The sequence below is a fragment of the Hyalella azteca genome, unplaced genomic scaffold (assembly GCF_000764305.2).
Source record: "Hyalella azteca isolate HAZT.00-mixed unplaced genomic scaffold, Hazt_2.0.2 contig4142, whole genome shotgun sequence".
Classification (NCBI taxonomy): Eukaryota; Metazoa; Arthropoda; class Malacostraca; order Amphipoda; family Hyalellidae; genus Hyalella; species Hyalella azteca.
Window position 1 is genome coordinate 56,080 of NW_025934368.1, and position 131,723 is coordinate 187,802.

Here is a 131,723-nt window from a genome sequence, read left to right on the forward strand (position 1 = left end):
GAGACATTTTATGGTTGAAGAGCAGATTAAATGGGACGATGGTTTAGCTATGACACAAAGGATAGAGGATTTCAAACACACGCAAAATCTGCCATTCTAAACATAATTATTTTTCAATTGCTGGTTAACGTACCCAGATAATTTGTGCAATTTAAAAAATCCACTATCTCGAATACCTCTATTTGGGTTAGATTATTTTGAGTCCCATCATTCCGAATTCCGTCATACAAAATTCTGCCAAATTATCTAACGTACGTTCCAACCAACACTGAGCATAGAACGTGTATATAAAATATTATTAAAAATTCAAAGGAAATTTGTTGACTTCTTTAGAATAATGTTGAACGAAAAGAATAACATGTTCACATGCGAGTGCCATTGACTCCTGAAATAATGCAAGGCATTATGCTAGCTTCGATTAAACTATTAATGATTTGAAGAGATTTCAGAATTCTTTATATATATGAATAATCAGTTCAAATAATAATTCGTCTATGAAATCTCTGAACATGAAAATGAAAATGAATGACGTGCATTAATGAGGGTAAACAATGGGAAAGACATTCTGTAAAAAAAAACAATTGAAATGAGAGAAGAGTTTATTTTAAGATCGAAGATAATTGATAGTTGATAGAATGTCTAAAGGTTATTTCACAGTATTCTCTTATTGGGTCTCTCATCATCAACACTTCCCTGAGCAAGCGTGCGGGTTACTAAAATCTCCTAAACTCTAAGTGTATGTCTTCCCGAGAAGTTTCTCCGATACTTCAAATCCTTTCCATATATAAAGGTATTTCCACGTGAGTTGAGAGTCAACTAAATAATTATGAAAATTTGAGACTCAATACTCATTTGGTGTCAGCTTTTCAAAGCTGTTTGGCCGGTCCAACTTACGATGCACTTCAGAATATAGCGCCGTGGATGATGGACGAATTGGTGTCCATGGGTGGCACAGATGATGGACGAATTGGTGGCCATGGGTGGCACAGATGATGGACGAATTGGTGGCCATGGGTGGCATGAAGAGTTGACCGCTGGGCTGCGGTGACTGATGCACTCGCGGACTCCACGCAACTCACGCGAGCTCATGGAGTCATGGCATTACAAGACATTTTAATGGCATTTAGAGGACTTTCACGTGTCGGTATCTTCGGGGCATCTTAAAACATTGAGCTCCCAGGACAGTCGGTATAACCGATGACTTGTAGCAGCAACACCGGCCCATAGTTGCCTACACAGCTGAACGAAATTTTTAATAGTTCTTTCTTTCCCTGTATTTTTTATTTAAAATAATGAATATTGAATTAATGAACGTAATTAATATTAATTAGTTTGAAAATACTTGCTAAAAATCTACAAGAAACTGTGCAATGTACATGATACTAATTTTGCATAATTTATTGAAAGATGGCTGCATTCTAACTTTGTCACCATATTTCTTTGGTGAATGAAACTGATAAAAAGTTTTGTCGTAGTATGAATAAACCTTCATCCTCTCTATAGTTGCAGAGACTAGACCTCGCCAGCTTCAATTTTAGGTACACTAACACTTCCAACATTTGCCCGACAACTATTTTGTCACGACTTCTTTAATAATTTCAATGGAGCGCCGCCGTAATGCGCCATGGGATGCGGTTAATTGCTCATTATTGAATAATATAATAGCTTAATAGAGCGCCGAGTAAATTCATTGAGATGAAAATAGAACTTTTTTTGCTCGTATCAACTGCACAGTCCACTGCTTGAACGTCGGTCCCGTACTTCCAAAGTCATTTATGCCTAATCTTTGATTTAAAAAATTGATTGTCACGTCATAAAACATAACAAGTTGAGTCAGGGCCAACGCACACTACATATTGGAACGGACCGAGGAAAGGTTTTACTGTGAAAAAATATTTGAAGCTTGTTGTTTTGTTGACTAAATGAATGAACTAAATGGCATATAGCGACGAATCGTCATACAATGATAAGTACATGCTTAAATTTTAGCATGAATCTATCGATGGCCTCGCCATTCCACGCACAATAAGGAAAATCTCTCTGAGCAAACAATATCCATGACGTTCACCGAAGAAATAAGAATCGATTTGTTGTATGTGCACGGAAGAAGTTGTGGCTAGGATGCGTGCGTTCGTTGCGTTGACGGCGCTGCGCATTCTGGGCACGAGCCCCAGCGACGGAGCTCATGCATACTGATTGAGAGCCGCAGGCGCTTCTACCTTCAGTCAAATAGAATTCACTGAAAAGCTTTGTTTTACGTTCGTCGAGAACACCAAAATAATAAATTGAATATTGACCGAACCGCAATAGAGCTTTATTTTATATCAGAATGATAGAAAATAGAAATGAGATGGAAGAAGCACTGCAGAGCAGGCTATTCTAGTAAGTCTACTAATAGCTACCTTCGATTTGTTCTATTTGCTTTATTCTTAACAGAAATATTTGTAGAACGCGGTTGTTTATTGGACAGTATTTTCTCACACAAACAAGTTTTACTTAAAAATCAGGCTACTTCATAAAAAATATTATATATTTTTCTCCGCGAAATAGCTGCTGCAATATGCAGACTGCGTACGACTTGGCGTCTCAAGTATCCGAGATGCCACTGTTTATACTGTGCACATTACAAACACTGTACTAATTATGCAGTGTTTAGACATAACATTGCCATTGCATTCACATGTGAAGGTTGAAGCACCAATTCTACTAAGCATTCCCTTAGGTTAGCAGGCATATTATAGTCCTAAAAGCGCTAACATCGAGTCAATTCAAACCCCGAGTTTATGCATAATCTTCTTATAGAGTGAATTGAACGCTTCCTTATCACTACTGGTAAAAAATGCAGATCCTATACAGATTTACATCTAAAGCCTAAGCAAATGCTCAGAAATATTATTTTGCTTCTCAAGAAGTTAAATGCACTAATAATAAATTTCTTCAGACTAATACTTCTAGAATGTAAACTTGCAATTTCTGCATATGGACATGTAGCACGGCGACTGTAAAAATGCTGCGATCCATCTTTTTATGACTCCTCTTAGGTCTACCAAGGCTTGCTTTGTGCGTCTACTTCTGAATAGCCTGCTCATCATCGCCCATGCAAACTGTGGCTCTGAAAAGGCCCAATTGAGCGATCGGCAGTTTATGGGTAGCTACTGTGGACGCTGTAACCTCTTCCTTAATCTTCGCCGCATAAGCAACGGCCAACCTGAGGCTATTGAGTGTCAACTGATATTATGACCACAAAGCTTCTATGAGGATATTGTACTATGCCGTCGCGCATAAAGCTTTTCCTTTTAAGGTGCAAATCAAAGGAGTTAGCGTGCACATCACAGGCTTCTTAACAGTCAGGAATTGACGACGATGATGGCCAGATAAGAGGATCTGATGCGCGTGTCCCTGACTGCGCATGCGCCGCGTCACGTGCGATCGACGCTCAGTTAATATAAATGCAAGTAAATTAAGTGCAAGAAATTCATAGAAAATTTACGGTACATTAAACTAAAAGGATTTGGCTGGGAAAAATCACTGAGAAATATTTGTGAAATATTTTTTCCCCCAAATGCGCTCATTTTATATGCAGGGTAGAATATCACAGTTTTCAGTTCCTAGTACAGTTTAGAAGTTTTTTTCCTCAAGGAAACACCGAGGAGCAAATGATTATAGGCAATCACATAATGTTTCATCTAGCGGCATGAGTTCCAGTAGTAGAATATAATTGCAGTGTAATGAATAAAGTGGGGGCCGTAATTGCATAAAGTCTCAAGTCGCAGACCTGCAGGCCTTGCGTCAGACGCCATATTGCGTCGTGATCTCCCATGGGAGCTGGCGGCGCGACTGCTCTCATTCATCATAAACTCATTCAACATACAAGGCATCATTTACTTTGCGAGGATATTATACATTATATTTACTTACCTTCCCATTAGATTTACTTCACGTATCTTCAAAACTGCATGAACTTAGTAGTAGTATTTCTTCAATTAATTTTAGCACGTATGCTACGTTTTTAATGATGTTTTTTAATGTTTCCAATTTTACATCGTATTTCATTTCTGTTACAAAGCGCATTGAATTTAGCGTGTAAAAAAATACACAAATATTGACCTTACTAACACGATGAAGCTGGGTTAGCTGTACTCAAGTTATCTACACTGACTTGCCGTGTACTCAAGTTATCTACACTGACTTGCCGTGTACTCAAGTTATCTACACTGACTTGCCGTGTACTCAAGTTATCTACACTGACTTGCCGTGGACTCAAGTTATCTACACTGACTTGCTGTGAACTCAAGTTATCTACACTGACTTGCCGTGAATTCAAATAAGCTACACTGACTTGCTGTGGACTCAAGTTATCTACACTGACTTGCCGTGAATTCAAATAAGCTACACTGACTTGCCGTGAACTCAAGTTATCTACACTGACTTGCCGTGGACTCAAGTTATCTACACTTACTTGTCGTGTACACAACACTCAAGTACTCAGCGTCGTAATTTAATTTAATTTTTAGTTACACTGATGAGCAAAGTCCTCTCACTAACTACACTGGCATACCAAAACTAAATTTAAAGACATTGTCATCCCAAGGACTCAATTATTTAAATCGATGTGCCTGTAAATCACGTCAGTCTCACTGATGTTCCAGGAACACACGATAGTTACACTGAAGTGAGGAGAAGTTTAACAACACTGCGTGATTCAGGTTCGTGACATTTAAGAACCGCTTACGAGTGCGACATGGCGGAGGTACGAAGAGGCTCTCTTTCATGCAGCATGCCTGATATTCGGCTCGGCATGCACGATGAATGTAATTTTGTATCATTCAGCGTTGATGAGTCTGAACTGACGCAGCAAGTGTTGTGTTAGTGCGTCGCGCCCTTCACCAACACCGTCGCCGCCCTGCACCTACAGTACAGAATTCTGTATAAAATGCGCCCCCAATCTCTTGTTCAGGCGCTTTCAAGAGATGCCACGTTCATCTAAAAATAAACTATATATTAAACTTTGCTATTGAAGATAAATATAAATATTATCTGACTGTATTGCATCTGGTCTGAGATTGTCCGACTTATACATGAAGACCATCCATTAATAAATTTGGCCATAAATTTGCATTATTCTTGCATTCGTGCAATGTTGAGAAGCGTGATGCCAGGACGGCTGGCTCAGCTGCTATCACTAGTTTAAAAATTTATGTGTTTGTTATGTTTTGTAAACTTTTTTAAACTAATATTTCTCATTCGTGTTGTGTTGCGTTGGTGTCTCTGCTACAACGGGTATTTATCAGTATTATGGTACATAAAATGTACAAAAATGACTATAATTAGTACAGGAAGGTACCGTCTGTTTTTTAAGATTTGATTAAAGACGAGAAAATTTAGCTTTATTGAAAAATTTCTTATTGGTTTTTTCAACATGTTGTAAAGATAGTGTCATGACATATCATTGTATTATGATCTCGTGTTGTATCTTTTATTTATTGTAAACAAATGAAAGCTCATATTGTCACGTGTTCGTATTATATTTTTTTCACACTAATTCATGGATTCATTAATACTAAATAAGTTATTCCTCTAATTATAAAAAATTACTGATTCCAGCACTCAAGTGCAACACTAGGTTGCGTGTTGAGGTGCAGGTTCTCATCACTTGGTCGTGGTGAGGTGATTGATGAAACTCACATTCCTTGAAAACTCTGCATTTCTATATTTTTCTCTGCTTATATTACCAAAATACAGTTAAATTCATGGCTAGATTTAAAAAGAGGTACATATGCTAACCATCATTGCTGGGAACACTTCTCGTGTTTATTCTTAGTTATCGGGATAACTTTATAGAGGTGACGGACTGGTCGAAGGTGCGAGATTTGACCGCACGATCGAGCGTGTCAAGCGATCACCCCAGAACAATCGTGCCAACAGTTCGAATTAAAACTCACATTGTGTAGCTCAGCTAAAAATGACGCAGCACATTACAAAGATTTTAAGTTTATTGCAGTGGATATTAAAATATTTGCGGGCTGCGATTCCGACGGAGATCCACAACACAAAGATGGGTAATTTACCGTCAATTAATATCGCTACGTCGTTTCAGATCCCCGGAAATTTGAGGTTAAGGAAATGATTGATGTTGTATTGAGTCGAGAAGGGATGGAGAGAGACATTATAAGTATAGTTCGAGAGCTGGGACTTATGGCGCTATTACCATACTATGTATTCAAGGTCCCTTTGTGTGTAGCAGATGTACTTAACACGATCTATGGACATATATGCGCCGCTACATGTTTTACATCATTTATGTCGAGTCAATGCACATACTCTGCATATTTTACTTTTATCTTATACAGACTCAGTGCATGTATACGAATTTTGCATCCTTTATCGCTTGTAGATGGAATCAATACGCGTGCTGATACATTTAGTTTGAAACATGTTGAAATATTTAGCGCGGCTTCGCTACATAAGCAAAATAGGTATAGAAGAAATTTCGTTTGGGTAAAATCCAGAAAAGTAATGAGTTGATGAAATTTTTTCTTGTACGCTAGGACTGAGGCACAAACAAACGAGCCTTTTTTGACGAGATCGCTACAACTGCGAAATTTTCTACTCCTACGAATTCGACGAATTAGTCACTTGTGTAAGAAGTGGAAATTCAAGTCTCAGTCGTGATTCACCCCGCGACACGTCAGCATCAGCTTGTAACAGCAGCGAAGTTACACAAATTCTTCGAAGCAATTCGAGTCGTAGGCAAAACTCGTCTGATCAGCTACCCCTGCCTCACGCGATAGTTCAAGCACCATAGGAAAAAGTCAAGAATTTTTCCTACGCAAAAATCAACAATGATGGAAATTGTAGAAGGAATTACGATACCTAGGCTATGTTCGGACACGGCTGAACAAGCCAAATGAAATAAAGGATTTAAAAAATGCAATTTTGATTAGATTTTATCAATCTTTTTCTTGAATCCCCGTTTACGGACTCTCCTAGAAACCGGCTGAATAGAATATCTAGATTCTAGACTTATAGAAATATTTAGATAGAAAGCAATCAGTGTAGTGAAGCCTTGAGCAGACCAGTTTTCCTATACGGGACGCCACCACATTACTTCCGCAACACTCATAGGCCATCTCACGCCCCAATTACCTCAATGACAATGACATAAATAATGGCCTATACTGGCGCAATGATTCTTGCTGCATATGCACCTCTTTGCACAAGCAGACTGTCCCACGTTGATGTCGGTAGTCAAATTAATCTCAATCCGGAAAGTTCAGATATTCAATTGTAGAAATAGTTCGATGTCTTGTTGAGAAAAACAGTTTTTGCCATATATCGATTGAAAAAGTAATATTAGGGTTTGTTCTTCAGGCTAAAAGTTCTTCATTTTGAACAACGCATCAGAATGAAAACCGAAGCTTTAAATTAAAAGAGAATGTGACTGAAATATGTATGAGTAAAAAACCAAGTCATTCTGTACTCAAAATTCACATGGAGGCTGTAGAGATTTTGTCTACGGGAATTCAGACCACAAGAGGCTAGTTTTGGCGGCAGGTGTTTGGTCACTGGTGTCTGGGATTCCACTCTCAAATTGGGAATCGGTGGTCACTGAAGAACTCATAGCAGCCTTACACGAGCTTGCCTGTACAAGGCTGCAGGGAATTTGTATGAGTAACAAACCTACTGAGAAATTCAAGAGACATTTCGAGGGGTTGTTGGATGGCCGGAGTTCAGAAGTCTTGGTTAGCTTTGCTGAGGTTCAAGCAGGTACCTCAGTTTGCTCGTACCGTCCTTGTAAGCGCAAATACACGTAGTTTGAATGCCTCATGAGCCGTAAAGCGCGCCAACTCTGTGTTAATAAGTCATAAATCCAGCGTAAGAGATGCGTACATACGTCTTTTATGGGAAGCATCTTACCATTGCGACCCATACAAATTTGAGGAGGCATGCTAATATAATTTTAAAATGTGGATCCATAAGGATTAAAAATCCAGACGAATATATGCGGAAAAATCTTTGTTCGCTTCAAGTCGTAAATGTAACTGATAAGAATTTTTCGATAAGTTGTATTTTGAAACAAATGAGATGAGTTAGAAAGTATTCATAAAATACATAAAAACATTTTTGAAGCTGTCAAAAAATTTCAGTTTTGCGCAAAGTTGTCACGAAGTTTTATCTCTTGAAATCACCCGTTTCATATAGATGTTTATTACTCCACCTGAAGTGCTTGAAGCAAAATTATACACAGATCAGCAATTTTTTTAAATTGTATAAAATATTCGGGCACATTACTCCGGCGTTTTCTGGGACATACACATATTATACCAGCAACTTGTAAATCCTGTTTCTCAAAGTACCTTCATCTGCAATCCAGTCAATAATTTTGAAACTAAAGCAAGTAAATTAAAGAAAGACGCTTTAAAAATTAAGGATATAGTCTTTGAAAATAAAAACTCCCATGAAAGTCCTATTTTAAATTTGACGTAAACTTTAACTTGCTATTTTTTATGAAATGTACGCTAGCCAAAGTAAGAATGAGATTTAAATTTTTGATGCAACTTTTCATTCCCATTCCCAATAACTACTCCCATTTTTAAATGTCCCCCGATTCCACCACTAAAATAAAATTTCATTCCCAGTTGAAACCCAGATACGAAGTTAACATCCTTGCATCGGTCAGCAGGTATACATTTACGGCTAAAATTTCCCGCTAACAAACACATGAAATTTGATAAATATAGGATCGATTTATTGAAATTGGTCGGTATAAATGCGGTTATATTCACTTACTAAAATTTAATGAAACTATTTGTACTTCACGTATGAAATATAACCGTGGCTTTACGGAAAGATGTATGTGCCATTGTCCTATCTATTGCCTGTATATTTTAACTAATACACGTTTTTAAATGCTTTAACGTACTGCAAGTTACCTTGGATGTCGGCAAGGAACGCTTCCATTTTCGGATGTTGAGCCTTGAAACTGCAGTAACTCAGAAGCCCTAACGACTTAGCCTTATTAGATGTTACTTGCACCCATGAGAACCTTTCTTATAAAGCGTTGTCCAGAAACACGCGGCTTAAATCCCCATGTAAACATGCATATCGGCATCATCAGTGATATAATGGCGCACATTTAAGGTAATTGAGGCATTATGGGTCCTGGTGACATGTGCGTCTATAAGTTACGCCAAACATGCTATAACGTAAGCGCAGGGACTGTTATCCAAAACTCATACCTCAGAGATTACAAAAGAATTTCGGACTAGATTCCTGATAGTCCAAAGGACCACAGGTGTCTTGCGAGCGTACCCTTCGAGGACGTCGTTTAGTCACAGAACCAGCCTTGGTACGCGCGGCGCAGTGGGTCAGTGAGCCAAGTCAGTCTCAGTTAACGTCAGCGGTTCGCGCGGCAAGCTGGGCGCCATCAACGTCCTCATATCCACGAGACTCCCGTCGTCCACTGCCCAACTCATTGAGCTTGGGTCTGATTTTCCCGAAGAGTTTTGCAAGCTGTGACTTTTTCAGTGTCCTCAGTGTGAAGTGCAATGAATATCGCCGAAAATTTACTAATCTGTTTTCCAGTTACGTAAGTCTTTTAACGTGATTAAGACTAGCATCACACACGAAATCAATTGGAAACGACACAAAGGTGATTTTTACTGAAGCACTACAAACTTGAGGATAGGAGTGAGACTACAGAAGCAAAAGCTCGGGTTATGCATTTGAGCGACGTAGGAGGCATGAGGGGTAATGTGCTACTTAGCAAAGGCATGTGGAGGGCAGTGCCTGAGACAGGGCAAGTCTCCCTCTCAGAGCAGACCCTTGCAAGCATCGTCAACACAGACCCCATCGAGAAGTGGTACATCCTAGACCCAGAACCCATTGCCAGGTAAGACACAAGACACCACTAGGATCATGTATTACGATTCATAAATTGAATTTAACCTAGTCCTTTTGTTTATTTTATTAATCTTTCGGTACTTCTGTAGTTTAGCAGGTACCATAGAAAAAATTTTCAGCTGTTTCTTGTCGCGTTACTCCAAAAAATTCAGCTTTGGAAGAATCTTGATTTTTGAAGAATTTTTTTCCTATTGAAGGAACTTTAAGTGAATTTTAAGTTCAGTTCTGCTTCACGTATTCACATGATTGAGATTAATGTATTTATAACCTCTTACATACAACCGTGTCCGTGACAAAGAACTGCGGTAAAATTAACTGTCTACCCACGCGCGGATCAGCTGAGTTATCCTAAATCTCGTTACCTGCAGCCGCCATAGCCTGTCCCTATCTAGCTAGTCGTGTCGTGAAGCGCAGGTTTAGTAGGTAGCAAATTCTGCATAAAATTTGGTTAAATCGGCCAATTAAATTGAAGGGTGTCAAATTATTGAAGTTCTCTAGCGATTAATGGTCGTAATTACGATTGTTTGTGTTATTAAAATAGCGATGTCAAGCCACTCCTTTCTATAATTTGCACTATTTCAGTATCTGAGTAGTGAGTACCAATTTACCAAATGCAAGTTTATGAAGCAAGGAACGTTGTAGATACACGTAGTATTTTGATGATAAATTATCCTGTCCACATTTATACATTTGGATGTTTGGAACTCCATGAAAACTTATTGGAAGTGCCAGGTGTAAGTTATTTTGAATTGAAGTCCAGCTACTCCGCAACAGCTTAGTTCTCCACTTGAAATGCGGGCAACGCAATCAGTGTTGTCAGGTTTTTTCTCTGCGAGAATACCTGATTGCCTAGCTCAAAATACCATAAATATATCAGAAATTCTATTGTTTGAAAACTGACTAATACCTCCAAATTTAATGAAACTATTCGTCAGAAACGTTGGTTAGAAAAAGAAAAATATATAGATCACACTGATCAGTAATCAATCAAGGATCATCACTCTCGTGCTTATATTGCACAAGCACTTTTGTTAAATGTTAACAATTAGATTGGGGTTATTTCATCAAGCGGTAAACTTGCGGTTCCAAAAATGGCGGGAAAGCTCTAATCGCGCCGCTCTGAAGGCAATCTATATAAATAATAATATAATCCACGCCAACGCTGGAGGAAGTTCAAATTTCAGAGGTGGAACTTAATGCAGTAAATTTGCAGTAAGTCAGAAAATACCAGAAAAATACCAGATTTAGGCATATATACCAGATCTAAAATATTCATACCAGACACCTTCTGAAAATACCAGATTTGTGAAATCTGGTATAGAAATATACCATCTGGCAACGCTGATTACGCAATTCCATCGTGGGCCACCAAGTAATCGTGGAATTGACGAATAAAGTAGAACCACTTTAGAAGAAATAGGAAATTAAAAATGATCATTAAATTATGTCATTTACCCAATCGAACTACCATCTATGTTGAGATATTTTGTTTCTGGGATTGGTGAAGGGACATAATGTAGCGTCGTTAAAATTTAATACAAACTAACGTAATTCATCGGATTTTAAGCGATTTTTAATCTGACGATCTTAAGCGATGTTCATTGAAGATTCACCTAACTTGCCTGTTATGACTCCTAAATAACTGCAAATATTTATCAACGTCTGCAATCACTATTCTAAATTTTAGCCTGACGTATCACGGGAATAAAATGTTTTTTTTTTTCTTTCAAATGTGGAAGAAGTATATAACGACTTCGACGACTCATTATTAGTTCAGATTCCGCCAGATTCTCGATCTCAAATTTGACATCAAATACTGCATGGCGCTATATTGCAGTAAATATGTCATTGTTTAAAATCTTAGAATTTCTCAGTTGTTCTACATGATAGGCAAGTTTTCTGGCCCGTTTGAGCTCTCAAGGATATGCGAGCTCTACATCAGTTTTCTATATTCGATCGTTCTTAGCACTGAATATCTACTCAGTTTGAGGTGATCTGAGCACTTCATGATCGTTTTAGCTGGACGATCATGTCACTTGTATTGTATTTGATCTGAACCCTCGAAGAGTACGCAAAAATGCGAGCTCTCAACTGGCTTCCGATTCTAGCACTCGACGTGCGCTCAGTTCGCACTCGATCTAAACTCATTGTTCGTATTGAACAGTGTAGGGCAAACGGATCGTGCAACAAAGCTTGCGCAAATCGTGCCCGTAACGAGATATATCTATGCAGATAAAAAGAATTGCCATTAAAGAGATTATGTTCAGACAATTAGGAACACTCGTGTTCTGTATGAGTTATAATGGGGTTAAGGCGAGAGCGTAATTGGGTTGAAGCATAGTTGCCTTATAATCAAGGCTCTTCGTGTATAGTTGATTGGGCTCTACATGCTGTAGAGAATTTTATAAGGTGATGCACGAGTTTAATGCACTTTTCAAACTAGTTTTTGTCGTTAACGCCTTAAGCCTGACATTTAACATGTGTACGAAGACTCGTTTAATCCTACACGAAACGTTTCTAATTATTCCACATGATCTGGACCCCTACAGTTTTTCGAGTATGAAATTAGTCATAGCTCGCATGACTGGTTCCGCATGTGATCCTGGAAAAAAAGTAAGATGTTTTCCCTGATTGTTGAAGGTCCAGTCTATGTTTTGATCGTCAGCCCTCCCACACCTTGTCGGGTGCGCCCATGCTCTGCTCATGGAGCTGCCATACTCCATACTCTGCTCATGGAGCTGCCACACTCCATACTCTGCCCATGGAGCTGCCATACTCCATGCTCTGCTCATGGAGCTCTAAACTTTTATGCTCCTTACAGATAGTAACAAATGATTGACCGGCAAGATTGATCAATTAATGCCACCGATATGCGGCCTATAGTTGCTGCCATGGCGAGCAGTGGTGACGTGTGTGCGTTTGCTTCGCCGTTTGGCAAGTTTAAAGTAAAAGCAAAATTTGAAATACACGACCCTTTAACATTCAGTCAGTTCTTTAACATTCAGTCAGTCCTTTAACATTCAGCCAGGCCTTTAACGTTCAGTCAGGCCTTTAACGTTCAGTCAGTCATTTAACATTCAGTCAGTCCTTTAACGTTCAGTCAGTCCTTTAACATTCAGTCCGCCCTTTAACATTCAGTAACATCTAAGTCCTGGTGCGCGTTTAAATCTCTTAGTAATACTTACATTATTACTTTCAGCGCAGGGAAATTTTCATATAAATATTGGTATTGAGTATCGTCGAACCCTTTACTCCAAACTGAATGTATCAGTTAGTTAACTTTCATCAGAGAAAATATGATTATTTGTCATTCATGTTTTTTGATTCAATTATCGCGTTTTCTGATAGCTTCAGTCAAATTGAAATAGAACTGAGAGATTAACTGGAAGAACGTGTGAAAATCTCCACATGCGTTTGTAAGTGAATTGGCCACCCAGGAATTCCTATAGTAACCATTGCATGGTGCGAGTTAAGACGCATTGAAATGAAATATAACAGTCGTCTTTGGAGTTGGAGGTAAAGTCATTCAAAATTAGTGTGAGTTTTCGTGAATCAAACGAATGGGCGCCAAGAATGAAATGAAATGTTGTTGACTTAAATTTTTTCTGCGAGCATTATAGACTCGGCTATTTGCCTTCGTCTCATGTATCATAATAATTGCACTTGAGGCATACTACGATTTATATTTATTTATGATTTATATTTATTTGAATTTAAACAGCTAGCCTATTGTAAATTTTCACAATTAATTCGGTCATATTTGATTCAACTTGTATTACGAAGAGTGAGATGCCCGTTTTGTGCAGCGAGCTTTCAAGAAAAAGTTTGTGGTTCAGTCGAAGCGGCCGGAGAAGCTGCAAGGAATTAGCGCGGCCTACGAGCGGTCGCTGGCCTCCTGCTGCTCGTGTAACATCTAGTCAGCTGAGCAGGACCGTGCCAGCTATGAAGCAACATGGCTGATGATTTTAATGACACTAATGCTCGGGTTCTACGTGTTGAATGCATTGGGCACACTCGGGTGGTTTCAGAATTTCGTTGGGTGCAATTTATCATAGTTGTCTCTGTGTGTCAAAATTCTGTGGGGTGTTCTTACTAAGCATAGCCTTCATAAAAATGCTGAATTAGAATTTAAATATTCTTCATTAACAAAATTTCATGTTTCAGATTTCGAAGCGTAGCGTTCTTTCTCAGTTTCATTGCATAGTTTCACTAGATGTTAACAAATGTAAGGATTCCGGTCCTTTCCAGCTGTCAGAGCGTCCCATGAATATTTCATGTGTCGGGACGGCCGAGTTCGATCAAGAACAAGTGAGACTCATCCATGCACGATCCGAACAAGGTTTCTAAGGCGTGTACTTCAGATTTTAGTGAGGTCGCCTGTGTTTGAAAGATGCTGTTTTCGACGTACTCCGTAATCTGAATGTGTCTTACTGTGGCGATATTTGCATGAAGTTTTGGCTTTCGTTTCGTCTCTTTGAGTTGTATTCTTGATAGGAGAAAAATTACCACGGAATTACGAGCATGACGCTGCTCATTAGCAAATCGTTTCCACCTCTATCAGGTACTTGTGAATCCTTTAAGAATGATTATCACTCAAAAAATGGCATGCGGCAGGACTTTTCTCCAGTCTCGAAAGCAAATTTGAATGAGAATGAAAGACCGAGTTAATTTGGTGGAACGAGTAAAGGAATGTAAGCGCTTGTGCAAAACCAATTTGATTTGTGCTGCTCGTGATAGGTATTTATAAAACACTTATTGAACTCTTGTACAGATTATTAAAATCTATTCCCAAGATTTTTGGTGCCAAATTCATTTGTATTTATCATGGATTCTCTCCTTTCATGAATAAATACTTTATATTGAATTGACCGCTTGTTTTTTTTTTTAATTTGCGTGCTTTAATCATTGTTAGTTGTTAATATTTAGAAGTAAATGTTCAGATTTATTGATTGTCTCTCAATTCAGAAACTTCTCAGTTATAGCATTGAGCCCTACAAGGCCATCGGCCATGCTTCGCTATTTTATGATAGGTGTGGTCACATGCTTCCATTGAGACAAGTGTCGACTCTTGGCTCTTAAATGCCATATAAGAAATGACGGACGCCACATCAGCGGCCAATTGTTGACCGCTAAAATTAATTTAATCCTGGTATCTTCAAGCCTCTTTTAAAGTTTGCTACCAAAGTATAAAAATACAATATGTTGCACGCTTGTTCCGTCGCGCCATCTGGACTTGCAAGCTGGCATCAGGGACCATGCTTGTGTGGAGCTGTAACGCAGCATCTCATTTGTCCACCTCGCTGAGCTTGGTATGCGTGTCTCGCTTCAGAAATATGTATTGGTGATTTCTGATGACGATAATTTTCATTGAGGACACTTTCGATTCGTTCAAGTTGTGTTGATAAAATGTATATTAAACGCTGATCGCAGGTATGAAGAGTTCGAAAGTTAATGCTCTACAGTCCTAATTAAAAGTTTACTCATCCGATAATTGTCCTAATTAAAAGTTTACTCATCTCCTCGATAATTGTCCTAATTAAAAGTTTACTCATCAAACTGCTGCACGGGCCTCACAACTGCTGCACAGGTTGTGCAAAACTGCTGCACGGGTCTCACAACTGCTGCACAGATTGTGCAAAACTGCTGCACGGGCCTCACAACTGCTGCACGGGCCTCACAACTGCTGCACAGGTTGTGCAAAACTGCTGCACGGGCCTTACAACTGCTGCACGGGCCTTACAACTGCCGCAATAGATGCGCAACTGCTGCTCGGTTTGAATAACTGCTGCGCACGTTGTACAACTGTTGCAATTTTTTTTGAGGGGGAGGGGGGTTTAGCAGTGCTTTTTCGAAAAGAACTGTTGGATTTATACACCGATCATTATTCGAGTAAAATAATATTTACTGAAATTTACCGGTCTCCTAAGCATACTGTAATGACCAACAACATTTAATTCGGTTGAAGTATCGAAGTACATCACTCCTAGGGTCGCATCATAGCCTACCCGGTCTCAAAAATCATAGAGAGGCGAAGGGAATTGAAAAATGCCAGTTGTTCAGATTGGGCGATTGCTTCTATTGCAGGCTCGAGACCACGACGGGATATGCATTCTCGGTGTTGCAAATCGTGCACCTTGACACTTATTGGCTCGCTCAGACGGCCGTTAAAAGCCATAAAAATGAAAATATGTTCCGTTCCGTAGCATGAATACGGTAACTTTTTTTGAGATGACTGTTTTCGGTTATATTTTTACGCTTGTATTTGGCCGATCGCAAAACATTTGCGTGTAGTCCACATTTTTTGGCATGTCTCCTGCGATCGTTGTAAATTTGGGTTCGTAAATCTAATAAATGTTGTATCTAAAGCATGATTCATGAATAGAGCTTTCTGCATTAATTTTTTTTAATTGTTGTACCTGGATGAATGTTTATTGTGTCGGGAGAATAGTTCGTGTCTAATTTTTTTGCTTTGGGATCGATACATGTGACAGTGTCATGCATATTAGCCCGTTCCCTTGCCGAGCTGATGAAGCAATCCTTCGATCCTGCTTACCCATGTATCGTGCATGCCTGGTAATGGCCGAACAAGATCTCCCTGCAGATCCAGATGCGCTGATATTGATCTGGACTTGGGTTTATGAGCCTACTTGGACTGAGCGTACACGCACGGAGTAATTCTATTGCCACATCCTGATTCCTCTGCAGTTTTTCTTGCCACTTCGTTCTGGCTTCAGCGTTGAAGTTGCTCCAATTTTTTGGACCATTCAACTTGCAAACGCCATCATTTTAATAATTATTGAGCGAATCTATGATAATTTCAATAAGTTCACAACCCTTTCTGTAATTTCTCTGTCAATAAATATCAATAATTTTTCCAATTGAAAATGTTTACCAGTGCTCCATAGTGGCAGTCTACATCCTGTTGCCTGACTTTGCACAGTCAATCAGCAAGCCTTCTTTGCATTCTTTGTGTATACTTCTTATTGTATAATTTATCTTTTGGAGCTTTAGCGAGGCTTTTTCTTTTAAATTTATTCTTACCTTTGTATTAAATGGCGCTTAATGGAGAAGTAGTCAAGTTTTTTGGACGTCACGTTTATCTCAGTTTCAACGATGAAAATTGTATAAATGGTCATGGTGTTGAAATCGTATAAAGGGCCGTGCTCTAAGGGGGTAGTTATTAGAATTTTTTTAGTGCCTGCATGCACTTGTAGGTAAGCAAGGGAATCGGTGCGTAGCATTCGCTTTACCATTGTAAATTTAATCAATTTACTTTTAACATATTTTTTTCATGGTCTTATGTGGATAGCTACGTAATATTTCATCTAACCCACTCCTCGAGAAGCAGATGTCGTCGCGATTTGTTCAAAGCTCATGCGTCGAGATGGTATCTGTGCTACCTAACATTGGGCGTTGCTCAAGAAAATTTCATTTCCCAGAAGCGCTGAGGATATCCTAGCAACGCTGAGTTATATATAACCTGCTAGAGTTAACCTAGGGCTTGTCGAACAAAAGCTCCCGAGCAGCGCTAAGGGCTTAACCTGATATATAGTTATCGACAGGCAAACTCATATTGCAGACCGGCTTTCGTTGCAAGGGGTTATGCAAGACTTGCAAAGTTGTACAAGTGTTGAAGGTATTTGCACAGCACGCGTGCTGTGCAGGCCCATTACCTCGGTAATGGTGCTTCTCTACCCTGGCCAAACAGGCCTATCATCATAATGAGGTCGTAATTAGTAAGTGTACGAGAAGGTATACGAGAAGCTGTATTGCCTCAGTTCGTGTCGGAGGCACGCGCTCATTTAAAATGCCCTATTGGTGAATTATTTTTTCGCTCTGACCTCCGACCTTAGCTCGCGCGTACCCACTTATGGGGCATTAATGCCTGAATTAGGAGCTTTGTTAGTGGCATTCTTTAGCGCATCACATCGTTGCATTGACAAAATAGCTTTTTGTGACAAAGAAATTCGGAAAAACTGTGGTCATAATGGCGTAGCTTATCACCATCTGTCGCAAACTATTACTGTTCTCGTTAGGACTGTATGACAAAATGATTTTCCTTCAGTAAATTATTTCTTATCTCGTTTCATAATTGTACAAGTATGACGGAAAAAAATGAACATTATAAGAATCAGGCGAGAAAACCAAAGCTTTCCAATTACGTTACTCAAAAGAACTGCGAATTTCCTACAAATAATTATAGTAATTGATACCTTAACCTGGCTGTACTCGTCTTGGCTATTTTGCAAAATGTCAAGAACCTGGGGCTGGTTGGTCAAAACTGCCACCATGACTTGCACGATTGAGTAACGATTCCTATTATTTTACTGTATGTATTTTTTTAGCGGCTAGAAATAGGAATAGCTCGTGATGTGAGGCGAGGAAGATGGTAGGGTTGTATCCATCTAATGACTTAGCCTAGCAAGTTTGAATTGCACTTCACGAATTTGTTGCGTCACTGACGTAAATTTCTAATTGTCAAGGCGAGATAGAGAGAGTCTTTGTATATCACAGGCATATTTTCAAGCTTTATGACACATTTTATTATTTAAATATAATTTCAGTAGTTGGGAAGGAACATATTTAAGCGAATTGAAATGCGTTGAAGCAACCCATTACAAGATTCGTTGTTATGCTAATTGGGGTCATTTTTGTGATTGACTGAGATTCAATATGACGCAAGTGACACTTGCATTAGTTTGACTGAGTTTTTTGTGGTGTTGGAGGCTGTTGGGATTACCTTCCATCGGAGTGGCCATAAAGAAGAGAATACATGCGTAGGTGTCTTATTACTTGCCATTCTTGGGTTTAATCCTCTGAATCCTCACTCATTGATCGTCTTAAATGAACTTGGTTGAGTCACCCGATGCGTGCAACTGCGACGGATACTCCTGACTGTGGGTGTTCGGCAGCTTTCAATACAGTCACCGTCCTTGGGTCTGAGTTATCAAAAGCATAATGAATTCTGCATCTTTGTTATTCGAAGTTACCTATTGAATGCGTGTCCCAATTAACAATAAATTAAATGATAAGAGACGGACGATCTTCGACCATTCATGAACAAGTGGAAGCCAGCCAAGGTTTGCAATTGGATTAGCTTCAAAACAATCGAAGTGTTCTGAACAACTTGTTCGTTGGACGAGGCTCACTCAAATGGACAGTCTTATGAGAAGCAAATGTTGTGGATTGCCGCTAAGCTCAAGATGAAATTGCGTGGTCTGATCATTATTATGGCTTCTTATGCACTCTCAGCCATCCGCACGCTTCTCCTTGATCAGTTCTCACCATGTTCTGATCCAATGACACTCTTTCTGCGATATTTTACGTTCCAGCTTTATTTTTACGGTTCATTATTCTTGGATGGAAATGAGTCTCAATTCTTCGATCATCCACTTCATCAAGATTGGAAAAAGTAAAACCAAGTGTGTAATAATTCAACTAAGTCTTCGTTTGCAGCATTGAGTGATGCATCGCTAATTGTAACTTGATTTAGTCTGCTTTGCATTGATCTGGATTCGGAAACTTTTTGAAAAGAACTCTTTAATGCTTCTAAGGCATTCTTAGATTATTCTTTCTTATAGTCCTTTAGAGTCTTAGAGCCGTCACAAAATTAGATACATTCCCAAAATTTGAAAAAATTGATTAGATGTTTCAAACATGCCGCCGTGAATTTGCATACCTCTTACGTCTATGATTTGTAATGAGGAACTGCGTGCGCCGTCAGTGGCACTGGCCTTAATACCGACAAATGTCTGTCGTTAGTAGCCAAAGCGATGGTCATTAGAGGCCCAAGCTTAGTCTTCTAACGCTTCTAAACCTTCGCGAGAACGACGAAGAGTGAAACGATCAACAGGGATACTGTGCGAGGTATAGTGGTTGATTTTGCCGTCCTAATGGTTTAAATATTTTTTTTACTATATGCTTCAGAGAGCGTAGAGAGTTTCATTCAGTAAAATACTTGTATTTTAGAGTTTGTTGTTTATATTAATGTGTAAGTTTACTGATTGCGCTGTAGAAACAATGATTCGTATTTTTGGCACCTTGACCCGTATTCTCCTATGCCTTAGTTCAATAATTGACGACAAAAAAGTTGCGCCGTCTGAATCACTTGTATTTTCGATTAACGTGAAAAAATATTGATTGTTTCGTAATAAGGAGATAAAAGAAGTTCAAAGCGCTATTGCAGGACTTTATGTTGTGAAGTCCATAAATTCAGTGACCTTAGGACCCCTTTCGAAGAATTCAATTTGTAATTGTGTTGAAATTAATATAGATTTCTAACTTCAAGAATGTATTGCTAACTTCAACAATATATTATTAACTGCAATAATACATTGCTAATTTGAAGAATATATTGCCTAACTTCATGAGTACAAGAAGATATTGCCAACTTGAAGAATATATTACTAACTTGAATAATATATTGCTAACTGCAAGAATATATTGATATTGCTTGGAAAGGCAGAAACGACCATCTTACACGCTTGCGTGATGCCACTCTAGCTGTCACCTAACCATCTGACCCAACTGATCCAACCGCAGCTGTCATCTTATAGTCCTATTCCTATACTCCGGCATCACGCGTGCTGCGAGCACCTGAATCTTGTATCTAATTCACGTGTTATTAATTAATGAAAGATTAGCGCTGACTAGGTTATTAATTAGATATTTTCGCTGGCTAGGTTTTACGGTTGCGTCGAATGTTGAGCGCCGTAACTTCGTTATTATTACATTGCTGATTAACTATTCTAATTGTTCGTCAATATAATAGTTGTATAACTGTTTTGGTCATCAGAATTTTTGTTATGAATTGGGACTAGATTATGCACGGACTATAATTTATCCTACGTAATTAATTCATACAAACGATAGGTATGTGAATATCTTTACCGGCAATGACGTCTTATATCAATTTACGACGCCGCCGTGCCTAAAATTCTCAGGAACCTAAGTTTTGTTAATTAGTGTACTAATTAATCCAGCGCATCTTAATCGACCAGACATTGCGTTCACCTTCCGTTAATAGGTCGGGAAGGGAACACGAAGATATTCGGTGAGCGACCGCGGCAAAATCAGAGTTATTAGATAATAACCTGACATTTTAATTGCAAGGGACAGCCGTGCATGGGGAGGTGAGGACGCGCATTAGTTATGGAAACATTCTAGTCCCTCCAAAGAACGGGGATCTGAGTTATAGCGCACTTATAGTTCCTTTTGTGCTGATGGCGACATCGCACAGACAGGCTGAGATTTACCTACTGTCTGCAGGGGCAGCTTACCTTCTATGCCTAGTCTTATGGTCGAACTTTTCAGGAACCCACACTTCGGTGTTTCGTCTCCAACTTACGAGAGGTTCGCCCTTCTGCTATTTGCATGCTGATTACTCTATTTAATCTTTTTACATCAACTTGTGTTCAACCAAAAAGTTGAATTTATTGGCAAGTTTTGCTGGTTTTTGTTCGTACCTCGATCGGTTACTAATTTTTGTGTTCTAATTATACTAAATGTCAGTCGAAGCGGTGCACTCATGCACGGAAATCTGAACGTGCGCGGTCCACTCTTCTACCATGAACCACCCATGCACCACGGTCCACGCATGAACAACAGTCCACGAATGGACCACGATAAACTCCTGCACCACGATCCACTCATTCACGGACTACGCATGCATCGCGATCTACGCTTGCACCACGCTTTACGCATGCACACATTTACCGCTTGAAATGCATGCACCGCAATATAAACATGCACGGTACTCACATGCACCACGATTCACTTATGCAGTATCTACTCATGCATGGCCCACGCATGCACAGTTCACGCATGCACGATCCCCGCATGCAGAGTTTACGCATGTTAGAGGCTGTGAAGCAGCACTGCTGGAAGCTGCCTGTTTGTCACCACGCCGCGAACGTCGGTCCATGCAAGGTCGCGTGTAGCTCCTGCAGGGTTATTAGTCATAGTCTTATTAGTGATGCACACGCGAAAGAAGCCCTAATTATCCGTGTAAATAACAAAGGCGGAGATATGACGAGTCTAGGCTCAGTTTAACACCTGATGGATGTTGTGCTACAGTCTCAATGAGAGGCTGCATCACTTCCGTGATGTTGTTTGTACCATTAGTCGATTTGATGCTGGTGTGAAGTGTTAGTGAAAAATTATAACCTTGAGTACATAACATTGCTGCCTAAACGATCAAAATGTCGTCTACTGGATTGAAAATTGATTCAGGTTTTGCAAAATTGTTTAATCCAATGCTAGAGTTATTAATATTACACGAAGTTAATCAGATCGCAATTTTTTCATGATTTATTTTACACTTGTGCTTGACATTTAAATGTTAAAACGTTTTTAAACGTTCCGCTCAAATCTTATTTTTTATGTGTAGTCCGTCAAAGTCGGTGGGCTTGGACCGACCACTGATAACCCTACTATTGCCAATGGGTTTAGGATGCCGTTATTTTATATCAACAGATCTCCCAGTGTCTCGGTGCGCCGTAGAAGACAAATTTTCTTCTGAAATTTCCTGTGGTCGTAGAACCTCTTTAGAATTTCAGATGAAGACTAAAGTGGCCACTGCAACGACCCCAGCTGTATGGAGAGAATTTAAGCCGTGTCGGAATGTGCTCTTCGCTTACAACAAAAGCCTTCAAGCCTAGTCGTTGGAATTAATTAAAGAAAATTATTGTAGTTCACTTGAGGTTTTTGCCGCTCAGAAAATGTTCCGGTGCACTGCATTATATACGCTAGGCGAGCGACAATTTCATGCTACGCAAAGTTGTTGTTCGAGATGAAGCAGAAACTATTTATTGAAATATTAAAAAAGACAAAACGTGTGTAGATGAACCTTTCAGGATTTTACGCGCTCAAAATGAGTGGTGGCAGAATGATTTTACGCGCGCAGAACTCATTTTGCCTCTGTTAATCGCGAATTTTATGATCCAGTTGGCTTCTGGTTTTTGGAATAACGGAGGCAGTTTTCTTGTGTCGAACGTATGATCCATACTCACTTGAGTGAATCTTTGGATCTTTAGGTGCACACTCGGGTCCCCTTAGATCTGCTGGTGCATGAAATTATACTGATATCATATTAAGATACTTTAAGTTAAAATTGGCTTCTGGTTTTTGGAATAACGGAGGCACTTTCCTTGTGTCGAACATATGATCCATACTCACTTGAGTGAATCTTTGGATCTTTAGGTGCACACTCGGGTCCCCTTAGATCTGCTGGTGCATGAAATTATACTGATATCATATTAAGATACTTTAAGTTAAAATTGGTTATTGATTAGATGCAATTAGTTCATTTAAACTTTCTTGCGCCAAAGATGCTTACTTGCTCAGTGTTGTGGACGATCACTAGTTCAATGTAAACGCGAGCCGAGGACTTGCTTGAGATCAAAGACCTGGCCAAGATCGGTTTTAAATTTGAGTCGAGCAACCAAGGGCAATATTTTGGTAATATTTTGCACAATTTTCTCTTTGATTCAACCATCCGACGCCCGATCATAAAGTACGGTCACCTAACTATTACTCGCAGCTGGCAGTTAGTTTCACTACAGAGCCACGCAATCAACATAATTTTCGATGAAGATGTTGCCTTTTCTTCCACATTACTCGGCCTCTTAGTGAAGCTCAGCGGGATTCATCAACAGAAAAAATGTCGGGAGTTGTGATTTATTTCCACCCGCAAACATGGCCACCTCGAGCGCCAGAGCTGTTCAGATAATCCATAAAATTCGCCCCTCGTGCGCCCTGACGCGCATGCGCTGCCTGTAGCTATTGCTGAAAATAGTTGTGTGAAATTTTGTCGTTGCCGAAGATTTCTGTGGAATTTTGTCGTTGCTGAATAGTTGTGTGAAATTTGTCGTTGCTGAAGATTTGTGTGAAATTTTGTTTTTGCTGAAGATTTGTGTGAAATTTTGTCGTTGCTGAAGATTTGTGTGAAATTTTGTCGTTGCTGAAGAGTTGTGAATTTTTGTCTTTGCTGAAGTGCCGCACTAAATTTTGTCGTTGTGATGAGTCGTGCTGAACTTTGTGTAGTTGCTGAAGTGTTGATCGAGCTAAATTTTTTCTTTGCAGATGCTCCGTAATAAATTTTTTGGTTGCTAATGAGTCTTGCTAAATTTTGTCGTTCTAGAAGAGACGTGCCAAATTTATCGTTGATAAAGGGTAGGTTCTAATATTTTCGCTCCTTGTTACATTTGCCAAATTTTTTGTTTTAATGTACATTTATTCTACTCTTTTGGAGACTTTTTGTCCCAATTAATTCTGTATCACCCCTTCTGTTCACAGGCTGAAAATAACAAGCTTGGCGTTTATTCTAGGTGAACGTAGTGCCGACCAGTAATCATGAGGCTAGTTACAGCTTTAACTTGACGTGGGTGACATTCAAACGCTACACAAAAATTTGAACACTAGAAGTCCGGTTCCTGGCGACGACTTCATAGCTCAAAGGCATGCACTAATTAAGTATAATGAGCAGTAAATACGATAATATTCTCATTAAAGCTGATCATAAAATTATATCCCAGTCTTCATTCTGCTCTGATACTTGCCTAAAAACTTGTCAAGGAGACCAATTCTGACGACAACGATGCCTACACTGGTACTGAGTCGACGCAAGTGACTGGCATTTCAGCGGGATCGCTATTACGAGACCCTGCGCTGATATATAATATACTCGCATTTCCGAGCTGTCATGCACATGTTGTTGCTTGTTGGACATTCCTACTTTATTGTGCACCACATTCTACTAGGTATTCTAAGTGCTCGTGTACTATAAATTATCTCCTTAAGTCAGAACTCGAGTGAGTAGTTTTTGCACAAACTGTACCTATATAGATGATGTGTACTGTGAGTCATGACCAAACTTAGAAATTTTAGCAGCTGCAATTATTAAAAACAATTGAACCTTGTGGGTATTAGGACTTTTAAAATCGGGATTTTTTAGCAATATTAAGCCATTTTGTACACTAAATTCACCGACCACTTTTACTAACTTTTAATAAAAATAAGCCTAAAATCCCATGTGTGTCGCTGGAAAATGAGGAGAAGAAAGTGTACGTGAGTCACTTGATTTTATGCGCTCAAATAACTTTGTTTCCTTGTGGTTTTGGGAGTCTGCGTTGCACACATAATATGACAACGTACGTAATCCGATGATTTATTTTGACAACGTCACGTAGTTGCGGTCAGCCTGTGAATTACGAGGCGCCGCGCGGCGGCTACCAGGAAACTTCCCTGCAGGATTAGGTTTGCCAGCGCAAGCAGCTGGTCTTGTTGTTTGATTTTCTTTATAGATTAATCATTGAAGGTTTTGATGAAAAAAATTATAAGGCTAGAAGAAACGGATTTGTATAGTGATATCTTTGTTGTTCTGAGGCATTTTCATATAACTTCAAATTGATTTATGTTCTTCCAACAAATTAAGGGTCTCTGAAAACTTGTTCTGTTTTTAATAACGATTGAGAGGAAGAAGTTATCTAGCAAGATAAATGATATAAGTAATAATATGTAATGGCAAGTGAGTAGTGAGGCAATTGATCTTTCAGTTTATTTGTCGCGGGCAGATTTTCGCGGGCAGGTGGCGTTGCGGTTAATTATTTAAACGAAATAGATGATTCCATTTTTAATTTTGCTTATTTTATTACTATAATATTATTTGTAGTATCTTTTACTGGTAGTAATGAGATGGAGAATAAAAAAAAAGACGACTCCACATAAGAAATGAAAACTGATTAACATTTTGAAACAGGAGCCTCAGCGTGATCCTACCAACGCCTGCTACTTGCTCAACTAAACATCCATGTTATTTCCATGAAATGTAATTAAGGAAGAATCCTGCTTGCAGTGTTTCTTTCTTACACAGGCTAAGTTATTCCTGTAAACCTGCCCGTGCAAGTTACCGCGTTGAACGAACGCCTTCAATAAATCACCTTGCCTTGTATTATCTGCCTATCATAAATTGCGAGAGCGCCGAAGCTTTAAGTCTGTGGGCAAGCCAGGCACCTCACGTTACTTTATTGTCTCAGGGTTTTTTTTTGTCCAGTGATTCCTCACATTTGTGAAGCTATGCGAAACTGAATTTTTGGTAAGACAAATTTTTTGGGATGGAAGTATAGATTAGATAAATTTAAGAAAACAGACTGATCAATTTCTCACAGCAAGGATAGCTGCAGTTAAAACTCTTATAAATCCGGTAAGTATAATCTGCTGGCGTTGTTGCAATCTAGATAATGAGCTGGACCAAGAGTGTTTAACATCTTTCCTGATAAATAGAGGCAGGTAATGCAGAGGCGCAATGGTATCCAAAATTTCAGATAAAGCTATAAATAAAAAATAAATAATAAATAAATAAATAAATGAATAAATAAATAAATAAAATAATAAATAAAGACCCATCAATGGTCTACCACTCGCTGCTCGCCCACGAATGTTTCGTTATGAAGCTCAAATGCTGTGTTTTTATCGAACAGCTCATCGGAAAAATCTGCATGGAAAGCTGGCGCATACTTGTGCAGGTTTTTGCGCCACCTGCAGCTGGCCCCTGACGATGACGGATGACCAGCAAGCTGAATCGCATCAGCCGGATGGCGTCATCACGTTCCATGTGCTCTGACGCGAGGACGGCCTACCGTTGATGAATATTTCAACAGGGAGGGTACATATGATTGAATAATTTGCCACTGTAATAATTTGCCCCTGCAGTTGGAATTCTTTTTCTATCGAATTTCCGATTAATCAATAGCTGTCTTTTTAATCAGGGTTGGTGATATTATATTACTGTGGTTAAAGACTCGCCGGCAACAGCCCTGTGTCAATAGTGATTAGTAGATTGTTGGAAAATTTGAAGCCAGGATAAAAGCAAAATAAATATTTAGAGTAATTATTATTCTACTGATTACCTTCTATTCCACTGAAATTATGCATGAGCGTTTTTCATAAATTTTGCGTAGTAAGAATTAGCAGTTGATCTATCGAGAAATGCATATATCGTAAACAAAGACCATCGATCGTTCTATAGGAATGCACGTTGCGTTTAAATCAAGCATGGTGCTGCTGTGTTTAGCAAATTGTAGAAGCACTGTATTTGTCATTAATTGAGTGAGGTTGTAAATCCGACGCTCGCAGCCAGGAGTAATTGATACAGTCGTTGCCATCTCTCTCTGTCGCGCGATAAAGCGCCCGCACTGCGTAATGAACGCCGCATTTTCGACTCTTGACAGACACACAATGCGCCTGCAAGCCTTACAAGCTAGGCTGGCGTTATATAAGTATTTTGCTCAGACACTGAAGCCGCGAGAAAAATTAGAAGCAACTCATTGCATGTCTTGACAATACCCAGGAAAAGCTCTTGGTGATGTATTTTCTACAAACTCGTCTAGAAATGCTATGAGTAAAATTGTGTGCGGATCAAGTTGTTTGAGCAGCAGTTTTCTTTCTCATAGAGGATGACCGCTTGTAGAAGTTTACAAGAAAAAATCACTTCCAGCTTGTGTTTAACTTGTTAAATCTTCCATTTCACTCAAACGCTAAATGTGATTGATAACTTTAGTTACAGATTTTTCTGCTGTTGCGACAACTAAATGAAATTATGATGAACATTTTGCAGTATGCGATTCTTTTTGGTCGATCTCTATTTCTTGTCTTCTGCGTGGATCGCACTCGTATCACCTTACGAAGCAGAAAATGATAACACTCTTTATTTGGTGTGGTTGAAGAGACAAATTGTGATGCATACGACACATCACACTCATTCGACATCAACAATGCTTCATGAGTCGCCAGCAACAGCGCATCAGGACTGGACATCATCAAAGTATCAAGACTGGACATCATCAAGGCATCAAGACTCGCCAGCACGCACCGATGTCAAGCTGCATAAGCCGTGCAGTCAAACTCGGATGTGTCTCCAACATTCTGATCGGCTGTGCTGCGTTATAGCCGTCCTTATGGAGCCTTGTGTTGAATCGTCGTCTTCGTGTGGACGAAAGTCATCACATGGGGCATTTGGGTGTCATTTGACATGAAATGCATCAGTACGGGCCCTAATATAAAAAATTCCTCCGTCAAACGAGGAATGGATGAAATGTTTTGGGAATAAATATTTCTACTAGTTTGCCGAGAATGCAAAGTCGATCTTTGAAACAAAAGATTATTCGTCGGTGCAATAAGATGAGTGCTAACTTGAGCCTTGGATCGGCAGCAATGATAGTAGAGCGGAAGTTGTACAGATATACGTAAAGTAGATTTACAGATAGATTAAAACATCTAATGTGTTACTTTACGGTGTGCTCAAATGAAGATGAATGCGTTAATTGAAGAAAGGCTCTTGAAATTATTTCAAATAATAGGACCACTTATGAAGGGCTATTCAAATCGGCATTTTTCCAGGAAAATTTAAATTTTTTCGCCGCCGGGCCAATTGTTACCTGCGAACAAAAATCTGTTACGAGATCTTGAGTTATTCCACCACTGCTATATATTTAGTTTATATTGTAAAAACTATTCCTCGCTATTTTATTTTAAGGTCTGCCTTATGAATGTCTCGAATATTTTGATGTTTTCCCTCTTCTTGGAAGATAATTTCCAGGCCATGTTTCAGCCATCTGTCATTATCAGCCTGAGAACGGCGGTGTTTTTGGTCGTCACGTCGCGACGTTCTTCTCTGGACAATGTACGCGAATTTCTGCATTTCCGTGACCACGATTCCTCTAATGGATGCAGATGGCTGGGTGACGTCACACACAAATGCAGGTGCATCCGAAATTGATGCTGAGCCTTGTTATTCTCCTGAGTAATGTCTACATAATCTTACTTGCGAGGAGAAACTCTTGTATCTGCTGTCCGTTTTGTTTCACTGGTCAGAGTTATAACAACAAGGATGCATTGGAAAAAGTCAAATGAAGACAATTATCAGGGCAGGAGCCGGTCATACAACCCTGGCCGTGGAATGTGGGTCAATACAAGTCAAGAAGCCTCAAATATTAAGTATCTGTAGCACCAATTCGCACGATATATCTTACTACCCATATAGTTCGTACGGGCAGCATATGTAATGCCCGAATACTTCTCCTAATTTAGTACCAGCTGGGCGAGAAGAAAGCACGTTGATCGAAGCGAACGTCTTTTTTGATTTACATTGGAAGTGAAATGTGTTGGTGACGGAGGGCCGCCTTGTGAGGTTTTTGATGGCAGGACGATTGTGTCACTCACAAGCAGGATGTAAACCCGCGAGTCGTTGCAAGTGCCATCACTGCTCTAGCTGTGACTTGTGTGCAGCTGACAGCGGCTTTTCGCACAGCTTCTCTGAGAAAAAAAGCTACAATAAAAAAATTGGAAGCTGAAAAGAACTTACATTGGCGAGGCTTAGAGCTCTTGTTCGAATATTTAACTCCATTTGTGACTATAAAACTTATGTAAGATACTGCTGAGTCTCAACAAAATAATCAAAGCCTGAGTGCGAAAAAACAGCGATAAAATAAACTATTGCTGCGCGACTTTGTGTTCGATTGGACCCTCATTTGAAGTCTCTAATTACAAATTGAAATGTGTTATTATTGAATAAAAAGGATTTGCGATTAATTAAAGGCCTACGTGTAAATGGTATCCATACATGCACATGTGATTGTCGTACACGCCCTCATGCTACGCACACTCACAATCATGACACGCAGATGACAGCACTAGACAAAGACAAGGCACGCAACTGTGGACGGTAAACAAGCTTAAGGATTTGTTCTGCCTGACGAGGTAAAGTCTCCTGCTGTCACGACGAGCCAGCTTAACCACAGGATTCCTTCCTCTGCTCGAGCTTTTCCTTTCTATTTATATGTATTCTATTGAATGTCTGAATGTACCAGTAGTAAAATAGTTGCTGCTAAAAGAAGAGGATTGATTAATTCATGCTAAAATTTTAATTTTCATTTATATATAACATTTATATTCCCTTATTAGTAAAAAATTGATTTGCACGTGTGAGTCGATTCATGCAATCGGTGCGCTCGTCGCTGGTATTGAAATTATCTACCTTCGCTATTATCGTTAGTCAATTATTGATTTTATTTATCATTTGTGAAACCATGAAAAAAAATTGATAATTACTACGTCAATTGCAATCTTAATGTAAATGAAACCTAATAAATCACTGTCATAAATATCATACGCGCCTCTTTAAATCACATTCATGTGGTAAATTTCTGAACTAAAACTGCCTAAACTCGCCGACTATGGCTACAAGGTATACCTATGATGCAGCGAGGACCACACGCAAGCATCACTTCTATTCAAAGGATCTAGGAGCTGAAGCTCTGTTTTGTCCAGCTTGTTGGATCTTCACGAGTGCTGAACAAAACGACTCATCTTGTACAAGTCAAACGTGCGGCTCTCAAGGTCTGCAAACACAAAATTCTGCACAACTCGACCTTCTAAGGATGATCTGCATCGCAGTTGGGAACACTCATCCTGAAGCCGCTGTACTTAGGTTAGAAGTGTTGGCGAATATCCTCGTAGTCATGAGTGGATTATACTGATATTCGGGCATTATAGATAAGTCTAATACATTAATTTATTGGTTACCTGCCATAATGAATTAACTGAAGACATCATAGGCACGCTTAAATGGAGTATTTTGAAGTCATAATCCATCCCATTTTCCATGATATACTATATGTTTTGTATATTCAAGTCACGGCACCTATGGCACGCTCGGTATTTGCGAGGCTTCCAAAGATGGTAACCCTTGTATCTTCTAGGGTGCCATTAGACGTTGTAGTGGTAAACCTTAGCCTCTGTAAGACGCCAGGCTTTACCATAATTTGATAAAACAAACAATGATGAGCTTTGGGCGCATTCTGTCCATGTAAGTATCGGCGCTGTCTCGACGCAACCAACACCTGCCATACTCTGGCGTCAGCGCGTGAGGGGCCCCTTGAAGACCCAAGTTACGACCAGGCCCACCGATTGACGATCAATCCTACTGATTGACAAACAATTCAACTGATTGGCAGTCGATTGCCGTGATTGACACACAATCAGACTCGATTAACAACTCTCTGCTTCGACCGTATGTCTTGACTGCAGCACTATTCCCACAAATTGAGAATGGCGCACACGTCGAGTTCCAGCTGGCACCCGCGGAGAAGATACTAATAAAGTGAAATTTTGATTTTTGCACTGCAAGAAAAAAGAATAACTCATGAACAACATAGGAATGACGTCTTCCAAAAGAATGGTATCCTCGAACCATCATGGAATTGCAAATTGGGAACTCGAAAATAATAAATCTGTATATTATTTATTGAATATATTTACTTGAAGCTGAAAGATTCGATGCTTGAACTGCAATTTGACTAAGTCGTATAGCTTGCACCGAATTGTCTTGTGGCTTGCTCTTTCGTCTTTCAAAAAATATGTATTTGTAGATGCACTCCATGCTACTTGCCGCTGAAGGTTCCCACTTCAACATTGCCGTATATGAGCGACTTAGCGTACCGCCAGCATCGTGTAGAATCCTCCAGAAGTCCCATTTCTCAACTTCCTATTATAATATGTTACATTCCTGCCCTCTGGAATTTATTTTTCCAAGATTATTTGCTGAAAAAGAAACGCGAATTTGCCATGTCATCTTGCTTATTGTGCACGTCTCCTGAATACTCAGCGACGCCCTCTAGCTCCTAGCAATTTTTCTGGCTGGCACTCAGCTGAAGCTCTCGCCGAGTTCTGCTGATTACCCTAAAACGCTGCTCGTCGATTTGGAGCAAGATTGTTTTTCTCAGACACTTTTAAAATGACTGGGCATTGCATGACAAACACGGACTTTCTTCCACATCGTGGTGCTACTTGGGAATTTTTACGTTCATATTCTCTTTCTGCATCTGGAAATGATTTGATCGTTTTGAGACTTAGGAATACAAGTTATTTTTAGACACCAGATTCTGTGTTCGAAAGTAATTCTTGTAATGTTTGCAGAGTTTTGTTAGACGTAGAGCAGATTGCAAACCCCAAGAAAAGTTTGCATTGGGTCTGGTGTTCAAAAAGTTTTCAAGAGAGGCAGTCCAGTGTTGACCGAATAGATTACGGCGGCATTTGAGACCCGAGCGCCAACGCCAATCTGGATAACTGTCTTTAAAAGCGCCCTGTACTTATTTTTTTAAACTACTGTTGCCAATTGTAAGTGTTTATATAATTTTTGAGATTTTTGAGGTTGAAAAATGTCCTCTTTTTTTATTCTAATTCTAAAACATGCATGCGTCTGAAACCTAATCATGCTCATGAACAAATTTCTGTCTACCTTCGAATTGTTTTGCTAATAATTGTATAAAAACGAGGTCGAACGAAACTATTCAAATTACACGTGTGCAAAAGTTTACTGACTAAAGACAGAATTTCAGTCCTCTTGGTACAGCATCAATTTTGAACAGAGTTCCCCTTGTTTTTAGGCGTTTACGAAATGCTTATTATAATAACAACCTGTTGTTCTGCTTTTGGAAAAAAATCCTCGTTTGTCGTCAACAACAAAATTTCGTTAGAACTTAGTAACCTAGAAAAAAACATCTTGTTCTATTGCTAGCCTTTTTAAATTATCGGTCTCCAAAAAACTATAATTTTGCTGAAACGATCGTTCGCAAATGCAAGGTTGCTTAGATGGATCTGGCTGTACAGCTGCAGCAGCTGTTACTGGCATTCATATCTGGTGTTATCGCGCTCTTTCAAGGAACTCGTGTCACGAGGAGATGAGAAATTGCTTCTTTATGTGGGTCACGACCATCGAAGATGAAAGGTATTTCGGTAATGAATCTGTCGCTGCTGGGATTTGCACCCGCTTTTTTCGATGTCCGAACAATGGTCGCTCGTGATGGCAGTCATCACCACTACGGGCCTCCACCCCTCTGTGGTGATCATCGGCGGATCAAAGGCGGCCAAGCATACGCTATTGTGTGGCCATAAATAATCTGAGTGTGATTTTTAATTAAAGGTCGATATAAACATCGGTCCTTAGGACTTAACAAGCTCTCTCACTTACGACAAAATTTCGTACTTTCATGACTCATTTTCTTTTCCACATTCGAGTAAGGCGTTGCTGGATTATAGTGAAAAAAGATTCGATTTTAAAAGGAATTTATTGTAAACCTACCATTGAGTTTTAGCTATAACGAGTGCCTGTGAAAAATGTAAAGCCTTTCCACCAACAAAATTACTGACATAGCAAAAGAGTTTATAATTCTGAGCGTAAGGCATCCAGAGGAACACAACAGCGAGTCTGTCGCCATCGATGCGACGGAACACAAGGCCAAGTTTTTGCGAGGCCGCATTCTTTCTGGGTCACTAAATTATTTGCGATGATTCTTGTCTCTTCTCAAGTTGAGTTTAATTTACTCAAGGTAAGTGTTTATTGGTTTGTTTTTGACTTACGCTGAACACTCCTGGAAAGAAGTCATGCTTTATTTGAAATTCATTCGTTGCAGCTCTACTGAAAATTCCAGATGGCTCTGAAAATAGAAGTGCATATTTTTTTACCGCGATTTTATCTACAAATCTTTGTTTTGCAACTAATGCTAATGTCGTATGTCGAAGTTAAAGTTGTTCATATCTAGGGTTAACTTTAATTCTGTCAATGAATGCATAATTATTACCGCGTCGGTTTTTTCCTCTACGAACTTGCCATATGGACGCCAACATGATTTTCCTGCGGAACAAGAGGAAGATGGATTACCTCGTTGCTGGAGGGATTCAGTAAATAGATAGACATATTAATTTATGAGAAAATGAAGGTTGCTGGATTTTTCGAATATATTGTTTCGTCATAAAACACCTAAGAAAATTTCGCATCCTCTCCCGCTGGACAACTTTTTGCTTGCTTCGTGCAACATGTGAAATTCATTGTGTACAACCAAGCTTGCAACCTAGTTTAAAGAACGATCTCTTACTTGGAGACCTTTGAAAAATGTATTGAATATATTCAAATTTCGTCATTTAACATAGAATTTGAAGTCAAACATATGAATTAAATTAAATTCTTCTGATAACCTTTTTATAATATTGGCTGTGTCAAAGTTGCCAAATTTATCAACAAATATTCGGCTTTTGAATCGTTCTCTGAAGCACCTATACGTGGCGGTACTCAGCACCAACCAAAATATTCATGTCCATTATCTATCATGCAGATAACCAGGTGGTCGGCTGTAGACAGGAATACGAGTTTGCGTATCTCATGGATCAAGAGTGAAGCAGCTTCAAGTCTAGTTTTTGAGATGGAAGAGGCTTGAGGTGCGGCTTCTCAGGGTGGTCCTCCTGATTGCCCTTAACGTGATGACTCTTCAATCTGTCTCTTGTCTTCGGTGAGGAGCTGGCGTGAGGATATCCTTGTCTCCGGTGAGGAGCTGGCGTGAGGATATCCTTGTCTCCGGTGAGGAGCTGGCGTGAGGATATCGCTACATCGTAATGTACTTCTTTGGTTGTACTTCTTAGAACTTCGCCTAAAGTTCAAGATGAACGTTGCTTACGGTTCATTGTGAAGCGTGCTTATACTTTTCGTTGAGGATATGAGGATTAGGACTACCTTATTCCCTCTAATTATTGCGTTTAAGTTGAAGTTCATATTTTTAAATATTGATTGACAACTTTGCTTCGGTTTTTGAAAAATTCTGTCAAAAATTGTATTGTATCTTTATCGTCTACGAATATTTTTCACGAATTAATTGAGGCGGGCTCGATGTTGCATATTCGTTAGAAATTTCAAGGTATATTTTGTGGTAATTATTATAATATCCGTGTATTCTAAAGCTGTCAACTTCGACTTTGAATGTTTAATTGCTACCGATTGGTTTACTGACGGACGGTTATCTTACATTCGAAGATCTTGATCAAAATTCAAAGTTTTTGAACATAATTGTATAAAAAAAATTATTTTAGGATCGGTAGGTATTGCCAGATATTTTAACATTTCTGACGTAATAAATCTTATTGTGTCAGGAAAAACTATGTTTTCGAGTAGCCCACAATGCATTCTCGTAATAATGATCTGTCGTTGAAGATTCCTACGACCGGCATGTTCAGCGCCACAAAAATGACTTCTTTAATTCAATAGATCAATTCTGTGCACCTAAACTAACACACGCTATAATAAGAGTACTCTGACATCGAATAGTTCTTCAAAAAAAGTAAATATTATTTGTATGCTTTGCAGCATTCTTGATGTTTATAAGGACTTTGGTCACAGATGCTGGCCATAAATCTAGTTAAAAATATCCCAAGGATGTCCGGTAGTAAAGGGTTAGAGCTTCTCCTGCTGAGCCGCGTGTCGTAGCCTTGTTTGCAGAGCATAAAAGTCTTCTTAATAGAACACGAGTGCGCGTTCACTCATCATTATAGTGACTCTTCAGAGAAGCCGCTAGATTGTTTGATCTTTTATAACATGAGGCTTTGTTTTAATGACACATTTAAACTACTGATAGAGTACCAGAACCAGATTTTCTGAAGTTTGTGCCAAAGCCAAAGAACGGCAAAACGGAGATAAATTAGGACTTATTTTCATCAATTTTAAGACTTCTTTTCATCAATTTTAAACAAATAAAATTTAACTGATTTTTTAGTCAAAAGACAAATCGTTGCTGTAAAATGTCATGTTCACCATTTGAATGTCTGATTCGAAAAGTGAGTGGTAAGGTACGAAGAGACCCTCGGCTAATCTAAAGCGATGCATGCTATTTCCCTTCTGGTGCAAAGCATTAAGTTTGAAGCATTTAACGTCGACACGTCATCCATCATTTCAGTTGTTGGCAACATGTGGGTAGGTCAAGCTAATAATTGACTTCCTGACGAACCTTAACCTTCCACTGAATGTTCCTGATTGTAATCACTGAAGCGTCACTGGAATGTATTTCTTGTGATTTCAAACACGTCAGGCGTACTTGAGATATGTTTCGTGGGTATTCTCTGTAAAATCGGAGCGTTTCATCTTCCGAGTTCGACATTGTACCCATCTGACAGTTTTATCTTCCGAGTACAACATCATACCCATCTGAGCGTTTCATCTTCCGAGCTCGACATCGTACCCACCTGACAGTTTTATCTTCCGAGTACAACATCATACCCATCTGAGCGTTTCATCTTCCGAGCTCGACATCGTACCCACCTGACAGTTTAAGCATCCGAGTTCGACATCATACCCACCTAAGCGTTTCATCTTCTGAGCTTTACATCATAACTGTTTTATCTCAGGAGGTCAAAATCAAATGTAGAAGTTTTACCTTCCTACTTTTTGACATCGCCCCTGAGTGTTCTATTCTTTGAGCTTGGCCTCACAGCCGGATGTTGTTTGTTATTAGCTCGACATTTCATAGTGGTATTTTATTTCCCAAACTAGAAATTAGGTCTCAATTTTTTATTTTCCTACTTTTGCCTTCATATCTGGGCGTTCTATTTTCGGACCTCAACAGCACATCTGGGTGTTCTATTATCCGAGCTCGATGTTTCATCGGGGCGTTCTATTATCCGAGCTCGATGTTTCACCTGGACGTTTTTTTCTCCGACCTTGCGCGCGCATGATGTTTCATCGGGGTGTTCTATTATCCGAGCTCGATGTTTCATCGGGGCTTTCTTTTATCCGAGCTCGATGTTTCATCGGGGCTTCCTTTTATCCGAGCTCGATGTTTCATCGGGGCTTCCTTTTATCCGAGCTCGATGTTTCATCTGGTCCTTTAGCTACCGAGCTTGACATTGCAGCTGTGCGTTTTATTTCAAAGTTATAAATCACATTTGTTCAGTTTATCTTTCAAGTTCGACGTAACATTTGAAGAATTTTTCTTGAGCTCGCTGTCACATCTGGGCGTTGTATCTTCTGGTCTCAACATCTCATCTGGGTCTCTTACTGTCTCGCATGGAAATCACATGTGAGCGATTTTTTCAATTTAACACACGTCTTACAGTGCGTGTAACGTCTTCAATGGCGACTGACCTCATTACCGACAAGAAAAACATTAATTTTATTTTTTTGTATTCTGGTAATCATGTGAAGCAAAACAACTTATGAGTGAATTGCCGAAGCCTTGAAATGTTTTTTCCACCTGGTATATTTATTTGTCATTGTGCATTTCGTGCATAATTCACCAATAAATGAATGACCTGTGAATAGTTTCTCGGACTTTTATCTCTTGTATCTTTGTTGTACGTTCATTTTGTCAACTTTATGTCATTCTTACTATAGGACATTAACATTAGACGTATTCATCGCAGCATGCCCCAAATTACTTTTTGTTGCCGTCATGTCGTGCATGCTTAGTATTCACGCAATGCTGCACTGATAATTCTTACATTGAATGGCTCAATTGAGAACTGCTATCAAACATTTTGTTGCCGTCCCAAAACATGTTTGCATGCCGCGATCTTTCGAGCCATCAATATTAATGATGAATTGGCTTAACAATTCGCTGGAGAGAAAGCTGTCTAGGCGACGCAAGTTCCTTCATAATGAAGCTCCAACAACTCAATGTTTGGAATTCCGGCTAATCAAGAATGCCAGACGATCTCTTATTCAAGTCATAAGGATGCTCGATGTCAATGCTAGGCAATGAATCATAATTACGTAGAGCGTTAACAAGGCTACGATCTTGGCTTGTCGTTTGAGACTAGTGCCAAGACCACTGATCAGCTGCAGCGGTTAAGTAGTTATTCGAAGTGGTCTGCTGCACATGTCATTAGTTTATATGAATTGATTTACTCAAGCTGTTATTCATCGCAAGCTGACGGGCTTGGTATTTCGTAAGTTCTGGCATACTGAATATCGGTTTAAATAGTTAGTTACTCGTCTGCATGGAATGTTGTAAAACCCCATTGAAATTCCTTGACTTGGTATCAAAAGCTAATCAGTGATATTTATCTTGATCGAATTAGAATGTTTGATGTCGCTGTGAGTCGTATTCAAGCTAAAAAGGCTTGAATACGACTCACTTGGATCCACATAGCATGGAGAACGAGAAAAAAATTGTTACGCAACGAGTATCAGAGTTGAGGTAGAATAGAATAACATTTTGCCTGGATTTAATTCTATTTTAAGCACGACCAATTGTTAATTGTTATTGTTCAGCACTTGAAACACTTGGAAATTTTGGTTGTCGAGTGATAAATAATTCTAATGAGTGACCGTATGATTGTAATAATGCTTGTATTCATAATGAGACACAGATGAATAATTATGCAACTCATTCGTTTCTTCATAGAACAATTTTCATAGATATCAGCCCAGAACAATGCATATAGCAACGCTCATCTCCGAGACAGGCATTCCGTAATTGCTAGGTCAGGATGCAAATTTGAACAAGGTTCGTGATAAGCGATTACGGATGCACGAGACGGGCTGTAATTACGAGCTGGACCGCGCATGTGGCTACGGCATGCAGTCGGTACTGCACGTGGGCTTGTAACTGCGCTTTACATACTCTGCTGTACCTATTTAAATGAGATCTCTTGGAAGAATATGTTACGTGGAACAGCTGTCGCGCCTCCTGAGCAACGAAGCTCTTCCGCATTATTAAAACATAGATCATGTTTACAATGCTGACTTAGAAGTATTGTTCTGGAAAGGTCGCGCGGAGTTGAGGCAGGCTGCGCCAGACGCCTTGATGAGCTGCAAGAGTCCGAGCCTGGGCCAATTTAATACCTGAATGACAATTACTTGACCTGCATTTAAATTAATAATTTTGCTTGTGCCCCATTGTCATGAGGCTCTTGCGAAGGCAGCACAAAGTATTCTATTCGTGAGGCTTCGAGAAGTCTAGCCATAATTGTCGAGCAGGCGGGCGTCAGACATGGCTGTTGTCAGCAACGAAGCAAGTTCTGCAAAAAAAGTAGCGTGTATGTGTGAGGCCGTAAGACGTACGCCGTCTTCAATTATGTTGTCTGTTTGCTGAACTGTGACTGACTTAGCATGAAGAATGACTTGGCCTCTCGTGTTTTCTTGAGCATGCAAAAGGTGCCGAGCTGAAGTCATGACCGTTGGTCGACTGGAAGTTGCCACTTCGGGCCTTATTTCTACTTCACAGTTGATAACCGTGACAAATTCGAGATGTTTTTATGTCTTGATAAGTTTTGCTCGCATACTTAGACCCATATACGAATAAATTTACCCCGTGAAAGAACACGTAAAACTGTAAAAGTTAAATGCACTAATTTACAATGCAGAATGAACTACAAGTACACTAAATAGCTAAGTTTTCTTCCAAATCCTGCTTATTTTAAGTTGCTGCCAAACGAGCGGGTGCGGTTATCAGTGGTGGATGAGATCACTACTGAACCTGTGTTGCAGTCTCTTCAATTACTTGCGAAATATAATTAATTAGGCAGCTCACACCTCGCTAAGAATTTAAAAGTAAAAGATTTTCATGAAGCATTATTTATTCGTAAAGTAATATTTTCTATGAATTATATTACTTTTAAAATAAATATTCTAATAAGTTCATCTGGTATGACACGATAAATCATTTTGTAACCTTGCCTGAGTCGATCAGAAGTGAGCCTCCCGATAATCATTTGATTTTCATGAACAAGGACCAGCTGTGGCCTGTATAAATTTTACATCAGTGCAAAATTGTCTTTACAAACTATTTGCTTTTGTTTTCAGTTTTAAGCGTCGACTTTCATCGAAATTACTCGAGTGCCACAGTTGAACTCAATAGAGCTGCACTATAGAATTCCACGTAGCGTACGTGCTATTTGGTTGTTAATAAGCTTGGCCAGCTTCTACAGCTGCTCATTCTAAGCCTGTCGGCCAGGAATTTTATTATAACTGCTTTGAATTCTAAGCAACAGGCGACGACTACTTTACGGGACATTCAAACTAACGACTAACGTCGCAAATATATTTTGTTCAGCATTTTCAGCGTTGCGCGCCAAGTCTAGTAGAGCAGAGACGTTCAGTTTTTTTCCAGTGTAAACTCTCATAGTCTGTGAACCACGGCGGCGTTGAAAATTTCATTGCTGCCTCAACGCAATTTGAGGTTTAATTTGGCGCAATGGGTAATTGTGATTCCTTTTCATTCTCGAATATTTATGTAGGCAAAAACGACAGGTAATAACATTAAGCAATTTTTATTTCCACACTTTCATGGGCAATCAAAAGAGATTACAGATTTCGTCTTTTGCACAAGCTTTCTCATGAATACCCTTGTTTGAATGCGAAGTAAATGATTCTTTGGGTAATATTTGATCTTTTTAAATATTTTCGGATGGGAGTTAATTTATTTTAACCGAAATCAATTCCGTAAAACTCTAAATCCTGCTTCATGCTCTTAAATTCAAGCTTTACAACTGGCATTTCCCACCAAAATCACCAAAGTGCTGCCAACGTAAATAAATTGATTAGAAATTAGTGTTGAAAAAATTAAACTGAACAATGGTTAGCAAAAAGTGGTGATAGGTGCATGATGATGATCAGCTCACTGATTTTTAGTCTCTTAGTCTTTTTCTGCTTCCGTTAATTTCCTGTTTTTAGCTGAGGATTTCACCCTGAAAGATTTTCTCGTCTACATGACGATGGTGAGTTTTTCTTGGACGCGTAAGCTCTGTCTTCGCTCAGTATTGTATCCCACTTAATTGAGCTAAGGTTCAGGCTTAACCTCTCCGTGTCTGGAGGTTATGTATCATCGCAAAGGTCTTCTCTGAGCTCGTGATATCATTCATGGCCAAGGTAATGTTTGGACTAGGACTCTGCAGGATCCATGGGTTATACCACCATTAAAAACTTATTTGAGCTTCCACTCCTCATCAATCGTCGCATGTGTTTTATATTCTCACTAACTTTTGTTTTGACTTACGCTTGCCGGCGTTTATGTGTTTTACATCTACGCTAAATTCTTGTTTGTTCACAGCAACTCATTTGTTTTGTGTTGGCATCACGCGGTTGGTCACATGCGTGCGGGCTTAATCGCTTGTGTCGCTTTGTTTTATGCAAGCCACGGATGCCACTGAAGTTAATTGCCGCCATTATGAAGAGGGAAGTGGCGCGAACGCCTGCAATCAGCAATAATTCAACACAACTCGTTTGCATCCATTACCGGGGAAAGTTAGATAAGAGGATACAATCATTCTGCGGTGCTTTCACCTGCATGGAATCATCTTTATCTTACAAGCTAAATTTTTACCAAGAAATGATCGTACAGGGAATTTTCTGTCGCTTGAACCTGTTTAATAAATATTATCAGTTCATATGCCGACCTTCTGTACATATTGTGCCATGTGATCCAATTATTTTCTCTTGTTGGCCCAGCACATTTTTTTGCTTGAACAGTAGCAGAATTTGCCATGTTCATTCTATTTGGGCTTGCTCCTCTTTCTAATTTTTGAACTTGCTTCTAACTTCTATTCTTGAAATTGCTTGTGTCTTTCATTATTGAGTTCTGTCATTTTAATTGAAGCCAAACCTTCCATTAATGAGGCTTAAAGTCTTTGGTGTCCGGCAGTGGCGTATGCTTCATGCAGTGCATGCGTGTTGTGTGGCGTATGGCTACATGCATTGCATGCGTGTTGTGTGGCGTATGGCTACGTGCAGTGCATGCGTATTGTGTGGCGTATGGCTCCTTGCAGTGCACGCGTGTTGTGTGGCGTATGGCTCCTTGCAGTGCATGCGTGTTGTGTGGCGTATGGCTACGTGCAGTGCATGCGTATTGTGTGGCGTATGGCTACGTGCCGTGCATGCGTATTGTATGTGTGAGCTGAGCGAGAGATGCAAACCTGCAGATAGTTCGGTAAGCTCGTAATAACCTGATAATTTATTGTATTGAGAAATAGTTCAAACCTGTCGTTATAAATTTCTTTACCCACTCGTACATTAACATTTATTAAGTTTAGCTTCTGTTACTCTAGTGACATCTTGCAGTGGAGTGTGTGATTGCTCCAAAAGCCGTACTCTCTAGCAATCGAACCGTTCTTTTGCAAGAGAATCCCAAGAATTAGTCCCAATATATATAACGGATAAGAAAACGCCGCGACTTATCCCACGATTTCTTCTGGCCACTTTCTACCTCGTCTTAATGGGCATATTTGATCAACTTAATCAACGCGGTAGTCGTCAAGAACGGCAAGTTTTACCAGCCCTATCGACTGCAACTGCGGCATCCTGCCGAGAAGGTCTGAGGCACTTCAAAACTTTGGCGGTTTGATAAATGAACCATGGGTATTAACATCTGAACGTCCTTTGGAATGCTCTGCGGGCCTTGACAGCTGCTGCATTTCTGCATCTTTAGGGCCAATTGCCAAGGACGGGTAATTTCTGAAGATTGCGAGGGAGAGGAAGAAATCGTCTGCTCATTCTAACGATCTCACCGTATGACATTATCGCAGTTGTCAGCGAGCGAGTGGCAATCTCCATTGATTATGTCCTAATGACCGCTTTGAGAAATCTTGGACAGCTGTTGAATCGTTTCGATCTGTCGCTCGTGCAAATCAGTGAGTTATCGTTGAAAGATTAGCGAATTATCATTGCATGATTAGCGAGTTGCCGTTGCAATATCAGTGGCGAGGTATTTATAAATACCTTGTAAGATAATCGACTTACGTTGAAAAATAAGTGAGTTATTCTAGTAAAACCAGTGAGTTATCCTCAACAGATAGCGAGTTATTTTATCAACATCGACGATTTGTTTGTAAGAGAATTGCATTTTCGCTGCCAGGCAAGCGAGCTATATATTGTAACAAAATCAAGTGATTTATTCGTCCCTCAATTCGGTCCCAATCTGTCCTGCTGTAACCCATTAAAAAGGAATTACTGAAACCTTTGATATTGATCCTATTTCTTGCCTCATTTTACCATTCGTTGTGGCTTCCAGAAAATAAAGTGAAATATTGCGAAATAAAGGAAGCAATTCTTGATAATGATCCGGTAAAAAACATTGCCCTGGATTTTGTGATCTTATCTTGACTTCTAGGTCGGTAATCCTGTCTTGAGTTTGAGCAATGTTCCTGTGATGATGCCGCGACGTGTGTGCCTTATTGTCTGCAAACTATTCTTAAAAAACGAGAGCAAAGATTTTCACACCGAGCCTGAGCTCAGTGTCGAAGTATTGCATTCATGGCAGCCGTCTCAAGCCACGTCGTGTCGAAATCAAGATAAGATCAATCCTTTGTAAAAGCTTGCTTTTTTCTCATGCTTCCTTTCGAATTTCGTTGTGTCTACTGTTTTTAGGAACATATGGACAAAGTTCTGCAGCGTAGCTGAAAAGACACGATGTAAATATCTTTATTTTAGTGTTACTAGAGTCACGTCAGCGTCGAGTTATTGCGTAGGAGATGGGAGTTCTCATGCTGGCAGTCATTAAAATTGTGATGAGACGACAATTGTTTGGCGGAATCCATCAGTTAAAGTTTCACGTAATTTCAGAATAGTTTTCTTCGGACATAATAAACGATATAGCACGAACCTGTAATAGGAAACTCAATCATTATAATTAAAAATTTTCGTTTCAACTTGCTTGCCTTAGACGCAGCGAAATCCTTGCATATATATAGTCGCCCAACCGTGCAGCGCCGCTCTCAGTGTCCAGAGTTCGTTACGAGCTCGTCGTTGAAGCAAGATTTACGATCAACAAAGTGAGGGCAATTACGAATAGAAATGTTTAGACTCAGTCAGGGGCGTCACTAGGTTTTAATGACATGAAGGGTTGAGCCCCTTATGATTTATGATCTTATTTAAGTTGATAATGACTGGTTGTATTACTATTCTTTTGAATTTATATTTTGGGCACCTTAAATTTAACTTGTCCGATTTTTTTAACGAACGTATAGATATTTTAGTAAAAGAGCGTAATGTTATCCACATGGGCTTAAAAATATTTTTGGAGGATAAAACCCCCTAATATGTACCTAGTGACGCCCCTGGATTTAAAATAAAAAATTAAATTTAAAAATAATTGGTAGTTCATTCAACAATTAAGTTTAGTTGCGTGGAATTTATATATATATTTTTTTTCATATCAATCGGGACCTTAGTTTATATATTTTTCGTACTATTTATACTTGATTTTCAATTGAATCTACCACAGCTTTCTTCAACCATGCTTTCGAAGACAGTTATTCAGATTCCTTGCAAATTTATGCAATTATGGTACATGAATATCAGTTTAAGTGTCTAGCATTCAATATAAAGTAAGTTTATATGTCTCTCTTGTCATCGTCTCCACAAATATCATGAGATATGAACTGCATCAAACTTGCAATACTGTGATAACGAACGTGTGCGTTAAGCTCCTTCAGTATGAGGCTAATTTATTACAAGAGTTTTCCTAACAATATTTGTAACAATAGTTTCCTAGAATTTGTTACGATATTAAAAATTTGTTACAATTTCCCAGATTTTGTTACAATAGTTTTCCTAACCGTTGCTTAACCAATCCTTTCCGTTCCCAGGTACGTGTCGGTGTCGCCCGGCCTGAAGAGCGTGCCGCCCGTCGCCAGGGAAGTTGTGACAGTTGCACTGCTCTCTTGGTTAATAATTAGAACATTTAGGGACGGACAAATTAGATAATTAGTTGTAGGTAACTATCATTTCGACTGATATTTTCTGGCCTTTTTATCCTATGGTATTGCATTATGCGTTTCATATGAATAGTTATGAGAGGGTTGGGTAAAAGATGTTAAGAAAAGAGTTGTCGATGTTCTTCAGCTTCGTAGCAATTAATTCTTAATAATAATTCATGAGATTTAATTGAATTACACTTTGTTATGCATTATATTAATTACTTTTGATTATTATTTTTCATGACTCGTGAGACATCAGACTCATTTTCTTAACATTTCCAATGTCTCAATTATTTTGTTGCAAAATTTTCTCCACCTGACATTTCACACGCATAAGACCAATAGACAATGCTATTCCTACCTACTTCTGATGGCCATATGGCGCAACGCTCTGGAAGTAAATAAAAATTAGTGGCTAAGAAGCTAAGGCTTCTTAGGGAGCGCTGCTAGGAGGCACTTTAGAGGCTCATAAACCTACTTATTGAGGAGACGGCAAACAAGCCTGATACTCGGGCCAATACACCGCGGACTATGAACGCTTCAACCGTGAGTTCTTTTCTTCAAGCCGCCGAAGATTCGGACACACAATATATTCAGCCTTCTACGATTTCGCTTGATAAAAATGCATGCTCGGGTCGTTTTTATTTTGTTTGTGAAGAAAATGTTGTCTCACACCATCTATATATGCCACCATCAATATTTATTCGCTTTTAAAAGCAATTTCCCTGCTGGTTAAATTCAAAAGCAATTGAATGTTTTGGCAATGAATTTATGTATTTAAAAAAATACGATAGATTTTACCGGCATTAAATACACAGTTGACGTACACAGCAAAAACGGTTGGAAAAAGTCGTCAGGGAATTCATAGTTATTCATCATTGTAATATAATGATAGAATAATTGTTTCCTGTTTTGTTGACGACTCAAGTTCGGCGTTTCAACGTTTTCGTTTCTTACACACATATATAATTCGACATAAATTATTCCTCAGATGCTGGTTTAACTATTTGCTATACGTCATTTTCTTTGCATGCAGTCCCTCAATATTTTTTGCAAGTTAATTTTTCTTGATTTTCCCCTGGCGCCACGTAAAGCAGAGGCCGATGCAGGTTGTCTGAATGTCTCAGCTCTGAAGAATAACTTACAGAGCCATCATTTATTAGATCATTGTCTACCCACAAGCCATAAATAATCTTAGCATAATTAGGACTGTAGTTTTTATCGATGTCTTCTTTATATCTTTGATCTACGACCGCGAATGCCGAGCCATCATAGGCTTAGACATTAATTGTTACCTTATGGCAGTAAATCATGAGGGATCTCGATTCTTATTGGCACCTGAGAAGCGATGCCTACAACGTATCACAATTTATCGTAGTGTTCTTTTCCGTACTGACAATTGCAGGTGTTGGTTCAAATCTCGCTGTGTCTTATCGGCAGGCCTTCTTTCTGCTGAACTTCTATATGTTCTCCCTATCATATTATCTATCTTGGTAACTCTTAATAATCGGCAGTTTAGCTTTTTGCCGCGTGGCAGTCTTAACTGCTATCCCTATCAGCTAATTATAATCTTTCAATTTGTTACCAAAAATATTCGGCAGGTCTTCGACCTGCAGCGCTGCAAACGCATGCATGTGCACCGGCTGTCCCTGTCAACATATCCTCGTTGGTTTACCATCGTTGACTCTGAAACAATTCTGCGCGTTTTTTTAGGGAAGCTGACTGAAGTTTAGTGAAAATCGCAGGCTAAATATCGGTGGCGGTCGAGCAGCTTCTTGTGAATTTTAATTTGGCGTGACCAATAGCACGAAACGGCCCAAGAAGAATAACGATGTAGCAGGGAAATAATTAAATTCCCTATAAATTTAAAAAAGTAACTTCCTCGTCGTGATTGATATCAGTGTTGGTTATTCTGTCTTCGGGTAGGCGTGAGGGTAGGTAGGCGTGATAGTTTATTTTTATTACAATGACATCTAGTTTATAAACAGACGGTATCAAATTAATGAAGCTTCGGGAGCTGCGTTTTCACAAAAATTGTTACTTTCTAACGGTGTAAGCCCGATATTTTTTCTGTGTTGCAAAATATTTTTCGCTGCTCTTTCTTTAATATTATTTACAGAAGACCTGTCCTTGCGTTCTGGTGGCCTCGAGGAAGCTCTTGAGCTTATATGTTTCCGCGCTCTGTAATCCTGCTGCTTGAGCGTCCATGTTAAGGTATAAGGAAAAATCCAGTCTCAATTTAATGTTAAAAATTGACTGAAAATGTTACACGATTCCAAAAATTTATACTAAAATGACCCTTCTCCTACTATAATTTTATCCAAGCTTTACGGTCAATTCTCATGCAGATATTGGTGAGGCCGACTTGCAACTCTTCGATTCTTTCTTGTCGTTTTTCAGTCGCAACTACTTGCATTACCGCATAATTTTGAAATAACCATCAATTTTCCTGCATATAGCAGCCCCTAACGATGGCATCTTCAATCTCTAATTACTCTAACGAAGCCACCGAATAAAATTGTGAACTTTATTTATTTTGTCTTGACAATTATTATTTATCCAACACATTCTAGTCGACCTGCAATTATTGATGCCTGATGCGGGGGCTTGCAGATGAAATTTGTGGCTAGAAAATTTAAGGATCGTTATCGTATTCATAAGGCTTGCTTGCATGGCAGTTGTGACGGCCCGAAAATAAATCTCATTCTAAAATGTTCACACAATTGTACCTTTCTCCGTTCTCTTCACTCGTGTCGATTGAAAAAAATGAAGTTATAGATTTATTTTATGTAGCCTATTATTTATATACAAAAAATGTATCAAAATGTTTGTGTGGTCTTGTAATGAAGACTCACGAAATCGTTTCGTCAGGTGTTGGATATGCAACTGCTGCTGCGAGTAGGATAGAGGATTTATCTATAAGGCTGTCTCTTCTACGTCGATTATAATGCGTCAACCTTTTTTGAAATTATTTTTCTGACCGAAGTCTCAGATTTGAATTCATTTTGATTATTCGCGTGTCGAGTATCGCCATTGCCGGATGTTAAATTATATCCACTTAGATAAAATTAGAATATATAGCTCTACCAAAGCTTGAAGGACAATGAGGGACCAGAGTTACCCACTCATATATCATACACAAGAAGTTGATGTTCGGAATGATCAGATGCATCCATATTACATACAAACATGGAGGAAACGATACAATAGGCTTTCTCCCTATTTTAGCCTTTAGTGACCTCATAACACTTCATAGAATATTTTAAAATCACTATATAATTTTTAAATTTTCAACGCCAATTGGCCCAAGTCTCGTCGTAACGCGAAGTTGACTGCGATTCTTGATTAATCTTGATTACTTTCTGTAATCCTGATTACAGCCAACTCTAACAGTCCTTCTTGAAATTTGCCGCACAACGTAATACTTACCATATGACTAATGGCGTATGTTGCCTGCTGAAAAATATACGGTTTCATGTCTACAATCATCCTTGTATTCGAAGAGTTGCAAAAAACATTTTCTTGTGCAAAAGAAATATTTTTTCCCTTTCTGCTCTTCTTGACACTATCGCTTTGCGCCTATTTTATGGCTCGTAAATTGCGTTCAGTGTTACCCTGTTTATGCAGGAAATTCTGTTCAGTTTTACTCTGTTTATGCAGTATCGGGACGAACAGCGATCGGTGTTGGGATTTTTGCGGTGAATTATTGCTTTCGTAAGTCCAAATATCGCCTCACGCTTGTTTTGTGAGGCCCTAGATGTCGCGATTACTCACCGAGCCACGAAAGCAAGACTCGATACGACGACCAGGGATCCTGGGCGAACAATGTCTTAACTTGCGTGAAAGTTATATTTGCAGCTGTTTGTAAGCCATCCTATACCTTAAACTAGTTTTATTGTTGATGCGGGCAAATTGAGTGATTCTGTGTCATCAGTGAATCTTATTGGTTTTTCATATACTGCACGCTATTGTGAAGCCACTTAATAATATAAATTATTCAATGCTGCATTTTATTCATGATAAATTTCGACCACTGAAAAATATCTATTGTTTTGATTCTGTTGATTTTCCGAAGTGTTATGCGAGGCATGTTTTTTAAATCAGTACCGTTTTGGAATTAAAAGAAGACGTGCAGAGATATCACAATAAAATAATTGTTACATGATAGCTGAAAGCCTGTACCATAATCTACTTTTCACATTATTTCCGTGAATATTGAGGCACTTGTCATAACGTGGCACCAGTTTTTGAATACATTTCTGATGAAATTCTGCCGCCTGACTTGTTAACTACTGCATAACAAATGAAGAGTGCACAATTAAGTGCAGTGTGCTGCATCATACTGCATCAAATGCATCACACTGCACTTGAAGAAACACCTGGGCGGTCGGCGTCTTCAAGACGATAACGAAGTCAAATCATTTGTGATGCAGTATTTAACAAGTCAGGCGGCAGAATTTTATCAGGAGGTATTCAAAAACTGGTGCCACGTTATGACAAGTGCCTCAATATTCTCGAAAATTTGTAGGAAAGTAGATTAAGGTACAGACTTTCATGTAAAAATAAAATTATTGCGAAATCTTTGCGCGTCTTTTTTTTTTTTAATTTAAAAACGGTACTGACTTGAAAAACATGCCTCGTATTATGAGTCTTATTTGCAAAATACAGCCATCTATAATTACTGAAAATTTTAAATTCATGTACATGAATGCATGTGTTTGCCACTGCCATTCATTTTTTTCAAAAGAGAAATACTGCGACCGCTACCAGCCATTGCTGGAATTTGATGAACGGCATTCGTGTATTGAATGAACATTAATATTCTAAGGAAACTTTTAACGATCATGACTCGAGCTCTAACGAGACACTTTAGCGTAGATTATGAAGCCTCCGACTCAATATAAATCGGTCGCTAGTTCTCGCATTTAACTATATTCTATTATATATTGATGCTTAGAAATATTTATTGCTATTTGGTCCTGCTATGGACTATGCACTCTCTGCTACATCATTTAAAGCTAGTCCCAGATGTGTGTTCTGCACTCGATCACTTACGTGCATCATTACGAACATTCTTTGTGGCAACATTAACGCCATTACTTATGATCGATTGGCCACTAGACGTCGATAATTTATGAGATCATTATCTGGTGAAGTCAGGGTAGATTATTTGCAGTTCAGTCGATTTTTAAATTTACACAAATTTGTTTACACTCAATAGTGATCACAGTCCCCCTTTTTTGAAGAAATTTTTTCATAACATTTTTTTGTTAATTTGCTTACCAGATATGACGGGAATCTCACAGCTTTCGGCAGTTAATTGAATGTTATGAACCAAACTTTTTGTGCGCGCTGCAGCAGCTTCTGTTGTGGTGACCACTTTTTGAGACTTTGAGAGCGCTGTTGAAACTTCGCTTACAATCAGGATCTACCCGATCTCAGTTCGCAATACCGATGTGTTCGCAACAAATTGAACTTTCTGCTTGATCTGACTCCATGAGAAAACAAAACCGACTTTCAGTTATTAGTTACTTCAATTCACGAATTCACGATTCACTTCAATTTTCTCACGAGTCCCGATATTTGACAATTTTTAACATTTTTGGTATTATTTTTTGCTACTGTTTTTACTTCGTGGAAATCTGTTCTGAATCTCAAGAAGAGGTCCTCATGGTATGTCAGCTACGAGAACGCATTATATATGAAAATTTTGAGTTCACAATGAAATTATAGTACGACTACCTCAACTTAATCTCGTAACCTTAAAATTGAAAACGATTGAAATCTCACAAGCACAATACCCTATTGCATTGTACGTCGGTTTATCCACAATTTCGTCTATGGATATAGATGAGACAGGAAGTCGACGTTTACGGAGGGACAATGGCAGAAATCGCCATTGATGAAGGAAATAAAAGTTTCATGTACAAACATTCGGCTCACGAATAACGAGATGAAATATAAGTGAAAAACTGTGATTTTATTGCAAATAAATTACATCATATAAATACTCAACTCGTATGCGCTGTAAATGGATTGAAATGCTTGCTGTTTTTTAATGTTTCTTCAATTCATATCGGTAAATTTGACGTACTTTAAGCTTGGTTTTTGTCAGTAAATTGCAACCTTTAATGTAATAGAAATACGCTGTGACTTTCACATGGTAAGTAAGAATGAAGAAGATGGAAAACGTGTGGTCTACCAAGACGTGAAAATAATAACGTGTCCTGAAAATACTATGGTACAATAAAGCAGCAGGAAGAGTATACATGTATATATATTTTACATCTGCATTGATTGCCCTTCAAATCTGCGTTTCCAAATTTGGACTCTTGCCTAATTCTGCCAGATTTTCCGTCTCACAGAACGGAAATCGAACCGTATCACTGAATACGAAGACCATATGGATCTACTGATCGATTTGATTGCTCGGGATATTGCTCAATAGGAAGGGAGAGCGCACGATCGTACGGCGAGCTGTAACGATTTCAATAAGGCGTTGCTTGACCTCCCGCCTCGATATGATCAGCAAGCTGTGACCCTATAGACGACTGGCAGCTAGAATAAGGATTCTTATAAGACTCGTATAGTTCGAATATAGCTCTGCCAGAGGAGTCGATTCCACTGTCAGTCAAAAGACTTTCGATACCACTGCCAGACAGCCTAGTTCGGATACAAAATGTAAAGCAGCGCATTTCCGATGCCATTAGCAGACAGCGTAGTTCCGATACAACTGCCAGGCAGTGTAGTTTTGATACCACCGTCAACCAACGGAGTGTCAAAATAAATATCAGCCACAAGGTACTTTACCATCCACATCCGAATGGATGATGTGTGCGGTTTATCGAGGCTCGATTTTGCGCGTTAAATAGCTATCTGTTAATCCGTTGGCATCATGCAACGGATCTTATAGGAATTGCGGTAGTACAGATCGGGTAGGTTTGCATTGAGGGAAGATTAGCCTTTCATAGGAGCATAAGCCTCGTTTTTTCTATTATTATTATTACAACACTTCTCTTTAACTTCACTTCTTGTTTGTCTGTCTGACTGCTACAAATCTTATAATCGAAATTGAACAAACTTCTACTTATCCTATCGATCTGAAATTTTGCACACTTGCGTAAAGTTGGAGACAATGCATGAATCAAATGGCAAAATAAATAATTTTGGATTTTTTTTTTCAATATTAAAAAAAACGAAAAATTAATTTTGTCAGCTACAGATCTTATATATAATTGATATTTGACACACTTTTACCTGTCCAATTGATCTGAAATTTTGCACACTTGTGTGAAGTTGGAGGCAATGCATGAATCAATTGACAGAATAAATAATTTTGAAAAAAATTTTATATATTAAAAAAATTGAAAAATTAATTTTTTAATATTAAGATATAAAATTCGATTTTCATTGTACATCTGTAACATTAGAAACACTGGATTATTTAGAAGTGTTGTCTTTAAAAAGTAATTTTTAAACGTATATTATTATGTCCAAGAGTCGCGAAAAACGTTGCCAAATTGGAAAATTCTTCAAATGGATTATTTAGGCCTGCATCTAAAGTTTCATTTCTACTAAAATCTATGCATGTGATAATGCAAAAATATCGACTTCACTTCAACGCTTCTGGGGATAAAAAATTATTAGTCTTTCACTTAACTGAATTGTCAAGTATATACTTTTCATTGTTGCTGTGGTGTGTGCTAGAACTAAAGCTAACTTTTCATCACTCGTGTGAAAACGTGTCATCTCATTCCACTTTATAGAATTGAGTGTTAATAAAATGTGGACTCTCCGTTTTCTGCATCTATTCCAAGTATAGTGTTACTGTGTTAGTTCAGATATATCCGAAGGATCCATCTAGTCTTGAAACGCCTGGCTGGAAAGTTGTGTTGGTGCCGGGGTTGTAGCGTGTGTGCGACTGTTGAGTGGGAAGAAAGTGACATTAATTGCCTATTAATTGGCAAGTACAGCGACCACAGCTTGATTTTGCACCCGAGATCACCCTGCGATGTTCTTTTGTTTCCTCGTGAGATATGCGTGGCTTAGTCACGAGTTTGGCCCACGTTTTTGTCTTGGATGAACATCGCGGATGGTCGGTCGGTGGCCGAGTGTCTGCCCCTTACATGGCCACCGGAACGACGGCCTAGATCCCGGTATAGTGAAGGGTGCTTATTATTATCTCGAAACAAGTTCTCATTTTAATCTTCCTAATGTGCAATTTGTTCTATTTAACGTATAATTTTTATCTTTTTCTGTTGCACACGTGATGCCAGCTAGTTCTATGTTTTTGCGTGATCGCTCCGCAAGGCTTAATTCATTTGGTGATTATATAAGCACAAAAATATTTATCACCATGCTGGAAACTTATTTCTGCAGCTTGACCAGGCTTCTCACGTTCAATTGGAAGACCTACTGTATAATGTTTGTTTTCTTCCAACTTATTGTACGTATTATTACACTTAAGAATGTACTATTACATCTGAAATGAGAAATCGATTCAATTCACTTTCGGCACTTTTATCACATGTTCTGTTCAAGCGGGTCCTTGTAACAATATATTACATAATTTGGGTTGAAGTGAAAACAAGAAGTCAATTGGATACTCCATTTGGGGAAATAATCATAACGATTGCAAAGAAACGCATATAAATAACGGCAAGAACAAAAATTACTATTATTTATTTGTTTATGGCATCAGCCAAATGAATACTTTTCAAATCTGTTATTAAAAGACAGAGAAAGACTGGGCGGCTTGAAACATCCCACAAGACTGAGCTCGCTATCGTCAGTACCGGTATGTGAACAAGTTCTCTCTAGCTGCATTGAAACGTTGTTGACTTTCTTAACTATACTTGCTGTCGAGTAACCTGTATTCTGTATTATCTCAAATTCAGCATTATATCTTCAAAACGTCTATAATCGCAGAAAGCTAGTTATTTATTGAAAAAACGCCAATTCAGTTCATGTGTCATTTAACCACTTCATGTGGTGCATTAGTATAACCATTCTTTCGAAAGACCAATCACGAAATGTGTATCAAATGCCGTGGTATTGCAATAGCATGATATTTAGAACAATTACTATTTGTGTTTATTTATTAATTTATGTACGGTATGTACTATTGTATGTATTATAATGGACACCTGTGCTTTCATACAAGAATAGAACATCCACGGCATTTTTGTGTCACTAGACATGAATGAATCAACGCCTGATTTTGACTAAAAATTCATGAATAAATCTCTCCGCTCCTGATCTGTTTCTTCACTTTGATTTCGAATGCTAAAATTTGTATGGCAAGTCGTCTAATTTGCGGAACCCGAAGGAGGAACCTCGCGCTCTGCCGGGGACCTGGTTTGTGCCGTTTTCAAACTGCAGAAACCGTTTGTAAACGCTTGTGATTTTTTCCTATATTGGAGAGCATGAATTATTTTCCTTGTCTCCATCATGGATTGGTTCACTGACCACTTCCTTGTCTTTCTTGTACCAGATTGGCTATTGTTTGCGATGTTACCTCAACATCAATTAGCTTGCAGCTCTTGTTTACGATTAGCATGATTCATTTCCAGCTGCACGGTTCGAGTTATCGAGCTGTCAGTTCATCGCTTCTCGAGACTCGATCGCATCCAAACGACCTTTGCTCGGTCCGTACGGTGCAATTTACATAGGAAATATCAGTGCCCAGGAGATTTATTCAACAGACTTACCTACAAAAAAAAAACTCGTTTCATCGATTGTCCTCCTCGTAGCATCTTTGAATTAATTTTGATTTCGTCAAAAGATTGAGTTGTCTGGAGAAGAGAGTTTTTGATGTCCAGGTCAGGGAGAATAATGGCTTCTTGTGAACTCTTAAAGTCTTATTGAAGACCTGCGAAAATCATAGGAGGAAACGTTAACGCCAAACAATGGCCCCTCTATGAGTACTCGGCCGTTATTGATGGCCTTACAATTGGCGGGCACAGAGCACAAAAACAACTAGACTGATTTTGTCGACCTTCTTCCTGGGTTTGCTCTTTCTGAGAGGACTTTATTAAGCCAATCTAAGAGCGGACCGGAGTCATTAGTTGAAGAAAACAGCGCTCGCGGTGCGATGGATAGTTGAAGGCCCTATGCACGATGGCCTTCACGTGTTAGGAACGGCAAACCCATTACGTGGCCACTGATAAACCGAGGCTTGCTATCTCATCAGGTTGGATTATTGTTTGAAATCATCGACGAATTAAGACCTCAAAAAAATCGGCCTAGGGCAGCCTCGTAAAATAGGTCCATACAGAAGAAAGGCGTGACGATGTAGCAAACTCATTGCTGGGACGTAATAATTTACGTTCCAAAACAATATTGTTACAAATGAAAATTTCGACGAGATTCTCTTGAAATTCGCTAAGTGCGCATCTCTCAAGTGTTCCTAAGATTGAGCACGAATAGACTCTACAAGATCTTGACTCCAGGTAATACTACATATAAACAGTTGTGTACATTGAATCGAATTGAGGAGCCGCTGTAATATCAGAGATTGTTCCATGTTAGGAAATTGTTTCCATTATTCAAGGTTTGACCAGGAAAAAGTCAGTAATAAGAGACTTTTTAATGAGATATTTTCCTACTATTAACCTACAAACATCTTAGCAATTGTTTCTAGGATGAGTATTGTTGGGAACATGGGGGCGAATAACACATTTAATTAGAGGTTTTGGAAAGGAATGAGGAACGAGTAATTATATTAACGAACATTTAATTAATAATAATTACTGAAGTACTGCACACCTGCTATGATATAGAATTTCATAAAATATCTTCAGAAAAAAATGTGACACGTAAGAAGGCGCACAGTGGCTGATTAAAGTTCTTTTGCCAAATGGTGTGCGGCAAAGTCGAATTTCTCTAGTTTTTCTTTTCAGCAGCAGGTGAGAAGACAAGTTTCTGAGGTGTCAGAAAGGAGAGATAATTTGGAGCCATAAAAACCCAAGTTGTGTTCGTATCGCGGTAAATTTTTTGCTCGACATGTCGGAGATGAGTTTTTCATCACCTGATTGAACTTTACAAGATAAACGCTCTGATTTCTTAGGTCAATTAAAGAAAACTCATGAAGTACCTGTAACACTGTATGTAATAGAAAAATGTCAGTCAAATTTTCAGATTTCAAGTTATATTGCATGGGTATTTTTGTAATTCATTATTCTTATTCTGTGTGTTGATTCCACAAGAGGACCCACTGAAACTATAAAAGTTATTACTGGTGACAAAACAAGTTCATAGTATACATGATAATGAACTTCCCATACAAGGAGAAGTAGCATCAAGAAAAAAGGCCCAATAACGGCATTACTAACCCTGCTTGAGCCTGGAACTTTATACAGCTACAATAAACTTGATGAAATCCTACTATATAACAATTACGCTGACAAGAAAGTGGTTGACACCCAATTACACTTAGCTTCGTATTCAAATTAACGTGGGTTGAAAATGCATTCTCACAACGGTGTTTCGACAATAAATCTAGGCCGAGTTTATTTTGAAAACGACAACTTCTGAAATTTTTCTAAAGATCAGGAAGACGTAACGGTCGTTCCGCCTAAACGGCCAGGGGGAATTGATGGCAGCGTATGCTCCCTCTGACGAAAAAACAGCCAATCACACTGTTGAAAAAATTTGTTGGGTTAGAGTTCGGCTCCATGCAAGAGTTTCAAAATTGGACTTTCATATGCTATATTTTTAAAATTTTCAAATGTTAATAATTAGCAAATGAATATTATTGATAATATGTAGACTATGTAAATATAGAAGCACTTATTAACTGGTCGCTTCATTTAATTTTAGCACACACCACCTGAGAGTGCAAAGTAATTGCTTGCTAGAAAGAAAGTGAGGTATGGAAGAGCATTCATAATGCATTTATGTACAAAAATCTTCGAATTTCAGGTACAACTCCACAAGCTTTATTTAAACTGTTGGGCCTACATTTTGTACTTGTTATTAAAACAATATTAAATTAACCTACCTTTAACGTAATTATTGTCTAAAATCACGAAATTAATCTAAACAACATCTTGAAGTTGTAACTGTCTGTCAGTGTACGAATAATTTTGTTGTCACATGCGTGATGAAGTAGTACACTGCATGAAAATTTAACGTTTTCGTTTCGGAAAAGTAACAAAAGCGAAGAAATAATTAGTTGAAAAAAATCGTTGGCTGGAAGTTTTGTGGCTGGCTAATTGCAAGTTTACGCAGTGCAAGCTAAAACTTACGAAACTCCGTACGAAGTGAAAGAGTTTGATTTGTCGCCCTGTCCTGGCTAAATTTCAAACGGCCACCTCATCGAGCCAGGCAGGAACAATGATAAGGAAAATAGTAGTCATTCTGCGTTTCCACCCTCTCCTGAAAAATTTGGATTAATGGTTGATGATCATGAACGGCCTGGGATACCAACGTTTTTACATGTAAAATGTATCATAAAATTTATGCCGCGAATGAAACTATTTTATAGTATACGTGCGATTGAATATTATGAGTATTCACGATGTTCATCTTGATCTATATTTCTCTCTACATAGAAAGTACTAGTGGGTAAACTTCGTATATCTGATGACGCCGAACATTCCTTCAGGTTTTCTAATAGTCGATCGCAGAAAAATCGAGTTTCTTCCAAGTGACTTTCTTCTGAACAATAATACTTGGAAAACTAGATGGCCGACTGCTAAATTATTACATTAATTGAATTGCTAACCGAAAGAAAATTGTTCTTACGTTCATCAAACGTTTCTACTACACAAGCCGCTCCTTTGCCCATGCGGCAGCTCATTCAATTTTTCATTGGTCGTGGTTAGCTCCAGTGACTCAGTGTAAAATTTATTCCGTCATTCGTTGTAGCCTGCGACTTTCGAGCGAATTGATTGCGTGCCAACTCTCGTCCACACGCCTCGATCCACATTACCGGCCTAACTTACGTAAATGCCCAGGGTTATTTTTCAAAACGTCAGTCAATCCGTACCTCAATTTAACCCTGTTCACATATATCGGTGGCAACTATCAAGTTGCTTAGATTTTTTCTATATCTCCCCTGACCTATTGTCTTCTGGACGGTCATAAATTTGAGTACTCTTTGATGTCAAAGAATCAGACCACGACTTCTGTGCATGCGTGCGATGGTCGGGCCAAGGACCTGGACATAGTCTGAATATTTGAGCCCAATTATGAGCACAGTGTACTTCGATTCAGGCTGCGATAAAACAGGCGTATCGGTGTCGGCTAGGCTGACAGGCAGTTGTTAAAATATGGTCTGCATGTGGCGGAACTTCACCGCAAATTCTATAGAAATTTACTTGCCTTGCTCATCAGTAATGACGTTAACAATTTTGCCGCTATACTCTCTCTTTCTTTCCGTCCTTGACTAATGGCAAATCCAAAAGCTTGATCGACGTTCAGATGTCGGCCCGCACCAAACGTCATGCGGTGCAATCTCTTTTGAATTTCACGCATCATCAGGCTTTGATCGAAAAGATTTATTCGGCAATTTGAAGCTTTCGATGACTACAGCTGCTATTCAGATGTGCGTGGTCATATTGAGGAGCGGTCAAGTCGAAACGATCGCTGGACTATTCTAGTCAAATGATCGTCAGCTACTAATGCGATGCAAAGGTGGCATCAGATACAGGCCATTTTTATTGAAATCTGAGTAAAGAATTATAAACCACGGACTACTCGCTTGTGATGGGAAACGTAAATTACTTCTCTAGCGTCCGTTCACTGTTAATCGCAATTATGTGATGCTAATCAAGAATTTGACCAATCTCGGTATTCTATAACATGCTGTTTTGTGTTATTTTGCGAGAAAGCCGAGAATAAACTACTCTTTTCTGTGGTTTTAATTTCAGTGCTCCATTGCACTGCGATTATCATTGGGTCATTTATTGTGCACGCGGGTACACTTTGATGCTTACTTGACGCTGCTTAATGAGTATACTTACTCTTTATGTGCGCAATAAACGGCACGTATATGGGACCAAACAGGGCAATAACGACGTTGAATTTGACGTGCCCATGACTTACGACGAACGGCGCTTTTGAAGTTACTTTGGTTGATTTTAATCTGCGCAATTCTAAAATTTGAAATTTAAGTACATGTCTAAAATCATTGAATCATCCATCCATGCAGATACACGACACTGTCGCTTGATGCGACATGATACACGACACTCGCACCCATTTAAGGGTGGCGGCATTATTTGAAGCTTCAATCCTCATGACCAATTAAGAAAGGAATCCGAAAGCAGGAAATTTCAAAACAAAATGCAACTTCAAATGTTTTTTTTTCTAAATTTGATTACCAATATAATTATACTAATTAAATTAACATAATCGTCTGGGTTCTTATGATTTAACTTTATGATTTCAGGCTATTGACTTGGACGTTTTGGTTCTACTTTTCACCTTTGATGTTGCTGAAATTTTGTTGCATGCAAAGCCTCCCAAATAGAAATTACACTTAAGAAGTTAACTCGTTGAAAAATCCATTGAAGGACAGAAGAGAGACTGGACAAACCCGTGTATGCTTGTAGACAAGCTACGACATTCACTTTCATTCCTAATAGGACAGACGTAAAGTAATGTCATTCCACTGGTCACATCAATGACCCCAACATCAGCAGGGCCATGATGCGGAGTCAGCGGTGTATCTCTGAAGGAATGGAGAATTCAACACAAGGCGATAACTCTCATGGAAACATTTAGTGATTCATTTTAAGAACTTTGTTACCAACTATTCTGTGTATAATGTTTCTCGTTTATTGAATCGAAGAGAGACTTCGTGCACTTCTTGCGTTGTTCAAATTGGTTCCATTTATGGACATCGCTCACTTTTTGTTCTATAAATCGTCGACTTTCTACTCATTATGACAGTAAATATAATTGGTTTGAGATTAGCTCTCAAGAGCTTTTTGATGCTGAGAACATGCATTTTGAGGTCTTTGCTTTTATAGATAGAGAGTTTCTGGAAAATTTTAGAATTTACATTTTATAACAGCGATAGGGAGCCGTCTTTTGTGGACAAAATTTCGTGCGCTTACTTGTTCTTATCCTATTATTTTCTATTTTCTTACAACACTTCTCTTTAACTTCACTACTTGTTGTTTGTATGTAAATTTTAGAATTTACATTTTATAACAGCGATAGGGAGCCGTCTTTTGTGGACAAAATTTCGTGCGCTTACTTGTTCTTATCCTATTATTTTCTGATTTATTACAACACTTCTCTTTAACTTCACTACTTGTTGTTTGTATGTTTGTCTGCTACAAATCTTATAATCGATATTTAACACACTTCTACCTGCCCAATCGATCCGAAATTTTTGCATACATGCGTAAAGTCGGAGACAATGCTTTAATCAATTGATAGAATAAGTAATTTAAAAACTGAAAAAAATTATTATTCAAAATAAACGAAAAAAATATATTTCTCTAATATTTAAAAATACAATAAGAATAAAACTAAGATTAAAATGATTAAAAAAATGAAACGCCTCTTTAGAAGTGCTGTCTTTAAAAAGTAATTTTTAAACGCATTTTATTTCCACGATAAAATGAAGACTTAGAGCGCTGACGATTGTCGTCCAAAGCCGCTGTCAACTTATCTGCACGACGCAGATCATTTTCGCCAATACGTATATAAGATAAAATCAAAAGAAAATTACGAGAAAAATTGTGCATTTTTCGGGAACTGTTACACCGAAAGGAGAACAACAGCGATTGGATACGTTTGTAGAAGAGTTTGCCTGGAAACGAGCTTCTATACCGAAGCAGATGTAGCAACTACATACCACAAAACACCACTATTGTCAGTACTAACGCATCATTTAACACACTTCTCCCTCCAACCGCCACAACGCTGCGTCTTTTTCAGCAACAATACACGCGATTTTCATGCTATCAAATATGTACTCTTGCCCTTATACTCTTACTGTTGTATTTGTACTGAAAACAAATTAAAAAAAAATATCAAGTTTTGTATAAACCGAATTTAGTTTTAGCTTTGTCTGTAAAATTATGATGACTAATGTGATTTCTGTGAAGAGGCGCGGCATGTTCATTCGTGTCAACTGAATTCTTTTCGTAAAACAGTTCCTGATTTTTAAAAACGGACTTGACCAAATGTAAAAACTCCATTATTTCCTCAAAATCAGCATAGAATCACAAGAAAGTTTCGAAATTTTCCTAAGACCTGTTCTCAACGAACGCTGATCTCACCAATCGATCTTCGAATTTCAGGCGATCTTTCGAAAATGTGTTGGACTTGCGCAGAAAAACTCGGGCAAGTGTTTGCGCGGATGACTGAAGTGTTCTCTGTTTTGCAAGGCCCAGGTTTGCACTAGGCTGCCTGGCATGCATGACTTGAGACCAAAAATTAAGCATTCGTTTGCGGGCAAGATTTTTATCGCAATGAAAATCGCTCCATGGCGTTAAACTTCGAACAATTTTCGGGAGCAGATATGTGTCGAGATATCTAGAGAGGTAAAAAGTTTGCTATGGATAATAGGTTTTTAGCCAACGATTCATTATTCTATACCATCAGTCCCTACCATTAGCTCATTATACTACAACATAAGACCTTGATTCACACATAATTTAAATAATGATTAAACGAATGCAAGCAATTGTAGTTTACTAGAGATTTTATTTCACAATCATCATCAAACAAATTTTATGAGCAACTTTTGTGTTTTTTGTTGTCTAATTATTTAATTATTTATTCGTGATTAAAGAAATGCACACTGAACAGGTCTCAATTGCAGCGTTTTGTCAAGGCTCTGCATTGTTACCTCTGCTGCATTGTATGACCGCGTTGTTATGTGTACTCTAACACACCCTGAGTACTCTATTGCGCTTGTAGGTTGTTTTTAACCACGAGAAATCCAAATTAAATTTTGTTCTGCAAAATTGCATAGTTTCCAATTGAAAGCTTATTGCTAACGAGATATTTGGATGTATGATTAATAACCGAATGGCTGCAGCGACATACAGCTGCCGGGTATAGGGACCACACAACCTGAACTTAATTCTCTGGCTTCCGTGCATGTGTGTTGTATAGGGACATGTAATCCTAGTGTTAGGAGCACAATTAGCTGCGAGCGATTGTTCCTTTGGTTGGCGTGATGAACTATCCTACTGATTATCAGGGACGCTATCACCGCGATTTATGTACTTAGAAGCTCTTATCTCGCTCGTATATACGCTACACCTTGCAGGCGCATGACGTCGTCGGTCGCCGCTGCTGCCTCTGACACTGCACTTGATCTTCTTTCCAAGAAAATATGCTCATTGCGCATGTCTGCCAGTCGTATTAAAGCTAAGGAAAGGCCAAACTAAGAGCAAACATCTAAATCTGCCCTGATTGCAAATACAATCCAAAAACTGTTTAAATGCATAAACGGTGGTGAATTGCAGACTTGCGGATGCTTTCCAAAGTCTAGTCAGATAGTTGTCATTTCAGTAAGGTAGATGTTATCAGTAATTAAGGTTTGTTTTTCAGCAAGGTAGCCGTTTTTACTGGTTTATGTTCCATGATATCTTAACAAAATTTGTAAAAATTTCGGTAATTCATTACAAATCAATCGCAATACTTCGCTGGCCGGACACAATTTCGACTTCCATGTAATGTGCTTTTTTGGTTAGCTGGTTCCTAGAATTTGTTTCATTATTACAATTGGTTCGCAGCCTTGGTTACCGATGGCCAGTTTTGTACTGACGTTTTGTACGCTCCAAATTATATGAATTATATTGGCGAGTCTCGTTGCCTGTACCCTGTGGCAGTCACCTCGAAAGAGGTCGGTGATCGATAAATTTTTGACATATTCAGAAATAATTTGATTTAGAACGATTTACGTTCAAGAAGAAATGAACCATTTAAAAATTATTCCAAAATGTCAGTAATTTTTAGCTTTGAAAAAAGGACTGACTTAACGAGAATTAAATAATTAAAGCAAGCTATTTTATGCTCAGTTTTGCGTCACCTCCTTCTTACCACACCTCTCAGATTCCTTACCCTTTTTTTCAGATCATTTTTCATTGGTCTTTTTTAAATAAGTCTTTGCTTTTCTAAATAAACATGTATAAGCCATGTATTACGGTAAACCTATAATCGTCGTTTGATATCACATGACTTCGGTGCCTTCACTACTCAAGAAGAGACTTCTGCCCTTCTGCTTGACTTCCAGTCCAAAGACATGGGTTACTCCTCAATAAATAACAACGGGATTTTAGTTTTGTTAATAATGAGCTTCAACAGATTCGCAGTGTGGCATGCCGTGATCAACGACACTCAGTTGCTCTTCACACGAGTTCTACAATTTTTCGGCCCTCAATGAGATAACTTGCTTAGACACGTACGTGCACTTATGTTATAATGACATAATAAGGTATTAACAGAAGTTTTATTTGTTTTTTTATTGCTTTTCTTTATTATCGTTATGCAGCACCTGAGCTAAATTAGTCGTTGCTCGATTGCGATTTCCTCGAAAGTGAAATACCGCAAAAAATAACCGCGAATGCAAACTGGGGCAAATAAGTTTGAATTGTAATAAAGATTTTAAAACATTATAAACTTGAATTTCATAAGAAATATTCGTATGAATAATATTAATATATCTGTAGTGATGACATGATCGGTCAAAAATAAGTTAGTGCCGAGCATTAACATAACATAACATAGTGATGTCGGCGCTGAAGATTAGGCCTGATGTGGCCTGTCGCCGATTCTTTTTCTTTTTTCGTGCCTTGTTCACAGAAGACCTAAAATCGTGTTATTTGACCGGATCTTTTCATAATTGACGATAGTTTGAAGTAGTACTAGACTTCCACCGGGTTCGATATGGTGCTAGACATCTCAAGTCTGAACATATATTTCTCCATAGCTTCATTTAGTCTGTTCTTGAACGCGTTCATACTCGGAGCGCCAACGATGTCATCGGGGAGGGATTTCATATTTTTTTAAGATAATCATGATTTGTTTTTCTCATAGTGTGAGGCGTGACTGTATTGCTTTGATGTCTTGTAATACTAAGGTGCAGCGGTGTCAAACACATGTAGGAATATCGTAATGAAGCGGGCTAGCAAACTCAACACTTGCAGTCTACTGACCATCGGCTACTCGAAAGTATGTCAAGGTGAAATTATGGGAAACACCTGAGAAATCCGCAAAATATATTTTAGGATGATGAAGGTCCACTTTTTGCCGCAATTATATACAGCCTCAATTATCCAAGTATTGATTCTTACTAAATGTGAATTCCAAAGGAATTTTAACCCATTATACAGTTAAAATTCCCTCCAGCTCCTTTAAAGACGATGGCGGCGAGAATCGACTTCTGACTTGCATCTCTAAAATCGACTATAAATGCTCGATAATATTCAGGTCGGGTGATTGTGGTGGCCAAATGAGATGCTCATGCAACTTCAGTAGAATGTTCCTCGTGCCATTTCGATTTAGGTACCGACAGTCTCTCGCAGATAACTTCGACTTACGGCCAGACCTGTGCTTTGCTGATGACGTTTTTCCTTCTCTTTCAAAAGCAGTCATTACTTTTGAGACAGTACCGATAGAAACGCAAAGCATTCGGGAAGTTCTGTCACACTAGCACCTGTCATACGGGCACGCAACAATTTTGCTCTTTTGAAAGTCAGAGACGTTTGCCATTTATAGGTTATAGATTAGGTTAAGGACAAGAAACTTTACTATAAATATATGTGCAAGGATAAATTATCAATGGCAGCAACAATAAAAGTTGTAGATATGTAACGTTTTAATTGTTTATAATATTTTAACAAATTATGATATCAAAATTTCTGGTGTTTCCTTTATTTTGTCCAACCCCTGTATATGTATTAGTGATTAATAGTGAAGTATACGTATTATAGAGGTGATGAATGAAGATGTAATTAGAAGTGATTAATAGTGATGTATGTATAGTTGATGATTAGATACACGTATGTCTATAGAGGTAATTCATAGTGATTTATGTAGAGGTGGTTAATAGTGCTGTGCTTAGGGGTGATGAATAATGATCATCCACACAATACAATGTTTCTCTTGTTCAATGTCTAAACTGGGAATAATGAAGGAAGATGCTGTCATCACTGCCAGTCTACAAAATTCAAGGAAGACTTAGAAAAATGCCGCTGGCAGCAATAATTTTTTCTGACCTTATTGCGGTAAATGGCTCCTGAGTCGTCGCACCCTCTGAACACCTACACCTAAGTACGTGTTGTTAATCACTGAACGATATCGCAAAGTTACGATCGCCATAAACTTTACTATTATCGTAAGAACCTCCTAAAAACCAGCGTTCCACTGCATTCAATTCGTCTTCGAAAATCGCGGGGACATATACAATGGCTGAGGCCAGAGGTTGCTCTCCTAGCAGCAAGGCGTCGAGGTGATTGCGCTGATAATGGTCCACGGATTGACTTTTAGTACTGTCATCTTTATTGCCGTATCACTCGTACACTTAAAGTTCGAACACCTGACTTACTTTCAGAATAATCTGAGGTTCATTTAATTACCTTGAGATTTAAAGCTGTCTAGCAGTTTCAAACGCTCTAAATTCTGTTGCGTTTAAGATAAAGAAACGGCCATCTCCGGAAAATACTTTCTAGCGGCAATTTTTTTTCTGCTCTACGCCCATCATCAAGTCTTTTACCAGAGACCAGACCACACCCGCTAAGCCAAAATAATTTTTTTCCGTTGAAGTTGCACGCCAATAAAATTTTGCAAACGCGAGAGGTGCTTTATCAGCGTCTGGACGGCAGTAAACGGAGATATGACCAGAGCAGTTAGAGCGGAATCACTTAGAGGCCGTTTGTTTAGCTTCAACGTAACATGTTCGGCTGCATGCATTCTTAAATCAGAAGCCTAAACCTCAATATTTAGCTGCGTTCTTTGTGGTTATTTATTATTAAACTTTTAGATTTCACCTGAACGACCGCATTTAACCGCCGAACACCGCATTTTTTGTTAATTTAATTAAAAAACATCGATTGTTACATAACATTGCACAAGCGAATCTTTAAATCGTTGCATTTTATTTTCCGGCTCACTTGCTTTATATACGCTGTTATCAAAACACTGAACATGATTTATAAAAGCTCTGTGTGTAGTTTAATCCAAACGGTCTTGTATCAAGTGCAATTAGTTTAACAGAGAAGAGTCATACGAATAAAAAGTCTAAGGAACTTGAGCGCAGGATTGGAAATTCACAATACCTTTGCAATGCCGTCACTGGTATTTAATGCAATTTTGGATCTGATATGAGATAATATTGTTATTGGGTAGTGAATTTTAAACTTCTATCGGTTAACATAAGCCGTGAAGAGTACAGGTATCACATTTCTTGTAATTAAAGTTATTTTTTAATCGGATATGCAACAACAAGTCAGTTACAAGGAATATGTGCAACACCACACTACCGCTGCAATTAGCGTCTGTTATGCATACACCCGCTACACGCAGCGTTCGTTACACCCAACACCCGCTACACGCAGCGTTCGTTACACCCAACACCCGCTACACGCAGCGTTTGTTACACCCAACACCGGCTACACGCAGCGTTTGTTACGTCCAACACCCACTACATGCAGCATCCGTTACACCCAACACCTGCAACGAGCAGTACCGTTACACCCAAGAGCCGCTACACTCAGCGGCCGCTACACCCAGCACCCACTACACGCAGCGTCCGTTACACCCGATACCCGCTACACGCAGCGGCCGCTAAATCCAACACCCGCTACACCTAGCAAGCGTACGTTACAGGCAGCGTACGTTACTCCCAACACCCGCTACACGAGGCACCCGATGCATACGCAGCACCCTCTTCTCTCAACACCTGCTCCTCTCAACGCCCGCCCGCTATACAAGCAGAGTTCGATGCATGCGCAGCACCCTTATCCTTAACACCTGCTCCGCCCAACACCCTTGTCCTTAACACCTGCTCCGCGCAGCACCCTTGTCCTTAACACCTGCTCCGCGCAGCACCCTTGTCCTTAACACCTGCTCCGCCCAACACCCGCTACTCGAAGCACCCGCGACACCTGCTGTAGCCAAAGCCCTTGCTATGCCTTTCGATATTCGGCCTTCACCCCGCTGCAGTACCGCCATTTTGATTTGCACCGACCTCTGCCTTCTTGAGCATTCACACGTTTACCGCATCTGCTCCTTGCTACTTATGGAGTAGCACGATTTACGAACTTTTGACCATTTTCATGTGAGAAATTTTAAAATGGAACCCAGGCTTAGATTCATGCCTTGATTAATTGATTCATTAATTTTATTATTCAATAAAATTTATTTAATAAAATCGTATTGATTAATTTTAGCCATCACTTCAGAAGCAAACACTAGCAGGACCCTACTCAACTTCGTTGGGTAAGATGTACGATTTTCGAGTTGAATAGAGCTTTTGAGGTTGAAAGAAAATTAAACGAACATGCGAAACATTTTTTAATTATCATAATTGGTATAATGTGAATGTTTAAAAAAATTTAATTTAGTCGACTCATTGGCATCATTGTGTGAGAGGTAATATATTGGGCACAAAGCCTTTGAGTGTGCAAGCCTTTGTACGTTTCGAATGTGATCACGTGCTGCGTAGTACCTCAGCGTCGAGACCAAAGTGCATCTGCGGTATCGGTCTCAGGCAAGTCAATCACAATCAAGCTGAGCTGCTTGGTGGTACATGTCTGCAGGTAATAAGTCTCTTAAGACCCGTGATGAACTTATAAAGGCCAAGATGTTTTTTCATCACTTTCATTTAAGAGAAGCGAATGGAAGTTGATATCTGCCCGGGCATCAGCGCCCTTCGGTGATTCCTTGTGTTGCCTTAATTATGAATTCCTGGAACTTGCCAACTGCCTATCATTGTTTACGTTTTTTCTATGGGAGATCGGACCACTGCGAACGCAAGTCTTGCTTGTTCTCCTGATAAGGTCTTCAGCACGCGAGCTGGAGATGACACGCACTAGTCATCGGGTGATATAGGTTTTTATTTTTTTTGTAAATAGCTACCGAGACTGGAACAGTTACACTGAAGAGAAAAATTAATGGATACTTTTTAGGAAGTTACTGAGAACAGTTTCTAATTGTTGGTAACTGAACTGTTCAAAATACCAATGCGTTTGAAAATTAAACTTGAGTTTTTATCGTCATTAAGTTATATAATGATTACATCGAAATTTAATCTTGCCTAGTTTCGGTTCTCTTTTTAGACAGAAGCTTCGTAATTCAAGCAACACCCCCATGAATTTGAGTATAGTCTCGACTCAATGTCCCTTAAGTAGAAATGCTCTCGCTAGATGAAAAAATGTAACTCAGTACTCACAGCAGTGAGTGACAGAGAGCGCATTTTCTCGTCGATGAAAACATGAGGTCACGGACAGACGGACGGACGGACAGACAAACAGACCGACGGACATGGCGAGCACAATAGTGCATTTTTTCCATAAATGAGAAAATGCGCTAAAAAGGCACGCGCGTAACTTCAGAACTGTACTATGGCGTGTTTTCGGAGCATTTTTAGCAAAAGAAAATACCGGTGCTCTCCATTGCCAGACGCATGTTGCCACTCCTGACAGACTCACTGGCCTAAAGTGTTCCTCTATTTTCCGAGGAGGTAGTTGCTAGGATTTGGAAATTACTGCCAAGCTGAACAGTTAGCAAAGGGGTCCCTAGGAGACACGCAGCCCGGCCGTCCCGCAGCTGTACGTCCAATTCACGGGGCTGGACAAACAGAGGCCCGGCGGGCGCTGTGTACTCAGGCCGAGATGACCCGTTGTGGGCTGTCGTCACCACACTACCTCGACGCAGCGTTCAAACACTCCTTGTGGATATGTCAACCTCTCCACATAATCAGTGGTTTCCTATGACCAGGCTGCTTAATGAAAAAATTATAGCCTACTTAATTGATTTTTATTTTCTTAATTTCTACTTGATTGATTTTTATTTTTCTTAATTTATTCCCACAGGCTATTAAGTTATTATTATTACGGAATGATCTTGAGTGAATGATTCATGCTTCTTTCTCCTAGTTATAAAATTTCGCGTTGTGATAACATTGGCGGCTTGGTAGTTAGCTAGATTCAATAGTACAGACTGACTGCTCCTGTACAAAAGAGTGTAGATGCAGCCCCATCCCACCAATTCACAGGTTTTCTTCAGTAAATCCTCTGATAATTAGGTTATGGTAAGGTACGTCTCCCGAGCCTCTATCATTTTTCACACCGCAAGAGCAACCGAACCGAGGTTAGTGGGAATTTTTTCGTGGACTTAACGCGACATGAGGGATTAAGCGCTATTAAGGTAGGCAAACGTTAGGTTGTCGCGCTGTCGCGTCAGCTCAGCATTGGCCTTCACACGCTCTTATCAGGCCTTATTGTGCAGGTCCATGTACTCAGATACTAAGCTGCTTAATCCCTTAGAGTTATCCTTCCGAAAAAATTCTGACAATTCCTGTGAAGAGATGCAGTTTCAGAAATGACGTTTGGAAATAACTTCTTCACAAACGATCAACGCAATTATTTTTTTGAACATTTAACCAACAATACGGGAAGATTTCTTCACTTAAGTTAATGATATTACTATTCGGATTTCAGTTCAATAGAGACACATTGCCTTACATTGTTCGAGTGAAGTGCCGCTACAACCCGTTTGGGTAGAGATGTGAGTGTTTGTGAGTGTGTGTATGCTTATACATAAGAAGTTGGAACCATGAATGTGAACAAACGAGTTTAACATGTTGGCAGCGCCGTGCTGATCATGATGCTGCCATCTGCGAAACATAAGATTGCTTATAATTTTAATTTTGCAATATTAGAGTAAATTTCCAGATTAACTTTTTTGAACACGTCAACGAAAATTTCTGGACAGTGATTGATGCATGGAACGGAAATTTGCATTTTGATATTGTCATCGTATTTGAATATAAAGGACGATTCTTAATGTATAGCACACAATGAGATTCGTATAATTGAATGCGTTATTGCAACAGGTGCAAAATGGACGGATTAAGATATCCTCATAAATTGTACGTCAAGAGATGCATCAAACTGGAAGTACGCGTACTGTCCCACGCTGCTAATGAGGCATAACTCGCGGCACTGGGCGATAGCGGAATGGAAGAGCTGTCGATGGATGGCCGCTGATAGCAAATTACTGTATATACTATTCTCGTCCTCGCATGATAAACAATCTCTCACAACTCACACGCCACAGGACCATGAACATTATCAGTGAAGAAATATTGAAGAAACTGCCTGCTAAAAGAGATAGCATCGGCTGTGTTGTCGAGGTCTCGTAAATTCAAACTCTCTTCATGAAGATTTCCAGATCAAAATTTGAGAATTACTGTTCAGCCTTGCTGCGTTCTCATGCAAAGTATAGCAATTTGCTCTATATGTTTGTAAATTGTTCGAGTTCACCGGTGTCTATAAATGCTCAAAAACTTACATGTTCTAAAAACAGATATTCATTAACATTGAAAAGTGAATAAAAATCACTTAACGTGCCCATATTATGAGCATTGCAGCTGAAATTAAACCTTTTACAAATCTTTTATTCTCGAAACTATCGTAAATTACTTGGAGTGTTCAACCCCTGTACTTAAGACTGAGCCGAGGGAATAAGCGCATTATTCAGGAGCAAATAACAACGGAGATTGTTCTTTACCTTCATTATAATCGCCTGGCATAAAATATCTCATGGTTTAATTGCGCGGCCTCCTTCAGGAAGCTGGGAACTGCCCACAAAACCACGCGATGGCTGCGATAAAGGCGCAATGCATGGCTCGCTGCGCTGAGCTCGGTCTGTTCATGCGTTCTTTTTCTGTCATTGAATGAAATTCATACGTTCCAGTGGATTTTTTATGAACATTGGTGGTCATTATAATCATCGTGGCCAATAAAATATAAATGAATTTGAATCTGCTTTCAATGTGGGTAAAAATTGTCGAGTCATTGTTCTGTTGTTAATCATGCAATTATTTTTCAGTATTATTTGTAACGAATATTGTAATGTTTTAATTATGAGTGTACGATACACTCAGTAAAGTGAGAGTAATTGTAGTCTGCCTGTTATCATCTCTTTTAATTTTATGTTACTGTTTCTTACCCCCCTTCAAAACAAAAGAAATATTATGATAATTATTTATTTCTCCAATATATACGGAATAGATTATTATTTTAGTTAAAATTGTTCAAACAAGAATAAAATAGAATAGAATACTTATTATAGGCTCGTCTTTGCATTGTAGTCTCGTTTGCATAAAAATGACGTTGATTCACTTATCATTCTAGACTAATATAGGTACGTTGTTTCAACATTACGAAGTTGGTTGTTTCAACATTGATTCAACCTGACATTGCCTGCTGGGACCGCAACGAACCATCGAAGGCCACGCGGCGATGGTCGGCAGTGTCAGATTTAGGACGAAGGCCTGCAACGAGGCAGGCTCGGGCGTGGCTGCCCAGAGGCGCATCGTGCCGCGAAGGCTCGACCAGAGCATAGAATTAACCTTGCTTTATAGAGTCTGAGTCTCACCTCCTCTTATTTCTACAGTAATTTCTCTGAATTTTGTAGGAAGGTGAACTAGCAGGCCAGCTTTGCGTTGAGGATGTCGTTTGGCGAGTTTCGTTTTCCGTTATGATAGTAATTGTGAATTTCTGTGAAGAGAACTTTCAGTGCAACTCAATGTCGACTGAGATTTATAGGATATAACCGGGCTTATGTTAATGATATGAACCGACATAAGGTCGGCATGTTCCTCGATTTTTATTTTTTTTTTCACGTGCAAATTAAAACCTTTGCAGTTTTTGTATAGAATAACTACTTCTTTCTAAGTGTTTTATTTTATAATGTTACAAAAAAGTTCCGTATTTCGGATGAAAAGTTTTTAAATTTAAGAGCTTCATGTGTCCAGAAATTTTCGGATACAAAATTGGAAAAATATCTAAAATTTTCTTGTTTTGAGAATAGTTGTATTCGCTGACTTGTTTTGGTGGACAAGAAGCATGGCAAGGATCTTGTTTTTCCTCTGCCTTTATGTGTCCAGAATATTTGTTGTCCTTGCAAACTCGCTTTAACCAACATAGCCTATAGGAACTCGTCAACAAGCTGCCTCTTGTCGGTAATTGTGAGGAGCGAGCAGTTCCATCCTCTCCTCCTTACCTAAATGCTCTGTCAACAAGACGTCGCTTGAAGCTCCAAGGCTCTCCTTGCAAGCCATGATGTGGAAAACAAGCCTACTTGTTGGAACTTCGCTTAACTTAACAATTGCTCACACTCTTTGCTTCTCAGCGTACTGAACTCATTATTTTTCTCTTATTTTTCAGCTCATCCCATTATTATAATAGAATTGCTTCTTGTTCACAGGTGCAAAAGTAAGTATCTTCGAAATGGAGTTGTTGTACAATGCATATATAATAAACGTTGGATGACTTAAAACATAAGATCAACCTAAATAACAGACATGCACGAAACAATTATGTTTATCATTCAAATGAGAAATGGTACCCACTGAATAACTTATAGTTCAAAACTTTGACCTTTAGGGTAGGAAGATACGAGGAAAAAATGTAAATATAAAGATTTTAATTTTTTTTTGTGTCCATGGACCCCTCTGTCCTGCTGAATACCAGCTAACATGGAATGTGTACTTGACGTGGCGTGAGCATCCTGTAAGAGTCATGACGCCATCGGAATGGCCGAGGCACTTGAAGGAGCAATTCTCTACTTCACCCTTCACCAGCCTTCAGGTGCATTCTACATCCTAGCTCGGAGGGGATAGCGTATATACGGACCACATATTTCTGAGTTAGAATGTTCATAAACATTCATGCAGGTTCTGTCTTGACGAAGTATTCAGCGCTACTGGCGCCGACGCTTGACAGATCTCTAGGTGGCCGTCAGTCATAAAGTCCTTAAAAGGATCTTCTGATGGCACGCTTGTCAGGGAATCAAATACTTTGAGAGTTCATTATGCGAGGCAATAATCACTATGAAACCGATTACAGTATCGTCTCTGCTCGCTAAACTGAGGCGTTCTTGACTTTACGTCCTCGTGTAGATGCTAATGAGGGTCTACGTTTCTTTGTTGTATGGAATCGGCGAGATTTTTGGTTGCTAGTGATTAAAACTTTGCCTTAGCAACAGTTGGACTGAAGCAAAACTTAACTAATATGACATGGAGGGTTAGTTTTATAATTATTTTAATAGAAAATAAAAAATTGTGAATACTATCGCTAAGATTGTAGAGAAGGTAAAATTTTTGTTGTAATTTCGCCACTGTATATGACAATGAAATTATTGCATTTCGCAGTACCCGTTATAACAGCGGATTATTCCCCGAAGTACTACGAATGAATACCACACAAGTTTATACATCGATCTCATTAATTTTCAATCCGATTTTGTTCAAACCCTCAGTGAAAGTAACATCGAAGAAGTTTTGAGTCTATGAAATCTTATAATAAGCCGGCGCCTCGACTTCTCGTTCAGAGACCGCTTCATTATTTCCCTATCAAAATATAACAAATTATCCAAACTCGGACACATAATTGTGACCAGCTCAGTTAACAGCGCATCTGCGAGGTTCATCCCGCATAATATCCAGTGACATCTTATTATATATATATAGCAGATTTTTATTCATTTCAGGGATAAAAATGGATATCCATTTTTTTTCATTCAAGTGTTCCAGATGAGCGATAATCGTGCTTGCAGCGCTCGACAAATAGAACAGTGAAATGGGGTGTCACAATTTGCGTGGTATTTTAGGTAACGGTAAAATTTTCCTGATAATTTATAGCAAACTACAACTTTATTAACACAACATTGCTGGGTATCAAGCTAAATCGAAGTTTCTTACAAAAGGCTTCACAAATCTCAACGTTTCTGTGTTTTCCAATCCTGGCATGAAAACTACAGCCTAAATCTATTATTTGTTCAACTAAGTTCAAGCACTAATATTTTAAAATAAGTGTACTTGAATAGCAAATTAACAAATAATTTAAAAGCAAAAGACTGACCGAGTAAATTGACTACAATTTCATTCAAAAAATTTCAGAGATCAGCTCCATAATCAGCTTGAAACCTGAAAAACGATACAAGTATACAAAATTTACAAGAAATTTTCAAGAAAGAGAATACCAAAATTACTGTATAACCAATATAGTTTTGAACTGATGATGAAGCTGGTTTTCGTAACATTTTTAATGAAATTATGCACATGAACTTTGTATTATTGTTGCTATTAAATTAATGGTTTTATTTGTTTAATTATGAGTCTTGATTTGGTGAATTCAGGGAATCTTTGAGTTTCGTCCTGTTCGCTCGTTAATTTTCACTTGCTAACGCCGAATTTGCCTCAAGATCCACGAATTTTCTTGGTATTACAATGCGAGCAACGGGCACTTTATATCACTATATGCATGTCAAACGTCTATAAATATGAACGACTAGGGCGCCTGGCGTGTGATTACAAGCGTATGACTGATACGCAGGCATGTCGTCTGCTTCATTACGATATGGTGACTGGCAGACGTGTGACTGACACGTGTGCATGTCATCTGTATCCAGTCTATATTGTTAGAGCCAGACATTTGACTGATGCGCACACACGTCTATTGCTTTGGGAAAGATCCATTGAGCGCCAGGCGTTGGCTGATACGCGCTTATTCCTCTTGTTTTCACTCAGGCATTTTGTGCGCTTTTAAGCCGCTTGCTAAAAGATGCCAGCCGCTTGCCTAAATGCACAGATTGAGAGCTTAATTTGTTAGTTTCTTCATCTGGTCTCGGTAATATTGAGCATTACAGAATTAGTTGAAATTAAGTAAAATTTTTTTGTTTCTAAATTGTTTGAAATTGATTTAGGGTAGCATCCCATGCTGGTGCAGTGTAAGGCCAAAGACTGCTTAAAGAAGAGTTCTGATTTCAAAGACAGTAAGATCAAAGCAAATTTACAACTCTTAGTGTTTTCGTACAGATTATAACTAACTTTGTTGACTTGCATTGGCTCAAAAAGATTGAACGCAATACAAATTTCGATGAACGTCTGTTCCATGAAAAAGTTTAACAACGAAAAAAGTGACTCGAATGCGTATCGAAGAGGTTAATTGAGACCAGATTAAGCAAATATCATCGATGTCAGAGCCTCAGAGGTGCCCAAGTTAGACAAAATTCCGTGACACATAAATGAACTTAATGGTAGCGCACATTTCAAATTAGCCGCTAGCTCGTCATTGGAGTACGAAGTGGATTGATAGTAGCCATAATTAAGCGGAGCACATTTGCGTCTGGAAGGTTTTAATTACGACCCAATTAACGCATGCCAAAACTGCGTTATGGCTGCGCATATTACGCATGTTTGTTACGCTGTCACCTCGGCCTGTGAACCGTCGACGCAGAAGCGACCGAATATGGTCCTTCACTTTTAATATACATTACTCGCATTATCTAAGTTATGAACGCCCACGCTTTGCAAGATCGTGCGACTCCCACAGGGAAGTAAAAATTACTTTCATGCAAATTAGAAGAATTAAACGCTCGTTGCCTGGCCTTCATGCACCCAGATAAAATAATTGGCTGAAACTTTACGCATATTATTACGGAAATTTAGCTGCATTTGGCCAAGTAAGATTTTATCCTTTTGAGGAACGAGGTACAGTAATCATTCAGGCGCTTCTTATCAGACTCGTACGCAAGTAAAAACATCGCAGGCCTGCATGAATTACTTGCTGATGGAAGACCTCGAGGACTGGCAAGTCACATGCCCATGGCGGCCCGCGCTCCCCCGTAACGGTTTCCTGACGCAGTCTTGAAAGACTATATGCGTGTTGAACCTTGTATGCCCACTTCATTGGTGGTAGGAAGTCACGTTTGAACATTGTACGCACCTGCAATGCCAGTCAAGGGGAATACGTTTGATCCTTGAATACGACTTCATTATTGGTCAGGGGAAATACATCCATCCTTGANCGGGCAATTGACTTCCAAAAGAGGCTGGTAAATAGAAGCAAAACACCCTACGTGGCCGACTTGCTCCTGATTCACCCCTAAGCCGAATATAGTTCCTCTAAAACGACCTTAATCGGCACGAAAATTTTGACAGGGTGCTCCTGATTCACCCCTAAGCCGAATATAGTTCCTCTAAAACGACCTTAATCGGCACGAAAATTTTGACAGGGTCATTAGTGGTCAGGGGAAATACGTTCGATCCTTGAATACGATTTCATTATTGGTCAGGGGAAATACGTTCGATCCTTGATACGACTGCATTGGTGGTCAGTGTGGAAATACTTTTGATCCTTGAATACTTCTTCAGTGGTCAGAGGAAATACGTTTGAGGGCACAATCCTAAAATTGCGTGCAGGGTAAAAGTTTGCTCGCTGAATAACTTTAAGGAGTTCATTTTTTTCGAAGATAGCTTGACAGAGCAGGCTATAAAGCTTAATTTATTACAATACTGAAAGGAATGGAAATGCTCCGCGAATTAAAAAAAATATTCTGTATTGAATCAGTTTTTATAATGCGAATAAATTTCTACCTGCACGAAGCGCAAGTCGCCTAACGTACATGAAATATTTTGAAATCTCAATTCGAACTAGAAAAAACCTGTGGCTACCTGAGAACTACAGGAAAAAATCCAAAATTGTGATAGCCTGGAGCCAAGGAGCGGCGGGCAGCTCGGCCTAGGAGATTAAGCTCCTCATTGCCAAAAGTTCAGTTCCAGCAAGAAAAAAGCGCTTGTTCGACCTCGGTCCTTTTTAGGTCGCCACGATGCAAGTCGCTGTCACAAAAACCATGCGCTTGTCCACTAAATATTACTGGGAAAAAACTCATTGCAGGTTTGTGTTCTCATTACGAGCGGGTTCCTCATCGCGTCGGAGTGCGATCCAAAGGCAAAGTTTTAAGACTGTTGCCCTGCATGGATCCAAGCAATTATAGCAGGTGCTTGTGGTCAAAAGGGCGCATTTGAGCATAATTTCGAGGCGTAAATTCAATGGCACTTGATACTACAGTCGGCAGTGTATATTTGCTGCATGTAATTTTGACGCAAGTTTGATATAGAGGGTCAAAGCGTGCAAAATGATTGCGCGTACAAAAAAAAAATACTAAAATTGATTTTTGACATTCGTCAAAAGCTTTGAAATAAGCACGTTTGTTTCGACAAGAATTATTGCTTTAGTATTCAATATTTTATTACAGAGAATATCTGTTATTTAGTCGTGTGCATGTTTATCAATTATTGTAGGACCAGAAAGATATATAGTATACGCAAACGCGTCCGGGTTCGTTGCGTACGGTTTTCTAACAATTTCTCTCCTGAAGCTGGAAAAAAAAGTTTGAATGTTAATTTTTTTGGAACATTTCTTCTCAGCTCTTGTTTTCCTATATATGCAACGGTTGTTTTCCTATAATTCTGTACAACAAAGCTGTTGCTTGGGCACAGCTGTAGCACGGACCACACTCGTACGTACGTGTGTAGGGAGGTCATTAACGCAAGTAGTGTGACATATTTTGAACCACACCTCCATAAACCCGGAATATCACGGCGACAGTCATGACATGAGTGGGTTCTCAATGGAAGGTTGAGGTACTTAGCCCTTTTGTGAGGCTTTCGTTAACGCAGAAGTAGGTTATTTGCTATCATTTACAGTCGGTTGGAAAGACATGCAAATGTGTGGCTCCGACAATTCTTGTTTGTCGTTACGTTACGTGTTTTATTTGATCTTTAATGAACTGAATAAATATGGTTGGAGAGTGACATTGTTTTCAACAACAAGAAAACAAGTTTCCCATGTCTATTGTAAAAGTGAGACCTGGAAACCACAACAAGAACAACAAGAAATTTAGGGATTTATTTATTTTCTTAGTAAAAGAGGTGACATGAGTTGCATCTCCGTAAACAATTCATATTCTACTAAAGTAACTTCGTAAAAAATAGTTATTAAGGCAAGATCAAGCTATGCCCTGAGCTCTGTCGTGCTCCAGGCTCGAAACAAAATGTTTAAATCCAGAGGAATTATTCGCACCTTTGCCTGCATGTATGACAACGCGACTTGGTTAACAACAATAGACGTCATTAGCGGAAGATTTCTATCCCTATCGTACTCACAGGATTAATTGCCCTTTTCATTTTGTCTAAATGGACGCGGAACTATAAGATGCGCTGAAGAAGAAGCTGTAATTCAACCAGCAACTGATTGGTTTAATGGATTTTTTTGACGAAGTGAGGCGATCTCTATTTGTGTGAATCTATCCTGTTAATATGAAATCTGCAATGAAAAATGCGTCAATATAAATCAAGAATCGTTGTCAATACAATAATTATGAGGAGAAATTTTTGTTAAGGATTAGATAATCCTTAACTAATTTGTAAGTAGTTAAGGATTGTTTAGTGAACATGGTCATTTTTATTTTGCATCAGTTTCTTTTCGTAACTATTTTACCTATTTGAAATAGTTTCAGTAGAAATGGAATTCGGCCATGTCGGCAAATATGGTTTAAATTAGTTTAATTGATATGGTAGATATGGTAAATATGATTTAATAATCACTGTAATGTATCCATTTTTTACATGCGTTGATGAAGATAAAACTTTGTTGCTAATGTGTGGCGAAGTTTAGGCCGTGAATTAACCAATTTATCATACTCGCAATGTAAATCATTTCGTCCATGGCCATCATTCGCCATCCGATCTTTTTGTTAACTAGTTTCCAGGCGAGTGCACCGCATTGCGATTGTGTTTTACCTGTCCATTATCCATTACGTATCCAGTTTAATGGGAACGATGTGCGCGGTCATCTCGAAGTTTTCCAGCTCTTCATCACTTTTAGTACCTGCAAGTTGTTTTTTGCCACTCGAGGCAAATGGTTTCAAAGTACAAGCTTCAAATTACACATAATCGCTGAATGTCAGAGCTTGTGCTACTTTGCGTGTCTCGTTATTGATAAAGTACTAGATTTAGGCCACATAATCTCTAAGAACATCATTCCAAAAACCTCAAGCGCTACTCCATCCCACACGGTTGCGTCGAGCATTTTCCTGGGCAGGATTGATGGAGTGGACGCGTCTGCTCGGGCGGTTGACAGGACGATTCTTACATCAGCATTTTGAAAATGAATTAATCCATCTATTGATCCACTACCCTATCATTGTGTCTAATAACTTCTGTCTTTACGACGGGGGAATCCAAAATTATGCTGATCAATGAACCTAAAACATGGAATGAATTTTTGGAGTCGCGCGTTCCAGATTAATAGAAAACCTCTTGAGAGTAAAAATATGCAACAAGAAGGGTGCAGATTCTCATCCATAAAAACAATTGAATGCTGAATTATATAAAACAAACGGAATAATACCTTTTCACCAATAATCTCATTGTGAAGGATTATTTAGTCGCTAGATTCTCTGAGGCAGAATTTATTGGAGTTAGATGAACTGTTTGTTGCACAGTTCATGTGTTAAATGAACTGTATGCTGTACAGTTCATGTGTTAAATGAACTGTGTGTTGTACAGTTTATGTATTAAATGAACTGTATGCTGTACAGTTCATGTGTTTAATGAACTGTACGCTGTACAGTTCATGTCTTAAACGAACTGTATGTTGTACAGTTCATGTGTTTAATGAACTGTATGCTGTACAGTTCATGTGTTTAATGAATTGTTTGCTGTACAGTTCATGTCTTAAATGAACTGTATGTTGTACAGTTTATGTAATAAATGAACTGTATGCTGTACAGTTCATGTCTTAAATGAACTGTGTGTTGTACAGTTTATGTATTAAATGAACTGTATGCTGTACAGTTCATGTGTTGAATGAACTGTATGCTGTACAGTTCACGGGTTAAATGAACTGTATTCAGTACAGTTCTTATGTTAAATGAACTGTATGCTGTACAGTTCATGTGTTAAATGAACTGTGTGTTGTACAGTTCATGTGTTAAATGAACTGTATGCTGTACAGTTCATGTGTTAAATGAACTGTATGCTGGACAGTTCATGTGTTGAATGAACCGTATGTTGTACAGTTCATGTGTTAGATGACCTGTATGCTGTACAGTTCATGGGTTGAATGAACTGTATGTTGTACAGTTCATGTGTTAAATGAACTGTATGCTGTACAGTTCATGTGTTTAATGAACTGTATGCTGTACAGTTCATGTGTTAAGTGAACTGTATTTTGTACAGTTAATGTGTTAAATGGACTGTATGCTGTACAGTTCTTGTGTTAAATGTATTGTATGTTGCAAGTTCATGTGTTAAATGGATTGTGTGTGTAGCGTGATGTTGTTTGGAACCAACAAAACGCTATTGGCTCCAGCATAATGTTGTATGTAATCACTTGTATTGTACACACTCCTTGCTCGAGTGCTCATATCAAGACATGTGCAACATATGCACCACTTTTCCTTTTGGTTAACTCATTACATATGATATCAAATTTAATTAAGATCTGTGGCCACGAGCTATATGCATCAAATAAATGTCCTGCTAACTACCTGCGTGCTCATGTGTGAGGGTCTACGATACCGCGACTTTTCAAGAACTTCCAAGGGGTTATACCTCAAGACGGATGCAGCACGGATATAAATATGATGCAGCACGGATTTATATGATTTATATGATGCAGCAACCATATAAATGCTTCCAAAAGGAAGCCAGTGCAGCCTGAGCTCATTGTTGGCCGCCGTATGAAGATGCTCGTCGTCTCATCAGCTTGCATGTCTTGTTCGTCTCCTTTGCTGGTCACCCGAATAGTGGCCTCGTCTCGGATATTGGAGCCGCCTTGTGAAGACAGATCATCATCTGCTCATCATCGATAACCTGAGATTGGTTGATACAACTGGATTAGAAATGTAAAGTGTGAGTTGTTAGATACTTTTTTCGGAGGATGTCCGGGTTATTTTTTCAATATACATAATATGTAATTATCACAGTGTTAATTTGAAAAAATATTTAAATGATTGATTGGGATTGGGTACTCTTCCTATAATCTTGTATACTGCTTGAACGCATGCGTCTAGTTCAACGGGAAATTGGGACGCCAATTGTGCGCTGTTGTGAAATCATTTACAAATTTAACTTTGGCTACTCTATTTTATCCTTTTTGGCTACTGCTTATATTAATTTACATGATCTCTTTCTTCCCTTTATTTCTTAATTGACCTAACTTTACATTTAGGACCATAAGCTACCGCAGGATATCTCCTAATTAAATTATCTCATTTATTTAATTATATTCCAGGCATAACTCAAGATGACTCGAGAAGGCGTCGGTGAAACATCAAAACCTTAAATTAATATTCAGCTTCATTATCGCGCAGAGCTGTTGGGGAATCACGCGCAAGTTAAACCTCTGACACATACGTGCGCTCCGTGGGTGCCTCGCACACCTACGGAGAAAAATTGCTGCAGCGTCAGAGTTTTGACCTGACACGATAACAGTCGAGTATTTCACATCTACAATCCTGGCCGTGAGAGCAGACACTGCACACGATGGTGACTGAATGCGATTTTATTTTCTTCGGTCTTGTTATTCGATACATTTTTCACCAAAATCAAGTCAATCCACTAAAAGATATCGCACCAAAAACATTTGCAAACTTGGGTTTACAAAACCCAGCTATTTTTTGTGAATACAACACTAATAACTTTTCTTATTTTGTTTACCGCTAGACAAGCTCGGGTACGAGTACATACAACCCAAACCAGCTGTAGAACACGCAAATACTAATTTATGCATTCCCCTAAAACCGCAGAGAACAACAGACGGGTTCCTATAGTAAATTCCCTGTGCCAACAAACTGCAGGTTAGATTCGAAAAAAAAAAACAGAGCTCGGCAATGCGTGGTGCGGACGGACAGTGGTAATGCGCTCATGCGTGACTCATGCACTGTAGACCGGACCGCATATGGGCTGATGCTCTGCCATCGCGACAAGCATGGGCAGAGTGTCATGCTCTTCAGCAGATTCTGGCGTCACTGATACGTGTCTGCCAAGACTTCAGGTACAAGTTCCAGAATTTTTTCCGGGAATACCACTACGCCCTCTTAGAAAAATTAGCGCTGGTTTTGTACGTGTGGTACCTGAGATGGGAAACGCCTATTTCTGGACCATCGAGCTCCAGAGGATGATGAGCTCACCAGTGAACCTCTATGGCTTGATTCAATTTGCTGGTAAACTTTTGTAGGAGCTCCCCGCCCTAAACATGCTTTAGTAATTAGCGATGATGGAAATATTCTGTTTCTAATTTCTCTGTTAACTAATGTACAATGGTGTTGATTCTTTCATTGTGTTTATTTTTAAATTCAAAACTCAAATTTTGGTTGGTCGTCTAGGCTGTTTTTTCTAGTCCTATACAAGATTTCGTAGTACAAGAGCTACTGCGTATATGATGTGTGAATATAATGTTTACACATTTCTACTTGCGGATTGCTCTAATAATATTGGATGATTACAAAGTGCATATACTAATTAGCTAGTTTAACATGAATATGATACTTTTCAGACTCATGTCGAGCAAATGTCGCAGTTCGTAGATCAATGGTACTTATATTTGCCCATCGCTCGTTTCGATATGTCCTCCGTACACCACATATATGCCTAGCTGTGCTCCACAAAGTGTTTCCTTTAGATGAGACAGAATTAATAGCGCATGCAGTCGATTTTGTAGCAGAAGATTCAGGAAAGATCTGGCAAATGAAGCTAAACAAACGGGAATCGGACGTTTTGTTAATTTCAAACCTTTTTACGTTGATAACGGAGGTATTGGTATCTACCGGGAAACAACGCTAGCAAGAGTTCAGCTGACATGCGGGACTGTGCTGTGTAATAGATACGTAAAATGGAAGCTTCATTCTGAGAGTGCGAAGATCTTCGAGCACTGGAAGGTGCATTTTTATGCTTAAATTACGTTTATGACGTCTATTTATTACGATACATTATGAAACGCAATTTCATTATTAATTGCATACCTAATTTTTAATTTAATTTTGAATTCAAATGATAGTAATGCAGCTGCATCTGGATTTCTATGGATCTCCGCATATGGCTGTTTCATTTCGATCCTCCCCTGCCGTGGCGGGCTGTGCAGCAATGCAATCCTGCTCTGCCGTGCCACTGCAATCCTCAACTTCGAGTAGTGCCAATCTAATAGTACAATTACCTATTACATGCGCTTGCAGCGGCCGAAATAATTCTACCCAATATATTTTGTTTCATATCGTATGTTCAATACTTATTTCAGCTGGTGAGTGGGTGTGTGTGACAAATTTTTTTCTTTTATTGTTGTGTGAATTATTTAAGCAATGGTATTTGAAAAGCATTTATGTAGCAACATCGATTCACTTATTATGGCACCAAAACAGGAGAAGCTATGAATCATAGCGAATAAAATTATGCATCTAAACTGTGCAGCGATCGTAACGTCTTTTGATTTGTACTTACTCTCGCACTTTCGTGTGATTGTAGCATATTTGTATACATGGAAGGTAATTTATTCAACATGTGTTTTCAGGTGAGATGAATTCCTGTTCTTTATTTTTCTTTATTCGTCATTTAATCTGATTGATTTTTCTCAAGCCTCTTCTCGTATGCCGCGAGGTTTGAAATCATCAGATTCTAAACGTTCGATTTAATGTTACCTTCTTGCACGGTGACATTTTTTTTACGTTATTCATTAATTACGTTCTAGCACATTAACGACTTTCCTACATGCTGCTCTTTGCCTTGCCTTGTATAAATTTAACCCAACACTGCACAGGGCAGCAGCGGCTAGATTCCAGCTGAAGTCGGTCCATCGATTCTGATAGAAGCGATGTCTGAGGCCTGCTTAGCATTCATGACATTTATCGGACCGTACGCCGATGATGGATGAAGCTCATCAAAACAATCGTGTACTTTATCGGACGTCTTCTGGCGTTTGCAGCTGAAGCCGATTGCTGTTTCGACTCCTTGACACGACTTCTAATGCTGCGGCTTCTCCTGTCGAGACGTGACCTTTTCGTTAACAGATGGTTAACGACTTATGGCAACGGTGATTGAAGGAAGTTGATTTATTGTTCGTGGTCTTAGAGAGGTTCTAATTAAATAAGTGAACGAGAGGAATGATTGAATTTTAAATTATTTCCCCCAACTCTAAGGAAATTGTTTCAACACACACTGTCTTGCCTTTGCAATCGTGTTCATTTTACTGTATTTTCTTTATTCAATTGTAATTTTATTTAAATATGCCATTTTGATGTCACTTCACTGATTGTCCAATTTCATCTATGAATGAGCCGCTTATACGCGTTAAAGTTAAACTAATGAAAGTATCCAAGTCAATCTGCAATTTGCCTGGCGCTATTGCCGTGTGATACTTCTGAGGCTGTGGACGAAACGGAAATTTGTTTAAATAATTGAATGATTTCATCTGGCGTTGAGACGGTTTGACCTCAGAGCAGCGTCGGCTAGCAGCTCTCCACGTTATGGATACTGTCACTTAGGCAAATTTCTTGGAAGCGATACCAGCCATGCGGATCATTGGAGAAGATGTGACGCGGTGTTTGCATTGGCCGGAAAGTGTGTACCTTACCATCACTTGTGACTGTCGATGAGCTCAGGTCGTGCGATTGCAACCTTGCATTTCGATTGTCTGCTATGCAACGATGGGCATTTGTAGTCGCTCGCATAGAGTATCCATTGTTTGAAAAATAGATAGAAATCTCTGTGATCAAATTTATTCCGCTTCTTCTTGCAGAGTTGAATGCACCATACAAGCATTTCTTTTAATTTTGAGGGAATGGTTAATTGAATTAATGAAGGAATGATTAATTTTGAGTGAATGATCAATTTAATTTTTTCACCAGCTTGCGCATTTTTCTGTCAATGCAGTGCTAATCAATTTCAAATCCATAAAAATTGTCTAGTTTTCACTGGACTTGATCCTGCTTTGTATTATAGTCTAAAGTTTCCTCATTTCTAAATCTAGTAAGAATTAGAAGATTTAAAAGTGAATTGTGACTACCTAATTAATGAGCCAACATATCTGTTCAGAGATGCCAAATTTCATGCCTCCTATCGCTCGTGCCTGTTAATCGTGGCTTTTGGATGCTATCAATGAAAACGCTCGGCTATAGAGGCTCTGAGGGGCATATCATTAATGCTAATCTGAAGCAGAATGCAGACGCCGTGCCAAAGTTCAAGAGGCCTTCAATTTTCTACATTAAGTTTTAAAATACGATGAAGTCACCAGTCGCTGTTTACGTTGAAGAATGGCCGCATGGGCTATTGTTAAGTGAAATTAATCTGTTCTGAAGGTGAGACCTTCTGGTCAGCTCAGTCGTGGTGTATTGTGACCTGTTCACGCGGCCTACATTCAATAAATTTTCTTGTATGTTTACAATCATATAAACAAGAAGTTTTATTTTTCGTAATCACGATTGCATTGTTTGTCTTAAGCTGGTTGCTTTGCCTGCTAAGACCTGCTTGCTTTGACTGTATAATAACCAATCATTTTTTCTGTGATGTGTATCACCCGCTTAAAACACCGCAGTTCAAAAACGTATATTAATACATAGTTCAACAGACTAAAGTAAGACTTCTGAGTTCAGAAGCAGTACATGAACTTGAATTTATCCAAAATAATCGGTTTCGTTTGGTAAGTTTGACGCTTGAAATTCACATTATAAATGAATTACAGAGACATAAGATCTATCGTTTTTGGCTCAGTTTCGAGATGGCAATATATAGCGCAGTCACCTTTGCCCTAGCAGCTGATCGTTTGCCTGACTTGAATTTTTTGTGTCAAGGCATTGGCGAAACGCGAGTTCAATTGGCTGACTATCTATCAGCTGTCATTCGTGTCACGAGAGATCAACGTACATTTTTTATGTTTTGTTTCAAGGGCCCATCTTTTTCATCTTCTGGAGGAAGCGGAGCAAATTTTTATTCCCTGCATGTCGCTCGCATTTTCCCCCTAAGCTTTCTTAGGTGTTTTAACGAATAACGTGGCCTGTTCTTAATGAGGAATAAAGTTTATAAAACGAATATGATTTCACTACCTGGAAGAATCATTACCGTTTGTTAATTTGTGAATCGTTCGGGAAAACATGGCACAAAAAATATTCTCCTTTCAAATTTCATAGCTCCTTGATCTCTCTGTTCGTATAGTTCCCCACTTTCAGAACTAATTCAGGAGTTCTATTTACTTTTGGAACCCTGACGCATCACCGGTTATTTATTGCGCCCCAATCTTTTTCGGAATATGAAGCCTAGTCTTCAATCATGAGACCTGCAGCAGATGGCCACGGTGATCAAGAAGTCGCTGACGGTTTCATGAGGGGCCGCCCTTCAAAATAGCGGCATGTCTCGCTAAAAAGGCCCGGGGAAGTCATAACATTGCCTTACGCGGTCCAGCAGCTTCGACATGCCTGTCCGATCTTGATAAAATATGGACGTCTGTTCAAACAAACTGAAAGGAAGTAGGCTACACGCTGCTGCTGCTGCTGCTACAGCCTCGACATCTGAATGACGAGTAAATTCAAATGACGTATTTGGACGAGGCTGAATTTAAATTTGTAAATGTCATGAATTAATTTGAGAAATTTTTATAAGCAGGAACTACTCTCCTGCTCGTAGGAAGTGTTCTATGCGCTGCCATTCAGGCGTCACCTCCTGTTCAGTGTTCTGCCCACTGATATTTTGGTGCTGCATTAGACGAGAAAATTTAGACAGAATTGGAGGAATGTTAAAATGGTCTGATCGTTTGAACAAAACGATTTAGTTTGGAGCATTCAAATTAATGCGATAAAGTTTGACTTTGGCTATATGTACCTTGCATGAAGTCTCGGGTCTTTCTCTCATACTTCATCCGTCTTTCGAAGTGTCAATGCTCGGGAGACCTTCGTGGCTCTGATGATTGCCTGTGTGTTGTCACGTTTGACCGATGCTGTATGATTTTGTGTGATTCTTATCTTCTCCGAGCGCTCACTTCTGTTGTTTTCTCTAATTTAGTTTTTATTTTGAACTTTTTCGACTGACATCGCTATCCCATCAACTCAAGCCGTGAATCAATTCAGCGTTAATTGTAAACGATCGAAATTTGGTTCAGAAAATAGAGTGAGTGAATCAATTGCACCGGGAACACGTCAACGAACTCGGTAATTCGATGAAAACTCATTCAGCGTTGAAAATAAACAGCGATGAAGCTTCATCTTCCAGCCTCACAATAATGCGAAAAAGGCACTGCAATTCACCAGGTGATCCTGGACAGGTAGTCGCTGAAGTGTAATTGGACACTGCAAGTACCAATGTAATTCAAAGGCAGCTCATCGCTAGGCTTTTTGACAAGCGTTTGTGAATAAATGTCCTGCTGAGAACGTCCATTGTTCTGTCCATAAAGCTTTTACCTTATTCGATAAGGATATTCTTTACGGCGTCGAGCATTGTTTGGGCTCACATTTCTCCTGACCAGGTTCGACTGTCACATTGAGGACTTCCTGGTCATGCCTTCCACGAGATTGCTGCTGTCCTTTTACTTTCAGGTCGCATTTGTGTCACGAATAACGTAGATGTCGTGGTTAGTCACATCGTTGTTTAAATTTTTATGACCAAATGATCCCTTGTAATCATTTCTTAATAAATAATCATTATTTATGATAGATCGATGAAGATTTGAGTGTTTCCTATCATCGCAGTGATCCAGGGCTGCCGGATATTCTCGAATGTGTTGCCAGATTTTTCGATGGCTATACTCTGGCCAGCAGTGGTCGCCAGAAGTGTTTATAAGATAACCGACTCAACCAGAGAGCTTGTAAATATAACAGTTCGCTTATTTATTCTGAGACAAATTAGATAATTCATTCTTTTTATTGACCTTTTGCTCAAAAATCGAGATAGACGTCCTGCTTGCAAACTTATCCGTCGAACAAAACTTTGATAAACCTGCTTGCAAGTCGTGCTGGAGTCACCCATCTGTCACTCCAAAGTCAGACTAATATGTGCACCAGATGTGCTGCGCTTTGTAATTCTATCCAATGAAATAACTTCTTAATTTGATACTAAATTCATCCTGCATGATTTATGTAAGTAGCAACCATACGCCAGAAGATATGGTATTTTTTCTCCTAGTGCACCTGATTAGCCACCTAACCAAATAAAAACTGAACGATTAATGCACATTCAGAAAAATGCTAATTGTTCAATGAAAGGCCATGGAAACAGCTGGTAAGTTTGGCCAAGTCGTAACGTTAGCTATGTATGTTTATCATGCACAAGCTCAAATTATTTTCCGTCACTCATGACTGATTTACGATGACAAATTGACACCCGACCATAGATGCTTTATGTTTTAGCGCTATAACTCATTGGCAGAAGGAAGGGTGCTTTCGCTTTTGATATTCTAACCAGACTGTAAATATGTCTGTCTGGAAAATGTTTTATCCGCTTATATTATAATCCTAAAAATTTGAAGTCTGTTTTAATGCCCAAAGTGCTTAGTAAATTATTTCCGTATGCCAATTCAGGTCCATGGGAATTTGTCTAACTTTTCGGGAGGGGCTGCCTATTGTTTCCGGGTTATCGATTAGGTTATTTATTATGTTTATTCCGTATGGTAATCATATCGGTTATGGTCACATAATCAATATCTGATTCGGTCAATATGGTCACTTCATCGCATCTGATTGGAACGCATTTAATGGAGCGTCTCTGAAGCTTGTGTGGATGAAACAGGAGTTTTCTTAGAAAATGATGTGTTTTACTTGGATTATTTTAACACGCTCCTAATTTTTTACGAGCAATGTGTAGATTCGATATTTTAAATCCGTTGGTATGCCGCAACTTCTACCTCATTTTGTTCTGAGTAATTATCCCTTGGCAGTGACGTTCTATAAGAGGACGCTCGTGATGTATTTATTTCACATTAGTCATCATGACAATGTGTTGAGCAGTCACAATAAGTAATAAATTATTACAAATGTTCACATTTTCAAACGAGTTGAAATGTGCATAGACGTGCCTTGGATTTGCTGCAACAGCGGAGGTGGGCTTCGTACGGACCCTCGAGCCCCGTACTGTGTTGATCATAATTTTAATATCCTTTGAATGCCGCTTGCTGTTCATGTTCCCATGAATTATTCACGAGCGTCATTAGCTCTCCTGTAATTGAACAACTTTTACAACTGCATTACTTGATTACTCCTGTTGCATTGTTTTAAGCTTTAGGATTTATAGTCTGAACTTGGAAAGAAATTCAGCGATTCAGCGAAATTCTGAGACAACTTCTAACACAATTTTATATTGAATTTTTAGTATTATTTTGTTTAAAAAAATTTTTCATTTTCAATTTGAGCAAATGCCAAAGGTTTGCTTATGAAATCAGGCGGATTAATTCACTCCAGGTTTTTAAAGATCGGATGACATAAATTGCAGTTTTCTCAGGTGACCGATTTCAACTTTCCTACAAACTAAGGGGAAAATTTCCCGCAAATTACAGCTCTTCTTTGTGGGAAACTCCCTGATGTTCCTGCTTAATTTTGACGCAATATCGCCGTAGTTTGGCCCAGGGTCCTGACCTGCGACCCGGCGACGCAATTGCCGCTGGGCCGCAGCTCTTCTCAAGGCAATTACCATTTGCTCGAATCGCGTTAACATGAGGCACTTGGTGCCGACATCGAGTGCGCCTCTAATAAGGTAAGTGCAGGGTGTTCGCCGGGGCCGAGTCCTTTGTTCCTTAAAACCTTCTAAACGTCGAACAATTCTGCTTGGAAAACTCTGCTGTGCTCGGTCTGTTGTAAGCAGCTGGCTCGCCTGCCGAGCTACGGAAGATGATTTCAACATGAGCTTAAGCGGTGACTTTTAGTCCCGCTCACTGAGCGCACGATATAATAGCATTAACAGTAACAGAATGAATAAATTTTATTTCATAAGCTGATCAGAGTTTATTTATACTTTGAATAGTGTAACTCGATATTTTCACATAAGTTAGTAGTATTAAACGTTATTACGTAATTTATATTGCACACAATTTGTAGGAGTTGTGAACAGAACATCATGCCACTCAGCAGCCCATGCGCTCGTCCGTACTTCGGCCGTTCACGACAACAGCTTGCTGCGCTCACAGCAGTTCCTGAACTCGCCGTGAACTCTGACCTCGATGATAACTGATAAAATTCATCAGCAGCAATCCTGCTTGGAATGTTCTTCACGTCGTAAACAAGCTCGTGGTCACGTGTTGTGCGGTGTCGTAAGTGGCCACGTCCGCGCAGACTTATACAATAATCTGCGCGTGGGAAACTGTAACCGCATTCTTGTAAACTCCCACATTTGAGTACACGCCATAAAAATGCGTACCTCATGAATGCGCACCTCTTGAATGCGCACCTCTTGAATGCCACCTCTTGAATGCGCACCTCTTGAATGCGTCACTCATGAATGCGTCACTCATGAACGCGTATGCCGTGAATGTGTTCATTATCGGTAAATATATTCGTACCTTATAAATGAAATTTTCAAGTAAATTTCTTGAAAATAGATCTTTCATTGTTCAGTGAGCGTCACGAAACAGAATTAAATAGTCAGTAGTTCAGTGAGCATATTCAGTCTACATTTAGTAATTAAGTGTTTACATAAAGGAGGAAATCCACCTTCAGTAATTCAGTGTGCACATAAAGCAGGTATTAAGTCTAAGCTCAGTAATTCAGTGTGCTCATAAAAGAGGAAATCCACGTTCAGTAATTCAGTGTGCTCATAAAGAAGGAAGTTCGCATGCATATAATCAAGTGTCACGGGAGTAGCGAATTATTGCCTCGGGTTCGATTGTAATCTTGAGCGTTTGAAGCACGGGAGCAACGCTGCCATCAGATCTCTGTCCTTCTGATCGCGAGGGCGTCGCTCACTGAACACTTGAGCATCACATATCATGCGGCCTGCTCAGGTCAGTCAGAACATCAGCACTTGCAGCATCACATATCATGCGGCCTGCTCAGGCCAGTCAGAACATCAGCTCTTGCAGCATCACATATCATGCTGCCTGCTCAGGTCAATGAGGACTCCAGCGATTTTTATCGATCGATTAGGACTATTGAAACATCGATTCAACTATTTGCACGTAGGAATGAATATTTTGAAGTAAGGAATTGGTTTATAATGCTTATGGATAAAATAATTTTTTTTTTCGAACTGCCTACTCGGGAAAATAAAACATCCGCAGTCTACTTTGCTTCATGTACTTTAGGTCAATCAAAATTTCCTTGATAAATATTGTGTTATATTGTGTCCTTTCTGGTTTATTGGAATTTATTTCCATCAGAGGTGCAACATGTAATTTATGAATGCATTTTATGTCACAAAGGCAATAACCTGAAAGATTTTAAAACCTGGTCAGATCTGAGGATGATTCAGCAGCATTCAAGTGGAGCGCGGACCCGTTTTTGTGTATTTTTTTCGAGCTCATAAGCACTGAGCACCAGTGGTGGAGCTTGGGTTGGACGCGCGATAACATCGATTGACCACAAGCGATAGATTTGGAGATAATGAACTAATAAAGCTAATTAGGACCCGCTCTCTCACCAGACCAAACAGGTGTTGCTATGCTCCTCGGTGCACAAAAATGCTCGAGTGCCTCTGGAGATAATTTCTAGGCTTGAAATTCATCTCTCTGCTCCAGGAATGGACAGGCTTATCAGAATGTAGAATAATTTTGTGATTTGTATCAATGAATAAATGACCGTAAGAGATCAGCAGACGGACACTGCAGCCGCTTCTGGTATCATATTGGGGTTGCGAATTTGCAACTCTGTGAATTTTTTTAGCAATGCCGACCATGCTTACTATAGTTCCAGTAAATATACTGTTAAGTTGGAGGGAGTTCGGAAATGTCAAGGAACCTAAATGACTCAAGTATTTGGGAAATAGCACCTATTTGTTTCGTGTTTATTATTGACCATGATTCCACCTATGAGTCGCCATTATATGCTAATAACAATGACTAGAATTATTGCGAAGAATCTAGTTTGACTATCACGGATATTCATGATTGATATGAATTTTTTTCTACTTCGGGTTCTCCCTAGCGGGCATAAGACCGAACGATGCCAAAAACTGATAGCCTTCTTTTAGTACTGCCTTCAAGTCTCTATTGTTCAACTCGAGGCTGAGTCACAGAACATGCAGCTCACTTTTCACACGTTTTCCTTGTGCGTTATAGAGCTCATGCTCTCAGTGTGTTGCAGAGCGCTTTAAAAGAGACGTTCCTTTAATTGCTGATGGTCGATTGGAGCCGGAGAGCTCATTAGTCTGGCCTTTGCATTACACGGAACTCTTCTCAGATGACGCGTCGTGCGCGCCACTTGATACCCAACTAATGGTCCTGTGCCAAACATTGAAGTTTCCAGCTGCACTCGAGCGCTGTGAGCTCGTGTACGGGTTGAGTGAAGGTGATCCAGAGCGCACATACTAGTCCTTCAGAGCTGAATTTGAGCCACTAATTTACTATAGCTGGCTTTCAGAGCCTGCTATATTAGTTAGCTTTCGATTTTCACTGTACTGAGATACACCTGCGCAAAATTTCTGATTGCAGTATAAAATAAAGGCTTAATGTTCTCATGATTGTATACTTCGTGGTTCGTTTACTAAACTGGTGCCCATACACTGAGAATTCGCTCTCGTCCATAGCCGGTGATCGAGTCTGACTTTGAGCACCGATACCACTTCCGATAGCGTCTACTGTTTGCTTTAACTCGTGCTGCTTTGGCCTTCAGCCATAGTGTCTTTGTTCTTAGCTGATGGAGGAGCGCAAAGATTTTGTCTTGTCCGTTTTAAAATCTTGCCGAATTTGTTCCCGTCGTCTTGGAGAGTGAGCTGCTTCATCTTCTTCAACTAGCTCGAGTCGCGGCGACAGACGGCCTTAGAATTGCGAAGATTGTTCGCCTTCTACTCACTGGCGATGGAAGTAAGAGCAAGTCTCCGCGTTCTCATCTTACAGTAATGCACTCGACATTATTTTTTTTCTCTACCGAAAACTTATGTCATTAGAAAGCAAATCGTCTCTTATATGTCACAGGAAAATCACCATTACAGATGTCTTGTAGTTAAGGATAATATCCCAAGTTCTCGTTGTCTATCTGGCATTTTCGATGAATAGAATACTGATTATGCTTGCCACTATGTACAGGCTGGACCGCTGAAGCAACTAGCATTGTTTGTTGGTTGCGATTAAACTCGAGAGCATCGCTGGTAGTTGTCATGCCGACCATTTCAAGTCAACAATTTATAGGATTCAGTGCCTTTATATCTAGCAGGAACCTCATTAGATTTTTCCTAACCAGGTTTATTGTTCAATTCATAATTTTTAAGTCAATATGTTTGATCTTCAACGTGGTAGTAATTATATTTACTTTATTTTGTCCACTTAATGAGCTCAGAAAAAAAAGATGTCCCCAGTCCACTTTTTTATGTATTAAAGTGCATACTTCCAAAACAAAATTTGAAAATACGTATTGTTTGATTAAATTCAATATGATCCGCTAGATAACAAATTTTTCATGGTCAAATTAAAAACATTGAAACTGGCATATTGAGCGATTTACATATATAAGTCTAATTTTCATGTATGCTCTTTTGAAAATAACTCACTACTAAATAAATAATCCGCTCATGCTTTGCTTTGGTGATGCCTGAAACGCTCAATAAAAGGAATGCACGATTTATTTCCTTCCTGCTGTGAAGAAATAGTATTCTGCAGTTGACTTTGTTCAATCGAAGTCTTATTCTATTGAACCAGATTTATATTATAATTTATTCGGAACTTATTATTAATTATTTACTAACATTTATCATTTCACGAATTAAATTATGGAGTAATTTGGACATACTGGCGTTTTTGGCTACTATAAACTCCCTAATCAAGATTGATGGCATTAGTTGCGATTGTTAAACATCTTCACCTAAAGTTAACGCTAGCGTGTAATATGGCTTGTACAAGCTAGCTATAGTTCTGAGAAGTGTGAAACTGACAGCTAAATATGCTATTTTATAGGGCTTTTTAAGGCACTATCGGATGTAAATTTTTCCCCTCTAATAAACATCTGAGAAAATTTGTATAAACTCCTACCCAATATTAATATACATTAGCATGCAGTTAACTTTGCTCGGTCACCCTATCACTGATGTTAAATTTATGCACCTGTTTGTGTGGTCATAATACCAAAATTAAATCTTGACCATGATATTGCACAGATGGCTCGTAGTTTTCTTCAAGATTATTCCGTCTTCTGAAGAGCTTGTACCTGCCTTTCGAAGAGTGGGATGGTCACCTTTGAATTGCCATCATTGATTTTACGACTTGAAGAGAATGTTGTAAGTGCACAAGATTTGTACCGGATAGACTTGACATCAAAGACATTCAGAGGCTCAATGGGTACAAGTAAATTCTGGAGGAGGATAAATTCAGGCCAGATGGCCATCTGTGGTACGTTAGTTTGCTAAACTTTCTGCTTGCTGCTTCTCGGTGCAGGAATAAAATTAATTTTCTCCTACGCGATGTCTTTACGCTAACTGAATAACTCGTTTGACTTCAGTGCTGATTCTTAGCGAATGAGGAACAAGGCTGCTCGATTTTCCCTTTCATCCACGCTGAAAGGAGATTCAGCTACAAAAAAATTTAAAACGCGACCACCTCATATTTTATGCCTGCAACACCTTTCAGTTTGGAGCATATGTAAATATTGCTGAGTTGCAAGAAATATGAGGTGGTGCGTCGAGCCTTCAGATGCATATCAGAGGTGCCGCATTTCATCAGAAAAAATTACTCATGAAATTGAACCTGTCAATTCTAATTCATTCAGTTTTTTTAAGTTGAAATTGATAGTCCAGTTAATTAACGAATGGGACGTGCAGCATAATAATGGCACATTTCCAATAAAATAAGTTCTTCAAGATCCGGGTTCTACAATTTACTAGCAGGTAAACATGGCGTTGCTAAGAATAGATATTAGACGTGCATTGAATCCCGTCGTCCCGAATCTTGGAATCTATTTTTCAGTTGATAACTCAATTAAAAACCAGCATATAAAGACAAACATTTTGCACTGAAATCTCATTTTACTACCGGTATTTACTAAAAATCGCTTTTAGATTGCGCATTTTGCATTTTTCCTCTCCCCGTTTTGTTACACCGCATCATTCTACCATAAAGAATAAAATATCAGGTTCAGGTTGTAGCTCTCCTATGCGCTTGTGAGTAAGTTATACGGTTTGGGACCTATCATCAACCACTGAATTACTACTGGGGCAGAGGCAACAAAAGACTGACGATTTAAGGTGTACATTGAGATTAAAATTGCAAATATACAGAAATGTGAAAGTTGTACTGATAATTAAGAAAAGAAACATCACGTAATTTCGAAGCATGAACAAATGAAATAAAAAAAATGATTGCAGGATTAATTTTTTCATGCCCAGAGACAAATATTCACTAAATGACACGGAAATCATTAGATTTACTCTCAAAAACATAAATAATTAAAAGACAAAATGTATAAAATGAAATTGGGGAAATTTTAGTTTTCTTTGCAACGGGAAATACTGAAGTAATATTATTTGGTTCTAAACACACGCGCAAGCAAAGTTCTATGAAAACATAATTGAAACCCTCCGAGAAAAACAAGACACAATTTCTCGAACCTTAGGCGATTTTCCTATCCCATTTAGAACGTACGTTGTGGAATCATCAACAAATTTCTTTATTTATTCTTTATTTATTCGTAATGGGAAATAATATTCAGTTCGTTAAGGAACTGAATTTAATCAGATTCTTGCATGGATGAAAAGGATCCCTAAGGTTTGTTGAACCTCAGGAAGTGTCAAATGTGCTCCTTAGTTTTTTCAATTAAGCTTTAGAGTTTGACTGAATTGGCTGTTGTGGACAGTGATTGTTCAGTTGATTGTAAAGTTCATTATTGCATGTGTGAGCCCTACCACTGATTTGTAAACAAAATGCAGCTTTCGTGTGGTAAAAGAATTTCTAATTCATTACTGTTCATCTCTATAGGTGAACGTAACATTACCACTAGTAATGTTATTGTTATGTTTATTGTAAATTGATATGGCACTGAAGGGTCAAGCGTCGTCGTCAAGCTCGAACACACAAAAGAAGAAGAAGAACTGATCATGCGTCGCACTTTGCATAGAAATGTACTATGTTATCAGAGCTACGACACGAAAGTGATTGGGTATTTGCAAGTCAAAGAGGAGACAACATATCACATGATGAATCTGACATGGCAAGTATCAACTCGAACGTTAAAGACATCTTCGATATCCATCCCGTAAATAATCTCATTAAATCATGTACGGCCGACTTTCCTCCTAATTGACCTTCCAAAGTTTGAGCATCAGATGCTGGGTTCCTAAGACCATCAAGTCATGGCTCATGCAAGGGCGTGTCAATAAGGAGCGAAGAAAACATTAAGAATAGCAGGTGAACTTAAGACTACCTGTCAGTAAGCACCAACTATCCACTGATAATCGGGCTGTAATTTTAGAAAGGGTTGGGCTCACCATTTGGTCAGACACTCCCCGATTTCCCTTCAAGTTGCAATTCAGGGATGTTCTTATCTTCCCCTGTACGACCCGATCTGTCTCTTGTTCGCGTGGCAATCGTCTGCATTCGTCAATGCACAGAGTGCCCTAAATCTGTGCTTTATCCTTTGTGCTGAGTGGATGTTGTTTTTCATGAGTTACAGTAAGTTTCTATTTGATATGCCTTTATCGGTTCAATTTTTAATAAAATTTATTCATAACGCTTACTTTTGAACACAGACAAATGAATGTCGAGTAGTGAGAAAAAATATTTTCAGGATCAACTCTAGGGCGCAATCCATAATGTTTGAAATGTATGTATAATGGGTGTATGCATTATTAAATACATTCTCCTTGTGCATGCCGAGAACAATAATTTTCTAGTGGCTAAAAACTCAGTCCCACTTCAATAGCTGCCATGCAACTTAGCGTTTGACTTATCGTTTAAAGTTTGTTTTGAATCGACGCACAGTGTTCTTTAGTATGTTGGCTGGACAAAAACAACATTATTGATGAAAAACCAGTCTAGACCAATATTATTGTAGTAAGTAAAATCTCTTGCTAGCCAAAAACAAATAGTTTTGCAATGGCTCTAAAACTGCATCCAACGCACGCCTTATTGAGGCACTGTAACTGATAGCCAAAATTGCATTTGGCCATGCAGCTCCGAGGCGTCCGCGTTATCGACAGCTCGTATACTGGCGCTGCACAGCTCTTAGAAAAAGCTGTCTTTTCCTCAAGTGCTTTGACATTTCAATTCAAAAGTAAAGGTCAGTTCCTGCTTTTCTCATCTAAGGCGTAATTTTAGAAAACAAATTAATTCGCTATCGCGTGGTTTAAGCTTACGTTGAAGTTCGTTTGTTTGTCGACTTTTTCGAACACCAGGTTTTCGTAGCATGCATGTTGTTTTGCTCCACGCAACTTAGAAAAAAAAAATTACAGCGAGACAACCAACATTTATTGTATTTTTTACATGGTTACTGTTTTATTATGGAGTGAAATTTCAATTTCGGAAGCTGGGTCATAGGCATTTCTCAGACATTCATTCATATTGTATCAATGAACATTTTCCTTTGCAGGCCTTTTACTTAAATAATATATGGACAAGTTTTATTCAAGCTAAATATACTTCTTGGCATTTTCTCGAAGATTGTAAGCGATATCTTAGGGTGTCATATTGGGATTATTCTACTCAAGGTGAATCTTGCGTCAGTTTGAATTCGTGTGCGCTGCTCCCAATACTTTGGGCAGTAAATAGCTGCACTTATACTGAATGCACTTCACGTGTGTTGCAGGGGCCAGTTCGCGACAGTGTACCACTGTCGGCACCGCGTCACGGGGGAGGAGTTCGCCGTGAAGTTCTCCAGCAGGCGACGCTTGGGCGCCGATGCCACGCCTGACATCATCCATGAGATCGCAGTGAACGCCATCCTGGCGAGCTGCTCGCACAACGTCAAGCTGCACGACGTCTTCACCACAGACACCGCCTTCGTGCTCATCATGGAATTGTAAGTACCTGGGTGTTGGTGAAGGCCACGTTGTTGATGTAAGTACTTTATGGCATCACAGTGGAAGTTATTAGATGAAAGCAAGAGAAGTGGAGTGTAGTGATCCCTGTATTGCATCAGCTGACAGAAAAGACTCGATTGACTGCATGGTGCCAGTTGACAGTAGAGGACCTGTTGACTGCATCGTACCAGTTGCCAGTAGAGGGCCTGTTGACTGCATGGCGCCAGTTGACTGATTGCATTGTACCATTTGACAGTAGAGGGCCTGCTGGTTGCATTGTGCCAGTTGACAGTAGAGGGCCTGTTGATTGCATTGTGCCAGTTGACAGTAGAGGGCCTGTTGATTGCATTGTGCCAGTTGACAGTAGAGGGCCTGTTGACTGCAGGTGTTGAGCCCAGCTGTGAGTGTCGCCATATGAGGCTGCACATGCTGGAGTGGAGGAGCAGGAGGTGTAGGGAGATAAATACAGAGGGGTTATAGGGCGTAAATACCTTATGGCGTGGCCAGTAGAAGGAATAGGGGGAGAGGCTCACATCTGGTGCCTGGATGCCAGCCAACGTAGGGCGGCGGCCCCGGGTATCCATGATACGCACACCTGACAAGCACCACACGTGGGATTCATGCTAACTCGGCGCTGGAGTCTGGGAGTTGCTGACATTATTCACCGATAGAAATCTTTGTCTGAGTACCATTATTCACCGGTAGGAAACCTTTGTCTGATGATTCAACTATACCAGCAGGCTGCGAGGGTGAACCTTATACCGACTAGAAAACATTGAATTTCCAGACGTATTTCTGTATCCGCAAACGACTGCTCTACATGCTGGACGCGGTGTTGCGGAGTGCAATCCTAGAGGCTATTGCTCCCGGACGCGTTTACTCACTCTATACAAGGTTGGGGATAACTTTGGGAGGGATTATTATCAAAATCTGATTGATATACTACTAATAGTGGTTTTTCCTAGAGGAGACGAATACCTTAGTCTGGACAAAAATGTTGCTTTTTGTTCAGGTACGGTACTCATTGAAAAAATTAATTGATATTGTTTAAAAATACGTTTTTGTACAGTCAATAACTTGTGAATATGCGGTTTAAGAATAATATTGATACTTTCATCGGGTTACTTACATTTTCAAAGTTTATTATTCTAATCGCGTCATAGTTTTCTAGTTCTATATAAATTGTTCATGCAGTGGATCATTTAGCTCTGGGTTCTTAGTATGTCTGTGCCCGCTGACTTACATCATCCGTACGTGCTTCCTGTGGCTAACGTACAGAAAAGTCGGTATCATGCCTGAATTAGAAATCACTTCCAATTTTCCCTTTCCCTTGTTCTAACGGATAAACGTCAAATCAACGAATGTCCGCCACAGTATCACTATCGCCTCGTTCATAATTCGTTAAAACGAAGCCAGATCAATGTCACTGCTCTACATAAGCAAATATGTTGGGCCGAATATCCAGTGTCGTGGATGGAGACTCGTGGAAATTTTTGAAGGCAAGAAGTGGCATGACATGCGAGCCAAAGGAGGAATGGCAGATCGCAAGAAGCCATCGTGGCGTCGCGACGCTCATTAGTTGCATTCAAACATTCCGAGCAGCGTTGTTTTTTGGAGGTGACACCTGGCACTTGAAAGGCGATAGTTAGGGAGCCATCTTGACATGTCAGGGACTTTGCACGTCTTGTGTCCTTTACTTCATAGGCAAGTGAAGAAGGTTGACGGCAGTGTACTGCTTTCCATGTGCATTGGGCACGTGATGAAGGTTGGCGTCAATGTTCTTCTTGGCACGGACATGAAGACATAGCGATCGCAACCAATGCATTCTTGGTGACAGTCTATGGGCCATACTGCCTTATAGTATTCATGTCATTGACGGCCTTATTGACTGCACTCGTGACGGCAGTATACTGGCCTCGCTGCTTCAGTCATATAATGGCAATTAAATTGAACAATAGTCGCTCTAAACCTTCCATCGCCGTGGTCACATGTTTCTCAGGTAACCAGTTTGCTTATATAGAGAAGATATTGATGTATTTTATATACTATTTCATGTTCTTAATGGAGAATGTTTGTTGAGACGGCCCGAGGTTTCTTTTTAACTGCTTTTGAATAGGAAATAGAAATATATTTGGTAAAATTCAAGATGTGAATCCGAATTTATTAAATTGAGTTTCAAGTAATCACTTGGAAAAGATAATGAAAAAACGATACCATAGTGTGAAAGTTTGCATAATTGAACTTGTGACACATCTTGTCTGTGCACCACATTTTTTCGCAGGCCGCGGGTTAACTACCTTGCTCAGATAAGTGGAATTGCGAATAAAATTACGTGCAACTGCATTGAAAACACCAAACACGTTAGTTGAATTGGTTTAGCTCTTACTGTGGTATCATCTCATTTTAATTGAAGAGTTTGTGCTAAAATTTATAAGTATAAATTATGAAGGCATTCGCTGGGCAGCCCCGTCAACAGCTTCCTCCCTTCGCCTACAAAATGAACATGACCATTGGCACACGAAAGAGCTCACGTTTATATAATTAAATAGGTTTTACTTTTCAGTATTGGAGGATGTATAAATAACATTAAATGCTTCATAATACTATTAAATGATTACAATGATAATGAATTATAAATTGGCAAAGCTCCTCAGAGTGAGTTTGCAAGAATTTATGATAACTATAGGAAAGTTTATTTATCTCTAATTTTTAGTAACCAAAAGATCTAAGTTATAAACGTGGGTTTTTGAGCTGCCGCTGTTTATAAATCAGCTGAACTGGAACTATTCATGCGTACCATATGGGCAGTATCAGTGATAAATTATAATAACACCCTTACTAGCAAAATCCTAATCTAGTAAATCACCATCAATAATTCACAAATAAACCAGCGTCGGTCTCACAACCTCGAATCTTACGAAGCCTCCTGGTAAAGATGATGCCGAAATTTAGTAACCATGATCACTGCCATTTAAATATGTGGTCTGATCCCATAAGTTGTTTTCGCTCAATTAATACCCATAACTAATTCACAGGACTAATATGGCATGCGATGAGTAGCAGTCTGCTTCTGTTCTCGAGAGTTGGATGGAGAACGTCTGTGGCTTTACAATGTAGAGGGCAGCGCCCCTATGCCAGAGAATGCGGTGCTAGTCCAATGAAGAAATTAGAATTTAAATTGATCTCTTGAACCTCCCATTGAAATTGAGATACTTATCTTAATATAATAAGTTACTAATTAACTATGACAGTCATCTGTGGTTAGGATCATTGAAAACTAAAGCGAGTAATTGGCTTTGACCTGGAGCACAGTTCTTGCGAGCTGCGATAGCCATCAGCAAACGAGCTTCTGTAGATTCAGTCTTGTACTGTCTTTAAATAACCTATCATTAGTCTACTATTTTATTTAGTTAGGCTTCACTTGTGAACTTGTCTTTCTTCTTCGTACGCTTACCTTACGACTAAAGCCATAGAGACTGAGAGATGTTCTTGTCAAAATAAAGAACAATTTGGAAGATGCTCTTGCATCAAGCCGCGCGAGATCACGCTTCGTATCGGCGTAGCTTGCAATTTGCGCTTATATTATTTATATTCAAATCCATGCATATGATAAATAGGTAGAGATCTGAGGTGAGAGAATGTTTATTTATATTAATATATTATAATTGGGCGATCGCCATTTTAAAAATAGACCACGTTTGTCGATTATTTGAGTTAAAAGCTAATTGCTGTGACCACTTGCACATAGTTTAGTTTCTTTAGCTCCTGCGCACGGCAATGAGACTGGAATTTGCAGCTTTTATTAAGCTCACACATGTCCAGTGACAGGGTGAGTAATATAGGAATAAGATTATACGTTTTGAAATGTAAAAAATGCATTAGGAATGCTAATTTACCTTTTTACTCAGATTTTTCTTTTCGATCGACTATAAGCTTTTTCAATCATTTTTCGCCCACAAACAAAAAAGTATAAAATGTGTTGAGCATTAGCATCAAGCATTTAGATGAGTTCAGTCCGCGAGAATAGGATGCTCGCTCTAGGAATATTCCTACGAATTAAATTGGCTGCTGCAGGCCTGTAAATGCGACTCCACAAGAGCCAAAGCTAATTTTGAAACTTCCACTGAATTCAAAAGATATACTTATATCTATCTATATTCTGTTAAGATCTCTTGAGAAGAAATAATATGCGTTTAAAATTTACTCTTCAAAGACAACACTTCTAAACAGGCAAGTGTCTCCGATGTTACAAATGAACAATGAATTTATAATTTTATTTTCATGTATAAAAAAATTAATTTTTGACTTTTTTTAACATATATTTTTTTCAACATTATTTATTTTGTCAATTGAGTCATGCATTGTCTCCGACTTTCGCAAGTGTGCAAAATTTCAGATCGATTGGACCGGTAGAAATGTTTTAAATATTGATTATAAGACTTGTAGCAAAGAAACAAAGTTCGAACAAGAAGTATAAAGTTAAAGAGAAGTGTTGTAAAAATATTGTAAAATCTCTTACATTATCGACACGCAATTGCGTGTCGATAATGTAATAAGTCGTGATTCCATTTTAATTACCGTTTCCCTCAATCGATTAAATTACTCCCTATTTATATGATTACTCCCCATTTATTATTAATTACTCCCCATTTATATGATAAAAGTCAAGTATTTCGAGTACTATAGGCATGTTATTCTCTGATTTTTTAAGGATTGTTAATTAACAGCTGATGAAGGGAAATAGCTGTCTAGTGTGCTCATCTCTGGAGGCCATTCTATTGAGTAATTTCCTTGCGCTCTATAAGTCCTGTCTTCAATGCAACAATGTGGAGCATGGATAATATATCTGTCCATAGAATAAAACGCTGAAAAATTCAATTAATATGGAGTGATGCCAATTGAAGCATACATTTTACCTGTCGTTTATATTAATTCATGCTAATTCAGTTTGACTCTTGTCCAACCATATTATAGCGGAGGTTATAAAAATGCTCGCGGAAGCTCGAGCTGAATACCTAATGATTACACATATTTAAGTCTCAGATTTATGCATCCAAAGATGCTGCGTTACTCTGGCTAATGTATCCCTAAAACGGTAACTTCAATACATGTATAATTTATTTCAAATAGAAGGTAATTGATTAAATTGATTTACAATTACAAATAATTTTGTACCGATAATGAATTTAATGACTTCTACTCTGTGATAATTAGCTCAGTTTGACGGTAATATACTTTAAATTAGTGAACAAAACTGCACATAATAAAGACGGGCTGGCGCCAGCCTGCGTGCATACGTCGCGGTCTCGAGTCCTGCGACGATCCAGAGCGCCTTACAAGGCTCGCTGCCTTGCAGTAATGTTAATGAGACGCACCGCCGCGGTCCCCGAGCCGGACTCAAAAATAATTTTGTTCGTCATTTTTGGGGTGCACTTAAATTTTAATTATGGCGTTAAAAGGACGTAGACAGATGCGCTTTGAAACATTATCAGACCGTAGGTGGATGATTGAGTCAAGCGCATATCTCATCATTTTTAACGTCAAACGTCATCATCAATCACTTGGTCGTGAATTTATTCATTTATGGCTACGCTGATGGAATATTAGGTGGATTGGCAATCAGCATACGAGTTAATATCGCTTATAATAATATAGTTATGAGTTGATATCGCTTATAATAATATAGTTTTATGTAAAATCCGGATATTTGCACTTTTTATTGAAACTTTAAATCAAGACTTTTATCTGAAGCCATTTCTGCTGAGCACTTAATCGATAATATGTTTTATAACTTTGTTTTGCTCGTGTCTGAACTAATTTGGTTTGCTCTGGACCCACGCCATTTGCCTGTGAGATTACGTTTATCAGAATATGATCGAGTTTACAAGAATATCATGACGCACAATGAGTGAGTTTACAATAATCTCTTGTCATACAATGAATGAGCTTATAAGAATATGTCGTGCAATGAGTGAGTTTACAATAAATTCTTGTGACTTGTCATACAATGAATGAGCTTATAAGAATATGTCGTGCAATGAGTGAGTTTACAATAAACTCTTGTGACTTGTCATACAATGAATGAGCTTATAAGAATATGTCGTGCAATGAGTGAGTTTATAATAAACTCTTGTCATACAATGAATGAGCTTATAAGAATATCATGTCGTGCAATGAGTGAGTTTATAATAATCTCTTACCGTGCAGTAATCGAGTTTATAATTATCTCTTGCCGAACAATGAGTGAGTTTATAATAATCTCTTGCCGTACATTGACTGCATTTATAAGAATGTCTTTCAGAACCATGAGTGATGTTCACGTCACTGAAGGCATGCACGTCCGAAAAAACGACCCTGCATTCACGGGAAGATTTATTGCCTCGGACGCCAATATATTGAACTAATTATGCCCAAGCAAGCTAAAAATAACTGTCAAACCAGACGCAAATAATTGATCTGTACTGTAGCGAAGGTTAACTGAAGGTAAGCCAGTCAACGTTATTTATGAATTGGCTAAAGCGAACTTACGAGTGAACGATAGGGAGTCGGCATTGCGATCGATTCACTCCATAATAGGCTAATTAGAACGAGCATTTTTTAGCCCGCGATCGCGTTCTTGAAAGGCCATGCGGTTGGTGCACTCCGTATCGCAGCCGTCCGCTGATTACAGTTCAGCTTCCAAATGAAGCCAAATTTAAATCACAACAAAAATGTATCTGCTATTGAACTTCTGCTTGAATGCGTACATTAATTTTATGTTATTGAAAGAGTAATTACTAAATTTTTCTGGAGAAATTCGAATTTTTGTCCGAATCTGATTCCTTGTTGCCGAGCTCTGCTCTTGCATTGCCCGCGCAATATATAAGAGCTCAGGTCTGGCATTGCATATTCCTGCAACAGGGTTTTATCGCTTTGACTAAACTTTTGAAACTGAAACCTTTCTATACGCTTCTTTCAACACTATACACTTGTTTCAACACTATACACTTCTTTCTTTTTATGTTTCTTCGAAATATTGGGAGGTTGGTGCGTTGCTTAGAACTCTGATCATCAGTGGCCGATGACTCGACTCTTCCATGTCTCCTGAAGAACCTCATTGAATAGAATGAAATACGCGTGTCACTTTTCAAAAGTTCTGATGCAGCTTAAGAGCAGTAATGGGTGGGATAACAAGCGTGTAATGCTACACGGCACGCCTCTTATTGATGAGCTGACAGTGCAGAAGCGAGTAGGGCTAGCACCAGATACGAGGCCGCTCGAATACCTTACACTGACGGTCGCGTAAGATATCATCATCCGACATTTTTCATTTGCCCTCCTCTTTAGAATACTCGATGGTATTTGTGGGCTTCTGGGCCATTTGTGAGAATTGCGGGGCTTTAGTTTACATTTACAGCTGTAGAACTCTCAGCTCAACTTGCCGAATAATACTATTTTTTTATTATTGGACTCTGGAGATATATTTTTTGCTTGTGACTTGCTAGACTTTCGTCAAGGCTGGGTTATATTAAACTGTTTTGAAAAGTTTCTATAGGGTTACAATCCGTGCAACCTCCTGCGAGGAGTAAAGAAAAATGGCTTTCTGCGGTTTTTAACCAGCTGATTTCGAATTAAAAGGTATATTGGCCCGTGGTCTTCTGACGATAATACTAGTTACCATCACTTAGGGTACGAATAGCTTTGACTACCTAATTTATCCGTTGACAAATTACAAATTGAATAATAGCATCTTTTTGAATTGCTTAAACTGATGAGATAAAGTTTGTAGATAGAGTAGTTTGATAGAGTAGATATAGTTTGTAGATAATGAGTTCAGAATAGTTTGTGTTATTATAAACAATTTTACCGTTTTTCTAACCGAGTCATCTTTTCCATGACAGTACATTTTTGATGCTAACTTTTCGAAATTTTAATTTCAGCGCCCCTGGCGGTGATCTCCAAACGCTGCTAGACGAAAATTTGGTCCCTTACGAACGCGACGTTATCAACTTCTTGCGCCAGCTGCTGGAAGGCTTGGTGTTTATCCACGACAGGAGCCTCGTGCATCTCGACATCAAGGTCCATCCGCAGCTTCTTCCAGATGAACTAAATTTGCCAAGTTGTTTCGTTTTTAAAGTTGTATTAGAATATTAATTGTCGATAGATATTTCATGTCAGAAGCTTGATTTCAGTTCGAAATAATCAAAATTCGTGTATTACATGTAGGATTCCAATAAAAGCGATGATTTCCACACGTAACGACTCTTCAGCAAAGACTTGATAGACATTATCTTCTACCATTCTCACTAACTGCTTAACTTATGTTTAACTGCACTAGCGTGGATAATTGATCGATCAACATATTATCTGTCAATTTGGGAGCAATATATAACAAAGCTGAACGTCTTCTGATTGATATTTTAAATGCAGCCCCAGAACCTGGTTTTGATGGGGGAGTTCCCGGACTGCGCCGTCAAGCTCTGCGACTTCGAAATATCGAGGCACATCACGCCCGGCTACGAAGTGCGCGAGATCCTCGGCACGCCGGACTACGTTGGTCAGATCTAATATATGAATTATAACTTCACCTTGACTATGTTGTTAACATTATTTGCATATTTTACTTAGGAGGATACATGTTAACAGTTTTTTCGTTGTCGCGCCAGTTATACGTTATCATGAGAATAATTAGAGTAATTGTTTCTGGTCTCGGAACTCGCGTTCATTGCCATGCAATTACTACCATTATATAGTTCTTGTCTTTTCTAGACAAATCAACTATCAAGAATCAGAAGAAATATGCGTCATGTTAATGGTTATTGAAATTATAAACTCAGGATTTGATATTTTTCAGCCCCAGAGATCCTGCATTACGAACCCATCACCACAAGAACTGACATGTGGTGAGTACAACGATGCTCAACGTGAACGTTATGTGCTCAGGCGGATGTAACTGGGAAGTGCAAACTTTGCTTTTCGCGATTTTAAGACTTGGTCTAGCTCAAGGTAGTGAGGAAGACCGTACTTAATAAAATTGATGATTGTTTTAACATCTACAGAATTGTGGTCAGGGTCGCTGGAGATTAAAACTATATTTTTGTTTAGTATAGACAAATTCAGGTCTAAATTACGGTTGAAATACCCAATGTTTCATTAAAACAATGATAAAAATCTCTATCTATTGTTCAACAATATTTAAATAGTATGTATTATGTTCAGGTCCCTGGGTGTATTGACGTACGTCCTCCTGACGGGTTTCCTACCCTTCGGTGGGGACAGCGACCAGGAAACCTTCATGCAGATCTCCAGGGGAGAGCTCGACTTCCCCAACGAGCTTTTCGAAGATATCACGCCCGAAGCCATCGACTTTATGAAGAAGTTACTCGTTCGACAACCTGAGTGAGTTCTTGAAATTCAATCGATTTAAAATTTTACATGTGATTGAAAAACATTCTAAGATTGTGAACCAGTCATTCAATTCACACAGGATGAATAAGTAAGTGCTGTAAAATTCTTATCACGTAATTTCCTTTAAATAATGAATAATTATCTTGCTCAGGAGGAGGATGAGCGCACGAGAGTGCCTTAAACACCCATGGATGCAGAGGCCGATGACCCGACCAACGCCCCCGTCTACTCTTGATCTGCCTGCCCCAGTGACGCCCAGTCCGCCCTCCCACACTCCCTATGTCAGTAGAGCCGAGTCATCTCCCTCAGTGATTACTACGACCGTCACTTCCGATATCAAGGGCGACGGAAACGAGACGAGCGACTTGGAATCTTTAGATGACAAAACTCCTACCACTCCTCTGTCTAGCCGTCCTCCACTGCACCCTCGTTCTTCCCTCAAATCTTTGAGTGTCACAAGCGACATCCTGCCGGTTGGCTCCACATCACACGCAGTGACGCCCTTGTCGGGAATAACTCCCTTCCTCAATAAGGAATCAAGAATGGGATCGAGGCAGAATTTGAACAGACTCAGGACCATGTCCAAGTCACGTGAAGTGCTTTCTGAAAGAATTCAAATGTCAAATCTTAAGAAAACGCTGTCGAAATCACGCGAGCGCCTATACGACGCCAAGCTCGGGATGTCAACTTCCAGAGAAGACTTAATGACTTGCAAGAGCCTCTCGCAGTCAGTGGAGGCGTTGACAGCTCTCTCTCAACTTCACCAAAACGGAGCCCTGTACAAGAGCTGCAATAACATTTTTATCCCCAAGATCCAACACGTTAACAAAGAAGCCTGCATGTCAGATCGCATGTACAAAAGCATGGCCTGTATAGATCAGATCCCTGGTAACGATTTGTCAAAGACTATGGGCTACTTCGAGTCCCGTTTAACTGGAGACGATGACAACACTGACGTGATCACACGGCGTAACACCAGCCTTAACATCGTCATCAGTGACACTCCTGAGTCAAATTCCCGACTCCTGGGAAACGATGAAACTAGACTTGGAGGTTTCAGAGTCAATCCTTGCAGGGGCGGCCGCAGCGCTGAAGGTAATGATAGGATCTTCCCACGACATTCACACAAGCAGTCCGAACCTCAAGCAACACAGAAGATTAATAAGATGAGTAGAGCCGACAAAATGAAAAAAGATGCTCAAAGGAGGAGAAAAGAACGCGAACAGAGAGAGAAAGAGAGAAGCCGGAAATCTAGTCTGGTTGAGATGAGAACTTACGATAAGACCGCCGCAAACGAAGGATCCACATCACCAACCATCAGAAGAGGCAGCGTGTGCCACGTGGAGCTGAGACTACAGGAGCGACACGAGAGACTATTGGAAAGACAGGAGCGCGAAGGTCGGAAGATGAGCTCCACTGGAAGCCTGAGACTCAGTTCCATTGACAGTGACAAATCCCCTACTCCTGACGCTTCGAAGTCTATGAGCAGGCGTAAGTCAACATCGCAGACCGCCAAAAACGAGCGATCTAGTAAAGTTGAGTCGCCGAAGAGCAGCGATATTTCAGAGGCCTCCTCAACTGAAAGTGTAAGCGGGTCTTTAGAGAATATTCAACCGCGAGGAGTGGAAAGGAGAAGAAAATCTAAGCAGTTGGACAACCGAAGAGCATCAGCAACGGTCAAGAACCAAAAGAGTAACGATGAAAATGGTAACGTGATCCAGGTGGAGTCATCGAGTCTAGCAGCAGAAATTTCAATGCAAAAGTCGTGTCGAGACCTTGACGAAGCTTACATTTCTCTTGAAGAAGGCAGTAGAGAGAACGTTCCTGGAGAAGAAGAAGAAGCAAAGTCCGACGAAGACACTGATTCTGTGGAGTCAGATAAAACATGCACTGGAAGCATAGTTGAAGGTCCCATAACACCTATAAAGGCTGCTGACGAGATAAGAATAACTACTGAAGGTCCAACGGACAAACAACCATCTCCGGCGATTGAGGATACCGAACATACGATCACTCACGAGACGCAAAAATCCTGTGGATCATTCTTGGAGGTTCCTGTTCTTGGAGACATCCAAGAGGAATCTACTTCCGTGAAATACTCAAGGTCAACTTCCACCACAAGTGATCTAGGAGGCTCCATATGTGAAGATAATGAAGAAAATTCTGATCAAGCTCTCAGCGAAATTGAACAGAAAATTATGGAGAATAAATCTCGAGCTCGATCTCTTAGCATGCAGCCGCGACAAACGCTGACCGTCATCCCTAGGGTTCGCAATAGGTCCAACTCGGTGCACCAGCCAACAATCGTTGACAGAGCCCGGCCATGGGGAGAAATTTGTAGCGGATCCGTTGCGAAAGCGCTGAAAAATTTAACGATGCGAGAAGAAGAAGAAGAGGATGAAGATGCAACTAGAGTAAGCCAAGATTTTACGAAGCGAAGGCAATCGTCACCACCGCGCTTCTTCATGGCAGGTGAACTGCAACCACAAACCGCGGTGTCGCCACAGTGCAAGCAGTAACTGAAATGTAGTGGCACAGAAAGAATTTATTCAATATGTGCCCCAGATTTTCTAGTCAAAATTACTATACCAAGAAAACCCCATCTACGAATAAAAAAAGAACAAAGCTTTTTCGTTCTAGTCCAAGACTGCGTTTGTATTTGCTGCAGAGGCTGTTTAGATGTCAACTTGAGCTAATCATTATTCACGTTCATGCCCACCACTGTCTTTCAGTTCACTGCTTCCACTGCATGCCGCGTCATGCCCCATCGTTACTTTCGTCAACAATTCTCGAAATTTAGTGTAGACCCGAGACCTCAATATCCTTGGGTACGAGGCAGCTCGAAGTATTTTTCTCATTACAAGGTTGAAGCTAGAGTTATGACTTCAGGTGATCAGCTATTATACTATAATCTTAGTGTTGACCGTCCATTTTCTACTGGCCGCGAATTTTATATCGTCTATAACTTGATTATTGAGTTTCTTTAGAGTTCTTCATTTAAGTTAACATTCATAAATCTAACTCTCATTCTGTGAAAAAATTAAAAATCTAAATAAAGTCGTCCACGAACGAGTAAGTTCGACTATTATTTCGCATAAACCTTTAATTAATTCAATTGTGCTTGAAATTCTACTTTGAAAATACGCCTAAAACTCTGCAAGCATCGCGAATACGTTTCACATGTACTGAGAATGACAAAGCCACTGCAACCTCAATATGTATTTCTAAAAAATTATTTCAAGTTGAAAGTTTTTTTGGAACAATTCTTATTTTTGAAGTGCTTACAATTCAAATTAGCCTCAACGTAATGACAAACATTTCATTTCAATTCTTGTAACTATCAATTGTTTATTAAATTTGATGACTTATCTTCAAGTATTATCGCGTAACGGCAGGTATTTCGTGAACGCACATTAATAAAATGAAAGTGTGAAGCTAAAAAAAAAAAAAAAAAAACTGACCAACACCCTAAAGTAAATATGATATAGTGATGATTAAACACAAAAAAGGCACGACGAATTAAGTGGAATAAATCTTCCCTGATACTTTCTCCGACAGCAGCCACATTGAAATCTGCCATATTCGGAAGATGAGCTTGTTAAATCCTCAAATCAACTAGTGAAACCAGTCTCCCAAGATCAAAATTCAAATCCTGGAACTAATCTCTTCTTCGAGCTTCTCAGGGGTGAAGACGCCGTACTCGGTGATGATCCCTGTGATGAGGCGTGCTGGGGTGACGTCAAACGCGGGGTTCCAGCACGCAATTCCTGGAGTGAAAATCTCAGCTCAGACTACTTTCAACTCCAGTGCACAAGTTTAAAACGTTTTAACCATCGACGAATAAGCTGAAGTTAAATTGAATGACATAAAACGATTATGCAAGCAATTAAATTTAACAAGCGAGAGCAAAATGGTGGATATTTTGCGAATGATTGTGAGAAGCGGAAATAGATAATTGAGCAAAAGAGATTGATGTTGTAATTGTTCAAAATGAGGAAAGCGCAAGAGATAGAGGACAGTTACGTGGAGGCTAGAGATAGATGAAGCAAGCGTGGTACAAAGCAAGCAACATGCTGGATGTATGCTAACCAGGGGCGGCGACGGGCACTCCTGCAACAGAAGTCATCTCTAGCGCAGGTCTGTGCTCTATGGGGATGCCAGCACCAGACGACAGCTTCAGGTTGATGGAAGACGTTGGTGCACACACGAAGAACTTCACGTGATGAGCAGCGCACAACACAGCCAGCTGTGAAATACACAAGATGAAAGATATTATAGAATACCATAGAAAAAAAAAACAATTATGACCATTCAGAAGATGCAACGAAAAAAATTATACGAGATTTCAATGGCGGTGTGACATTCGAGAGATCAAAATTAAAAAGGTTATAAATAAAAATAAAATTAAAAAAATATAACTGCTTCAAAATTCGCTCAACATTTATGTCATGACTACTCACTGCCATCTTTCTTCATACCTACGTGAACCAGCAGGTAGGCATCTTATTTCTCAAAACTTGCTGCAAACTATAGATGAAATGACGGGTTGTTATCATTTGAAAGACTTATAGCAAAAAGCTAAGATATATTTCATGGACACGTTGACCCCGGGTGACGGGGATGAGAGGAAGTGACCTGGTAAGTGCCGATCTTGTTGGCGGTGTCTCCGTTTGCCGCCACGCAGTCCGCGCCGACGACCGCCGCGTCCACTTGAGACGAGGACAGAAGCGCTCCCACAGCACCATCGCATATCTGTATAATTCTTCCTATTAGCAAATCTGAGAAATTCCTTTCAATAACATGGCACAAATAAAACCAATAACTAATATCAAATTTTTACAATCATGATATTAAAAAAGTAAAGCTTGCAACCAGGAATAACATCCAACATGTATAATTATGTTTCAATTTAAGCCCTTCTAAACTTAAGATCATACTTTATACGTTTATACTTTTATACGTACATACTTTCTATCACCCAACACAACAGAATTTTTCGACATAAGATTTTTTACAGCTTCAACATCATAATCCATATAAATGAACTCGCAACTCGCTATATAGTGGTACAACATCATTAGAAAACTACCTTAATATCTTACCACAACAGGAGTACTCACTAGGGTTGCATTGGGCCAGCCCTCAACAACGGCCTCATAAGCAGAGAGGCGAGACCCTTGCATATACGGCCGCGTCTCCAGCATGTATAATCCTTCTGAAAGTGGCGCGTTTTATTTAGTTTGTTTCTTTTACGTACGGAAGTTTATTGACTAGCGTAAAATTTTTGTTAGTTTAGCCTGTGAATCTTCACGAGCAGGATGAATATTTGTAAGGGATACTAAGACATTCAAACGCAAATGCAAGATAGTAATCAAAGATAATGGAAGACTTGTTTACCATTGAAACATTGAGCTTATAAGATTTATTTCTCCTAGCAATTAAAAGTTTTTTTTTTAAATTTGACATATGTACATCTCTTGATTATTTCTAGGGATGCAGGTATGTCAAGACATTGTGAAAAAAAAAAAAAATGCATCAAACCTATCTTAGTGGTGTGGCATTTCATTAAGATTAAAGCCAATTCTCGAACTATCTGGAAAACATTAATTTCAGTCAAAGAGTGTCTACATAAACTAAATAGCTAGATAAATTACACATTTTTAGAGTGCATTTCCTGTAAAAACATCAGGATGAAAAATGTTAAGTGTTTCTACTATCATTGTTTAATCCCTATACATAAATTACAAGGTGAATCAATTCATTTCAAACAATTATTGTAATATTAAATTTCAACTATGTATAAAGTATTTGTGTTAAGGTACTTATGTCTTTTTGAATAAATTTTGTATCCATTTTGTATAAATTTTGGTGACCCAGTGTTAAAAGTTCAGAGTACCAAGATTGGGGCAGTGAGATGTAGATTCAATCCCAGCTCTGAGCACCAGTTTCTGGTCAGAATAGGCAAGGAGGCCGGGCAGTTAAGTTAAACTTTTTAATTTCATTAGTTAGGATCCTAGACTAAATATTATTTAATCAGCAGTCATCATAGTGTAATGAGGTTAAGGGTACCTAATTGATAAAGATCAAGAATGGGCAGTAAGAATAAGATGGGATTTTAGGAAAACTTGCATACACATTAAAGATATTACATGCACAGATATTTTTCCTGAAAAAAATAAATGTAATCCTGATGTAGGTTAAAGAAAAAAACATTTAGATATGCAAATCCACAAAACAGGTAATTTAAAAAAAACAGGTGCCAAGAAAGTTACACATCAATTCTCATTGAAATATAGTTAGAAATTTACTGAGTTTCTTGATGGCATGAAGGCTACGAACAACACCAAGTGCAGTGCCATAGCCAGCTGTGGCTAGCGACCCCGTGTTACAGATGGTGATGAGTGAGAAGCCATCCTCACCATCTAAGAAATATGGAAATACATTTCTGAGATAACATAAATTATGACACAACAATGCAGCACAGCAGCAGAAGGTGAGCAAAACTCATTCAGGCATCTTACAAATGGCACGTCATTCCAAAGTATCTTAGAACAAACAATAATTAATCAAAATGAGGTTGAAAAATGATAATTCATACAAAAATAAGAATACGTCACACAACTACTAAATGCTAAACAAGTAAGAAGCCTTTCCTTTCTTGTTAACAGCTACCTTTCTTGCTCAGTTGCAAGATCTTTTGCATGCCCCAGTCACCCAAGGTCTTGTTTGTTGCCAAATCCATTTTTAGGAGATTCTCACACCACGCCAATATACTGAAAAAATTATGATACTACCAGCAATAGTGTTAACTGATAGGAAATCTTGTAAATGAATAAAACCAGATCAAGGAGAAGCCATTTAAACAGATAACAAAAGGACAAAAAGCAGCAACAAACATTTTCACCCAAAATAAAAATTATATTTTAATGAAAAGTTGCTGTAACACATTTAAAATCAATAATCTAGATCAAGAAACACACCTATTCATCATTTCAGTAACAGACTGAGAGGTTGTCAACAAAGAGCAAGAGTACTCAGTAAGTCTGAGCGCCTCTGCCTTCATGTTAACAGCTGTTGGCCGAGCAGTGATGAGATGAGCAAGGCTGTCACACACAAATGTGTGGAGACTCGTGCAGTCATTGAAGATGCTCGATTCTTTTGCAAGTTCAGCAGCAATGCTCAAACATCCAACAATGGCTATGGCAGGTGCTCCTCTTACCTGCACAGAAAAACTTTGTTATGGCAGTGAGTCACTGCCTAATTTGCCAAATAGAGAAAAACAATAAGAAAATTGTCAATAAGAAATACTCTATGGTTGTCAATGAAACCTTTATTAAAAAACTTTTTCCAAACTACACCAATGTTTGACATATATGTATACACCATAAAATGGGGGTAACTTAGACCGGTGGGGTAACTTAGACCACTTTTTGTTTTTTTAACAAATACCCCCACAACTCAAAAACTATTTGACATAGAAAAATTTTGTCAATGGGCATTAAAGGCTTAATACTGAGGCTACATAACACAATAGGAAGATTTGAAAAGTTTGCATATCTAATAGGTTAAAAAATTAAAAATGTGACCCACAAAAAAAAGCTATTATTTAAAGCCTGTCATAGTACCCCCTCCAATTTTTTTATTTTTTGCTTAAATAACTCCAGGTTTTGATGCATTGTAGTAGAACTCTTCTAGTTACATATGCAAATGACAAATTTTAGGAAAGTGTCATAGTTTGCAAATGGGGGCACCGCCCCCAAATGGGGTAACTTAGACCACCTATTGTCAGCCCTGATGGGGTAACATAGACCGGCTCGGAAGTTAATATAAAATTACCATATATAACATATTTTATGTTTGACAGCCTATTTATGTTTTTTCTCTATGTTTCAGACTCTACAGAGTCTTATATATGGTAATTTTAACTTAATTTCCAAGCCAGTCAATATTACCCCATCAGGGCTGCCATTAGGTAGTCACATTTTCCTCATTATGGGGTGGCGCCCCCCATTTGCAAACTATGTCACTTTCCTCAAGTGTGTCATTTGCATATGTAACTAGAAGAGTTCTACTACAATGCACCAAAACCTGGAGTTATTTGGAGTTATTTTACCAAAAAATATAATTGATTTTACCACCCGGTCTAAGTTACCCCAAGAGCTGGGGTAACAAAGACCACAACTTTTTTTGAAATTACATAAAGACTACAAGAGGCAGGAGCCAGCAATTTGTGGTGAGTGAAGCTAGAGTATAGACCTGTATTTTGCATGTTTCAATTCAAGTTTAATTTAGCTAGTAAAAAAATGGCATCATTTATAAAAAAAAAGTGGTCTAAGTTACCCCATTTTACGGTACCTCATGAAAATACTACATAGCTAAGTAAGCTATATGGCTGAAAATAGTCATTGCATGGTTTTCCACCACCTTCATTGCATGCATAGCTAGAGTTTTGATTTAATAATTGTAAAGCTAAAAATTTAAAAAAGAACACCTAAACAAAAAATACTAAATGTGTTAGTTCCAAATATATATGAGGTACAAACCTGTAAGTTGTGAAGTAACTGAGTTTTCAAGACTGACATAATATGCATTAAAAAATTACTTTTTAAAGATAACAATTCTAAAAAATCCAGTGTTTGATGTTACACAGGTACAATGAATTTTTAATTTTATTTTCAAATATTAAAAAAATTAATTTCAAATTTTTTGAATATATAAAAATTTTGTAAATTTTTTAAATTATTTATTCTGTCAAATGATTCATGCATTTATATATGAAAATTTTGTAAATTTTCAAAATTATTTATTCTATCAACTGATTCATAAATTGTCTCTGACTTTATGCAAGTGTGCAAAATTTCAGATTGATTGGACAGGTAGAAGTGTGTCAAATATCATTATAAGATAAGTAGCAGACAAAATTTTAAAAATATTTTTAATATAAAGAAAACAATTTTTAATGAATAAAAATATTTATTCTGTCAATTGATCCATGCATTGGCTCCAACTTTAGGCAAGTGTGCAAACTTTCAGATCAATTGGACAAGTAGAAGTGTGTCAAATACTGTTAAAGAGAAGTGTTGTAAAAAAGGAGTAGACGACCCTGAATGACATTAAATGACAACTCTAAAACAAAACAAAATACTATGGTAATGAAGTAATTAGATTAACATAATTTACCTGCATCTTTTGGATGGCATCCCATCCTTCTTGAACAGATTTGATGTCAATGTATACAGTCTTGAATGGTAATAACAGCTGATCTATGATTCTAAGTTGACCATCATGCCAAATAATAGCTTCAAGTGGAGCCATTTCTGAGAATCCATCATAGGAATTAAATTATTCAATACAACAGTAACATGTAAATTTAAATGAAAGTAAAAATAACAACTATTTTAAAAGACCATAATAAACATACCTATCTTTTAAACCATATGATACTGACTATTCAGCATTGCAAAATTATTGCAGCCTTCAGCCCAATTGTGTAGCTGTGTGGTTAGGCATAGACAAAGGTTTGTAGAGTGCATGGTACAAGCCTCTAAAAACCTTTGTCAATTTGAGTTACAAAAAATACACTAACTGTAAAATATTATAACTTCGTACCCATTACGAAGTCCTCCAACTTGCTCCGCAGTCATTCAAATTAATGCCATGAAATAAAAAAGAAAGTGACCGTCAACCGGGGCTACTCGGGACGGGCGGGGTAACTCGGGGCAGTCCTCCGGCACGGCATAAAACTGTTTTAGTAGCAAAACTAATTGGAATATTGCAAAACTAAATATAGTGGTGTAAACGTCAACATTTTTCCTAGCTATGTAGTATAAAGGAAGTTCAAAAATACTACATTTACTAGCTTTGAAAAATTCCTGAAAAAATGGTGAAAAACAATATTTTGAAAAGTTACTTCTGCTAAGTCTGTAGTAAAAAAAATATTTGCCGTATTAAAAAATTTTGCTTAAAAAAAAGTGGCAGACAAGTGTCAGCATGAAAACTTTATTTGCAGAAGTTACATACCTCAATCCAAAAAAATGGTGGCCATTTCCGCATGGCGGGGCTACTCAGGACACCCCCCAGGGCTATTCGGGACACCCACCAAAACGCATTTACAGTAGAACCTCAGTTAGCAAAGGCTCCAGTTAAGAAAAAAATTGATTAAAAACAAAGAATATTGATGGCACTTACTTTGCTCAGCAAAAAATTTCATTTATTGAAAAATTAGTGCATCATCAGTCATCACAAAATTGTGCATAGAATGTCATATATAGAATTGTGCACCAGGCATCATAGAATGAAAAGTAATTGACCTAAACTATGATTATTTCTCCAAAACATAGGATGGTTGTCACTAAAACATTCCTTTTTGTTTCAGTCATGTTTTTCACGATTTTTTTATAGTAAATTCACTTAACCCAATTAAAATGGTGTGAAATTACAAGCCGTCCTGTAAGCTTACAGATACAGAAAAAAATGCTATATATAAAGCTGCTGATATGAAGCTTGCAGTGGACAAGGTACTAGTTGAAATGCTCAATGGCCTGTTGATGGATACGGTAATATTGCATCAATAATACGGTAATTAATGTATATGGTAATATCATATCAATAAAGGAAAAACAAGTAAAAATAACAGAAAATGTCATTTACCTATTCTACCTCTACATCATCTACAATGAAACAGGACTTCAGAGTACTGTTACTCTGTTAGTAATGGATGAGTACACTCTGCATGTTTCAAATGTTTTAAAATTAAGTTTTATTCCAAAGGTCCCGAGTAGCCCCGTCGAACGGGTACCTACTCTTTTTTGCTTCTAGCACCTTACAAATAGCATAGTATGGATTTTTTTTGTAGAAACCATGTGATAGCCCTTGCAAAGAGCTTTGAAATGAGCCTAAACTTGTTAATGAAATGTTTCATGGTAAGAAGTTATGAATGAAAAATGTTCAAAATTGTCCCGAGTAGCCCCGGTTGACGGTAGTGGATAGTCACTGGATACAATATAAAATATTACCTTAAAATTACTCTGAATATAATTTAAGCATTTGGACAAATCCTGTTGTTTGGAGGTTGGGTAAACGCGGTATATTCCGACATCGTAGGTAATTCCGTCACCTCTCCAGCTTTTCCTTTATATTAAGCTTTGTTTTAGTTCCATGCGTTAATAGTTTTTCATTTCTCGATGCGTCCTTAATGTGTCGGAATATACCGCGTTTACCCTAGATAGCTGGAGTCTGGAGACTCACTCATGGAAATGAGGGCATCAGCAATTGCCAGTCTTGATGGGTCAGGGCACTGCATAACTATGCTGGTGCTGCCGTGGTGCATGCCTCCAAATCCCAATGTCGCTCAGGTGATCATGATGGTCTCATTGTGAGACTCCTCCCCGACCTCCTGCATGTGGTTCTTATGTCCTCCAGTTATTGGTGCGCTAAGGCACGTAAGGTGGCATGTGTCTGTGTGAGCTGTCGGCTCAAGGTTGTGTGATTAAGTCTCATTAAGACAAATGTAGTTTATGTTTTAGAGAAGTCTACAACCTTTTTTATTACAAGAGAATTTATACAAATTAGTTTCTTGAAGCAGACCAGATTTTTTTACAGGGATTATTATTCATTACAAGGTTTTTAATTTCCTTATTTTTGTAGTGGATGAGAAGTTTTATATTTTCGATATCCATTGTTCTCTTTATATTATTATGGATGATTGACTGTAGGACTCAGGACTGTAGGACTTAGCTAATCCACTTTGTAGCCTTTGTACAGCTGGTTTTGGTAGAAGACCATTGCCTTTGGGAATTAGGGGGTTCCATTAGATATTGCTTCATGGTTGGTTCGGTTTTCTCTCAATTGCTAATTAGATATTTCAGTGTCAACTGTTCTATTTCAAAACCCATTATTCACTAGAATTTGTTTACACGATCCAAGTTCAGTTATCAAATCACTCTCAGATGTGCAGGTTTTGAATTTTCTTTGTACGAGAAAGTGCACTGTGCTGGTTTCATAGCACTGAGGTCATTCACTTTCTTTGTTTAAGCATTTTCCCGACATCAGTAGATTTTTGGATGTTGTTTCTAAGTTCTCATTTTATAAAGAAGGTTGCAGACTTCTTCAAAACATAAACTACATTGGACTTACTAGCATGACCTCAAGCCAACAACTCACATACTACCCACCTAACCACCTTACACCTACAAGTTACAACTTACAACTCATGGCAGTGAGAGTGAGGTGTTGTTTCACTTCGAACTTTCGAAGGTATTATGTAGATACCTAGATGGTAACTTAGCGTGAAGGGGTTTTTAACGGAATAGTTATTTTAAGCTATATAATTGATGATTTAAAAAAATATATTTTCATTTCTAAGAAAGCGGCGAGGCCCAGTACCATTTGGTCCATGGCCCAGTAGTACCGCAGCACGGTGTACGAATTTCGGTCATTAGCCGGTCAGGATTGGTAACATTACCGGACACTGGTTAGAGGTTAGAAATCCGGACAAAATCGAGTCCGGTTATGTACATTCGGGCGGGAGCGCAGCCGTGCACGACCAATTTTGTGCACCAATAAGCCCTGAATCGAACGCCTTGGATCTCTCCGGATATCCACCAATCAGCCGTGCACCACTCGGCTTTGTCCTCCTCCGGCCTCTTGACCACCACCTGCGACCTGCCGTGCACCCCAGGCCGCGGATAGAATATGACTTCCGGGCATCGTCAAATTACGTAATTTTACGTTCACCGCATCTGATGTTAGGTTTCAGATAGCATAGTTCTGTTCAAAAATATATCGTCCTTCGACAAGTGAACGTCCGACTGAGGACTGGTTCTTTTCTTTTCTTTAGTTGGAATTTATGGGAGCCTCTGAAGACTTGTTCAATGCGGCCCCACGTCAGAACAGTTCAAGGTATTTGACTGAATTTTGTATTAAGGTACAATATTGGGTGTCTTGAAAAAAATTTGAGATTTCTCAATGGCTGAAGGGTTGCAGAACGGGGCCACCAAAGTGGAGACCACACCGGGGCGGAGAGCACCACTCCAGGGCAGAAAGCCCCACTCCAGGGCAGAAAGCCCCACTCCAGTGCAGAAAGCCCCACTCCAGGGCAGAAAGCCCCACTCCAGGGCAGAAAGCCCCACTCCAGGGCAGAAAGCCCCACTCCAGGGCAGAAAGCCCCACTCCAGGGCAGCCAGCCCCACCAGATGCATTGTGGGATCAGCCGCCATATTTGTAGCAGGGTCTAGCTTTCGCCTACGTGTTAAATCTACTGCGATCGTCTCTTTTTGAAGTTTTTGCTTGAAGATGGGACGCTACTGCTACTAGGATGTACCAGTCGTTCTCACAGCCATTTAAACAGAAAACTGTACAATGGAATGCGTTTATTCAGTTTACTAGCCGCGAATGCCGTGTATATCGTATCAGTTTATGGCTCGTACTGATATACGTATCGCATATCAGCTTACCAGCTGTGAATATTTATTATATACGATACTATACATTTTCCAGGGGCAAAATCTGTTACTTGCCTTTAGATAAGCTACATAATTAAGAATAAAACGTAATAGTATTAACAGATCAGATACATTGTCCTGCAGCGATGATAGTGTTGTTGCAGTTGGCTGGAAGATCAAAATGATTCGCTTTGTTCTATAACATCAAATGTTTCGAGTTCTTTACATTGCCTTTCAATTTCGATATAAATTTGTTTTGCAAAACGTCGAGGTTTCTGGTGAATTGGTGTGTTGTTGGTCAGTTCTGTGGTCTGAGGTGTCACATGAGCGCGTCCAATATCGGGATCGGTATTACTATGAGCCGTCCGAACCCTGGTTAACTGGTAAGCATTGATAAAATTCTATCCTTTTCCTCTTCAAAAGGGTGAAGAGGAATTCTATTTTCCATTCTTAGAAGGTTCCATTCATCAGCATCATTATCTTTGTCCAGTTGTACTAGGTACCAAGCTAACTCTACAGAGTACATCGCCTTTCTTGATTCGTTGAAGATTCGTTTCTCCATCACCTATACCCATCCATACACAAATTGATTGTAAGCTTCAAGCGTCTTGTATGCCTCGAATTCCTGCAAGGTGTATTGGCTGACCACCAAACACCAAATAGTTCAGTAAATCACCGTGGTAAACGGGAGGCAGGCTTGCAAAATCTGCACATCACGGCTTTACCGGCACTTCATTGGCATCAACATCGTTAATATCGAACTAATTTCTTAAATATCTTTCTCTCACTGAAGGAAGGAGTTTTTGACAACAGCCTAATCCTTTCTGCCTTGTTCTTTCTTTCTTCATTGCTACCAAAACGTCCAAATGTGTAGGAACGAAAGAGTAAGCTGAGGCGCCAGTGTGATACAAAGATGGCGGCGTAGCCACGCGGCTATAAACGTAGATACGCGGGAGCTTGGCGAGCCCGATTAGTTTGTACTCAAAAACCGCCTATACTTTCAAAAAAAGTTAAGAGATCGTAAGTTCATCCGCCAATCATTGATGGCGGCCGGACACGAAAATAAATGACCTACACTACCGGTACCGGACATTCTAAAAAACGCCAACCTCGTTAGGTTAGGGTAAGAGTTAGGGGTTAGGTGTGTATAAAACCCTTCTTTACGTTACTTGACACCTTTCTACTAAGGTTAGGTCCAGCCAGGTTAGGTTCTTTTTACTTTTTTTCACAATTTTACTTAGGTCATTGGGTCAAAAATAAGCATAGTCCGGTAGAGTGCAATTGATATATATGAAAAGGCAAAAACCTATAAAAAATATGGATTATAAAATCTCAATGCTCATAGTACCTTACCTTTACAGGGTATCTTTGAAACTTCCGGAAATGATGGCCGCTTCTCAGGAAGTTATGGCCGATGGTCTTTCTTTCTTCTCGGACGTGGAGCCATTATAGGGAGTGAATCAGTAATAAACCGTTGTATTTCCTACGAGTTAAGCTTCCCGTGCATTCAACAATCGTACATTGTTTCCTCAGGTCTCGCCTATACACATTTATTTTACATGATCTCCCCTATACTCCATTAACACACTATATACCCGATCGCACGTTCCTTACCCGATACAACTCTCGCTATCACCTCATTTCTCCTAATTAATTCAGTCTTTCTCTAACTTACCAGTATAAAGTAGCAGAATTAGTTATGCTCCTTTTATTCCTCTTCCTACCATTGGCACAGTTTTAACCCGTTCATTGGCAACTCGTCAATTGGTAACCCTCGTTTGAGATAAACTTGAACTTGCGCACTGTTAATCAAAATTACCGTAGACCGACGCCGTTTTAAGGCATTAACATGAAGTAAATAGACCACAATGTGCCTCGAGTTTCCCTTGGTCACTTGTACTGATAAGGCGTGTGGTCTAAAATCCTCTACGTACACATTTTACCACTATTTAAACTTATTAGTGTTGCCTAATAAAGTTGCCTTACTTGCATATTTGGGTAGACTAAGCCTAAGAAAAACGGGTTTCAAGCTCCAGAACCTGCCGAATCTTTATTGCTGCGCGAGTAAGTGCTGACCTCCTGTCAAACCAGGTAAGTGGCAAACAAGATATTCATTCTCAATTCGTTCATTTTCATCGGTTTATTTTTAATTTCCTCATCTACGCAATATTTTAATTAATTTATAATGTGTGATAATGCTGTTATCCAAGAAACTACTCTATCTACTTATATGAGTCAATAAATATGCGTTTAAAAATTACGCAGAAACACGGAAAATCATGGCAACACCATTCAAGATCGCACGAGGACTCCGACCGCTCGCCGACAGTCACGGGAGATGGAAGACAATTAAATAGTGGAAATCATGTATTTAAATCCAGTTCTGTAAATAAAGTAAAAAGTTTATTCATACATCAAGATGGAAGTGCACAAAAAGTTTTGAAATGTTTCTACGCGAACTCTGATTCCGTTTGAACAAGAGAAATGAACTGTTAACTGTGATCGGAAACGAGTGTATAGACATTATTTTTATTACAGAGACACTCCCAAAAAATCACGGGGGGGAAATTTTACCAGTTGAATTTCAGTTGCCAGGTTTTGATTGCTTTCATAATTTAAACGAAGAGCAGTGTAGTAGAGGTGTAGCTTTGTGGGTTAGAACCTTTTATGGGGCCCAACAAGTGAAATTATCAGCAGAGCACCAGTCAGCTAGAGAATCAATGTGGTGTGAGCTTTCTTTAAAAAGCAGGTATAGCCTCCTTATAGGTGTCCTGTATAGATCACCCAACAGTTCCTCTGATAACGATAAAGTACTGAACAGTCTTCTACCAAACATGACTTTCAGCAGGTCGCATACGTTAATCGTTGGTGACTTTAACCATCCAGAAATAGACTGGGCACATGAATCCTCTCCAAGGGATGAGAATCACCCTTCATCCTTGTTAATGAAGCCTGTGAGAGACTCATTTTTATACCAGCACATCACAAAGCCAACCCATTTTAGAGGAAATCAGACTCCAAATACTCTAGACCTAGTGTTTACTAGTGAACCGTCCTGGCCGGCCCTTTAACAGTATTCTTTCGAAAAACCTTAATAGAAGGGACTTTGCCGGCCGACTGGAAAGAAGCCCAAGTGACACCCCTGTTCAAAAAAGGTGACAGGAGTAACCCAGGTAACTACCGTCCTGTAAGTCTCACAAGTGTTGTGTGTAAGGTGATGGAATCGGTTATGAGGGATAGGATTATAGATCACTTGACTGTTAACCATCTTCTATCAGACTGTCACCATGGCTTTATTGCTGGCAGATCATGCACCACTAATCTCCTGTCTACCTTGAATAATTGGACTCGCCTGCTGGACGAAAGGGTGCCAGTGGATGCACTGTACCTCGATTTTGCCAAGGCATTTGATAGTGTTCCGCATGAGCGACCGTTGCGTAAAGTGAATTCTTTGGGAGTAGAGGGATATGTACTCCAATGGATCAGGAATTTCCTAGTAGGCAGAAGACAACGTGTCAGCATTAACGGAACCGTATCAGACTGGGTAACTGTGCGCAGTGGCGTACCGCAAGGAAGCGTTCTTGGACCTATTTTATTCGTCGCTTTTATAAACGATCTACCAGAAGTAGTGTCAAGCGTGTGCTCGATGTATGCCGATGACACAAAAGTTTATAATACAGTTAAGGATGCGTCAAATAAAATGCAACTGCAAAATGATCTTGATAGTTAAGTTGGCTGGGCTGATGCGTGGCAGCTGCGTTTCAATGCTGACAAGTGTAAAGTACTTCACCTCGGCAAGAACAATGAACAGCAAGCTTGCAGCATGAGAACACACGGTTGCAACGAGAAGGTTATGATTGAGAAGTCTTGCGTGGAAAAAGATCTTGGAGTTTGTGTCGACAAGGAGCTAAAATTTTATAGGCATATTGAAACGCAAGTTAATACATCCAATAAACTGCTTGGGCTGATCAGACGCTCCTACGAGTACCTAGATATATAAATGATGAAGCTGTTGTTCACCTCTGTCGTGCGCCCGAACCTAGAGTTTGGAAACGTTGTGTGGTCACCGAGACTTGAAAAGGAAAAAAATTTAGTTGAGAGTGTTCAAAGACGCGCAACAAGGATAATCCCAGGATTAAAGGGCAAGTCTTATGAAGAAAGACTGAAGATTATGAAGCTTCCCAGTCTCCGTTATCGTCGCCTGCGTGGTGACCTCATTGAAGTATACAAGTATACTCATGGTTTGTACAAGGTCCCAAAAGGATTACTAGAATTTGAAACAAGAACCAACACCAGGGGCCACAGCTATATACTAAATAAACTGCGGTGCAACTTATCCACGCTACAACATTTCTTCTCGCTTCGAGTCACTGACATGTGGAACAGCCTCCCTGAAGATATTGTTGACGCTCCGAGTATGAACACGTTCAAGAACAGACTAGACAAGGCCATGCATGAGCATATGTTTAGTCTTAAAATGCCTCGTACCCTACGGAACAACTGATACATAGAAGCTATTTTAAATCTACCGCCCGTTGAAAAGATCTGATCAAAAGGCCAGTCTAGTCAAGAAAAGTACAAGAAACGGCGACAGGCCTATCCAGGCCTATTCTTTAAATGCCGAAGATACTATACTACTTTTCACAGACAACGCCGGTGTCTCCAATGTTCCACATGCACAATGAATTTCTTATTTTATTTGTAAATATTTAGAAAATAAATTAATTTTATTAATGTGTAAAAATTAATTTTTTGAATTATTAATTCTGTTAATTGATTCAAACATTGTCTCCGTCTCTACGCAAGTGTGTAAAATTTCAGATCGATTAGACCGGTAGAAGTGTGTTAAATATTGGATATAAGATTTGTAGCAGACCGATTAGGCCGGCAGAAGTGTGTTAAATATTGATTATAAGATTTGTAGCAGGCAAACAAACAAAGAAAGAATGAAGTTAAAGAGAAGTGCTGTAAAAATTAACTCTCGGAAGTAGAACATAAAATGTTCTCCTTTGCCACCATGCCGGCTGCATAAAAATCTTTTAGTGGTATAAAAAATGTCACGTTCATGTTGAATTCGGCAGTTAAACAGAGTTCAATTATTAGGTATTCACTACAACCCTAAATAACTAAAACATTCAGTTGTCAACAACATTTAGGTTCATGTCAACAACCTAAAAAAAACAGAAACATATGTACTAAAACATTCGGCAGTCACATATGCCTTCCCGCCCTCCCCACTCTCAGCCCTCTACTCCTCAAGACCCCACTCATATTATGCTACTCCTCTCCCTCAGGCCTCAACCTCCACACATTCTCCAAATATCTCTTCACACTCTCAAACATAATTACAGTTGCTCCTTCAGACATTGCCACAATCATTGTCATCCACTCTTGGCTTATTCTCTGATACCGCACTTCCTTAATCTCACCTCCCTCATTCACAATCACCTCCATGATGGACTGTCGCTCTCTCATACGTCCCACATTCCATCATCAAGTGCTGCACAGTTTCCTACTTATCCTTTAAACACATAAAATTTTTGTCTTCCCTCCTCTCATTCCAACTATGTAGGGTAAAATGGGGCAGCGCGCCCACTGCGGGTCATGGGCCCATAGCGGGTTTCTCGCTAAGTATGGCAGATATTAGTCAGTGTTCTCTATCGCCGGTCGACAGTTTCACTGGGATGAAGTGTACGGATTTATGTTTTGCTAAGTGTTTGCGTTATTAAGTTATTTGTGAATAACTTTTAGCCCAGATAAAAATTTTTTGCTGCTAAATAAAACTGTTTTCGATTACTGTAGATGAAGCTTTTGAAATTACTGTGAATTATATTTTGAAAGTAATATTTATAGGGATAATTTTGAGATCAAGTTTAGACTATTAGCTTTTAAAATAAAATGTTGACACGGTATAAATTGAAATGATACCTAGTGGGGGCAACGANGAATAGAATAGAATAGAATAGAAGTGTCGGCGTTGAAGAAATAGGCCCATGGCCTGTTGCCGATTCTTGAACTTTTCGTGACTTGATTCACAAGGGATCCGGCATTTGGAACCCAATGTTTCCATAGCTGACGATTGATTGAAATAGCTTCTGGACTTATTGCCTGGTCCGTAATTTGCTAGGCATTTTAAGACTGAAGATATGCTCCTGCATAGCTTCGTCTAGTCTGTTTTTGAAGATGTTCATACTCGGAGCGTCAACGATGCTATCAGGGAGGCTGTTCCACATGTCGGTGACTCGAATCGAAAAGAATGGTTGTCGCATGGATGTGTTTATAGCCGTGGCCCCTGGTGTTGGTTCTTGTTTCAAATTCTAGTAATCCTTCTGGGACCTTGTATAATATTACTTATATACTTCAATACTTATACAATACTTTATACTTCAATACTTTATATACGATACGTATACTTATATACTTCAATGAGGTCCCCACGCAGACGTCGATAACTGAGGCTTGGAAGCTGCATAATTTTTAATCTTTCCTCATAGGACTTGCCTTTCAAGCCCGGAAGTTCGGAACTATCCTTGTTACGCGTCTTTGAACACTCTCTACTCATGCCCAATGCGTAGCCGGGCAATAGCACATTGTATATGGTCTAGGCAAGGAGCTGTAATCAATGTAGGTAATGCTATCATCAAGGTTGTATCTAAATCTACCACAACCAGAGTTAGCTATTTGTTTTTGCCAGTATCCATGCCAATGTCTGCTGAAGGCCAGTGTTAACACTAGAAAAGACTCCTCAAAAGAGAATATAGAGCATGAGGACCTGTCAGCACTGTGTGCTAGGTTTGCAATCCGATCAGCAACCTCATTTCCAGCAACCCCACTATGACCCCTCACCCAGCAAAAGGCAACTGTTCACGCCTCTCTGGAGAAGAAGTGAGTGTATCCTGAAAACTATTGCGGAGTAGTTTGGTCGTCGGGTGTTGAGGATCAAGTGCAGAAATGATTTGGAGTCAGTAAAAATCACAACATGGTGGTTTTTCAATTCAACATGATTGAGAGCCATTTCCAGAGCCTTGAATATGGCAAACAACTCTGCATCCATTACTGAGTGACCTGGGGACAGCAGCCAGGCAGTGGCAGCTGAAAGCTGGGGAACGTAGACACCAGCAGAAACAGATCCAGCAAACGCACATGGTTGTTAGGTGTTAAAAAATTCATTTAGGTTCGTTTTCGTATGTTATAACTGTTGAAAGTATATTAGAACGGAGGCTATGAAGTCAAATGTATTACTTAAATAATAATTTCGTCAGCGCTTCAGAGTCAGAAGAATAGATATATGGACAGAAAAATTAATTGAATGACAGGAATATTTTTATATTTGAATATTTAAGGCGACTGAAGACGATCAGGTATAAAAGAAAAATGCCGAAAGTTTATCGTTAACCCATATGATTCTGAAATGAAAATTTGCTTGCATATGAATAATTATTCAATTAAAACTGATGTCAGGGCTGTGAATTTCCGCGGCTCGTCCCTTCACTAATACTACCTTTATCACCAACCTCTTCGTGCCCCACTAACAAAAGACCAAAGTCACCATTGCCGGTATATGGATCAAAAGAAGCCTGACTTGTGTTTCAAACTTATCACGAGAGTTGATCTGATTTATTCCTTAATGACTTTTTTCTTTTGAAATTGAGAAGGGAATATGTTACATACCCGATTGTCCGAACAATTTGTCGCCACAAATTAGATAATAAGTGGAGAGCTATTAATTTCACGCTCATACTTAATTAATTTATTTATTGACAATTAATTTCAAATTTAGCGCTCATATTAACTATCAACTTGGAGGCACACTCTAAGCTATATTTCAAATGGAATCAATCAGTTTCTTCTCTATTTAGGGGCACGCGAGAAAATTGAAAATTAGATTTAAAACGAAATGCTAAAAATGTCATATCACTTCGCCTTTTGAATTAGGCCAATGCCGGTGTGGAACTCAGACTAATGCGAGGAATAGAAGTTTTTGAGAACGTGTCAATTGGCCCGTCGATCAATGTCGCACTAAGTAATTCTGAAGTTTATTCATGAATGAACATTCAACTGATCAACTTAGCATCCACACCCCAGTGCTATCAGTGCTAGCACAGTCCTAGCACAGTAAAAGTCTCTTTCCAAACGAGTTTTCCTTGGGATAATCTTATATAAGGAAATTACAAGCATCTCTGATTGTAATTTGGTTTTTAAAATAAAACGAGAAAAGAACTTGCAAGTCATTTTTCACACGCTTCAAAAACACAACACCATTCATTTCATGTTCCTTATGGTCTCCAGTTCACATGACGTTCCAGCCGGTAGATGAAACTCCATCAGCTGTAAAATAATGAAATTAGTCAATTTATTCCGGCCGACTGAAACATCTGTTTAGGCTTACAAAACAGGTATAATGTGGACAATACACAAGTGACTGGAGACATGAAAATTATGGGCATATATCTGGGTAGGATGGCAGTTTACAAAAGAACCCGACACCTAACCTCATTGGGCTAGAATTAATTGTAAAATAGTCGTTAACTCTGCAGGTGCCACACTATGAAGGCGCTTATTTCATATTTAGCTCGAATGCCTCACAATTCTTGCCTTGAATACTTTTCAACATTCAGAGCACTTCTTAAACATGATTACGAATTCTCTTACGAATAATCCATATCTCACAATTAACATCGTAAAGAACGCACCCGTTGTTCTCAACTCCTACCTGCAGTTGGGTATGGCCTCGGTGGTGAAAGTAGCATTGTAGCCTCTGTGTGTGTTTTCCTTGCCAAATTTAGTGTAGTCTCCGTTCATGTAATGAAGGATGAGCTCCGACTTGTCACTTTTGAATGCTGTTCCTTTCTCAATTTCTTCACCACAAAATCTGAAAAATTCACATTAAGTTTAATACAGATTCCATAATACAGACCAAACAATTCATTTCTATTCCTTTAAATTGCACTACTTTGGAAATTTTCTCATTGGTTAGTATGGGAAATTTTTCATGCTTTAATCTTGATCAATTGATGGAAAATCATGATATTTTGATATTACACTGTAACAGGCAATAAGTACATGAATTAATGAATGAATTTACTTCATTTATACGTGAATAACCATTACAAAACAAGCCATACATTTTGCCTTCCGGCACCGAGACGTCGGAGCGGATCTCGAGGAAGCTGAAGATGCAGCGCTTATGTCTGGCGCTGCGAGGCTCGATACCGAAGTCGTCGAACTTCAGCACCGCTCGCTGGCACTCCGGGGCACGGAAAACCTGCGTGTACTGCGTTTCTGTGGAAATTATATTACATAAGAGTTATCATACTTAGTTCGTACAGTGGCTCGATAGAACAAAAACCGAATAGAAATAATCATTTTTAGGCCATACAGTTGCTCGATAAAAGAAAGACAGAATAGAAATAATCATTTTTGGCCATGCAGTTGCTCGATAAAACAGAGATAGAATAGAAATAATCAGTTTTAGGCCATACAGTTGCTCGATAGAACAAAGCCAGAATAGAAATAATCATTTTTAGGCCATACAGTTGCTCGATAGAACAAAGACAGCATAAAAATGATCATTTATAAGATTTATTTATTTTATTCAAAAGAGAGATAGAAAGTTAACAGTAACAAATTTTTCTGCAACGCCGTAATTGTTATTCAACTGTTCATAGGTTGGCTCCAGTTGGATACCTCAAAAATTTAGAATGCGATAGACTTCAGACATCAAAAGAACATGATTACGTGAAATCGCTACAGAATAATCGCCTGGGCTACTAAAATGATATTTAGACAGTCTAAAAGTTATTTCAATACATCGTTTCGGTCACGTCTGCATCTTGTCACGCAGATCAGCCCGCGAGTAAGATGAGCGGGTCGTTTTATACGACATGTGAAAGGTAGCACAATAATCAGATACCCAATTTTATTTTACACTATCTGATTCATTATAATTGACCTTGCTGGAAATGAATTTGAGTTTACTGACACAAGATTGACTGAAAATATGTAACGACGTCTCATTAATTAAGTTCATCATCATGCTACCAACCCACTTGGTATTCTCTAGTCGAATAAATGCTGAAACAATCTCCGTTTAGGGAAAACAGCCGCAACGTCACTTTTACGAGGCCATTTTGACGTAAAATGCAACATTGAATGTTACTCATTACTCATACTACATTGATAACTCATAACTCATTAAATTGAAGCACCATGAAAATTAGTCCTTTGCAAAGAATTACATACTGGTCGATGGCACGTTGTCGGGGTAGCCAGGAGAGACGACCACGGCACCAGAGGTTGAGATGACGGAAGTGTACGGGGAGAACTGCTTTATCAGAGCATCTGTGTTGAAATGCAAGTGTTCAGTAACGATAATGTTGACGATAGATCGCAGTTGTTAATAAGGTAAAGCGTATATCGTGTCTGTATCAGATCAGAATGTTGAAAGTCAAGAATATATTTTCATGGTCACTTGATAATCTATGTACTCTGTAACATCCAAACATATGAAGGAAGTTAAAAATATCCCAGCAGTGTCCTGTCAAGACATTGGAAATGACCTCGAGTCACAGCAGAGAATATTAAATTGAAACGGGAAAATACGAGTGTCACTGTGAAAGAAATAACGAATATAATGATTATCAATTTCACTGAATCATTAACACAAATTCCTAGCTAAAGAAAGGTGAAGAGGACAGCAAGCAAATTGCGTAAGAGAAGTAATCCCATCTAATATTCACTAATTTTTTTAATATAATTGTTTATTTTATTTTCTGGTTGCGTAATATGGCCACCGCTGTTGACCAGAATGACTATCATACAAAGTCCACCTAATGAAAATGTCTCACAGACTAAACAGTTTAAAAAGTATAGGTACCAGCAACCACCTAAACTGTGGTACGCGCACCCTGGTGGTACATGAGGGCCTTTCAAGCACTTTTTTAAAATGTACTTTTATTTGAATTATTTTTATTTTATAGTATTTTTTATTTAAAATTTAAAAATAATGCTCATAAAGGAATACAAAATGATCTGGCAACGGTCGGGAACAATCAACATACGCTACATTACAATATGCTTTTACTGTTAACTTAAAATGAGAGCTGAATGCGTTTGGAGTGTTTTCTTGAGGGCTAGATATTAGCCCACCAACTTGTATATACTTAAACTAACACAAAATATTATTAGCCAATATGTAACATTGGTTGCAGGGGCGACTGGATCAGAACCTTTGACTGATACTCGATCACAATAATTTTGAGGACTATCGTGTTACATTTTTGCTATCATTTGTGGATCGCCATCATCAATCTCTATGAAGTTCCCTGCCTCACCTCTATAGCTCATGATCGTCATGCATCATCAATCTCTGT

General features: G+C 39.0%; 3 protein-coding genes across 3 annotated transcripts; 1 reads left to right on the top strand and 2 right to left on the bottom strand.

Moving 5' to 3' along the window:
* Window positions 1-9,373: 9,373 nt before the first annotated feature.
* LOC108680536 (serine/threonine-protein kinase PKH3) lies at window positions 9,374-109,985 on the top strand. The gene is made up of 7 exons (XM_018169366.2): window positions 9,374-9,892; window positions 97,309-97,521; window positions 105,442-105,580; window positions 105,932-106,058; window positions 106,356-106,404; window positions 106,721-106,900; window positions 107,061-109,985. Exons 1-7 carry the CDS (start codon window positions 9,720-9,722, stop codon window positions 109,426-109,428), a joined length of 3,249 nt encoding a protein of 1,082 aa, XP_018024855.1. The 5' UTR covers window positions 9,374-9,719; the 3' UTR covers window positions 109,429-109,985.
* Window positions 109,986-110,113: 128 nt separating this feature from the next.
* Window positions 110,114-116,257, bottom strand: LOC108680537 (methylthioribose-1-phosphate isomerase). Its single transcript, XM_018169368.2, has 8 exons — window positions 116,090-116,257; window positions 113,890-114,128; window positions 113,582-113,682; window positions 113,218-113,331; window positions 112,030-112,124; window positions 111,545-111,661; window positions 110,999-111,155; window positions 110,114-110,676 (listed from the first exon to the last, which is right to left on the bottom strand). The coding sequence occupies exons 1-8, from the start codon at window positions 116,222-116,224 to the stop codon at window positions 110,555-110,557; spliced, it is 1,080 nt and encodes a 359-aa protein (XP_018024857.1). The 5' UTR covers window positions 116,225-116,257; the 3' UTR covers window positions 110,114-110,554.
* A 12,311-nt stretch (window positions 116,258-128,568) lies between these two features.
* Window positions 128,569-131,697, bottom strand: LOC108680535. The gene is made up of 5 exons (XM_018169365.2): window positions 131,685-131,697; window positions 130,594-130,692; window positions 129,477-129,633; window positions 129,065-129,223; window positions 128,569-128,679 (listed from the first exon to the last, which is right to left on the bottom strand). The coding sequence occupies exons 1-5, from the start codon at window positions 131,695-131,697 to the stop codon at window positions 128,676-128,678; spliced, it is 432 nt and encodes a 143-aa protein (XP_018024854.2). The 3' UTR covers window positions 128,569-128,675.
* Between the last annotated feature and the right edge of the window lie 26 nt (window positions 131,698-131,723).

Excerpts from the sequence above, each read along its gene's own strand:
- LOC108680536 (XM_018169366.2), top strand. The coding sequence starts at position 9,720 with ATGCATTTGAGCGACGTAGGAGGCATGAGGGGTAATGTGCTACTTAGC. Across the intron at positions 106,059-106,355 it reads CGGCACGCCGGACTACGTTG|CCCCAGAGATCCTGCATTAC; the intron begins GTCAGATCTAAT and ends GATATTTTTCAG. Across the intron at positions 106,901-107,060 it reads TTACTCGTTCGACAACCTGA|GAGGAGGATGAGCGCACGAG; the intron begins GTGAGTTCTTGA and ends TATCTTGCTCAG.
- LOC108680535 (XM_018169365.2), bottom strand. Across the intron at positions 129,634-130,593 it reads CGACAACGTGCCATCGACCA|AAACGCAGTACACGCAGGTT; the intron begins GTATGTAATTCT and ends TAATTTCCACAG. Across the intron at positions 129,224-129,476 it reads TCGGTGCCGGAAGGCAAAAT|ATTTTGTGGTGAAGAAATTG; the intron begins GTATGGCTTGTT and ends TGAATTTTTCAG.
- LOC108680537 (XM_018169368.2), bottom strand. The coding sequence starts at position 116,224 with ATGGCTCCACTTGAAGCTATTATTTGGCATGATGGTCAACTTAGAATC. Across the intron at positions 112,125-113,217 it reads TCATGCCATCAAGAAACTCA|AAGGATTATACATGCTGGAG; the intron begins GTAAATTTCTAA and ends CGCCACTTTCAG. Across the intron at positions 111,156-111,544 it reads ACAAGATCGGCACTTACCAG|CTGGCTGTGTTGTGCGCTGC; the intron begins GTCACTTCCTCT and ends TGTATTTCACAG.